The 139,952-nt window shown below is 39.4% G+C and overlaps 7 protein-coding genes across 12 annotated transcripts in view; 4 read left to right on the forward strand and 3 right to left on the reverse strand.

The window, feature by feature from the left end:
• Positions 1–231: 231 nt before the first annotated feature.
• On the forward strand, positions 232–9,724 carry LOC120805519 (eukaryotic translation initiation factor 4 gamma 2-like). 4 transcript variants are annotated; one of them, XM_040155858.1, is made up of 21 exons: positions 232–427; positions 1,993–2,099; positions 2,296–2,352; positions 3,669–3,794; positions 3,995–4,097; positions 4,190–4,321; positions 4,440–4,506; positions 4,602–4,753; positions 4,948–5,058; positions 5,145–5,327; positions 5,495–5,636; positions 5,758–5,921; positions 6,017–6,124; positions 6,331–6,441; positions 6,534–6,638; positions 6,726–6,941; positions 7,044–7,302; positions 7,503–7,707; positions 7,859–8,067; positions 8,235–8,356; positions 8,906–9,724. In XM_040155858.1, the coding sequence occupies exons 8-21, from the start codon at positions 4,670–4,672 to the stop codon at positions 8,969–8,971; spliced, it is 2,085 nt and encodes a 694-aa protein (XP_040011792.1). In that variant the 5' UTR covers positions 232–427; positions 1,993–2,099; positions 2,296–2,352; positions 3,669–3,794; positions 3,995–4,097; positions 4,190–4,321; positions 4,440–4,506; positions 4,602–4,669; the 3' UTR covers positions 8,972–9,724. The 4 variants fall into 4 exon arrangements, with proteins under 4 accessions (XP_040011792.1, XP_040011876.1, XP_040011960.1 ...); XM_040156026.1 differs by lacking the exon at positions 232–427 and adding an exon at positions 700–843; XM_040156113.1 differs by lacking the exon at positions 232–427 and adding an exon at positions 1,024–1,134.
• A 1,480-nt stretch (positions 9,725–11,204) lies between these two features.
• On the reverse strand, positions 11,205–20,664 carry ctr9 (CTR9 homolog, Paf1/RNA polymerase II complex component). Its single transcript, XM_040155729.1, has 23 exons — positions 20,503–20,664; positions 18,790–18,888; positions 18,404–18,643; positions 18,182–18,299; positions 18,011–18,100; positions 16,635–16,891; positions 16,427–16,534; positions 16,102–16,338; positions 15,744–15,962; positions 15,365–15,548; positions 15,184–15,272; positions 14,899–15,084; positions 14,261–14,348; positions 14,022–14,170; positions 13,816–13,932; positions 13,581–13,726; positions 13,394–13,465; positions 13,000–13,135; positions 12,711–12,866; positions 12,434–12,585; positions 12,243–12,342; positions 12,031–12,143; positions 11,205–11,930 (listed from the first exon to the last, which is right to left on the reverse strand). The coding sequence occupies exons 1-23, from the start codon at positions 20,545–20,547 to the stop codon at positions 11,534–11,536; spliced, it is 3,498 nt and encodes a 1,165-aa protein (XP_040011663.1). The 5' UTR covers positions 20,548–20,664; the 3' UTR covers positions 11,205–11,533.
• Positions 20,665–22,900: 2,236 nt separating this feature from the next.
• mrvi1 (murine retrovirus integration site 1 homolog) lies at positions 22,901–57,592 on the forward strand. The gene is made up of 33 exons (XM_040127211.1): positions 22,901–22,919; positions 23,050–23,169; positions 23,274–23,454; positions 24,712–24,870; positions 25,745–25,838; positions 25,924–25,983; positions 26,265–26,320; positions 27,027–27,120; positions 27,209–27,324; positions 27,387–27,524; positions 27,796–28,519; positions 29,394–29,550; positions 32,479–32,507; positions 39,946–40,164; positions 42,709–42,815; positions 42,916–42,977; positions 44,071–44,244; positions 44,510–44,587; positions 44,719–44,768; positions 45,057–45,113; positions 46,383–46,835; positions 46,967–47,045; positions 48,020–48,140; positions 48,287–48,317; positions 49,510–49,650; positions 49,867–49,998; positions 51,926–52,079; positions 52,421–52,470; positions 53,405–53,557; positions 54,544–54,605; positions 55,270–55,392; positions 55,604–55,732; positions 56,636–57,592. Exons 1-33 carry the CDS (start codon positions 22,901–22,903, stop codon positions 56,796–56,798), a joined length of 4,485 nt encoding a protein of 1,494 aa, XP_039983145.1. The 3' UTR covers positions 56,799–57,592.
• A 1,710-nt stretch (positions 57,593–59,302) lies between these two features.
• lyve1a (lymphatic vessel endothelial hyaluronic receptor 1a) lies at positions 59,303–62,646 on the forward strand. 2 transcript variants are annotated; one of them, XM_040138404.1, is made up of 7 exons: positions 59,303–59,477; positions 59,644–59,827; positions 59,924–60,063; positions 60,774–60,959; positions 61,157–61,229; positions 61,496–61,656; positions 62,545–62,646. In XM_040138404.1, the coding sequence occupies exons 1-6, from the start codon at positions 59,390–59,392 to the stop codon at positions 61,638–61,640; spliced, it is 816 nt and encodes a 271-aa protein (XP_039994338.1). In that variant the 5' UTR covers positions 59,303–59,389; the 3' UTR covers positions 61,641–61,656; positions 62,545–62,646. The 2 variants fall into 2 exon arrangements, with proteins under 2 accessions (XP_039994338.1, XP_039994329.1); XM_040138395.1 differs by lacking the exon at positions 62,545–62,646 and having other exon boundaries at positions 59,304–59,477; positions 61,496–62,512.
• ampd3a (adenosine monophosphate deaminase 3a) lies at positions 62,484–71,231 on the reverse strand. Its single transcript, XM_040127221.1, is given in 15 exon segments — positions 62,484–62,708; positions 62,814–62,924; positions 63,060–63,233; positions 64,811–64,931; positions 65,133–65,296; positions 66,081–66,207; positions 66,324–66,487; positions 66,570–66,701; positions 66,847–67,041; positions 67,275–67,404; positions 67,493–67,712; positions 67,794–67,959; positions 68,184–68,364; positions 68,533–68,755; positions 71,151–71,231. Coding segments are annotated over 14 exon segments (2,331 nt in total). The 5' UTR covers positions 68,754–68,755; positions 71,151–71,231.
• A 6,577-nt stretch (positions 71,232–77,808) lies between these two features.
• Positions 77,809–80,309, reverse strand: adma (adrenomedullin a). The gene is made up of 4 exons (XM_040142450.1): positions 80,201–80,309; positions 79,480–79,582; positions 79,239–79,364; positions 77,809–79,054 (listed from the first exon to the last, which is right to left on the reverse strand). Exons 2-4 carry the CDS (start codon positions 79,572–79,574, stop codon positions 78,751–78,753), a joined length of 525 nt encoding a protein of 174 aa, XP_039998384.1. The 5' UTR covers positions 79,575–79,582; positions 80,201–80,309; the 3' UTR covers positions 77,809–78,750.
• Positions 80,310–84,790: 4,481 nt separating this feature from the next.
• Positions 84,791–139,952, forward strand: part of sbf2 (SET binding factor 2) — a 95,936-nt gene continuing 40,774 nt past the window's right edge. For both annotated transcript variants that reach the window (XM_040123954.1, XM_040123963.1), the window contains exons 1-17: positions 84,791–84,929; positions 97,583–97,668; positions 116,531–116,668; positions 120,954–121,088; positions 121,610–121,720; positions 123,057–123,162; positions 128,300–128,432; positions 129,273–129,381; positions 129,698–129,811; positions 130,299–130,376; positions 130,675–130,788; positions 131,651–131,779; positions 132,094–132,192; positions 132,355–132,559; positions 132,808–132,917; positions 133,757–133,906; positions 139,791–139,859. In XM_040123954.1, coding sequence (XP_039979888.1) covers positions 84,875–84,929; positions 97,583–97,668; positions 116,531–116,668; positions 120,954–121,088; positions 121,610–121,720; positions 123,057–123,162; positions 128,300–128,432; positions 129,273–129,381; positions 129,698–129,811; positions 130,299–130,376; positions 130,675–130,788; positions 131,651–131,779; positions 132,094–132,192; positions 132,355–132,559; positions 132,808–132,917; positions 133,757–133,906; positions 139,791–139,859 — 1,941 coding nt within the window. In that variant the 5' untranslated portion in view covers positions 84,791–84,874. The remainder of the gene's footprint in view (positions 84,930–97,582; positions 97,669–116,530; positions 116,669–120,953; positions 121,089–121,609; positions 121,721–123,056; positions 123,163–128,299; positions 128,433–129,272; positions 129,382–129,697; positions 129,812–130,298; positions 130,377–130,674; positions 130,789–131,650; positions 131,780–132,093; positions 132,193–132,354; positions 132,560–132,807; positions 132,918–133,756; positions 133,907–139,790; positions 139,860–139,952) is intronic.

The following is a 139,952-nucleotide window of genomic DNA, read 5'->3' on the forward strand; positions in this document are numbered from 1 at the left end:
TAAGTTGGTATCAATAAACTGGCAAAACTGTTGCCGATTTCGTTTCTTGAGCAGCTAAAGTTAGACGTGAGCTGTTAAAAACTCTCTATAACCCCGCCGTCTTGTAAGGTGATCAGTGATCAGTAACCCCGGCCTGGATTGCGAAATGTCCAGTGGTTTTCTGTTCGTGACGTCGGCAGGGTGGGATGACGATGTAGGACACAGCCGCCATACAAAGCGCGGCTTCAAATGACGTAGATGAACAGTCAGCATTCTTTCTCTACCGGGGCCGGTAGCTGCCACATCTTAGCCTCCGTGGTTCTGCTGTTTTACAAAAAAAAAACCTCACGGGTTTTAACACGATTTTCTGAGCTCTCTTTTCTGTCTCTATTTTTTTTTTCTCTTGGTCTACCAAGGCAACAATTACGCTGACGTTCCGTTTGTAAAGGTAAGGCATCTCGGTATTTTTCCGTGCCTAGCTAACGTTAGCTAACCGACCGTTCCCGTAGGAAGTTCGTTTTAGGTTGATTGTCACATACCAATTAGTAAAATACTAATCTGGATTTTCAAATTTAGCGTTAGCTGACCTCGTTGACATAGAAAAGTTGTGCAATAATGATTTGATGTTCAGGAAAACCCTGCCTGGTTTCTGAGAGTTGTTTACAGCCTGATAGCCGCTTACCGGCGGCCTACAGAACAAAACCCCTCCAGATGTCGCTGTGTGGACTTCCGGTGTCTGAACAAAGACCTCGTAAAATCAGCTGATTTTCTTTTAGGTGCACATCAAAGTCCTTTTTACATCTGAATTCACACCGATTTCTGTGGATTATAGGAAAAACGAATACGTTGATGATCCAAACAGAGGTTATAAACAGCTTCTTTTTTTTTTGCTTTTTTTTTTGTAAATCTCAACATTATCGTTAGAGGGGATATGAGTAGGAAACATGTAATTTTGAGTAAATTGAGAAGTGTTTGTTAAATTCTATGTATTTAATTCGAAATGACCAAACATGGATCGAGTTATAATTTCCCTGACGTTGAATCTGGATAAATCCAACGAGGCGCACATGTAATCCATGTCCTGTGTCAAAATGTGCTTCCCCTTCGGATTGTGTTTCCTGTACCCAGCGCTGCCCTCCATGATCGGGGCTAGGTGTAAGTAGCATACTCTACGCTTGGGTAACTCGGGGCAGCGTTAGGTTATGGTTAGGAGGAATTGCTGGGGTTGAGAGTTGGGTTAACGTAACGAGAAGCACAGAGCGGTGGGGAAGCAGACGTCGACACATTAGCCTAGTTTGCTAAGCTAACCCTTTTTTTTTTTTTCACGTTCACTTGTACGGACACGTGTTTGCACTGATGTGCTCAATAATTGATTTAAAATCAGCTGAACAGTCAAAAAATTAAACCCACTATTTCATTTTTTAGTTATTATCGCTTGATAACTCTCAAATCAGGGTATCTGCCGGCCTTCAAGTCTTTAAAAGGCCTTGATTTTCAGTTTCCTCGAAGAGGCCTTTTAAGGATATGAAAAGGTCTTAAATTTCATTAAAAAAGTTCTTAAATATTTTTTTCTAGCCTGCCATAGAAAACAAGATTACTTATAACTTGTGTCTCGATGTGATTTTTAGCAAAAACTGGGTGGAAAATCTTGAATACTTTACCAGGCCTATGATGTTATGTAAAAATAAGGTGGACCTTAAATAAGGTTAAATAGGTTGTTTTCAGTAGTCAATCCCTCCGTCCATTTTCTGTTGCTTATCCAGGTCCAAGTTGTGTTTAATGATTAATGCTTTTATTATGCATTATTGGAATGTCAATAAATTAATGTACTTTATAACTAATTGTAGGCCTTATCGTGCCCATGGGTTTGATTCATATCTTTCATACTGTGGTCGGTATGACCATGAAACAGATATTTAATAGCATCTTAAAGTCTCATGTTTAATTTGGTAAACCTTTCAGAAGCACTGACAAATGTTCAATTTGTTACTGTATATCTGTCTCTTCTTCCAGGTCGCTCTTTCCTGCCCCACTCCTAGACCTTTATTCTTTTCAGATATTCTTTGTTAAGCCGCCAAAGTGGAGAGTGTCGTTGCACCAGGGGGTCCTTCTCGTTTCAGGTATAAAACATAATCCGACTTGGCATATTTTTACTGACAATACCCTCAGACAGCTCGCATAAAAACTTAGGCTCACATTTTCTTATGCTAAGTTAAAATGGTTTTCCTTTTTTTTTTTTTTTTTTTTTGCTTTTCTTTTTTTTCCTTTTTTTTTTTTTTTTTTTTTTTTTTTTTTTTTTTTTTTTTGGTATCACAGTGTAGGGGGAGGAGGTGGGGGTGCACCTCAGCACTGTCCCAAGACTGTCGGCAACAGGTGATTTTCCAAATTTTCTTTTCACGTGGAACACTTAGTCACTAATCTTTGTTACATGTTAAATCCATAGGGCCTTTCCACTGGCCTTAAATTGCATTCCCACATATGTATTATTATTTTATGTCAGCACATCCGGGGAAAATGCATGTCTCTAATATGACTTCTTTACCCTCTGAATATACTGGTGGATGGCTCTACACCCTGATAGTTTCCTGTTTTGAGGAAAAAGCTTCTCGCTTGAAAAATTAACATTCTACAGCTTTTACTTTGAAACTGCATGACTTTGACAGTGGTTCGGGATGATTCAGTGTAGAGCTGAAATGATTAGTCAATGAATCAATTTGTTGATCAAAAGAAAAATAATCAACTATTTTTTATAATTGGTTCATCGTTTGGGTCGCTTTTTTGTTTGTTTGTTTTTTTTTTTTTTAAGCAAAAATAGTGAAAAATGCAACAGTCTCAGGTTCCAGCTTCTCAAATGGCAGATCTGCTTCTTCCGTGTCACTTGTTACGCTAAATTGAATGTCTGTTTTGGACTTTTGGTCATACAAAACCAGACATTTGAAGATGTCACCTTGGGCAAGGCAAAGTTGTGATTGACATTTGTTAACTTTTTTTTGTCATTTCTGAAATCGAATAATCTATTAATCTAATAAATGTATTTTTTTTTTGATTTAATCAAATACTCAAAAAATATTCTGCGTCTAAATTGATAATGACAATAATCATTTGTTGTAGCTTTCCCTTTTTTGGTGTTGCTATGTTCAGTATTTTGATACAAGAACTGGTGGCACGTAAGCTACTGTTGGGTATGAGCAACCTTTTTGCAATTCCTGGCTGAATTGAATAGACACCCCACTGTCAGTTTGTATCACCTTACCGGTCCAAAAATGTGCAAATTAACATGAGAATGAATGCATTAAGCATTTAAGCTGCTAATAATCAATTGTAACTGAAGAATTGTTATTACAACGGATTGTAAAATAGATCTTGTCATTTAAAACTAAACTTATTCGTGACAATTATATACATTTTAAAGGATTGTGAAACAGTAGAGCACCCGATGGTGTAAGATGCTGGAAATGTGACATACGCTCTCTGAAAGACTTACATTTTCTCCCATGGTCACTTCTGTGTATTACCTAAAATTTGTTTGGTAATCAAATCAGATTTTAGCGACATTCCTTTAAAGTGTAACAGGGCCTCTGTAGCTCAGCCACAATCGATCAGGACTAGATATTTGAGCTATACGGTCATGTTTTCTTGATTAGATATTTCCGTATTGTAACATTGGCTATGTTTTGTGTTCATTACAGCGAGTTCCTGGGGAAAACCCCAGGTTCTAGCGTTCAGAGATGGGTACCTTCTCGAAGCACTAGACGAGATGCCAACTCCTCCATTGACAAAGGGCAAAATGATGCAATCTTCAGGAAAGTGAGAGGGTAAGTTTCCTTTTAAATCCATATTTACTTCAATTACACAGATTTTGCAAAGTATCACTTAAATGGTGAGGTGGGACCTTAATATACTTTTGGAGATTAGCTGTTGGTAAATTCATGGTAGTGTTAATGTATTGTCTTTTTAAAGTGTGAAGTTTTGTTTTTTTTTTTTTTAACCTTTTGTCCTTCCTCCCCTTTGTTAGCATACTTAATAAGCTGACTCCTGAGAAGTTTGACAAACTATGCCTGGAGCTCCTCAATGTGGGTGTAGATTCAAAACTTGTCTTAAAAGGAATCATCTTGTTGGTGAGTATTCTCTTTAACCGTGCTCATCAATTATTCCTATAACCTATTGTAATGGAAACTTAATCTTTTTGTACGTATTGCTTTGTCTTTAGATTGTTGACAAAGCCCTTGAAGAGCCCAAGTACAGCCAGTTATATGCTCAACTCTGTCTACGCTTGGCTGAGGATGCACCAAACTTTGAAGAACCAACAACAGAAAATCCAACAACACAAAAGCAGAATACTGTATGTTTTTTTTTGTTTGTTTTTTTTTCTCCCTCTAACAATAGGATTTACACTTAATTTATTTCTGGTATGTTTTGTTTGTCTTATGTCTGGATTTTGAACAACTTCTGTTTTGCAGACCTTCAGAAGGCTTCTGATTTCCAAGCTGCAAGATGAGTTTGAGAACCGCACCAGAAATGTTGAAAGTAAGTGAATCATATTTGATGCATGTGGTTAATTTATAAAATAGGAATTAGATTATGTTTTCCATGAATTGCTTATTTTCTTTTTTTCCCTGTAGTCTTTGATAAACATGACGGCCCTCTCACTTCTGAGGAGGAGGAGCAACGTGCTATTGCAAAGATCAAGATGCTGGGCAATATCAAATTCATCGGTGAACTTGGGAAACTCAACCTTATCCACGAATCTATCCTTCATAAGTGCATCAAAACAGTAAGTTCTAGTAAATAAAATTTACATAGTAAGGTGTAATTGTAAACGTTATTTGTATTAACTTGTGTGATTCCCAAACTCAGACTGAGCTGCCATTGTGAGAGCATCCTGACAGTCAAATGTACAAAGTCACCTCAACAGTTGTGGGAGACATTAAAGTAGATTGTTTTAAATATTTCTTATTTCTTTCGAAGCTTTTGGAGAAAAAGAAGAGAGTCCAACTTAAGGATATGGGTGAAGATTTGGAATGCCTCTGTCAGATAATGAAAACAGTGGGGCCTAAACTTGATCATGACAAGGCTAAGGTGAGTATATGGAAAACAGACGAATAATAGTGTTGTCTTTAAAATTCCTTTTGTTCCATTTAATAACAAATCAATTCCCTTTCCAGTCTTTAATTGATCAGTACTTTGGCCGCATGCGATCCTTAACAAACAACAAGGAATTGCCAGCGAGGATTCGTTTCCTGCTGCAGAACATGGTGGAGCTACGAGACAACAACTGGGTGCCTCGCAAGGCTTACGTTGACAACGGACCAAAGACGATCAACCAAGTTCGTCAGGATGCAGTAAAGGTTAGTCTCCCACGTCCACTTTAAGATGAACTGCCTGTCCATTTATCATGGACTGTGTAAGAATGGCTTATGATAACAAATTCGTATTGATCTGCTCAGTAATATCCTTGTACTGATCTAATAATCCTTTGAGTGCCTTTAGCCTTAGATTCTGATTTGTCTTGAAGGATTTGGGCGTTTTTATTCCACCTCCAACTGATGGAATGAGGAATGACTTCTTCATAGACAGCTCCTCCTTCCTGCCAACAAGAATCAAGTTTGACAGGGAAACACTTGGTGGGCTGGCTGATATGTTTGGACAAATGCCTGGTATGTCACAGGTCTTTCCCCCTCGAGTGATGAAACGAGTTACACTTATTTCATGACACATTAATTAGGGCTGGTACTTCCTTTTAAATGTTTTTAATGTTTGTTGTCTTGCTTTGGGTAGGAGGTGGTATTGGTACAGGTCCAGGAGTCATTCAGGACCACTATTCCCCCACCATGGGACGTCACCGTACAAACCCACTCTTCAATGGTCATATTGGAAATGGCAATGGTTCACATCAGCCTCAGTTTGAAGGAGGAAGCAAACCCTTCATAAAACCAAACCAGGTACATACCATATTGTAATTGTTCAGTTTTTTTGGGCATGCTGAATCAATGCAGTCATCATTACTAATGCGCATGCTGTGAAAACTCTTTGACAGGGGCAGAATTCACCGGTTTTCAGCCATAAACAGAATCACTCAGGGCAGATGCAGTCTAAGGATATGGCTTCACGATTCAGCAAGAAAGGGAAACTCAATGCTGATGAGGTACAACCCCTTTCATTGATAAGCAAAGATCATTTTTGAATCTTTTTGTTTTTTATGTCAAGAGTAGTCCAGTGTCCATTCAAATGTATCCTATTGTTTCGGCAGGATTATGTTCTATTAAATACCTTTTTTTTATGGACAAGAAATGTGGATTGATATTCCAACAGAGTGGCATTGTTATAAACCTGCTGTCCTATCCATTCTAGATCAGTCTGAGGCCAGCACAGTCCTTCATTTTGAATAAAAAACAAGCGCCAAAGCTGCAGCCACAGATGACTATGATTCCTCCAAGTGCCCATGGTTCCCCATTAGGACAGGTAACATTTTTACATGTAAAACAAATATATTGAACTGATAAGGTACACAGGGGTTCCAGGAAACAAGCACTCATTTGGCTTTCTTTGTGTAGTCTCCACAACTTGGCCTGAAGACCAATCCTCCTCCGATTCAGGAAAAACCCGCAAAGTCCAATAAAAAAGCTCCTCCTACAAAGGAAGAGTTGCACAAAATGACAGTAAGTTCCTCGCAGTTCTCTCTTTACTTCCTTCATGCACAATATACTGTCGATCACAGTAAATTTGACGGGTCCCTTTCATTTCAGGAGGCAGTGGTGACAGACTACCTGAACAACAAGAACATTGATGAGGCAGTGAATGCTGTGAGGGAGATGAAGGCTCCCAAGTACTTTTTGTCTGAGATGCTGAACAAGATCGTGGTTCATTCCCTCGATCGTTCAGATGAGGATAAGGAACATGCAAGCACCCTGATCCAGGCACTCTGCACCGAGGGCCTTGTCACTGGTGAAAACCTAATGCAGGTCCGTGTTGTAACCCTCAACTTTTTTAAAACTGATCATAATAATGCAATACTCGGGTAACGGTCTGGATATCATTCAGTACTATACTTTGTTTTTTAATAGGCCTTTCTGAGTGTTCTGGACCAGTGTCCTAAGATTGAGGAAGAAGTCCCACTGGTGAAGTCTTACCTGGCACAGTTTGCAGCACATGCGATCATTGCAGACCTCGTCAGCCTTGCAGATTTGGCCCATCAGCTGGAGAATGGTGCACATTTCCCACTTTTCCTACTCTGCCTGCAGCAGATGGTCAAAGTGAAGGACCGGGACTGGCTGACTGACTTGTTCCAGCAAAGCAAAGTCAACATGCAGAAGATGCTGCCTGGTATGTCCAAACCCACTGTGTTAATACCTAATGTCATTAATTAGGCTCTCATTTCATTTTTCACTAATGCAGTTTAAAGAAAATGAATGTGATTCTCAGTTAGTCTTTTGCTACTAACGATGAGGATTGTTGTTTGTTTGTTTGTTTGTTTGTTTATTTATTTATTTATTTATTTATTTATTTATTTATAACTCCTATAGAAATTGACCAGAACAAGGACAGAATGCTGGAGATTCTGGAGGGCAAAGGTCTCAGCTTTCTGTTCCCACTGATGAAACTGGAGAAGGAGCTGCTTAAGCAGATCAAAGTGGATCCCTCTCCACAGTCCATCTACAAGTGGATCAAGGACAACATCTCCCCTAAACTCCACACTGACAAAGGCTTTGTCAACATCCTCATGACCAGGTACAGCAGTGGACAGTGATTCTAATGGTGAAATCAGTCTGTGCTGATCAAATATATATGCTTTATGAGCCAATGTGTCTTTGGTTGGTCTAACACCAAATGATATATTAAGTTTTTTTTACAGTATATTGCTTGTCGTCTTGTCTGCCAGTTTCTTGCAGTACATTGCTTATGAGATCAACCCTGACGATGATGAGGAGCAGCTTGCAGCACCCAGTAAGGAACAGCTGGATGAAGAGAAGCAGCTGCTACTGTCTTTCAAGCCAGTGATGCAAAAGTTCCTACACGATCACATCGACCTACAAGTCGGTGCGCTGTATGCCCTGCAGGTCCACTGTAACGCCAAGGGTTTCCCCAAAGGTACGTAGTTCAACAGAGCTGAAGGACTGAGTTTTTTTTTTTTTTTTGTTTTAAGTTATTTCGTGTGTGTGTGTGTGTGTGTGTGTGTCTTTTGTGTGTATGCAGAGAAGTTGGCTAACTTTGGTTTAGAAGCTTTTACAAGTTTAATGGTTGCTCTCCTTTTTTAGGCATGTTACTGCGCTACTTTGTAAACTTTTATGACATGGAAATAATTGAAGAAGAAGCCTTCCTTTCATGGAAAGAAGATGTCACCCAAGAGTATCCAGGGAAAGGCAAAGCATTATTTCAGGTACATTACTAATGAATCTTTCTCTCTTTTTGTAGAGTTTTCAAATTGCTCCCCAAAAATAAACACCAGGTCTACGCCTTCCCCTTGATCACTAGTATTCTGGTTATGATAAGATTTTTTGTGTGTGTGTCACATACAACATATCCTAGTTTCAAGAACCTGGATTAGCCTTTATCCCTGTTTTTGAGAAACTGGACATACTACCTGGAGTACTAATGAATAAAAACTGACACTGTGGTATGTAAGCGCCGTATCCTGGTTACTGATTGCTCTCTGCTAGTATAGAAATTAATGGCTGAGATGTTTAGAAATCAAGATGCACGTGCACACAGATGATCGGAAACCTCGATACTGTTATCATGTCTTCTCGCAGTTTTAAACATCATATCCCAAATAAAATGAAAACATGGATACTAATGTGCCTGCAAATGTACTCATTGTGTACACGTGCTCCAAAATTAAAGCCCATTTGTGTGTTGTACTACCATATAGGGAGTGGTACATTATAAATAACTTGGGCTAATGGAGATACTGTGTTTTACATTGCAGGTGAACCAGTGGCTGACCTGGCTGGAGACCGCAGAAGAGGAGGAGTCAGAGGATGAAGATTACTGAGGAACAGGCCAAAGCCATGTGTTATCAGGATGAAATGAATGGTTGTTGTTTTTTTTTTTTTTTTTGGTTTTTTTTTTTTAAAACACTTTTGTAATATTTTTGTCTCCATCTACCCTTCCCTGTCTCAACCTAACTCCTTCCATCTCTTCTTGTTTATAGATATTTTCCAACCACTTAAAATTAATTTCACTATGAAAGGCTTTGCCAGATCAAGCCAGCATCACCACCATCTTATTGTATTTATGCTTGTCTTTCTAATTTTCTATCTTATTGGATGTCCTACAGCAGATGTTTTATACATTTCAATCACCTTGGGTTATGTTTTCTCTAATGGTATGCGGTATTTTACAGGAAAATGTACCAGCACCAAAACCTGACCCATTTTATCACCTTACATCTGCTAGGAGTCACCACGTGCTGTTGAAAGCATTTACTTAAACTGTTTACAAAAGAGAAGAGCCTCTAACTGCAGAGACTTTGCTCAGTTTTACCTGCATTTGTTAATCAGATTTTAAATGCACTTTGCTCAACACCTTGAGTTGTTGCAATAGTAAAATACACTTTCCTTGATTTGTTATATCAATCCTGAGTTGTTGGCTCCCACGAATATAATGGTTTTCCTGTGCTTGAAAGCAGACCGTTTTGTCTCAACAATCACAATCTTAATCTGGATTTGATGATTCTGTAACAATAATGGCCTGTTTAATTTGCACAATGTGATTTCAGTTACCCACATTTACTTAAATAAATCAAGCTTTTATGTATGAAACCCTTGGTGCTGTTAGGATTGAATCTGTGTGGCCTTGGCTTTTTTTTTTTTTTAAAACACTTTTGTAATATTTTTGTCTCCATCTACCCTTCCCTGTCTCAACCTAACTCCTTCCATCTCTTCTTGTTTATAGATATTTTCCAACCACTTAAAATTAATTTCACTATGAAAGGCTTTGCCAGATCAAGCCAGCATCACCACCATCTTATTGTATTTATGCTTGTCTTTCTAATTTTCTATCTTATTGGATGTCCTACAGCAGATGTTTTATACATTTCAATCACCTTGGGTTATGTTTTCTCTAATGGTATGCGGTATTTTACAGGAAAATGTACCAGCACCAAAACCTGACCCATTTTATCACCTTACATCTGCTAGGAGTCACCACGTGCTGTTGAAAGCATTTACTTAAACTGTTTACAAAAAGAGAAGAGCCTCTAACTGCAGAGACTTTGCTCAGTTTTACCTGCATTTGTTAATCAGATTTTAAATGCACTTTGCTCAACACCTTGAGTTGTTGCAATAGTAAAATACACTTTCCTTGATTTGTTATATCAATCCTGAGTTGTTGGCTCCCACGAATATAATGGTTTTCCTGTGCTTGAAAGCAGACCGTTTTGTCTCAACAATCACAATCTTAATCTGGATTTGATGATTCTGTAACAATAATGGCCTGTTTAATTTGCACAATGTGATTTCAGTTACCCACATTTACTTAAATAAATCAAGCTTTTTATGTATGAAACCCTTGGTGCTGTTAGGATTGAATCTGTGTGGCCTTGGCTTTTTTTTTTTTTTTTTTAATTTATCAATTAATATGGATATACCTCTCATGTATCTCGGACTATACTTGAATGTCTCGGTTTCAACATTGAGACAGCCAAAGCTTAGTTTCCTGTGCTAGTTGTTCTTCACCATGTGTGGAAATTGTAAGTCGGTTTGCCATATTTGTCGAGTTTTTAAATGGTCTTTTTATCTTCATAAAATTACAAAGAATGTACTGTATGTGTACACATACACTTTCTTATGGAGTGTCACTGTAATTTTAAGTAGGACAAGTCCGGTTGTACAACTACAGATGAAGCTTGAATAAAGTTTAACAGTTCGTTTTATTGTCCTCAAGATTTTTTTTTTTTTTTAAAATCTAATTTAAAATGGCAGTCACCAAGCCTGTTGCCAGGGATGCAGACGTGTGTGTTAATTTTCCTCAGAAAAAGCCAATTGCAGACTTAATTCAATACATTACGTTAATGTTAATCAAAATGTCCTAAATTAGTGCCTTGCTATGGTTAAAGTATGTTACTAAAGTGGCTGTTTCAGTAACCATTTTTCATGTCCATTATTAGTAACATTTCACAAAAGTAATGGATGCAAAATGAGTTATGTTGCTAGCAAAAATCCCAGTAACGTATTCATCCATTGGGTCAATCTTAGAATGATACAGGAGCAGAATGTGACAATGCGCATCTTGCACAATCCTTTTTTCTTTATTGGACATTTTCTTAAATCATCTTCCCATTTTTGAGTCTGTCTTGTCTGATCATCTGAGATAAAAAATAGATGTTTACACCTTTTAGTGCACTTCAAACCACTTGATATGTCTTTAACAAAACACAGTATCTGCAAAAAGACATTTCCAGTAAGACGTGAGAAATAGACCACTGTGCCCCCCCAAAAAAAAAAAACATTTTTCTAGGCGAATTCCAAGATCTTATACAGACAGAAATCCCTGCTTAAAAAAATAAAATAAAAATGCAGAACTGGAGAGTTTTACATGGGACAAGTCTGAAGATTTAATCGCTGTCGTCATCATTGTTGGAGCCTTCAGGTTCAGAGCCGTTGTCAGAGCGGCGTGGGGAGCCCTCATTGTCTGATCCTGCTTCAGATCCCCTGTCTGATCCTCGGTCTGACGCCACGACAGGCGAACCGGGACGGGACTCGTCATCTGATCCTGACCGACTCCTCTTGCTCTCGTTATCTGACTGTTCCGAGTCGGACTGTCGCTGCACCCTCCTCTTCTTCACTGGGCGGTCGCTGCCGGAGTTGTCATCCTCAGAGCCCGCAAAGCGTCGAGGGCTGCCTGCCTCGCTGCCAGAGCGGTTCCTTCCTCCATCCGAGTCACTGTCGGATGCAATACGCTTCCTGTGACCACCCTCGTCATCAGATCCTGAATCACTGTCTCGTTGGTGTCTGTATGGGACAAAGTGCACTAATCAATTTTCTGTTGATTTACTAATGTTTCCAGCACTTGTTTGAGTGTAGAATCTGACTTTGAGGACTAGGCTTTTACCTGTCTTCAGCTATTTTCAGTCCATCCTCATCTGAAGATGATTCAGAAGAGGAGATGATTGCCTTAGACTTGATCTTTCCTTTGAGAGACGGTGGCAAACGCTCAGGCTGGGGCTAAAAATAAGAGAGATGTTAAAAGTTAAGCCGAAAAACATTTTTAAATTATTTAAAAATGGGAGACGAGCAAGACAAAAAAGAATGACTAAAAAGGACCTTTTCGATCCTCTTTCGTTCTTTGGGTTTACGCTGCTTCTTGGGCCGTGATGCTCCTTCCTCATCATCACTGTCATCATCTCCTCCTGCTTTAGCAGGTCTGCAACACAGGACAGTTTTATCTGAGTATTTACATTGTCTGCACTGCAGTCAAAATAAACCACATCTGGCCTTCACTGCAGCCGTCTCACCTCCTCCTCTTGTTCTTCTTCTTCTTCTCTCCTTCCTCGACCTCCTCCTGCTCGCTGCCGCTTCCCCCCTTTCTCCTCTTCTTCTTCCTCACTGGCAGGTCCTCATCAGAGTCATCGTTGACAAACTCATCCATGTCACCTCCTTTCTTACGCTTAGAAAGATATATATACATATAGATATATATATATATATATATAAAAAAAGTACATTTCCAATGGTGTATTCAGTTCAATTTAAGAGTCTGCTGATGAGTTTGCTATCAGTTCTAACACTTACACGTCCACCACCACCGCTGCCTCCCTTCTTCTTTTCTTTGGGCATTTCCTTTGAGCCCTCTGCAAAGGTGAGCAGGTTCTTGGTCTTCTCCACGTACAAAGCTCTCTGCTCCAGGAGCTTCTTCTGTTCTTCTGCCTCTCTGCTCCGTTTTTCCTCCTAACGAGGTTTGAGGGTGACAACCAACCAAACAATAAGAAGCACATTACCGTAAAACATGCAAAACACGAACCTAGTCACGGTGAGCTACTGCCAACAAGTTTTACATTTTTTTGATGGTAGCACCAAGTACCTGTTCTTTTAACATCTGCTGGCGCAGCAGGTCCCTCTCCTGCTCCTGTTTGGCCCGGAGCTCCTTCTCCTCCTCATCCTGCTTTCTCGCTCTTGCCACGTGGTACTGAGCTTGACTCAGCAGGTCAGAGCACTGCCTGCAATGCCACAACACACCCATACCCCCAGTGATATTACAACCCACTCTAAATGAACAAAACTCCAGCACGAGCCCCAGGTAAAACACTGTAATGAAATGTAGCAATGGGTCAAAATTCTGGCATACTATCAGTATCTGCTGATATTAGCTTTAAAAAAACAGCTACTTCTAGAGTTACTTTTATAAATCCTTATAACTGTTCTTTGAAAGCACACAAAACCTTCAGTGTGTACCATGAGGATAAATTCAAACTGACCTGGCCTCAGAAGCGGCAAGAGCAAGGTCAAACCTCATCTTGTCTCCAGCCTTGCTGAGGTAGCTGAAATACCTGTGTGACGGGGAGGATGGGGCGGGGGTGGAGGTGGGTGAGAGGGAGACGAAATTTCAGCACTGGGCAGAGGACAGCCAGGAGGAGAAGACAGGTAGGAGTCTAATGCCACTACCTGTGAGCCAGTTCGAGCTCTTTGACAGCGCTGAGCACAGCCTTCAAGTTGCTCTTCTCATCTTTCAGCACAAGAGTGGCCAGTCTCTGAAGCACCAGGGCCACATTGAACATCAGCACCGTGTCGCTGGGCGCCACGTGACGGGCCTTGTTGGAAACACATAAGAAAGAGTAAGCTGTACTCTCCTCATGTTGTAGAACAAAATAAAAACCTTTCATTCTTTTCTTCGTGTTACCTTTAGTAACATCTGCTTGCACTCTTGGAGTTTCCCACATTTGAAGAGCGCCCTCGCGAGGTACAGCAGCACCTCAGTGTTCTGATATTTGTAAAATTTCTTCAGGCAGTTCTCATACTGTGGAGCAGATCAAAATGCTTAACGGTATCCACCAAAGACAATAACTAAAACGCCTAAAAATAACTAAAAACAAACGAGGCCCATACCATCTGCACAGCGCTGATGTACTGCTTCTGTTCGACATAGATGTGCGCCAGATTTAGCCAGACATCACTGATGTCTGCTGTGGCCTCCCTCACCTGCGCAAACACATCACGAGCCTCCCTGAAGTAGCCCTTGTGGGCAAGGACGGCACCTGGACAAAACAATTTTATGTTCAACGCATCATACACATGCAGTAGAATGGACAAAACAAGTTTTAAAAACAGAATAAAGCTATACAGACCGATGCCATTGGCAGCGTAGAGGTTCTTGGCATCATTTCGCAGAACTTGTTTGTATATAGCCAGGGCTCGATCCTGGTGTCTCTTTTCCTGTAAAGGCAAAAACACTTACTCCGTTTGGGGATCTTCTGTTTCCCTTCACACGCTGTTTTATCAATGAGACGCCCTGCCTCAACTGAAGATAGAGAGTGCCTCTATCGACATCAGAAATTCATCACGTTTCAGAGAAAACAAGCAGTGGCGTTACATCACACAACAAAGGCCGTGAATTGAGGGAGGCAGCTGACAATGCGAGATATGTCAGATTGATCACATCATACGTTCACTTTGTTGTAATTATTTAGAGCAGCATGTCACAATTTCAGGAAAAATACACCTTACAAGTTTTTTAAAAATTTGGAAAAGTTGAGACAGCCCCACAAGTCACAATCGGGTGCTGATATAAAAGGGGAAAAAACTCCAGGTTAAAGTTAGACCATCACCAGCTACAGACACGTTTTACTCAACAGAGGCCACTAACCAGTTACCCTGCAGTTATTTTGAAAAAGCCTTCATCAGAGCGCTCTACTCTAATGCATTTTCAGCTGCACTGTCTGTCATGTCTCTCTTTCAGTTTTGTTTTAAAAACAGCCGTCTGCACCTTTTCCCGGTCTCTGGTGGGTTGGTGCAGAGTCTGCAGCCACACGTTGCCCAGAGCCAGCATGGAGTAGGTGTCGTTCTGTGTGGACGGCTGCTTCAGGATACGCTCAAACTTCTTTTGGCCCGGTCCCCACTCCTGTTTGGCCAAGTGGAGGTTTCCTATTAGGGACCAGGCATCCGGGTGATCCTGCACCAAACAGACCGAACAGCAAATAAAGTTGAAGAGAGTTTTGCATCAGACTTTATCTGTCGATGTTACAATACACAACATTAGATGACAAAGTACCTGATTAATCTGCAGGGCTTCTTTGAACCAGTCAGAGGCTTCATAGAAGTTTCCTTTGTCACGAGCCATCGCGCCAAGACGCAAATAACCTGTAGACATAAAAATTTAAATGATCTTTCAGAGTACAAACCTTTAGTCTTCATGGTCTCACCATTTTTATTTTATCATGTGTCATGCTTACAGTCCACATAGTTAGGATGCTCTCTGAGGATGTTTTTGTAGAGTTTCTCAGCTTCGTGGAATTCACACATGGCCTCGTACAGACGGGCCAGATTGTAGGAGGTGGTGACAGAAATGGCATTGTAGTAATGCTCGTCATGCTCCCCCTCAGCTTTGGCCCGGTCCAGAGATGCCAGAAAATATTTCTGTAGAAGAGAAGATATGACCCCAACCTTGAAATTGCACTATTGTTTATGCTAAATCTACAGTGTTTTGCATAATTTCTGATTAAAATTAAAATCTCACAGCAAAGAGAGCATTTTATTGCCATGTATCCAATAAACATCCCTACTTTCTCAGGACATCAGGCTATAGTAGCTCTGTTGTATGTTGGTGGCTACCTTGGCCTCTCCCAGGTTTCCCAGTCTGAAGTGGAGAGCCCCCAGGTTGTTGAGGATCTCAGGGGGAACGTCGGCCTGCACTTTCTCCTGCAGGATGCGGGTGGCTGTGCCGTAAGCGGACAGCGCTCCTTGGATGTCAGTCTGCTCCAGGATCTGCGCCAGCTCAATCCACGCCTCCACATCATCTGGGTACTGCTCTGTTACCTTCTTCAAGTGACCCTAGAGACCAAAAACAGTGATATATATCCAGGTTAAAAATATCCCTAAAACGACCATTCAACATATTCCTCAGGACAAGTCAGGCAGAGTTGTCTGAGCCATGTTAGAGTAGGAGGATAGCCAGTAAGAGGATACATACTTTGGCAATGTCTCTCTTTTCCTGATCGTCAGATGTTGCATAGAGAGACCCCAGGATTTTCATAGTTTCATAGTTGTTGGGGTAGGCCTTTAAAACCTTTTCAAAACACTGTGCTGCATTCTCCTTGTCTCTTCGATACACATACATCTGTCCCAACCCGAAGAAGGGCAACACAAAGGTGGACGAGGCAAACTGAGTGGCCTGGTAGTAATACTGAAACGCTTGGTCATAGTCCTCCTGAAGAAAAATAGCAGAGATATCAGAGACATAAATCGGTAGGACAGTAAACAATCGATACGCTGGCGTAGGGTTGGGTTAGTCTTACCTGCACGTGAAACGATCGAGCTAACTGGTAGCAGCTCTCAGCCTGCATGGCTTCGACTTCTGTGTTATGGAAAGCATGGAGGGCCAGATGCTGCACTTTACTGTAGTCCTGATAAGAAACAGAAACCACATAGACATGAATAATATATAAATGACACACAGGTTTAGATTTGTGCAAGGATTTCAAAGGACGACGGACTAATGATTACCTTTTTGAAGAAGAAGTGGTTGGCGAGGTGGTTGAGCACCATGGGGTTGCTGGGGTCGATGGTGTAGGCCCGAGACAGGAGCTGCACTCCGTTCTTGATGGAGTCTGCCTCCTTGTTGTTGAGCTCTAAAACCGCCAAACCGACCAGAGCTCCCACGCACTTTGAATTAAGCTCCAGGGCTCGACCGAAAGCCAAACGAGCCTTCTCCAGTTTGTTGAGCTTGACAAAACAGTGACCCATCCCCAGCCTTACCTCCGCTGGTCGGAGACACAACAACAATAAGGATACATGAGGTATTATCTGTAACACATCTCTTTGTATGAGAAACACATTATTAACTGTAGCAGTAGCTAGATCACAGATATTTGGGTATCAGCATCAATGTTGACACTGAAAAAAAAGCAATTTCAGTCCAGAAATGTTTTGTCTATAGCTGAAGCAATTAATCTATTAGCTGATCGACAGAAAATCAATCTGCATTAATTTATTATTTATGTCATTTATCAAACAAAAAGCCAAACATAGGAAACAGGGATTTGCTGCTTTCTCCATTACATTACATCATAAAATTGATATCTTTGGGTATTTGAAGAAGTAAAAGTTTGCTCTGAGAACTTCTGCCGATCATTTTGCACCTTTTTCCTGACATATTATAGATAAAACAAGTAACAAGTAAAACAAGTGTTGTTCATACGAAAAAAATAATCAGCACATCAATCAATAATAGAAATAATTGTTAACTGCGGCCGTATGTTTTACCGGTATTTATTTCATTCAATAAAGTTTCTGCGGTGCTCACCAAGTCAAAGACTTTTTAAGACCTTTTTCATACCCCATAGAATGCAATTGAATACTTTTTTCCTAGGCATAGTATTTGAAGAATGACAGAAAACAAAGAATTAGGCCTAAAATTTTTTAAGTACATGAATTTATTGATGTTTCTATCAAATTTTTGTCAGTATTTCCCAGCTATATATAACAGTAATTCCTAGTAATATCACTAATCAATTCACATGATCTGGACTTATATATGGATTACTGAACAGGCCTACGGGGCAAAGGTCAGGGGCCTGAAGGGTCAGGTGGCCCCTGGGCCAGAACCTCTGTATATGAAGTCACTGTTAATATTATTTCTTGTTTGAAAATCATAGAGCTCAGCTCAAAGTCTACAAAAAGGCGCAAAACAACCACAAATGACACTAGTTGTTGCTGCAGCTGTTTTGTGTCTCTTTCAGTCTGGGGGTCCTATATAAGAGTCTGAGGGGGCTTTTACTCGTCTATACCAGGGGGCACCTTGCTTCATAAGCTGTAGTAGCAGTAATAGTGATCAGGGACACAGGTATGTGTTGTCAAGATAATACTTGTGACTTGTTTACCTGGGCAGCCAGGATTTGTACGTAGAGCCTTTTTGTAGTATGCCAGCGCTCCTCTGTAATCCTTTTTATTGAAGGAGATGCAAGCCTTACCTGTTGAACAACAATAGTGTGATTATTTCAGTCAATAGCAGTGGGCAAGATCAACTGCAGTCTCTTTTACATTCAACTTGCCAAGCAAAGCAGGGATGTTATTGGTGGACTGATTGAGGACAAAGTGGAACTGAGCATCGGCCTGGTCCATCTTGTCTCCTTCCAGCAGGCAGAAACAGGCTCTTCCCAACAAATGGTTCTGATTGTAACAAGAGCACATTACATTTACTTAAAATGCAAAAATACTGGAGCCATGGCAGTTTTCTCTCATTATCAGCGGCTCCGACAGACGTTTTTTCTTACCTGATCATACATGATGATCTTGTCTGCCATAGTATAGAGCAGCGTGGCCTGCGTGATGAGTTCTTTCTTGGCATCTTTGTTTTTCTCTTTACGTGCTTGCTGGACATAGTAAGCCGCCAATGTGTCCAGACAGGTCATCTGGTCTTTCTCATGGTCTCTGTAGTCGAGGTTTCCATCAATGCGAGCTGCCTCTAAAAGCTTGACAAAATCCTCTGTTTTGCCCTGCTTGTAGTACTCCAGCTGAAAAGGACAAATGGGCTGAATTTAGCGTGGCTTTACCTGGATCAAGTTGGATATCTGGACTGTGTTCAGTTTCTTCATGACGCTAACATGCTACATTACGACAACAGATGTAACAACAATCTGTGGTAGCTCCACTGACTCACCGCCAAAGCAATCCATATGTGCAGCTGTGTGTGTTCCTGCTTCAGGATACTGATGACCTCGTCTCCTTCGGGCAGCTGGTCAAAGTCAAGCTCGATAACCTGCATGGTACAGTTTATTTAAGTTATTAAGCATCAACATCTGACAAAACTCGTACACTATGTATCGTTTAAGAGTGTTATGAAGGAGGGTGTAGGCGATACAACGATGCATACTGTGAGACAACATCAAATCAGACTTTTTATAATAGCATTTTAACTGTATATTAGGTATATTAGGCAACTCTGGGTAGTGTTGCAAGTCAACGTGCATTACTGTTTTGTGGCATTATTGGATTTTTAGATGACGCTTGAACCAACATGACAAAGTGCATTGATGTGTAAGGCATTTACTTCACTGGATTGGCAAAAACTGACAATGCTGTCTAGGTATTTAATCCATTAAGAGTTTTTTCATTGATTTTAATCACACTTATCTTAAACCATGCCGTCTAATACAACATTCCTGCTGCAATAAAGCCTACCTTACTGAAGGTTATAGTGTTCAGTGTTTATTGTAAGTGTTTTAGAGATTTTGGTTCAACTTTATAGTCACTGTAGTGCTAATGAATTATTTTGTGTTATACTGAGATTTTTTATAATATTTCTAATATATCCAATATTCTGTCCACACCATCTATATGAATAGGGGTACACTAAATATTATAAACATCTCTCTGTGTAAAGCAACACAACTCAACCACAAACTACAGATATAAAATTATACAGTACTGCACAAAGGTTTCAGGCACTTTAGATGTTTAGATTTTTATCCATCACACAATACCATCAGTGAAGCATCTGATCCCAAATTCATTCTGCAGCCTGACAACGAGTCGCGAACATACAGCCAGAGTCATAAAGTACTATCTTCTGTGACAAGAGGAACAACTAGTCCTACAACAGATGGCCTGGCCCCCACGAAGCCCTGATCTCAACATCATGGAGTAAATCAGGGATTTCATGGAGAGACAGAAGACACTGAGACAGTCTAAATCCACAGAAGAACTATGGCAAGTTCTCCAATAACCTACGTGCCAAGTACGATGAAAAGCCGCGCAAAAGTGTAGCTTTAAAGGCAAAGGGTGATTACGAAAAACCCCGATTTGATTTTTTTTTTAATGTATACTGCACTTCGTAAGGGTTAATTGATAAATAAAAACTATTCATGGCATTACTTTTGAAGCGTTCTCACTTTTAGCGCCTGAACTAAAGCAGAGTAATGTATTTGTTGTGACAGAGAATTGTACCTACATCACCCACCGCTACTATGAATTAAAATGCAGATGTTTCAACAGTTTAATGTCTGCCTAAATACAAACAGATATGTAACGATTCTGCTATAACTTAAAACAGATATGACAGGTTCTTGGATTAAAACAGGATTTAATGTGTTCTGCTTCACTGAGAGCGGCAGTGACAGAAAACATCTCAGTAACTTGGACCAGAGCCTGAGCTCATATTTCTACACACAGTTATAATGTTTTCTAATGTTAGTACATCTGCACTTGCTGCTCCGAACATTATTGGTGTTTACGTTGCAGATATCTACATCCAATACGCCGCTGAGATGTACAGACCATTAGCTAATGCTAGCTAGAGTTAGCATTAACGGCTAGGAGCGTTAGCACGGCGAGGTTTACTTCAAATAATAACTAGAGTTTACATGTGTTTTACCTCATCTGTGTCCCGTAAAGGGATCTCAATGGAGCCCCGAGACATCTTCGCCGAGGAAAAATCCACTTGAAGTTAGATTTATTGGAAAAAAATAACAAAATATCCAGCTCGTTGTCTACTTCATGCTTCCGATATGAAACAAACATACGGACGGTGCAACAGAAATTGTGTCCGGACAGATTAATAGACATCCTCAAAAGTTAGGTTCCTCAGGGAGTTGAACACCCGACGCTCTCTGATAGAAACACGGGTGTACACATGGTATTAGTTCTTTTACATAAGTATCAGTACTAATACCACACTGTAAAAATATTAAATTACAAGTAAAAGTCCTGGATTGAAGTCCTTGAAGCAAAAGTCCTGCATAACTTAAGTAAAAGTATGTAAGTATAGTCAGGCAAATGTACTCAATGTATTTGAAGTAAAACTATTCACTGCAGTATACTATTATGTATTAGCCTATATTATTAAATTATTATTACCAATGCATTAATGTACAAGCAGCACTGTTGAAGTTGGTCGAGGTAGAGATCATTTTTAACTAATGTTAATAAGGCTGCAGCTAATGAATATTTTCATTATGGATCAATCTTCTTATTGTTTTCTCAATTAATCAATTGATTGTTTGGTTTGTAAAAATTCAGAGAACAGTGAGAAATGCCATCACTCTTACCCACAGCCTGAAGTGACACCTTCACAAAGCTTGTTTTGTCCATCCAATAGTCCAAACCTCAAAACTATTAACAAAAAAATCTAAAATATGAAAATAGGGAAAGCAATGAATCCTCACATTTGAGAAACTTGAATCATGACATTTTGGGGATTTTTGCATGAAAAATAATTTAAATGATAGACAATGACAAAGTGTTTGCCAAATCATTTTCTGTCAATCAACTAATCAATGTATCTACTAATCGTTTCAGCTGTACTTGTATATACCGTTGAAGAGTTTGATTTATAACAAAGCTTCATATTTTGTAAGTTTGTCATGTGTTTTGTATGCAAAAGTGTTGATTTTGTAAGCAGTAATTGGCAGTCGTGGAGCAAAAGATACAGTATTTTCCCTCTGAGATGTGATGGAGCAGAAGTAGAAAGTGGCATAAAAATAAAATACTTCAGTAAAGTACAAGTACTTCAAATTTGTATGTAAGTACAGAACTTGAATAAATGTACTTTGTTACTTTCCACTGCTGGTACACAGTAATAATTTACAATAACAAACAGACCATTTACAGGTTAAGATCAATTTTGCATCTACAGGAATACTTTTAGTGGGTTTTCAATAAACCTAATGAGATTCAGTGTCACTTTCCTTAGAAAGTAAACTAAACATGTAAAGGAAATTTAGACGATACGGAAAGAAAAATCAGTTTATGTAGAAACAGAAGTATTTTTTTTAACAGGCTTAGAATTATTTCCCTTACCACACACTGCCTGGCAAAGGAAATGTACTCCCTGCATTTCCTGACTTCAAGGTTCAAAATGTGGAAGAAATGCTTGGCAGACTAGGCATTTGAAATGTTAAAGCAGTGAATTTAAATTGAAATCCATTAACTGCATCATTGTCACAGACCTCTGCAGGGCAGCATTTTGGCAGAAGTGGGGTGAGGTGGGGGCTTATGGGGGGAGGAGAGGTAGCTGGGGGCTGTCAGCTGGTTTTGATGTGTAGCAGAAGGAAACAAGCATAAGAGCATCTTGACGACTCCTTGTGCTAACATCACAGTGAATCAGAGGAAGACAAGAAAACTGATAATGAAATGAAGCTCCTAATTTGACATTTGACAATATTATTTTTCTTTTCAGAGGAACAGTCTGGGACTGAGAGGTAAGAACTTATTTCTATGACTTGTTTCTCTTTTGAAAAAATATTTGATGGCTAAGCAGCTTCAGGCCAAACAAAATAAAAAAAGATCTTATAATCTCATTGTACACAATAATGAATGGAACACTGTCATCACAGTATATTTAACCCTTACTCTTTGATTTTTTTTAGTAGTGGACATTTAGTTTGGCTATGTTGTGCTCTTCCTTTAAAACATTTTATACCTTTAACATAGTGTTGCCATCATTATTGTCTATGAGAGCCAGTTAACATCATATTTTTCTTCCTCAGTGTAGGCTGACAATAAGAAACTTTAGGTAATATGTAGTCCTCTGAATCGATCGGACTGTGTAGCTATAAGCATTAAAAGTAGCCATATCTGGACAGGAGTTATTAAAATCATAGATGTTTCACTTCACATCTTCAATATTCATTCATTTTAATGTGTGGGTCACTTTTTAACTGAATTTCTACTGTGGAGATTGTGGAAACAGACGTAAAGATGTATTTCTGTTTATTAAAATATCAGGTCATGTTTTAACGTGATTCTCCGGGGACTCTGGAGAAAAAAACACAATGTCGCACAGCAGCGATGGTACGTGTTGCAGTTACTTTGCTCTTTTATCAAAGCAACAAAGACACAAATACAATATATCAACTTACTTAACATGTTTTCTTCCTGTGTGTGAATGTACACTAACTTTTGTCCATCTCTACTTGTGAAGTGTGGGAGTCACATGGCTGTGGGACACGGGACGTGCTTGAGGACAAAAAAGACACAAGTGGATTGTCTGAACATGAACTCCTTGACATCATGTATAATGCAAGTAATACCTCCAACTCAGGTACACATGCTTATGCTGTGCTCAACAGAACAGTGATTTTGTGTGATTTAAAAAAATCGCATAACATGTTTAATCGTTTATTCCTGCTTTTCTCTTCTCTTCAGGAGAGGTGTTGGCCTCCACCATTGTGCAGTACCTGCAGACCATGACAGCTCAGAGTCCGGAGCAGGACAGACTGGCTGCCCTGCAACGGCTGCTCGACCCGGACTGTCAGGACCCACACGTGAGCAGAGAGACTTTCCACGCCATCATGCGAGAGTGGATCGCCCAGTGCAGCCAGGACAGGTGAGATTGGACTCCAGATCACCATTATTCCGGATGTCATGTAGTATGTAACCTGCAGTACATCAAAGGGGGAAGTAGAGCAAACAATAAAAGCAAAGAGAAAATGCAAACAAAACAAACAAATAGATCATAAAACTCAAGAGGGAGAAATATGTTAATCATTTGAAAGCTTGACAAATTGCTACACAGCAATTTAAAGTGAAAATTTTAAATAACATTTAAAAGAAAATTCATCACTCTAAGAAACGGAAGCTGATTAAATAAATGGTTTTAATGATTATTATTCACTTTGGTGTAAATCACAAGACCAATTCATGCTTAATGCTCTTCGTAAGTGGTGGAATGTAACTAAGTGCATTTACTCAAGTACAATTACTACTTGTACCTCACATCACATTTTCCATTTGATGCTACTTTATACTTCTACTCCACCACGTTTACTCAAGAAATGTAGTAACTAGCTGATTTTCAGAGAAAGATTTTCCAAGTAAAGCATATAATGATCCTAAAAAACGTGATGCATTGTTATAGATTAAATAGTATATTAATTTGTTCAAATCAGCTCCACCTTGATCATTAAATGCTGCTTACATGTAAATGCAGCATTCATGTAGGTAATATGTAGTCCTATGAATAGATACTATTTTTAGTCAAATAATATATGATATATATCACACTGAATAGTGCAATTTTTCTGGCTGAATGCAGCACTTTTACTTTTAATGGAGTAGTCTGTAATGGATAACAGGGTGTAGCTAATGGATGGACAGGTGAAGTATGTTTTTACAGGATTATTTCTATTTTTACTTAAGTAAAAGATCTCAATACTAGCAGCAAGCATGTCAATGTGGATTTTCCCTAGAAAAGAAAGAAGGGAAGATGACCTGCAAGAAACTCCCTCCTTTTATTAATGTGATATTCAATTAGCTGTGGGAACTAACTCACTGGCTCCTCCTGTGTTTCAGTGCTGATGTGGATGACAGTCATGTGTCTTGGCCAAACTCTTCTAAAGTGCCTGTAAATGGTAGGCCTTCACTGTTTGGTCTGGGCTCCTCAGAAATGTTTAAATCAGATGAAAAGCAATTCACTAAACCTAATTTCCTTTCAGGGCTGGATTTCCCATGTTATCAAAGCAAAGCAGCCTCCTCAGAAAGCCACCAATGTTCCTGGTTTGTTATTTCACTCCACAGCATGTGTTCACTTCCCTATAATCAATGTGTTGTCATACTTCACCACTAACAGTTTGTTTTGCTTCAGTGAGGGAAAAGACCTGTCTGGCGCCGTGGCTGAACTGAAGCAAGCTCACCGCAAGCTGAGTGAGCAGAACAGCAGCCTGCTGCGGACGCTGGCCCAGTGTGAAGACGTAAACCTACAGCTCACTCTGGAGATCACTGAGCTGCGAGCAAAGCTGGCCAGGTGAAGGATTAACTCCGGTCATAGTATGTGAGATTATACTGTAATTCTAAATCATCACAAAACCACATCATTATCTCCTTTAATTTCGTTATTTCCTATATCAATTCAGTGTAACAAAATAATACACATTTAATGACTGAAGAGGAGCTGGGAGAACAAAAATCAGATCCCAAATATTCGATCGGCAGATTCTGGTACAGATTCAGACCAAACATAGTGCAAAATTTCAATCCAGCTTGACTCAGATCATTTACAAGTGACACATCTCTATCATGTCACCTCACAGACATCTTTTCTTTCAGCTGCTAGTAGCCACAGTTAACAAGATCGTTGAAAAAAGTTAAAAGGCGTGTTCAAAACTAACCATGTTTCAGTCTGAGTAAGAAATAGGCAACAGTTTTGTTCCCAGAGTTCAGAGGTAAACTTATCACAAAACTTCACCAGATGAAGTTGACACATTCAGCTTCCAGCAGAGAAACAGAAAAATCAATAAAATCAGCATTTTCTACTATGAATATAACGACCAGCAAAATCACAAATGAACACTTAGGATTCAGAAAGTCTGTCTCCCTTTGGTCATCACAAATTTTGTGTCCGAATTTTGAGACTGACACAGTGAAGATGTCTGTGGATGGATTATGACAAAATGGACCCCTGGCCCCCCCACAACTCCTAAACAGCACCTCCTGACCGAAAGGGGTGGTTTGTGTCTTTTTGTGACTTTACCATTTCGTTTCCATTAGTTAATATTCAGGTTAAAACAGAACAGAATTAAATGTCTGTTCTTACAATTTTGGATAAGAGTAGAGGTGGGTCCCGCTGAATAAACAAAGACACTGTGAAGTTTTGTTTTTTTTGTGGGGGGTGTTTGCAGTGCTCAGCGGTCAGCAGTGAGAGTCAGATCTCTTACAGAAGAACTTGAGGAAACCCTGCTTACGCTGACGCTGAGAGACAGAGAAATCACAAAGGTTGGTCCATCACAGTACTGAGGAAAATGGTCAGTTCACATTTTTAATGTGTCTTTTAACTTTACTTTCAAATGGTCCTTTGTAGAAAGACATTCTTATGGATAAGATGAAGAACTCTCATGTGGAGAATCACAACATGATTGAGGTATGTGTGACAAACGAATGAACTTTAAACTTGAAGTGAGCTTTGGTAAGATGGTATCATATCTTATAATGCAATGTGAAAGCTAGATTGGCCACATTGCATTGCAATGTGACAACACTAATACCAAGTATTGTACGCAATCTCATAATTTCAGAATATGTAACAAGAAAACAGACAATTAGGAAATATGTTTTATCTTGCATGTGTTTATATTTTATGACTTGGCTTTGAATGTACATTTTGGCCATTATTCACGAATAAACTCTGTTCTGGCGTTGCAGGGTCTGCAGTCAGAGCTGATGAGGTTACAGGAACATTCATACCAAGTTCTTATGAGGTATTTTTAATAAGCAGCACTTGTGTCAGGTGGAGTTGTTGCGATTATTCTCGAAAGGCTTCTCCTTGACCTACTTTAGCTTGTATTGTACTTAATTTATGCATCACTTTAGATGAGAGTGTCTGCCAAAAGGATAAATGTCAATGAAAATGTTTAAATCTACATTTCCGAATCTAAATGTCATCTGTGTATTTTTTTTTTTAACTAACCACAAAATTAACTGTGCTTTATCCACCAGTTTTTTTTTTTCAAAATTGTGTATTAAAATGCTACATCAGCCATTTAGCATTGCACTTCCATAAAGTTGGGGGACTCACGAGAGACAGATTAAAAAAAAAAAAAAAGAATGAGCAGCAGAGGCCAAGATATGCTGACTTTTGTTTCTGGTATCGATTAAATTCCAGAAACACTGGATCCATTTCCCATAATGCAAATCAACAGCATCTTTTATATGACTCACTCTGTCTTCTCAATACCCAGATGTTTCAAACCACACACATCCAGTTTTATAATGCAGGTTTTCTGTTTAAAAATTCTCAATTTTCAGTCCCAAGTCCAAATAAAATGTACTGCTCAAGAGGAGTAAACTGAACTTGGGGCGCCCTTTTAACAGAGAGATGTGTCAGCTATCATAGTCTTGTAGGAGAGTTGAATATTATATTATTATAAGTGTTGAATCTGGATTTCCCCTGCTGGTTTCTGACAGGTATGACCGACACTGTATCAGTCCTCCGGGTCTCTACAGTCGAGATCCTCCAAACCACCGCTCCCTGCAGAGCGAGATGCAGGATATGCAGCAAGTAGGAAATGCTCGCTGTTCACAGGTTGTCCGATTATCTGTTTTTAATAATGACCATGTTATCACTCTACCTTCTTTGTCTGCGGCAGCATCACAGAGCTCTGGACGACATTAGCCGCCCGTCCCTCCACACACACAGTGATGATATTCAGACCATCATTCACAGGATCAAGAGTGCAGATATAGCTCATCTTCTGCACAACAAGTATCCCGAGAGGGTGAGCAGAGAGCAGACACTAAACAGAGGATGTTAATTATGACATGCAGTAACACGTATATGTATAATTCTCATCGCTCTTGTGTGGTCTCTCACACACAGGATTCTGTTCCTGTAGAAGCTATGGAGAGGCCTTTTCCTCACCGCCAGCAGCAACAGGCAAGCGTCAAGCAGCAGCTTGTCAATGTGTATGTGAGTTTTTTTACCTCCCTTTCTCCTGTTATGGTAACAGACTGGACTTGGTTGATGTCAGCCTCAGTTCTTAGAGGCTTCCTCCAGCTAATAAAAGGATGTGTCTGGTTTTAACTGTGTTTTTATGGGCATCTCCATTATGCAACCCACAGGAGTTATCTTGTGAAAGACTGTATCAGGCATAAGTGCAGTTTTAGGACCCCTTGGTAACTACAGACATAACAGTGTGTAAAGGACGTTTTTATAGAGCTGTGGTGGTGGTTCCAGGCTGCAGGAGCTGGAGCTGCACAAGTGTGTGTGGGAGGAGAAAGGGGAGAAGGTGGAGGAGCGGTGGAGAGCATGGGAGAAGGAACAAAAGCAAAGCCAGACTGGGAGCCAGACCCAGATCCAGGAGGGCAAGAAGGTGGCCGTCGTGAACTGGTGGAAAGCCCTCAGCGTAGAGGGGGTGAAGGCCCGGAAAGAAGAAGCCCAGTCGGTCCAGAAACTCTCTGAGACACAAGCAAAGCTACAGCGAGCAGAGCAGAAGATCACTGATATGAGGGAGCAGGTCTGCCACCTGCAAGCATCTCTAAGATCTGCACAGGAGTGTGTCACTGAGCAAAAAAACAGCAGTAGAGTTCTTCATATTGAAAAGGGGACCAACACTGAGAGAGAAGACGCAGAAAGAGCTGTGGGGAAGGTGGGAAAGGATCAGAGGGATGCAGCGGTGGCCACTGAGAATACAGGTGGAGCAGCCTCGCAGCAGGAGCAAGCCCAGCTTCAGGTTACCGCAGACGGACTTCTGGCGACCCTCAGAAGGATGGAGGCGATGGTCAACAACGCCCTGGAGACCGCCGAGCTGGTGAGAGAGAGCGAGCATAGGGTGAGCCAAGTGAGAGTGAGGATGGAGAGCATCACTCAGAGGGTGGAGGAGGCTCTGGGCCGAGCCACCGACACTGACGAGCAGCTGAATGTCCTCGACGCCAGGATCGCAGAAAAAGCTCCAGATCAGGTTTGTTGGAAATCTGTCTTTGCTTTACATTTGAGCGACAGTAAAAATGTAATTTAATTGAAAGCTTTTTAATGACTGTGATTTTGAAAGGTCACAATGGTTGAAGTAATCCCTACAGATACCTAAGCATGTTACAAAGCCAAAATGCATTTTGGATTATATCTTTATTTAACTAAAATCCAAATATAACAATGTGAGAAAATCATGCAATGATCAATATTGCGTTTATGAAACATAAAAATCCTTTAAAAACATTTGCATAAAATAATTTAACAAGCCACATGACCTGTAAACTAATAAGGCAGAGGTTTCCAAACGCATTCCCTGCCATAGTAATCATCTCATGACCTCTAAGATTTTCATGTTTTACTGATCAATGTGATTTTAAATTGAGTTGTTTTTTTTTAATTTGTTTTTTTATTGTTACTGTTTTTGTTTGGACCCCAAGAAGACTAGCGACCACTTTGTGGAAGCTAATAGGAATCCAAATAAAAATTGCGGGTGGGTCCTGTGCCCTATGTTACATTTTTTTCCCATTCACAATACTGAAGAGCGGTGCGTGTTTGTGTGTATTTTGTGCTCTAGCTCTGTAGCATAATCAGCAGTTTTGCAGAAATATTTGAACCATCAACACTTTTTTTGTTAATCAGCAAAATAATCTCACACTATTTGGCGATAGTAATTGGACTGTCTCAAGCAAAAGCAAATATATAACTCATCACTGATATTATTTGTACTAGTAGTAATAACAGTAGTTATCTCATTTTTTACATGACATAAACTGCAGCTAAAATGTTGAACGCATTAAGTTGATTTGTTGTCTCTCTTGTATCCTATGTCAGGCAGTAATAAATCTGCTTTGTCTGTTCTGAAGTCTCCAGGTCCGTGTCTGCCAGCTGATCCTGGACCAGACACCGCATGCTTTACGGTTGAGTCCAACGTGGAGCCTGAAAACAGAGACAGAACGGAGAATCCTCCTCCGTCTCATGTAATCCCAGAAGTCAGCGAGCCTCCACAGCTACCCATGAATGGTATGATGGCTGCATTACATAAATGCAGCTCTAGTGCTATCATGGTTTTGGAGTCCACTGTGAGACACGGATATATTAAAGCTACTTCCCTTTCTAATGGTAATCCCTAAGGATGTCTGAAAATAGACTGTGCAGATATTTATATTGCACACAACAGCTGGTACTGTGAGGAGGAAGAGAGAATAGGTAGTGTACGTTATCTATCAGTGGGGGGCATTGGAGAAATTAGGGGTGGTCAGAATGATTTTTTTTAAGTAAACACAGGAAGGGTCAAGTGTTTTTAGCTACATCCCATTTTTAGATGGCAACTCTTTTATAAGTTGTCTTTTTTTTTCTTTAATTTTTAAGGGTATATAACAGTTTGTGTGAGCTGTATTTCCCTGTTGTTTGATTTGTTCTAAAGGGCTTTGATCCAATGTATGTAGAGACGCTGAGAAATCCCAGATCTGTAGCTCATAAAGTACACAATGCAGGCTTTTAGATGCATTACAGTAGGCTTTTAACAAAAGCAGAACAATTGAAATGTAAATAAAAGAAAATGCTTTCTTCAAAAGAATTGGAAAAGCCTGTAGCACATTTTTTTTTATGACCGTTAGAAGATTGATACCATTCCCATGTCTATAGAGTAAATATGAAACTACAGCCCTCAGCCAATTAGCTTAGTTTAAAATAAAGACTGGAAACAGTGGGAAACATCCAGCCTGGCTCTGTACCAAAGCTCCCTAATTAAAATGTTATAATTTGTTTGTGTAATCCATTAAAAAAATCATACAAAAAACTCCAAACAAATGAGATATAACATGCCATGTGTCCTTTTGAGCTGCTGGTTGGTACCTTCAGACAGAGACAGGCTAGCTGTTTCCCCCTGTTTCCAGTCTTTATGCAAATTTAAGCTACGCTAACCACCCTGTGGCTCCAGCTACAGACATGAGAATAAATAAGCGAATAAGTGTGTTTCTTGAAATGTCAAATGCTTCCTTTAAAGCATTTCTAAGATCGTATGTGACTTTTCCTAAAAGAAACTTTTTTTTTTTTTTTTTCTACCCACAAAATGAAGAAAAATCACTTTACGCTGCTGGATGTACACTCATAATTTTGTCATTTCATCGCATATTTTGCTATCCTAATCATGCTGCAATAAGTTCTTAGCCAAAGGGAAGTTCACTTTTCTTCCAACCCTGAAAGGTCATGGCAAATATTTCCACATTCTCCTTCCCCAAGACAGAGTCCCTTAATGGCTTAGAGGGTCAAGTCTTATATTTAATTGTTTATTTGTGATGTAGAGGGGAGTTAGGAGCATGTGGAGGTTGCTGAGAACCAGAGGGTGGCCTCAGAGGGGGAAATTATATTTTAAAAGAACAGGCATTCCTTGTCTCCACCCATTGAGCTATAGATGTTGGCACAGCCTCAAGAATATGCTACTTTTTTACGTGTTTATTAGGGACAGCGTGTATTAATCATTAATCAACACAAACCTGACGTCACATGGCTAAAAAGGAAAAAAAAAAAAGGCTATTTTTCATCTGCAGTCTCTGGACATGTTAATATTAAGCATTAAAAGAATCAAAAGAGCAAAACAAGAGGCAGACAAAACAAAATCAAAGCACATGTTTTAGGATGCACCGTAAATTAAACCTAATAAACCTAATAAAAGCTGTTATGAAACGGATACATTCAGTGGCATATGATAATGAAAACTTAACAACATCAAAAAGGTCTACAAAAATGTGGCAGGCCAAGCATATGACGAGGACGCATGGCACGTAGTCTACATACACAGTCATAAACAAGACAGAGAGTCTGCAGCCGTGCTAGCAGCCGGAGCTGTACTTAGGCACAATGACAATGCTAGCATGCTGATGTTTAGCAGGGATAGGCTAATACATTCCCATCCAGAGTGAAAAGCTGCTAGCATGACTTAAAATTACAACATAAACCTCATCCATGAAGCAAATGGCATTACTAACCACAATAACAGTTGAGCTTTTAAATGTCTGTGTCTTTGTACAATGGAGTACTCTGCCTCCATTAAGGCTTTTAAAACTATTTTATATTCCTCCTTTATCTCCCTTACACTAATAAAACATTAATATGAGATATTCAATCAGCTTTAGGCACATTACTGTTACATTACAAAGGAATAAAACTTGTTTTTAGGGTTTTTTTTGTTGCCGTCAGACACAGTCAGCTTGTATGATGAATAAAGATCCACTGGAGACTGAATGTAAATATTTTAGAAAAGCAGAGGGTCTATAATGCTCTGTGTGTTTGGTGACAGTACACAGAGTGCTCTTTGATGGGCTATCTTTAAATGAAAGAAAGGTGAAAATATCAAAACCTCTGTAGTGCAGGGTTGTTTTATTTTACCTGTATCCTCTCTTATGTGAATAATACTGGTTTATTTGTAGTTCCTCCCGGTTTAGTCACCTTTAAAGTGACATATTGCTATTCAGCTGTGATGGTGCTCTACATAAACGTCTGCGAGTTGCTTTTATCAGAGCATTACAAACCTTTTCCTGAGGGCACCTAAAGCAGACGACACAATAGCCCTTACTTGGGCCAAGAGCTTTCAACCACTGGATCAAGCACCTCAAGTACTTGAGATGGTTGCCAGGTTATTGTTGCCCCTAGTTATAGAGGTGGGTGGGGTGGGACGTGGAGGGTTGGAGGGGTGCGGGGGCACTTCCTTAAACAAGAGTTACAGTAATTCTACCAATCAGGTGAATATCATGACTCACAAGGCAGAAAACTCAATTTATTTCTTCCCCATTTGTTTTCTCTTTCTCTCTCTCTCTCTCACTGTATCTCTCTCTCACTGGCTTACTCTTTTCTTTTTTTTACCCGTCTCATGACATTTGCATTGCACATGGTTCCTGTTAAATGCAAATCAACTGTTTTCACTGTCTGTCTGTGCTGTGGCTCCAACAGGTAGCACAGGACGAGGTAGCTACATTAAGGTAAGACTCTCTCCTGCTTCATTACAGTAAAATAGAATATTATTTGTGCTTGTAGAGGCTTGTGTTTGTGTGTCTTCTATGGCTTTTCAACTGATCTGTTGGAAATGTTATTCTTGTAGAGGATACTGTCCTGCCTACCACTTTCTTTCAAGCCTGAGATGTAAAAATAAAGTGCATCTGATCTTTTTAACTTAGTGCTTTGGGCTGTTGTGGAAAGTAACTGAGTACATTAACTTAAGCACTGTACTTAAGTACAATTCTGAGGTATTTTTACTTCCATTTTATGTTACTTTCTACTTTTAGTCCAATGCAGTTCAGAGGAAAACACTGTACTTTTTATTCCACTATATTTATCAGACTATAGTTACTATGGTTTAGCATATACTATCAACTATAGTTACTAGTTAACATTAACACTTTATTTTAAGTCCCCCTATTATAATGAGTTATAATACAACTCATTATAATGTAGTTGTAAGCAGCGATAAGGACATTAATATACAGTATTTATCAACAACCAAATGTTCTCCTATGAAGACATTTAAATTATTACATTTGCATTTTACTATATTGTCATTCATTATCTGTTTTAATAAATGCCTATATGTGCTCACGCTATATTACAGTGTGTTATAAACCACTAATTAAATTTTATATGTTGCTTATAAATGCTAGGGGGACTTAAAGTACAGCAATTCTGTTTTCTGTACGAAAAAAATAAATGATAAGCTTATAAAATAGAAAATGCAAAATTTAACCAGTGGTTCCCAACCTTTGTGGCTTGTCCCTTATGAAAAAGCAATGAATATTTGTCACTTTTCAGATAAGTACAATAAGAACATTTCACAGCAAAGAGAAATTCCTCCTCTGAACTTCTCAGATGGTTGAGAGTTCAAGACTCACAGAGGTAACATAATCCAACATTTCAAAATAAAGCAAAAATTTGAGAAAAGTAAAAGAAAAAATAACAATGAAAGCGGGTTTGTGTAGTTCCTCTTTAATTAATCGTCTCAGGACCCCTCGGAATGTGAATGTTGTGAATGCAGGACTTTTACTTATAACACAGTATTTTTACATTGTTTTATTTGTAGTTTTAATTAGTGAAGAGTCTGAATACTTCTTCTACCACTGGCTTACAATGTCAATGCCTAAATAAGTTAAAAGAAGAATTTCACTCGTGCTGATTAAGATCAGGAGAACATATGACTTTTTTGCACAAATTACTCTTTTGATAAGCAATTTCCTTCACACTGTAGCACTTAAGGCTATCATCTCACGTTAATTCAAACTGTGATGCTGTAATCCGCTGTGAACGTCAGCTGTATTCCTCCAAACAATGTAACTGCTGTGCTCTCTTTTTTATCCACAAAATTCATGGTGATTGCGGGCCTTAAAAGACAAATCTCTCCCCAAAGCAGCACAAATGGTGCAAGGTTTGACAGTGCAGCTCACCAAACAATAAGGATTATCAAAAGCTCAGAAGTGGATGTGTGGATTCCTCTTAGGCTGCAGAGTAAACAGAGATTGGACGGATGTAATCTATCTATCTATCAGCTCTCACAAACATGCCCTTGCATACAACAACACACAAAATAGTCTCCTACTGCTCCCACACTATGGTTACAGTAACAAAAACAAGCGCTGCAGAAAAAAATAACACACTTTTCTGACTTTCTTCAGGTTTTAGTTGAGGGATGATCAGTGGTGAACACACACATGCATAGACACACACACGGAACACACACACACACACACACACACTCCACAGCAGCCCAAAGAGGCATACAGAGCCCTTCTCCTTAAATGGTCAAAGCTCCCAGGAGTGAAAGAGAGGCTGCTGCTGAAAAAAGACAGGGAACAGAGGGGACGGGAGAAGGAAGGAGAAGCCCCGAGGATAGAGGAGTTTTTCTGAGGGAAAGGCTGAGTGTGACAGTTTGACTGTGGGAAGTCGGTCTTAGTTGGAGGGATCAGCGGGAGTGCGTGTGTTTCTCTACAGCACTACAGCGGTGGACTCAGGTAATGTGCGTGCTGTCCGTGGCTGAGGGTTTTAGGGTGGACACGTGCAGCTGCAGGAGATGCAGTTGCAGCTCTACCAGCAATTTTCTACAGCAGGGTGTGTTTTTGGACTTTTTGACAGTGTTGTCAGTCTGACTTGTAGCTGCTGCGGTGAGTTTACATAATCAAGTGTTTGTCTGGAAGTGCAACTCCGTGTCATCTTGCCTTCTCCTTGGGCCTGCATTCCTCCCTCACCTGACTGTATATCTCTCTGTCCATCCATTTCATTTTCTTTCTCACACTTCCTCTGCCATGTTTGTGGCTCTGTAGCCACCACTTCCTCTGGTGGCCCTGTACTCAGTGCTTCACACAACCAAATTTTAAACAAATCTGGCATGAGAGAGCGGGCTTATGTAACAGAGGAGGGGAGGAGGGTGCCGGTCCCCTCGTCTCTCCCTCTGTGGAAAGAGCCAGCGAGGCCTGGCTGCAATGAGGAGGTAATTCTGACTATGATGGTTCTGATGGACAAAGAAGTTTTCTTTTAGAAGTTGAGTGTACACTGTAAGAACAAGATTTCCATGTCCTCACGGCGTTTCCGAGGAAGGGGCTTTCTGTGCTAAGGCTTGTAATGTTCTGTCCTGTTCCCCCCACAGGAAATAATCAGAGTGATTCAATTACTCTGCAATATTTATCTCAGTCTCATGGTCTGCCAGGGAAACACTATGCACAGTCGAGCCGGCCACAGTGCAGGTTGGCATCTTTGTTTTTGCTGAGTTATTTTCAAGAAGTAATACTTTCCTCTGCCTCTGCCAGCAGAAGAAACATGACCTGGTTCAATACTGTATTGCTTGAAAGCAGGATTCTGTCATCAAAAGACTTTAAACTTGTTGAGCTGCATTTGCAACTTTGTTTGGCTGCTTAGTAAGAAGTGGCAATATTCTCAGATGATACAACCTCTTGAGATGATCAGTGATTTATCTAAGTATTCCTATCCTTATTTGGCATGTTTCGATCAAATAAACAACCTGTTGCAGCTGTGGAAAAGTAGGATACTGACGAATGAATAAATGAAAAACAAAATGGAATTAGGATCCATATTTTTAGTCAGTTACGAAAGATCCAGGTGGTTGTTCCTAAAACTGCACTGAACTTCAGGGGGAATTAGATAATCACGTTAGAAATATTCAGAGTGACTCGCTCTCATATTTATGCAATAGAACCTCAAAGCTGATCTCTTTTCATCCAAACTGATAAATAATAACTGAAGTAGAAGAAGAACTAGACTGAGACGAAAGTTCATACTTTCAGGTATGGGAACCAGATAAAATGAGTAGACGTCAGTGAAAGATACATGCTCTTGCTTTCTGCAACTGCAAGACTTTCCTCATCTGTTAAACTCAGGTCAAACAGCGGAGTAGAAAAACTGATTTTTAAAGTATTAAAACTTCTGTACTAAATGTTACTGAAGGCTGAGAAAGAGAAGTGAATTTACTCATGTATGACAGTGTTCCTGTAGTCAGGAAATATCCTTGCACCCTCTGGAAGACAGTTAAACAAACCCATTTCCTCCCTGGTGACTCACAGCCTTTCTGTCCCTATATGTTCCCAAGAAACTTGTCATGTTTGTGATGACACTGAACAGCATTCTGCATAGTCTGGCCCTGATTTCCCAGAGGATTTGTCCTGTGTAAAGTGTATGCCATACTTCTAAAATAACCAGTAAGTCATCACACCTTTCCCTCACCTTATTCATCAGCTGGTGAATGTGACAACAAGCAGTGGCTGTCAAAGCACAGCCACACCTGTGCTGGATCATGCATACGGAGATCTACATGTGTGTGTGTGTGTGTGTGTGTGGGGGGGGTCTACATTAACATCAAGTATAGTAACCCCACACTGACAAGGGTTCGTGCAGAGTCTGAGAGCACTTTCCTCCTTCAAGAGGTTAAATCTGCTCCATATTTACATTTGCATAAATTTATCACTAAAAAGGGAAGAGCCGTGAGTTCAAACAATGGTTCAGTTGCACACACATAATATCTAATTGAATGAGGTCATTTTTCTCTGCCATGACTCAAGTAACTGCTGCAGGACTGATGGCAAACATGAAACGTGAATGTCTTTGAGCAGAAATAAATAGTCAATTAATCAATTTCTCAAACATCTCAGCAAACATTTTGCTGACTGAATAATTCTTTAAGTAATTCTTCAAGCAAAAACAGTAAATTCACGGCTTACAGCTACTCAAATGTGAATGTTCGCTGTAATAGTGAGGTGAATATCTTTGGGTTTTTGGACTGTCGGTTTGACAGAACAAGACAGTTGGTGACGTCACTTTGAACTATGGGGAACTGAACTATTAAGGGTTTTTTATTTTTCATTTTTCTCCCATGACTAAATGATTACCCGAGAAAATATCAGCAAATTAATCAGCAATCATTAGTTAGACATCTGCTTTGTATGCAGCAAACTGTAGCTCAGGCTCTTGGTTTTGATTTGGTAAAGATTTGAACATACGGTAAGCAGACGGTCTTTGACAAATAGAATATTTTACTGACCTACATTTGCATAGATAGCACGGGTTCCCTGTTGCTGATGCTCCACAGCACAGCTTTGGTTCAACCTCTATCTCGAGCACTTCAACCTCTATCTTAAGAACAAGATACTTTTCATTCTTGTAGTTGCAGTGATTAATCAGTTATTATCTTTCTCCTGATAGCTAAACGCTGCATCATTTTGTTTGCTGTTGGCTCTCCACTGACGCTATTCATACTTTGTCGTAACTTTTGCCATTTGTCTTCATTTTATGTTCTCATGTCTGTTATTATAATAATACTGACAGTGTTTTCCACCTTTAAACTTCATAAACTAAGCTTTGATAAATTCACACTGTCTTAGGTGAAAAAACATTTCATTACTCTACATTTTAGTGTAGAGTAATGATTTCTCCTCGCGGTTATCTTCCATGCCTGTACTCATATTTGTGTTCCTTTCATAATTTATCTACAAGACCCTCTGTTTGTTTTGCTCTGTCCCTCAGGAGCTCATTGCCTCAGTCAGCCTGTGTGAGCAAGTTACACTGAATGTCGCAGAGTTTGATAACAACCCAGTGCATCCCAGTCCCTTTGATCATTTCCTGGTCAAAACAGTAACTGGCTGATGAAAATATCAGTGTGAGAATAAGAACCCATGTAACTTTAGCTTTGCAGGCTCAGTCATGAGTGGGATTTATTTGCATTTTCAATCCCTCAGTCAGTGTTGCTGTTGTTGTGTAATGCCCCACTCAACATCACTCAGATAAAAATGAGAAAAATCGCTGCTTGTTACTTCATGAGTCTAGAAGAATCTAATAAATTTTTCATTATCTTCAAAGGCCAAGATCTGAGACTTTTAATGCATCTTTTTTTCATCCATTTTCCCAGCCGAGGAAGGTTTAGTAAAAATATTCACAAACTAAAAGGTGCCCTCAAACAGACAAGAGTTATGTTCATGTAAATGTGAATCCTCGTGCTCTAACGAATGTGTTGAATGCATTTCCTTCCTCATAAAACATTTGCAAAGCAAGTTGTTGCATTGCTAAGTTCCATGGCGTGGTACTGCCACCTGTAGATCCGTGGGACAGTATTGAACCAACCAGGGCCTTTTCGAGGCTGTCCTCCCATAAAAAACGAACCCATAGGTCATTTGTGCAAGCAGCTTATTACAACCCAGAGTTAAGTTTTATTGTTAAGCAACATCTAGCAGTTGTGTGAGGACGCATTAGTCGTTTCAGCAAATGCCCCAAAACGACATGTTTATGTTCCAGTGACAAAATCCTCCAGCGGCCTTAGTAATTATGACTGGATCAAAGGAGGAAGTCAGGTGTCGTAGTGTAAAGAACGACAAAGTCCTTTTTGGGAGGAGGTCGGGGTGATGGATGGTCACCAAAGACTGGACTTTATCATGGAAGACTGCTTTGAAACCCATAGTCAGTGTTGTTTCTTGTAACCATGACCACGATCACTCTGTAATCTTAAATGCGTATTGAGTATTGTAACCATGGCAATGAAGGTCCTCTAACCTAAGGAAATGCTTATTTTCACCCAAACCTTGATACATACATGCAACTGTCACATCATAGAAGGATTAGTTATTTATTTTTCAACATTGGTTTTTCGCAGTTTATCTGTGCCCTATCTCCTGCCGCGGTAGAGGCACTAATTCAGGACATGATCCTATGAGTCAGAGCGTAGGGACAAACAACCTACGTGGTTATTTGGGTTGGAGGACTTGTTGGTGGGCGAGACATTCGGTGGCACCCATCAGAGAATGATCTTTTTATTATAATATGTTATAATAATTTGGTAATATTTTATTCAACTTCTTTAAAATCCCTGTCTGTGTCGTGTCATCTGCATGATGTAGTCTGTCAGTTACAGCAGTTTTACATGCAGTCTATTGTAACTTATCTTGGTTTTGATAATATTCAGGATACAACATGAAACATGGCGAACCTTGTTATACCTTGTAAGATTCTAACATTATCAAGTTTCTTGCCATCTGTGACGTCTTTGCTGCTTCTACTTCCAAGATAGTCTCTGTCCATTCTGTACTGAGGTGAAGGTATTATTTAGTAACAGATTTTATCATTTATGAATGTCCACATATGACCCAGTATTCATTTTAGTTCTACACTAAAGGGGTTACAGTGCACATTTTAGATATGCATTAATTTAGTAAAGCAATTTAAATGTATGTTTTACAGCTAAATACATCTGCATCAAGACAACATAATGTGCTTGTTTCCTATGATATTTTGTTGAGTCCCCGATACTACTTTCTATAACATCCCTAGAGAGAGGATGTCAGTGTGAATCTGCTGTTGCAAGGTTTCATGACATTTATCCACTATAGTATTGAATTTCTACCTTGTGTTTTTACTTGAAATGAAGTAAGAATATAAGGTAGACAATTAGTGTATGCTCAGTGCAAATGATTGCACTTTCCTGTCCTTGAAGATTTCCTGGCTGTGTTGCTTGCCTTGTGAAGCGCACTCTCTTTTTGAACTTGTGAGAGCTAAAAAGCCACACACTTGAGTCATAAGGAAATTCAATAACAATTTCAAAACAGAGGTTTTGTTTCTAATGGATTAGTTTCTTGGGAAAATTTGCTAATATTGCTGCTGCAGTGCAGTGGAGAATGAAGCTATTTTGGGACTTGTTTATACTGGGACTGTTTTGTTCTAGTATATCTTTTGTTTTTTTTAGCTGTGGTTGGCCAGAAAGGATTTTCATTGTGTATATTCTATGTGAATTAATTTTCCCGGACAAATGAGATCAGTGGTTTGTGTACCAGTTCAATAACTACCTGCAATTTTCCTAGACATTTACTCATCTAATGCACATGTCTCTACTCATGCATAACATACATGTGTTTGTGTCTTCGTGTGTTTATGATCTTGCAGCTCCAGGAGGAGGAGAAACACTTACTACAGGGACCTCCTCTTGAACAAAGTGACAATAACTCCAAGGAGTCCTCTGACGTCCCCTGTGCAACTGAGAGACCTTTTATTTTCCCCCACACCCGCTCTCGCCCCTCCCTGCCCCCTGCCATGCCCACACTGCCCGAGGAAGAAGAGGACTCCCCCGAAGAACTGGACAGTTCCTCTAGCTCTCCCAGTACAGTGAGTGCACGCACTGCCACTTTCTGAAAAGCATAAAAACTGAATTTATCAGTAGAGGCAATAGATAAATCCCTCATAAATGAGAGCCCAGTGTTTTTTCTTCAACGGCACATTTATTTTCGTTCTTTTGTTACAAATGCTCCCTTTGGCTGCGCAGAAACCAACAGAAGTTACTAATGCTACCAACTATAACTATCGTATAAGCATTTGACCTGGCTTTAGTTTTTTGGCTCTCTACTCATGTTTTATGGGTTCGGCACAAAGTGGTTCACATAATGTTTACAAATTCTTCTCAATTTCTCTGAATTCATGGATGTTTTATGAGTCTGTAGCCACTACTGAGGTTGCTTAAAAAGATGTGTGGAATTTTCAGTAGAGCTCACTGGTTCAGGATGCAGATGACTTTTGGTTTATTCTCTGTTGTCTAGCAAATACACTACCGCTACAAAATGTCAGCTTCAGGCCCTTTGAGGCAGATTTTGTAATTTTTAATTTTGAGATAAAATTGTTTTCTTTTCATATAAATAAAAGATTACTTTAAAAAAAAGGGTCAAATTTAAGGGTCAGTTTACCAAAGTATACTAAACTTTTTCTCAGTTTTTTTCCCCTTTTTAAAAAAATTAAATTCTTGCCAAGTTTATGCAAGTTTTTTTTTTTAATAAACACCTCTGCAATTCCTGCCGTCAAATCACCACAATGGAGATGAATGCAATTTTGTTTGTTCGCCTTAGAGCATTGAAAAATACTTCTACTTAGGATAATCCATAAATTTAAATATCCGTGTAGAAACTAGTTCCTGTAAAAACTGTTCACAGCAAGGCCCAGAACACTTCACGACATTGTTTCTACAAAGACATATTTCTCTTGATTGTGCTGTGAAGGCAGCAGACATTTCAGAGATGGATATCTCAAAACCGCAGCGGACAAGAGAGTCCTCGGAGAACATTGTCTTCCGCTGCAGTTGCTCATATACACACATGCTCGATAAGACATCTCTGCAGAATGTAATAAAGCTGTATAATCTAATCTTCAGGGCATATGCCACCACTATAAAAGTGTCCACCGTTAGCACAGCCATGGCCTTTCTGCAGCCTGTCTTCACTGTTACCATCAGAGGGATTCCTTTTATTAGAATTCTAGTGCAAAGATCAGCTCTCAGAGTAGCTCTTAAGGAATTAGTGCTTGATCTCAGTCTGTGTTTACTTGCATACTTACCTTTAGTAGTTGGACAGGAATTTTATGTCTCTCAAACTTAAAATTGAATGACCTTTCATTCCAGAAGCTGTGGACTTTTTTAGATACAAAACTGGGATTCATGTTTGAAACGGTGAAGCTGTTCAACAGATGTATGTTGACGTTCATTTTCAACATAATTCAGCTGATTTGTTCTATCTTGGGGTAATTCATACTCATTCTTTAAGTTCTATAGTTCTTTTTTTCTGTGAGTATTTTGGGGTATTTAGTGCTTTTATTTGAGACCTGACAGTAGAGAGATGGCAGGAAATGAGGAGAGACGGAGATTGGGAACAAAAAAGTTCCCTAGATGGAGTCAAACAAGGGAAATTGCGGTTTGTGACCAGCGCCTGAAATTATTTGGCCACTGGAATACCCCAGGTCATAGATCTAACAAATGTCTGACCCTCAGAACCAACCCTCTGTAAGTGCCTGCCTTAACAAACCACAAGCCTATTTTTTTCTTCAGAAAGTATTTTGAGGAGACTTTCCTTTAAATGAGCATTTCTTCCCCCCTTTACCAAATTTATATTATAATCAAACCCTTTAACACTAACCCCCAGTATTGGGGGTAAGTTGTCTATTGAACCAATCATTATTTAAGGTATTAAGAGGGCAGCTGTCTCTAACTCACTGAAAAAAGCCATCACACTGGTGGATGCAGACCTTTCATATTTGTAAAACTGTGTGCATAGCGCCCACAGTCAAGGCTGGATTACCAGCTAGGCAAAGCAGCAATTTCCCCAGTAGCCCAGACTCTGAAGGCCCCTAGGTTCACTCTTTGTGGTAAATTGATTAACTGCAAATTTCCTTGGCAAAATGCACAATTGCAGTACAATGAACAGTAAATTGTATTTTTACCTAATCTTGTGCCACTGCCGTGTTGAGGGGACTTTGTGTCAAAATCCAGTTTTAATACCTTTATTATCCCTGTTGATGCTGTGTTTATGATGCATATACCTAAAGTTGTGTTTTATTAAATTACCACAAACACAGAAAAGATATATTGATCCTACGGTGTGTAGTGTATTGTAGTGTTCTGTAATGGGTAAATAAATGCAGCACGATACATAGAGTACACCATGCACAGAGATCGAGAGGAACCAGGGTGTCAAAAGGGGCTCCACAGCTCAATTTGCCCCGGGGCCCTTTATTGGGATAATGTGAAATTTTCTCCAGCTTCCTTCCTACACGGTATCCACATCTGTTATGAAAGCCGAATGAATGAAGGTTGACTGTAATCTTGTTTTAATCCTTACAATTGTGTTTTGTTGTGTTTTTTTGTTTGTTTTTTTGTATTGTTTTGCACAGTCTGCACCAGGTGATAGCCAAGCTATCGTCATGAATACACCCACCATTGTCTACCCACAGCAGGCCACCATTGTCCAACAAGATGGACGTCCTCTGGAACAGGCCAGGTAATCATCCCTCCACCATCTCAAACACTGAAATAGTTTTCTTGTGCTTTAGCTGTAAACAGGGACAATGTGACTGAATCATTACGGTTTCCTCTCTCAGGCCACATAGTCCCAGAGCTCGCCTGGCCAGAAACTCCTCTGGAGGACCCATCACCACAGTCGGTGGGTAAACCCTGTACACAGACACATACACACACACACATACCCACACACACACACACACACACACACACACAAACACACACACACACACAGATACACACTGTAGATGTAATTACCTAAAGATAAACACAACACCATGAGAACTATTTTGATGTTATCATTAGCAACATTTGCTTCAGTCCAGTCACTGACTGTTTTTTCCAGAAGTGACCTGTTTTTCTGTTTTTAAGTGGACATTTGTAACACTGTTACCACAATCAAAAATGCTTCTCCGTTGAACTGCAATTTCAAAACGGCTTTGATTTAATTCTTTTTAAGCCATCTATCTTTCCAAGGATGAATAAAAAGACAATAATCTCTTGTGCTGTGTACAGTAGTTACACAAGAAGCTCCACAACATTTAGACTAAGTTTGGTCATCGGTTTCCTGAGATGAATCTGTCGGTGTGTCCTCCCACATGCCTGAAATGCTTTTGCTGTTTTGATTACTTTTGATGTGTAGCTTGATGCCCTTTACTGAGGAGAGGAGGAGATAAAAACATCCCTAACTTGGCCAGCCCTCATCACCTAATTTATTGGCTTACATCCATCTGTGAATTATTCCTTGCCATGAGACTTCAACCTGAGGAATCCCCCTTAAATATCCTTGAGAAACAACTCCTCTCCAAATTGCTCCAATCCAGCAGCGCTCATACACTTCTTAAATGTAAAGATTTCATCAAATGTCATCAAATTTATGCAAATTAAAGCTTTATCGCCAGATGTTTTGTTAATAATAAGCAAACTGATTAACAGTGCTGTTTGTCAATAACTGTATTTTGTTTGCTTGTATCTTGACATGTTATAATTACCAGTTATTTGTAGAAAAGTTAAAAAAAAAAAAAATGGAATCAAAAGCGTCCTTGTACATGTTTGTGTGTGTGTGTGTGTGTGTGTGTGTGTGTGTGTGTGTGTGTGTGTGTGTGTGTGTGTGTGTGTGTGTGTGTGTGTGTGTGTGTGTGTGTGTGTGTGTGGTTGTGTGTGTGTGTGTGTGTGGGTGGGTGTCACGTGGGTTGGTGGGGCATGTGTGTACATGTGTGTGTTGTCTTTCTCAGACAGCACAGGTAACGTGATCGACCTAGTGAAAGATCAGCTGCCAGAGCTGCAGCTCTCAGAGGAGGATCGACAGAAGAACCTGGAGCTGCTCGAACAGGCCAAGAAGGTCAGCGACCGCTTCCTGACGCGCCGCGGCCGCCGCTCCACCAGCAGCCTCACTGACTCACCCACAGGTAGTACAAAGCACAATCACACATACATGCACACACAGACAACCCTGAACATAGCATATGATCTCTTAAGCATGGGTTGATTGAGGAGAAGTCAAATAATGTCTTAATTTTTTTTAATACTTTTGAGGGTTTCTGAGCATGGTCTGGAGAACTCTACATACACAGTACCTAAATACCTTTTTTTATTTAGTTTGTTACTGTAAAATGTTTTCACTGAACTAAATGAAGAATGTGTTTAATTCACAAACTTATTTTTTTCAAATAGGTCTTTCTCCAACTCCAACTCCGTCGTCCTCACCATGTTCATCTAGGAGCAGCTCATTGACTGTGGCCCCGCAAACTGGTATTCTTAGTATGAAGTTCTTCTTTATTTACTTTTATATATAACTTTTGTACCCTCTTTTCCTATTATTTAATTATTTTTCCACTGGACTTTTTGAGAATCATTTTGTTGGTTGACTTCTGCTCTTTCAGCTGCAGGAACCTCAGAGTCAACCCATGTCAGCTCACTGTCTGTTGGTCAGGTAAAGAAATTAATGTTAATATAAAACAATATGGTGATGTGAAGTGTAATGCAGATGCTCACTTTCCCCCATTTAAGACTGTCGGTGTTAATTTTAATTTCCTTTTTGGTTGTATTTTTAAATGTTGCTCTAATTTGTTGCCTTGGAGTTGCCTCTGTGTTTGAAAGGTTCCATTAACAATCAAAATCAGTCCTGCCTAATTTATAATCTAATTTATCACTCAGTACTTATTGGTCCAAGTAATATTTATTAACACAAGAAAACTTGCTATGTATCAATCTCTTGTAGCATCTGGAGGTTCCTTCAGTGCGAGAACAGCCTGACGTAGCGACCCAGGATCAGGAGGTCAGATTAACATATTCACTTGCTGCAGTTTCTCTTACTGACACAAATGTGTTACTGTCTAATGCACACCCAATAGAAAGGTCTGTAGAAGAGTGAAGTTTCATACAAAACAAAAAAGTCAACTCCTGCTCACTTTGAATGCCTTGTTTACTGAGGAAGGACCATTTCACTCATAGACCTTTGCCAAGCATTAGACTCACAGGATCTGTCCTCCTGTAAAAAAACGAGTACATAGGTCGTCTATGCTAGCAGCTTTTTGCCATCCAGAGTTACATTTTATTGTTAGGCGACCTCTAGCGGCTATGGTAGTTATGACAGGAGCAAAGGAGGAAGTCCGGTGATGTATATAGAGCTATAAAGCCTGCATTAGGTGGAGGTCAGGGTGGAGGGATGGGTTGACAAAGCACAGTACTTTGACACAAGAGACCGCTGTTCGTTTCCTGCGTGAAACCGATTGTTAGTGTTGTTTCTTTTAACTATGACCGTTCCATAACCTTAACTGCTTGTTTATTATTGTAACCATGACATATAAGGTCTTCTAAACTTAACAAAGTACTCATTTTAACCCAAAATAATAATAACAATAAATAATCTAACAACTATTGGTAAAGACATTCATGCTCCCAAGTGGATGAATCCCAGTGGCTTTAACACCTGAATTTACCTCTAACACCACCAGCATGTCAAACTTTTCACTCGTCCCAAGAAATATCTTAACATATATAAGATGAAGTTGCACAAACTTTGGTGCAGACATTCATGGTTCCCAGAGGATGAATCCTTCTGGCTTAGCTGATCTCCTGAATTGGTTTTCAGTGAAATGTCTTGAAAGTTATTAAATGGATTTGATTTACACATTCACATTCCCCTCAAGATAAGTTGTAATCACTTTGGTGATCCTTTGACTTTTCAGCTAGTGCCATCATGTTGTCAAAATTTTGATTTATTCAAGTACTTTGGTTTGTGATCTAATACCTGGAAAAACTCATGACATTCCCATCAACCTCAGCTGTACTTTATGTTTAGTGTCGGTGCTGAAAATTACCTGTTAAACATGTTTGCATTGTCATTGTGAGCCTTGCTAGTGTTATCATTTGGCCCAAAGCATTGCTGTGCCCAGGCAGGTCCATGAAGGTCCTGACCGTATGTGGGAGTTTACTACATTCTTTGTCAATACAAATATGGAATTGGAATTGTGATACTACCAGTTTATTTGCACATCAGGAATACTAAATGTATTAATATTAGTCTTTATCTTGCTGACCTCAGGGCAGGCTGTTGGTGGATTGGAAGCCCACTGAGAAAAGGAAAGTGTCCTCTGGAACTCTAACACCCCGTTTTGGTGTTCAGAAGGAGAACTGTGATCCTGCTGTACCTAAGAGTCCTCCAGCGGTCAATAAAGCGGATGAGGGAGCTGGTTTGGGCCAAAACCCCAACCAGGCCCCGGCAACAGGAGTGGCCAAACCCGTCCCCCGACCCCCAACTCAACAGGCCCCCTGTACAGCAGAGATCAAGACAATTGGGGCCTTCCCACCACTAATGAGAGCTGTTTCCTGGGATGCTGTAGGCAGCCTTAATTCCAGAAATGGAGCCCCAAGTTTCCCTCCTGCAGCAGAGGACACCCTCTCAGACAAGCCCAGAGATGCGGTCTTCAAGTCCTCAGGGTACAAAGACGTCTCCGTGCAGCCGGGGACCGTACAGAAACTGACTAAACTCAGAGAGGTAAAGCATTGGTTTAACAGATTACATTTTATTGTCATGATTTGCTCTTTTTATAGTCAAATGTCACTGTTTTAAAATGTTGTAAGAAGAAAGTATAATTGCTTTGTTCATGTGTGTGTTTGTGTATAAAGGAGCACAAGCTTATGCGTAACCAAAGCCTGGTGGGATCCAAGTTACCAGACTTGAGTGAAGCTGCTGAACAGGAAAAAGGTAACTGTCCTTCTTTGCCCTCTTGTCCATGTAAGACAGAAAGTATTTTCAACAGTACATTCAGCAATGTCGCCAAGGGTGGGCGCTTCCTGAATCTCAGGGAAACCATCTGTTCCAGTCAGAAAATGATGACGATCTGTTCTTGTGTTTTTTTTTCCTCTGTGCCACCCTTTCACTGGCCTCGTAAAAGAGAAAGAAATGGTGTTTTCCTTTTCCATCAGCAGATGGCATGGTTGTTAAAGCATGTGAGCCAAAGACCTGACAGCCAAAAGATGCAAAAAGATGCAAAATGAATAAATGTATTTCATGTGTAAAAAGTGACAGTTAAAATAAACAGTGTTTATATATTCTCAGACAATATATGTGTATATATATACACATACATGTCACACACACCCACACCCACACAAACACACACCCACACACACACACACACACACACACACACACACACACACACGTAATATGGTCTGTAAGTTGGTCTGGACGATGTTCCTATGACCGAAATGTTCACTTTTTTTCACATTTTTTCACTGTGTCACTTCTTACCCATTAAATAAATGTGCTCCTTTGTATCTTTAGAGACTCTTTCACTTTTTTTGTCAGTGAACGTCAACACACTCACGGGTTTTGATGCCTCAGTTGAACTTGGTCTTGTATGTCCAGTAGCTTATGATGGGTAATGTTAGCAAACTAAATACATTTTACTGAATGACTCTTCTTTATTCGTGCTACTATCACCCTGCGTTTTAATATTTCTCATTAGCCTTTAACTACCACTTGTGGTCACAGTGGCTGCTGTGGCTGCTGCTGGAAAAGTTATATAGTCTCACTTTTACTTGGACTTGCACAAAAGATCTTGAGACTTGACTTTAAACCTGCTTCAAATTACTTGAGACGTAACGCAAAAACCTTTCTGGACAAAGACCCGGTAATTCTCTTGAGGTCCGATTTATGCAGCGATGTGTCTGCAGGTCCTCAGCCCTCTCCAAACTTGGCCAGTAGTGTGGAGACGAAGGAGAAGTCTGACGCAATGCCGAACATTTCAGATGTGATGCTGAGAAAACTGAAACTTCATCGGGGTCTGCCAGGCTGGTGTGTAACAAACCAGCTGCTGCTTCAGCTACCTTTTACCTTTTGCCCAATAGATAAAAAATACCCTGCCTTGCATCTCAGATACACTGTGCATAAATATGTACATTAGTTACCTTACTAACAGTTAATTTCTAATTTCATTCCAGTGCACCCCCACTGACTGAGAAAGAGGTTGAGGTTGGTATCTGATCTGTACAGGTTGTTTGCGTGATTTACACACATTTCATTGGCTAAAAATGAAGATACGCAGTCACAAAAAAATAAAAATGATTCCCCTTCATGATGAAGCATTGAAAGTTCCTTACTTTATCCAAACATGCTGCCTCCAACGATTTTCTGTTGTTAATGATTTTTGGTTTTCCTGTGGTGCTTTGCTTTCGCTTGTCTGCAATTTAAACCTCCATTTTATATGATAAGTAGGAAGAGACTCAACTTATTTGCAAGAACATTTATTTACGACTTTAACTGTAAGATAGCACAAACAAATTTGGTTTATGCCATGTTCTGCTCCCCAAATAAAATATATCTAATTTAATGTTCTCATTTCCACTTTTCTCAGTAATTAACTATGTACAAGTCCCAATACAACGTTTCATAAAACTGACTGCCAGCAGTAGGCTTATCTGTTTACTTGCTGTTCAAACAGTGGAGGCAGATGTATTGTTCCACTTACTGCTGAACACTCGCCACATGAAGCCCGATGTTTATAATAACCTGTTTTGTTACCAAAGTAGTTAATTACACAGACGTAAAAATTTGCTGCCTGGATTTGGCAGTCTTCAACAGGGAAGTGTCTTTCTGTTCATGATCAGACCAAAGAGACTCAAGAGTGATTTCCTGTGGAGAAAATGCAAACATTAGTGACGCTGTCAGGCTCAGGCTGTTGCCCCTCTCGCTGCTCCCTCGGGGATCTGTCTCGATCAGGACAGTCAGAGTTCATATATTTCCTTTCACCCGCAGCCCATGTATGTTGGAAAACGGTGCAGACTGGCTTTGATCAGCACAGCAAAACATTAGGAGGTCAAATGTCAGAATCACAGCTTGCTCCCCAGGCTCGTCTCTGAGCTGCTCGATTCTCCCTCGCACGTCAACCAATAAAAATGCATATTAGTATTACACAAACAACAGCACTGACTCTCATTTAGAATGTGTATGTGTGTGTGTGTGTGTGTGTGTGTGTGTGTGTGTGTGTGTGTGTGTGTGTGTGTGTGTGTGTGTGTGTGTGTGTGTGTGTGTGTGCTGTACTGTGGGAGAGTTTTATATGGATTGCTCTGATTCCGCTGTGTTGGTGTGTTGCCACCACCGGCTGCTTGTCTGTGTTTAATGTGTTGTTTATGTGCCATTCTGAGCAGTAACATCCTCCCCACAGAATGCATTTGTCCAGCTGTCACTGGCATTTCGTAATGACAACTACACTCTGGAGACGCGACTCAAACAGGCAGAGAGGGAGAGGAATCTGACTGAGGAAGACACAGAGAAAGAACTAGAAGAATTCAAAGGAGCGCTGAAGGTTGGTCCTTGAAAACAGCAGCTTATATTAGATCAACTCACTAGAAAAGAAGATTTCCCTCTGGCTCTTTAGTGTTCCTTCATCTGCCTGATGTTTCCTGGAAGTGTCCCACAGTAAATATTCATCTTGTCCAATCCTAGAACAAAAGAGACAGTTATGTACACTTTGTTTTCCTGAGAGAGCTGGAACACAATGTTGTTCGTGTGTTTCTTGCAGATGACTGCGCCACAGTGGCAAAACCTGGAGCAGCGCGAAGCCTACCAGCGCCTCGTAGAGACGATAGCGGTGCTGCACCGCCTGGCCACGCGGCTCTCCAGCCGAGCAGAGATAGTTGGAGCAGTTCGACAGGTGCGGTTAAACAAACACATGCAGGTGACAGTGCAAACCGAGACAACGCACAACATTTTACTGACAGATACTTCATTGTGTTCATATATGGTACAGATTATTGTTTGAATGATAATGTCTTTTTCAGGATGTCTTGGGGCCGCTGGAGTGCCTTTTTGGCTGCACTTTGACAATTTTTAGATTTTTAGAGAGGATTTTTATCGTATGTCATGGCTGACCTTGTGCCGGCCGAAGCAAACATCAATAATCATAGCTATTTATAAACCCAAACCACTGTCATTTCTTTGTACAGCTGCCCAGCTATTAATGACAACTTAATTATAATTGCAAAGAAATGATAGGCACCCATAACATGGCATTTATTGATGCAGCAATAATAGTCTTTTGAGTGAGTTTCTGGTTTTCTCCATAGCCATGTTTATTCACATTTATATAACGTTTTAGTTTCTTGGTATCCACTGCTTCACACAGTTTGTGTAAGGGCAGGTGTGTGTGGATCCAAGTGCAAGAGAGAGAGAGTCAGGCAGAAGTGCAATGTCCAAAATCCAAATCTTTAATCCGAGAGACGTAGCAGAGGTCAAAATACCAGGAGTCAGTTAAACCAGGCAACAAGGCAGATCAGGAACAGGCAGAATCGAGGGTCACAAAAATACCGGAAAAACAGATCATACACAGGGAATCAAAATCGGGACTAAATGCGAGAGAGCTTGAACACAAGGGTAACAAAGACAATCTGGCAAGGCATGAGAAATGAGGGCGGGGTTTAAATACACAGAAAACAATACACAGGTGAAAGACATTAAGGTGGAAACAGTAATCAACACAGGCGGGAAAAACCAGGAAGTAAAACAAACAGTAACACAACAGAACCAACTTCAAAATAAAACAGGAAATGAATACAGATCCTGACAGTTTGTGATTTTCTACTGGGCATTACTGTCCATGAGTTCTGTGACTATTTTTTTTTCTTTTTCTATTATTTTACCTTTTTAACATCTCACCACAAAGATGTGATGTGTTTACTTTAAAGCATGTTTTGTATATATTTAACATTTATCTACAATTAAATCATAAAAAAGAAATTTTGCAATTAATGCATAAACATTCATAACATAGCAAATTGTTCCTTCCCTTTGTGTATGGCTTTTTTGGAAAAAATGCTGTATATTCTCAGTTTCTTCTTCGTGGACTAACCGAAATAAATGTCATATTTGTTGGCAACAAAATTTCATAACTTGAAATTTTTACGGATAAATAACTTGGAACAGTGATTGGGTAAAGACCGGAGAGCCAGAAAATAAACATGATAAAACGCAATCAATTTTATTATCAAAGGCTATGTTAATCAATATTTTGAATCAAATAACTGCTTACGATGTGAAATGACTTGTATGGACGAATCACAAAGAATTATCACCAAACAGTACAGCTCTATGGCACTTCTTAGCTTTCTTTTAGCTCATTGTTTTGATTTTACTGCGCATTTTACTGCATGGTTCAGTCTCATTGACTCTCATCAAGCCTGTTTCCATATGTTTTCTGCAAACAAGCTCTGATGTATGCTACCTGCCCAGAACCAAACAACAGACAAACTTAGCAACTAGCTGGTGGAGGCAGTTGAACATCTAATAAGCTGATGAGCTCGACATTTTTCTCAGAAGTTGGAGGAGACCAAGCCATAAAAAGATTTAAAATACAAATGAAAATTTGACTTCCATTCATCAGGCTGCAAAAAGGTCAGGGTTGTGTGTATGAGTGTGTCAACTTGTTTAGGATCAACTAAACAAGTTGACTCTGCAAGAGAGCCAAGTGTTCAAACACTCTCTACTTTTAAGATGAACACATTGTTTTCGGCATATGTTCCCGTTTCTGTGCTCCTAGATTGTAATGCAGGTTTGTACTGACTGACTTCCTCATTGTGCAACAGGAGAAACGTATGAACAAGGCCACTGAGGTCATGATGCAATATGTGGAAAATCTGAAGAGGACGTATGAGAAGGACCATGCTGAGCTGATGGAGTTTAAGAAGCTGGCCAACCAGAACTCAAATCGCTGTTATGGAGGGTCCGTAGACACTGGAGGTAAGACTACGCTTAAGAAAACATTCAGATGAAGCGCAAGAAAACACAGGGCATGAAACTCACCCAACCTGACGTTGCATTCTTCCTCTACAAAGGGTTTCATGCTTGGAAATGGAAAGTATTTTTAAACTTTATTTATCCAGGCAAGGGTTTGATGGAGCATGCACCTTTTTTTAGCACCACTGATGCAATGCTCTTTACACATATTTTCACTGGGGAACTTTCCACTGTAACTGGACTGTCACTGAGCAGCTTCACTGCAGCTCTGCAGCATGAAAATAATGGTCTATTTGCGCTTACGTAATGATGTATTCTGTGTTTCTTTTTCTGTCTTTATGAAGATGATGGAGTTCCACGGCCATCAAGATCAATGTCCCTCACCCTTGGAAAGGTAAGCCCTGACAATTTTCTCAGTGATGTTTTTTTGTGCTGAACTAATAAGTCATTCTGCTGATTGATTGATCAAGAGAAAAGTAATCAACAACAATTTTCATAACTGCCTATTTGTTTAAGTCATTCACTATATCGAGCAAAATGCCAAAAATTATCTGGGTTCAGCTTCTCAAATATGAGGATTTGCTGCTTTTCTCTGTTTCATATGGTTTTAAATTGAATATCTTATTTTGGACTTAGTTAGACAAAAACAGGAAGACACATCCATGGCCATTTTTCACTAAAATCTGCCATTTTAAATGAGTAAAAACAAAAAAATACATCAATTAATAATAAAATAATGAACCATGCCAGCAGCTCTGTGAGGATGGTCTTAGGCACAGTGGTGGTAAAAAAGCTTTGCTAAGTGCTAATTAGCACTAAACACAAAGTAGACCTTAAGCTGATGGGAATGTAATTTGGCTTAAAATGTTGACTTGATGGTGGGGCAAGATGAAAAGGTTATGTGATCACCAAAGTTATTACAATTAATTCTGAGGGGAACATGAATGTGTGCACCAAATTTCATGGCGCTCTATCCAGTAGTTGTCAAGACAATTTGCTCAAAATTGCAAATATGACCCGCACGTTGGAACAAGAAGGAAAAGTCAGAGGATCACCTCTGGGGAACGCGAATGTCTGTACAAAATTTCATGACTTCTACCCATCTAACCATCCGTCTAGTTGTTGCTGAGATACTTCAGTCTGAACCAAAGTTTTATGTTCTTTTGTATTTCTTGTTTAGTTCATGAAATTCTCTCTTCTTTCAGTGACATCATCATGCCTTTCTAGTTTTAAATGTCCAAAAATTTAACACCCCAATATTCCCATTTTCTATTCTTACCTCCAACACTGTTGCTTGTCCTGTCTTTTTTTCACCCGGCCGCCTGTAGGCTCTGCCCAGACGCAGAGTGAGTGTAGCAGTGGTGCCTAAGTTTAACCTCCTGAACATCCCAGGTCAGACTCCAGCCACAGCCGGCCCGGGCCCCAACCCGGCCTCAGGCCCCAGCGCGGGACCTACCACTGGTACTACTCTTCCTGTCCTGGTAGGTCTTCCTGTCCTTACGGGAAATTATGGGAAATGACATATCAAGCATTTAATGAAATTACACTCACTCAGCATGACTGCAGAGTTAAAGTTATGTAGAACAGGTTCATCTTCACTTGTAATCTAGTTCTTTTTTTAGGGTATAATCATTTATTGTTTTTCAAATATCACCTCATTTTCAAAATGGATAGTGTTTTGAAATGTAAACCTTCTGTCTCGTATTGTTGTAGTTTTCCAGCTGTAAAGAATAAATTCTGCCCACAGGCGTATATCTATATTAACTGTAAGTGGTGGCAAGTAACCAAGTACATTTACTCAAGTACTGCACTTGTACTTCAGTATTTCTAAATTATGCTACTCCACTATATTTCAGAGATTACTGCACTTTTTACTCCGCTGCAATTATCTAACAGCTAAAGTTACCAGTTACTTTACAGTTTAAAACTTGATGCTCAAAAATCACAAAATAAGCCTGTAAAATGCAACGCCTTTTTAGAAATTAAATCCGCGTTTCCCAACTCTTTTGCCGTGTGATCTCGTTTATAACAGCAGAATTTGGTTGGGACTCCTTGTCATGTTTCAGATGTCTCTAAGTTGTTAGTAGTTCTGCCAAAGAGACGTTATTCCTCTAAACTTGTCAGATTTACAGTTTGAGACTCAGACAAAAAATGCAAAAATTAGAGAATAGTACAAAAAAAAAAAATTTGACTACAAATGTGTTTGCCAGAACTTTGATTTTTCTTCTTTCCCACCACATTGTGACATTTTGGAGGGGCCCGGCCCCTAGGTTGGGGTAGGTTACTTAGGTAGTAGGATACTGAAGATAGTAGGATTTTAAATACAGTACTTGAACTTGTAATGAAGTATTTTTACATTGTGGTATTGGTTCTCTTACTTAGGTGAAGGATGAATACTTCTGTCCTGCCGTTTAATTGTGTATTATTGTTAGAAAACAATAATGTTCTTCAACTCTCTCCTCTTTAGTGTGAAGCCAATGATGTGAAAGGCAACGCTTCCACAGAGGCGGCGCAACCAGCAGCAGAATGGTATGATTTGTGTTCTGGTGGTGTTTTGCTTACACACGCACACACAGACACATATACACACTGTACGTATAGTATGTTCACATACCATTGCTTGATTCCCAAGGTCACTCCATAGTCCCTGAAACAATGGGCCAAGAAAAACCCAGAACTTCTAATCATTCTTATCAAAAGCATTTTTTGCTGCAGTGGGACCTTTGGCTTGTTTGTGTGACCTCCAGGGTGTGTTTTACAGAGCAGAGAAAGACCCAGTGAGGTGGAAATAACCCTGTAAGCATAAAAAATAATCAAACCCTGGTGGAGTTGATGGATATGCTATCCTAGGTCATAATCTAAACATTTGTGCTTGAGCTTGACAAAGTCCAGACACCAGGCTAAAGTCATATCCTGGTTATGAAGTGAGGCTGAGTAAAAATTCTCAAGTGTCTGAGCTCGATGTTCTGTGAGGAGACGCGTATAGCAATAACAAATGTGTAAAGTGCCAGTTCCTATTTTTCTGTTTGTACTCGCCGTGCCTGTGGCGGTGTCTGTGTACACACTACCACTCGGCTGGCGCTGCAGGCCGCGGTGTTGTGATGGAACCTAAATTTACAATCCTCTCGGCTTTATAATGCCTGCTGTGATGGTGTCCAAGGCTGATTGTTCTTTCCTATCTCAAACAATGCAGTGGAAAGAGTGTGTCGGAGCAGGAAAGTGAGCTAGCCAAGCCTTCAGTCAACTTAGAGGAGATCAGAGCCGAGATCAGAGCCGAGCTCAAGACAAAGATCGAGGAGGAGGCGTACAATAAAGGGTGAGGCCTTCTCTCCTGCCCATTAAATCTGCCCAAACACACACTGTATGATGACACTGTTATGGCTTATCACCACATAACGGTACAGGTGAATCTTATATGGTACTATGTATAGACTTTGAAACACTTAAAGTAAACACAGAACACAAAAGCAGTGAAAGATTATAGGACGTCCATCCTTATACAGTAAATGTGAACATTTCAAATGCAGCTACCAAGAGGGACTGAAGCAAAGCAAAGCACTGGAGGAAGAGAAGCATGAAGAGGAAACCGCTGCAGAAAAATTGCTGGAATCAAAAAATAAGGATGAGGAGAGTGGAAGGAAGATTAAGAAGAGCAGGTAAACTGAATCTGTCTTGAAGTGAAATAGCATGACGCTTATTCCTTTTCTTGTCAAGAGCTAGGAGGGATTCGTCTTGTCTGGCTCTGTCCAAAGGTAATAAAATCTGCCTATCTGTGCCTCTAAACCTCACTAATGAACATCTTATATTTCATTCGTTTAAACCGTACAACAACAAAAAAACGAAGTGTGAATGACACACTGTGGTCTTACGGGTTTATAGGCAACTATTTCTCGACCTCAAAGTGACAAGACTTCAGGAAGTTACTGCGCCAAGGCCAAAAGATAGACTGGCGCGTAACCTCCCCGCAAAAATGCACCAATCAGTGTGCTCAGCTAAGCTAACTGGCAGCTGGCCGTAGCTTCATATTTACTGTGCGGGCATGAGAGTGGTATCAGTCTGCTCGACTAGCTCTCGTCAACAAAGGAAATGAGTGTCAGAATTCTCTGTTCTTCCTGTAACAAAAGCAAATCAACTGACCAGTATTCAGATTACATGCTAGTGTTGTTGAAATGGTTCAAACATCCACTGAAAACCAGCTATGTCTTTCATAGAAATGACACCTCGAAAGCCTCCACATGGCAAACATTAAAATAATTATAACAATTAAAGTAGTGTAAGCAGAGCCTCTTTTTGAAGGAGGGAAGATCTGTTTGAAACACTATGCTAGCTTCATGAAAGTAAATACTGGTTTTTAATGACTGTTTTTCATGTTTTCAGAGTGGTGTTCAATGTGGTTTCAGTATAATTATTGCTGTAATTTTATATTTTATATGAACAGAAATGGAACATGAACAACATATACCAAACAATCAATAGAATCAAACATATGATAAAAATGTAGACAGCAATTAAAATATGTGATATATACTGTATACTGTATGGGGTCCTTGTCTTCACAGGAGGATAGAGGAGGTCCTGGCTCTTCTTGGTCGGTTTTGTCCAAAGATTTCCTTGAGTAGGCGACTTCTCTGGATTGCCCTGACAATGTTTGTGGTGATGTGTCTGGTTATCAGTATTTTTACATTCTTCAGTGACTACTACAAAAGGCGTGAGGACACGTAAGGAGAGAAAGACTTTGTGCCAGACAAGATGAAGAACTTTGGACTGAGCGGCACAACCAAAGAACCCCACTACAGAAAAACCGAGGCTGCAGTCATTCGCTTTGTCTCTGTCGATTTACCATATCATCAGACTTAGACTCACTTCCATGATCATGACCCTGACGCTGGAGGGTCAGAGATGTTCTCAGAGGCGTTATGGATAACGTCGCCTTTGCCATGGTTAACAGCATTAAGTTATGATATTGTTTGGATTGAAAAGTCAACACATTGTTTGCTGCAGTGAGAAAAAAGATCATTTTTGTTTAGGGACCAATTATATAGTGTGATGAAATATATATGTATTTAAATTAGATGCATACATAATGATACATTTTGGTTCTGGTACTTTGGATAATGAATATGGCTCTTTCAATTAAATGCCACAGTAGAAAAAGTGTATATTTATCTACACTCTAATGTTAAAGTATAACCTCTCAGGTCCAATAGATAATAAAAACCCTGAGAAATTCTGAATTCCTATTTAAAGATATAGAAATTAAAGTTTTTATTTGTTGTTTAAGTTCTATAATGTGTATTTAAAAACTTTAAGATATAAGCACATTCCAAAGTAGTTCCTTAAGTGCAATATTTTGCAGTTGATGGTTCTTGTTTGTGCCATATTGGATTGTGTCTTCAGAGCACTGAGAGATTTTCTTCTTGTATGAGAGCACTGTTTAGATGGCATGAGACTTATTTTTATCTTATTTGCACATGTGTGCCTGCCTGTGTTGTTTGTTCTTTGTGGATTTTATGCTCTGCCACTTCACCTTTAAATAAAGGTGCCTGAAAGTATGTGGTGGTGATTTCCATAATGACAAATATAAGGTGCTACCAAAGCAGATTATTGCTGTAATCCCTCTTCTAACACGCAATACAGATATTTTTAGCTTTCTTGATCAGCGTTAGAGAACAACGATACCACTCAACAAGTACGGTAAATGTGCAACTGGAGCCAGAAGCCAGAAGCCAGTTAGGTTAGCTTAGCATAAAGACTGGAAACAGGGAAACAACTAGCCTGGATCTTGCAAAAGTCAGTCAAATCTGCCTAGCAGCACCTCTGAGGCTCACTAATGTACGTGTTCCCAGCGGAAACTCCCAGTGTTTTTGGTCTTTACGCTAATGTTAAGCCATAAGCTAACAGTGTGGTATCAGTGTTCTCATATAGCTTTCAAAAAGAAACAAATTAGCAAAATTCCCAAAATGTCGAAATATTCTTATGAATTATGTAATCAGTCTGCCTTTTTCATTGATGATATTTTGACATGTCGTAATTTGGGAAAGCACAGGTGTAAATAATAAAAAATTATGATGGCTGAATTCCATTTAGCAGCTTCAGTTTCAGGGTCCGGTGTTGTTCATGCTGGCTCACTGTCACACTGTCATGGCCACCTGGGACACTAGAACAAAGCAGAGCCAACGTTAATGTTATTAGTGGCACCGGCTTTTTTCCAAAGCGTCAAAATGTTGGCTGATTTTCTTGTTCACTAAATTGCTGACACTCACTTTCTAACACGTCAAAATTCCATCATATTCTTAATGGAGTAGCTTAATTAACTAAGAAAGCCATTTAGTGTAATATAATTTCAACTATACGTGTAAGGTTGTTGATATGACTTCACAGACAAAAAAACCCCACTCTAAAGAGAAGATAAATATCTGTCCTTTCCCATAACTCCAGATCATCATTTATTATGCCCACACAACTCATTGACACCTCGCATCTGACAAAAACACAGCTGCGTGTTCTTCAGCACGCTTTGCGTCATTTCCTGCCAGCAAGGTTTGTGGGCAGATGTTTTTGTGGAAGTGGGATGTTGCAGTGTGCCAAAAGCTCATTAGAGGATACCAGAGATCATAAGTGTGTTCATGACTGAGTAATGCCCCAAGGGAGGAAATCATTTGGACAGGGTCCCCACAGTCAGATGTCAGTAACAGTGCAAATCACTGATCATTATCCTCATAAGCCTTGTATTAGATTTTTATGTGCTCTGTTCTGAGTATTAAAAGCTGTATTTTCACTTACATCCAAAGAATGTATTGCCTTAGTACTTAACTGATAGCACGTGATTTTTTTTAAATTAATGTTTCTGTTTAAATCATCATTTAACTATTCCTGAAATATGAATGAACTCTACACTGTAAGATCCCTTCTCAGGCGCAGTTCATATTACAAACATTTAAATTAATTATCCTTTTTATTTTTGTAAACTTTGCAACAAGTTGAGTTTACAAAACTTCATGAAAGCACTTAAATCAAAAGTTCCTCTGACAACCTGTCTCCCACAGAATTTTCTGTAGCTTCGTCTCCTGTTCACATATTAGTTTTTTCTATATTTCTCCTGGGCCCTGCTCTTAGGACATATGATATCTCTTAATCTGACCTGTGCGCAGTACTTCCCTCTTCCTTTTCCTTTACGTTCTGGCAATGACAGAGTCCACAGACCCCAGTGAACAGAGTCACCTCTATTTAACCCTGCCATTTGGCTCACAGACACATAAACCGAGCAACACTTGTCTTTCCCCGGCATTCATCCATCTCTACTCTGACCAGTCATGAATATGAACTGGCTTTGCATCACATCAGTGCTGTCAGTTACTTTAGTCATCTTTGGTCAAGATATTGACACAAGCCACATCACAGGTAAGTAATTCCAGATGATTTAACATTTGTCAATGTGTATATTTCTACCATGTATCTAAAGGTGTATATGTACCTCCTGTGGTCAACAGCTAAATTTATTGTTTCATTATATTACTATTTCTGCAGTAAAATATAAATCTGAAAATGCTGTACATGCTGTTTCCAGTTTTCCCAGAAGGGAACCAGAGTATTGCTGGAGTATTCCAGGTTAGCTTTTTAAATCACCTCAACCAGCCTCGGTATGCCTTCAATGCCTCTGAAGCTCGGAGGATCTGCTTGTCCCTCGGAGTGAACATTGCTTCAAAAGCACAAGTGCAGGAAGCACTCTCTAGAGGTTTGGAAACATGCAGGTAAGACCAGAAAAGAAATGCACAAGATCAGCTCAGTCGTCTCAGTGGAGTTCAATGAAAAGTGCCTGATGGCCTGTTTTGTTTTGTTTTGTTTAGGTTTGGATGGATCGATGAACATTTTGCAGTCATTCCCCGCATCAAGGGACTTTCTAATTGTGGCAAAAGCCAGACAGGCTTGGTGACATGGCGAGCCTCTGTAACACAAAAGTTTGATGTGTTTTGCTTCAATGAATCAGGTAGGAAATTTTCGATATGTGTTTTTTTTTCTAGTGCTTCTCACTAAGTGGCAACAGTTAATTGATTATATTGTGCATGCTATTCTTAACACAGTCCTGGCTTTTTGTATATATATATATATATATATATATATATATATATATATATATATATATATATATATATATATATATCAGAGGATGTTCATTCAGATTAATGTGAATGAATACTCCTGACATAGCCCAGGCTGTACTAACAATTTATTGCATTTACATTTGGGCTGAATTTGGATTCAGCTGCATTTTTAGCATATTCTACATACTTTTTATGGAAGATTACTTTGCTCCAAAATTTATGAGAAAATGTTTAAATTAACGTAAGACTGAACTCCTGGAGAACATAAATGGTTTGCTTAAACCTCCAAAATTGTGTTACGTTCATTTAGCAGGATTTAAAAAATAAATACATAAAATAGATATGTACCATTACAGCAAGGAAACCGTGCAGAAATGCATTTTTAATATTTTCCCAGACTATGTCAGTACAACTGCACAAGGACATCAGCTTCAGTACATAGTTGCAAATTGGAGGCAGAGAGACTTTTTCCCTCAATAACAAAGTTAAAACAAATAAAAAAAACAATGATTTGTACAAACATACATTTATTCAAAAGACAGGCACTTCATAGAAGACTAATCTACTCTGTCATGGCCTTCATGTACGCACACAGATGCAGCAGCACAATTGAAGGATACAACAACTGACAGCTCTTTGAGCAGCAGGGATCACTCCACCCAGACAACACACTCTACGTCTTCCTCCTCCCTTCTTCCTTCTTCCTCCTCAGCTGCTAAAACCATAGACACTGAGGCAGAACCTGCCCACTACATCGGCAGTGCACAAGGCTCTGCTGGAGGTATGAGAATGTTGTTCACAACACAATTAATGCTGTGGAGGAACTTTTCATATTCTTTTCATACTGTACAGAAAATACAGAACAACAAGTCAAAAGATAGTAATAACAACTGTAAAACACAAGTAAATACCTTTTATCACAAGTGTTTGGATGTTTTTTTGTATGACTAATTTTTTTCTATGACTTTATTGTTCCAGGAAAGGCTATACTCATCACCTCAACCTGTACCCTTCTCCTTACTGCAATAATCATCTTTGTATATCTAAAATTGTGAGTGGTTTTCCATATGAAAATACTATTCATAATACTGAGGTCTAAAAACATTTTTTTTGTTGGTTGTATTAGGCTTTATAGAACCAATATCTGAAAAAGTATACACAGAAAATATCACATCTCAAAGAGGCTATGCAGTATATCAGCACTGAAAGCTGAATGATAGTGAGCTGTGGGAAAACTGCTAAGACAAAGCAAAAATCTTATTATTTTATCTATTAATACAAATTATGATTCTTTTTTTCCAATTTCTCTATGAAAAGGAGAAGGAGTTGCTCTCAGAGCTCCGACATGAAGCAGCAGCAGGAGTACGTCGAGAAAGAAGACTGGTCGTGTATGAAGAATATAAAGGAAACAAAGGATGCTCAGGAAGATGAGAGGATAGAAGTGGATGACAGTGCAAGTTAAATATTCTTCCGCTGAGGTATACTGAAGAAACACACCATGGACAACTACTGAGTAACATTCTTTTTAAGCACAAAGATGTGTCCCTTGATTTGTGTGAAAGTAGTTTGCATTTTATACTGTATGTGTTTATTATTTTTAGTCAACTGATGTTATTCAATGGTGCAGTTTAGCCACTAGATGGCAATGTATGCAATACAATGAAGACTGAAGACTTTTTATTATTTTAACACACTGTTAGCTGCTTCGGACAGTCAACATACATGTAAAAGAAACGTTTCTACAACAATTGCAAGCAGTTTTTTAAAAAGAGTATATCATTAGAAGCTTAGATATCTTCAATACATCACTTTCTTTCCACAAAAGTCACTGAAAGCACTTTAAAACAAGGTATTTATGGGAGAGACAGAGGAAACGTCCCAGACATCATCCATCTCTGTTATCAGAGCTGTCTGAACTAACATCGTGTAAAGCTCTCAACAAGTGTTCTTATGTCCGATGTACAGTGTATACAGTACCTGAAAAACTTCAGACAGTTTCTATGACAAACCCCCATCACAAAATGGTGTGGAAGGTACAATTGTTTATACATAGTGGGTTTGTGTAACGAAACGCGTGTGAATTTACTGCACAATTCCAGCCCTCCACAGCTTTTGTCTAAACCTTTGAGAACCAAAGTGCTATCAGTCATCCATTCATCCAAGGCATGCGTCTTCACTTTACCTAACTCTGTTGTTATCAAAATGTGACCAGCTAAGCATTTCTCTTCAATTGACAGGATACTGTTTGTTTTTTTTTAATCATCACTCATTCAATGGCACTTTTCCAAATAAAGGTAAATAGTGATTACTGAGAGCTCAGCATGCTTGGATTCTGTCTAATTTGAGGTCCATTTTTTTCATACTAGGAATTCATGGAGTCAGACTTCACTGCGTCGACTATGAAGCTAAGTTCATTGCACAGTGTCTCGTGTCTGTAGGCCATACGGATCTGGGCAACATTGGTCCGACGGATATCATTCCCTTCAGGTCCATCTTTAAGATAGTTCACTCCTAAAAAATGCTTCTTTTCCTGTGAATAAACAATAAATTAAATTTTTGGGAGACAAATGGGATCAATGTTGAGTAAATGTAATGGAGATGTGGCCCTGCCTGTGGATTGAAAGTGTCCCTGTACCTGGTGAGACAGTCCACTTTGCAGCACACTGTTCCTGGCTATTTCACACACATCACAGGTGCTGAGTTTCCACAACTGAGCTGCTATGGCATACTCCTCCATCAGTGGTTCCTAGAATCAGGGCACACAAACAATGGATAATAATTAATTACACTGCAGAACATTTGCATGATATTACACAATGATTCTGACATACTGAACGGCCTAGAAACAATATATATTTCTTGTATATTTGTTTCTTGTTACCTTGGTGTAATGGAACTGCATGGGATCATCTGTGGATAGGGACACACACAGGCCTTTGTGGAGGAACTCTCTGAGAGGATTTTTTGAGTATTCCAGGAACAGACTGTTGTTACTGAGTGGAGACATTGCAATTGGCACCTGGGCCAGGTAGTACAGGTACTGCAGCACAGGGCTCTGATGGAACAGGGAGTTTAAAAAATAAATAAATACTGGCAGTCAAACAAACTCATATTGTGTATACACACTCACACTCACACATATACACACACACACACACACACACACACACACACACACACACACACACACACACACACACACACACACACACACACACACACACACACAGAGTAGAAGAAGTCGTTCTGCTGTATGATGTACATGTTACAAACCTACTTACACAAAGCATTTTTCGGCTGTTTGCATCCTTCTGTATATACTTTATATATACTGTATATATACGGTATATGTACTGTATATATGCTAGGTTTATCTTTCAGCATTGTAGAGGTGAGCTGGTCTATTCTGCAGCTCCAACTGGCTGCAAAAAGGACTAACCACTACTGTATTATTATTACATTTAAAGCATTAGATGTTGTTTCAGGGCCCCCATAATGAATACAACCTGAGGTAAAATTAGAATTTGTATTCCTTTATCCACATTTTCCAGACTTAGATACAATGAGATACCGTTGGAGATATATATATCAGTGAGTCAATGTCAGCAATTTTTCTTTCTTCAGGACTCATTTTCTGGCCTGTTATTGTTACACATCCATCCATCAAAAAAATCGAACCTTCACATTTCCTCTCTGTCACCTGCAGTTCTCAAATTTTCAGCCGTTTTATGATGAACCACAGCGATACTGGTGAGAAATCTGCAGGACATTTAAGATACACAAGCTAAAAAACATGGTCTCAAACCAACAAACACTTCAAAACAGTCCGAAGGAACAGAAGTTCATTTTAGCGTTGATTATGTTGCCTTTTGGTTTAAAGTAAGAGACCTCAAAACAAATAATCTTCAGTGTTCTTACATGATGTTAGCTATTTTGGATTAGTGTGGATTTTGAACAGGGACAAGGGGGCTGTTAACAACCTAGTCATATTATTGATATTGTAAAAGAAAAAATAAATGAATTAAAAGAAAAATAGTCAAGATAATAAAAAACAAGAATAAAATCATGAATAAAATATGAATAAAATAGAATAAGGGAGTTAAATATTAATTGCATAAGAAATTAGTTTTATGTTGTTTGCTTGCCAGTCAGTACTCCACCCAACATAATTGTCGGCAATAAAATCAGGCTAGTTCATTTATCGATTCTTAAATTGAGTTATGAGCTGTAAGTGACTCCACAAAAGCAATTACAGATTACAGAATATCATCTCTTATAGAAGCTATCATTAGAATTTCTCAATAATTACATTTTTATCCAAATGCAGAGAGGACATGAAGTCCTCCAACTAAGCAGAGGCTGAGGGTGGATGTGGACTCATATAAGAGTACACCTTGCAGCGAAAAGTGATGCAAAAGCAACACTATCTCATTTTATCTGCTTTGGTAAGACCACCTCCAGGCATCTGGGAGCTCCCAGGCCTGTGTCCAGGGGGGGATGCTGTTTTTTATCCCTGCTCTGGGAAGGAATAATCTTTGATCCTTATAAATTCTGCAGACAGTATCTGAATTTCAAACTTTTATTACTGTAATAGTAGGTTAAAAACTAACCCTGTCAACAAATCTAAAGTACCTTCTTCAAGTTGAGTCCATGTGAGATGTTGTCAGAGGTGAGAAAGGCAGAGACCAAATGAGTGATTGATCCAGCTTCTCCACAATGGGGACGGAACTGGAAGGTGCTCAGTCCATGCTCTCTATAGAGGACACACAAGCACATAATAAACACATCAATCAATATACAAGCAAATCTTAGAGGAGAGCGTAATTCTGTTCATCCTTGTATCAGCTATACCGCATATTGAGATGTTTAACCAGGTCAGGTCCTAGATTGTAAAGTCAAAGCACTGTCCTTTAATGAGCTGTGTGTTTTGAAGAAGGAGAAAATTAGCTCTTACTTTCTGAGGTTGTTGAGGACCATGATGTTTGCGTACATGTGGAAGATGTAGTAGCTATAGGGAGGGTTGTCATCTGTAGTCCACTGCTCTGGCTTTGGGCTCCTGAAGGAGAACATGTGATCACTGTGTTTGGACTCATCGTCTACGCTGTCAAAGCCTGACACCTGCACACACACAAAAAGAAAAGCAGTCGTGTACTACTGGGATGGTTTTATGAAGTCTCGCAAGTATCAATGCTAAATTGTTTTTATAATGATATCACAAATGTGAGTAATTTGTTCCCTCTAACTAATCATTCTTAATTTCTTAACCCAAATGAATAATTATTACCTTTGAATTATTTAATTTTACCCTCATATTACTAAATAAATTCCCAAAGGTAACACCTTTATCATTTGTAAGCAAAATATAAACATTTAATAAATGATTTATAACAAACTATAATGAAGTAGCGAACAGATATAAGGATGCAGTTAAATGTTTATAAAAGTACAGTATTTGTCAACAATTGTAACTTGCCCTACGAAGACACCTATTTTTTATTATTACAACTATGTTATACTACATTCTCATTCATTATCTGTTTATACACCAGCCTACACTTATAGTTGTCAGTTATAGTTGTTGACAAACATTATACAACACCAAACATTTATATCTGCTTACAACTACATTATAGAGTATTATCAAAACATTTATTTACTGCATATGAATGCTAACTAAGATAATGTAAAGTGTTACTCTCCACAAATTAATAGCAGTGAATAGGTAATATTTGGTATAAATTAGAAACTTGAGGAAATTAATCACTATTTTTGTGAACACAAGTTAATAATTTACAGGCATGAGTCACAGGTTTATGCCAACAACTTATTAAAAACTTTACTCCTAATACCCGATGGGCTCTGTAGGTTTTGATATGATGAACCCTAAAAAAGTAATTCTTACATATTTGAGGAAAACATGAAGTTCTTCGTGGCTCTGTGGGTTAACAGTGGCCTCAAATAGAGGAAGGAATATGTTCTCCAGCATCTTGGCAAAATTAGGTACCAGCTTCTTCGCCTTGAAAATGTCACTGAAAAACATAAAAACATTGTCTTATATATGTATTAAGGGAATTTCAAGATTTCATTTTTTAAGAAATTCTATGATATTAAAAGTTTGAATTTTACTTAAGGCTTTGGCACTCACTATATTCTGGGCACTTGAATGATCCACCTCATGTTTGGAGAGTGTACTTTGTGATGAATGAACCACTTAGACAGACTGTCCCACTCCTCTGGAGAGCGTCCGTAGATGGACAGGCGTGGCTCTGCATGCTGATACTTACTCTCCTCCAGGTCATGGGCCACTTCCTATTAAAGGTGAGACAGAGAGTGTGCTAAACTGTCTCTGCATCATTCCTGACTTAATAGGTAGGATTACATGATATGATACCTTTATGATGTGAGCAAAATACTCTCCATTAATGAGGTTGTCTGCTTTTAGGAAGATTTCTCGAAGTTCACTGGCTCCCACTGGATTATACTTCGAATTGAACTTATCAAACCGGTGGAAGGTTTGTCTCCCCTGTGAATAAAATTTATAAATAATAAAGCATAATTGTGAACCAAGAATGGTCAGTCATGAAAAAGTGCTGGTACTGGTATTCACCTACACTGGCAGTCAACATTTTAAGAAAACATAAAGCTAACACCTAGTGGCATTTTCTTACAGCATGTACATCCAGAGAGTCCACAGTCAGGTCATATGGGTCCTTATTGAGGCTGTGGAAAACCTGGTGGAGAGTCATCTTTTGTCCAGCTTTTTCCAACACCACACGGTCAGCATCAGTCTTATATGTTTTCTGGATGAAGGTCAGCAGGTGTTTCTGAGACATGCAGGCAGCTGCATGAATGTGCGTGTCCACCTGACAACCAATATGTCCAGGCAATATGTTTAGTCTACTGGACAAATTGAGTGTTTTAAAATGCACACATGGCTTTTCTTTTCTTTCTTTCTTTTTTTTTTTTTTTTACAAATAGTTAAATAAGAAGTGACAGCATGTACTGATGTCATATGTTTAAGTGTTTTCACAGAGGCAATCTTTGGCATACTGTATTGGATTATGCTCTTTATTACACCTGTAGACAGACTACTAACCTTCCTAACATTGTAGAAATCTCTGTGAGGCACACTTTTCAGTTCCTTTAGTTCAGCCATCTCATTGAGCATCTCATGTAGGTAGAACTTCGAACTCAGGAAATTTAGTCGTCTGTGACAATAAGTCTTCCTGAAAATTAGAGTGGACCTCAGTTTATACACTATGTAACTCTGACAAGTGTAATTAAGCGCTACATAGGTAGAAAAAACCAACTTACGTGGGTCCATCTGCAATCATTGCCAGCACATGACTGAGGTCTATGGCGAAGGTCTCTAAATCTGGGTAAGGAAGGTCATGGGGCTGGTTTTCTCTCAGAGCCTCTACATTGTCATACACATTCACTATTCCATCCTTCATCTTCAGTTCATAGTTCAGGTTCTCAGGGATGTTCTCCATGCTGTAGGGATCATCCCCATCTGATGGACATGGGTACGAGTCTGGAGGCCACAACATTGTTCTGTCACTCACATATAAACCCTAATAAAACATCAGTGAGCATAGCTTCAAACGCTTCAAACCTGGTAGAACCTCATCTTCCTCACTCCATCTCATGTTCTCAGCAGTGCGGAGGAACTGGGCTGTGGTTCTGCAGAATCTATGATAAGCTAGCCTTGAGTATTTCTCACGAATAAGTAGGGCCTTAAACAGACTTTTGGCCGCCTGTTCATAGTCCTCCACTGTGATCTGAATGGGGAACGGACACACACAAATTCATCAGTTAAGTGTTATCTTGTCTAAGCTATTTGGTAATTGTACAAATATTTTCAGCGTTTTTCAACAATAAGTGAACATGACAATAATTAGATGGGAACAGTTAGTAAACATACAGCATGTAAGGCTGCGAAAGCATTACATAATTTCTCTAACTGTGATGAACACCAGTTAATGCTCCTGTTTATAGTACTTACTCCAGCACAATAATCACCACTAATAGTGACCCTCTGGTAATCAGGGTAGTTGTCGGGCATTGATGAGCAGGTGGAGCTGGGGGACAGGAATGGCGTAGCAGCAACTGGCCGCATCCAATCTGTATTCACTGGGATCTGCAGGGACATTGACTTGGAACGAATCATCTTCAAGCTTTTCTTCCTGCAAATTTTGTAACATAATTATTATAAGTAGAAAAAAATTCCCCCAAGTCAAGATGAAATTGCTTATAAAGGTTTTCTCACTTGTCTTAGGATCATCTGTGACATTGATTTGATTGATGACAATCAGATGATTGTGATTTGATGCTACATCCATACCAGGACCTACCTCTTGGTAGTCTCCTCAGACTGCTGCTCTGCCAGCTCCTTAAGCAGTTCATGTTCCATTGCTTGCTGGAGGCCAATCGGGCAGTCCTCAGGCACGGTGAACATTGATAAGGCATCCTTGTTGTCCTCTTCCTTTAATGCAGTTGCATATACTTTCTCTGCTAGCAGCTGAGTCTTCTCCTCTGCCTCACTCAGAGTTACCTTCGGGAATTGGCGGGGCATGTCTGCAAGAAGGTAGACGCTGCAGTAAAATGACTGGTGACAGCAACGTGTAATCATAGGACACAAAGACAACCTGCCTCCGTCATCAGAACTTTACTTGCTTTTACCAGTTTGTGCTGTTTTGTAAACAAGCAGATCTACCTGAGTAAGGGTTTGGGTGCAGGACATTCAAGAGCTAACTGCTACACAGTATCACCACCTGAGAGCTCTGTGTGAAAAACAAGTGTTTTTTTTTCTCTCCAAAATCCAAATGAAACCTGTTAAAAAAAAACAAAAAAAGCAAAAACAACAGCAAAAAAAATAATTCTTGTGGTGCCACAAATAATCCAGCACACAAGGTTTGTCGGTTGTCAATATGGATTTTCCTGTCCTACACAAGCAGGAGATCCACACAGTCCATAGTGATAAAATGGCAACAGAATAGAATATAATAGACACTGTCCATCTCATTGATGTTCTTTCTCTGCATTAAACATGGAAAAGAAAGTAACTTATGCAGCCTGAGGAAGATCAGTGAGACCAAAAACATTGCTGTGAAAAACTTATCCTTTTATCACAGAAAATGTAAATACTCTGTAGCCCCCCGTCTCATCTGAAAGGGGATTCAGACTAGTGGATGAAGCCTATTTTAGCCAATTTACATCACATGTTGGTTACTTTAACAGCCACTATTACCATTTATTATCTTTATTACCTAGTTTTGTTGTCCACAATTTGTTTTTTCATTTTTGGCTATTGCTTCTTTTTAATAAGTGTCTCTTAGTATGTAAGGTAACAAGTCACTTCTAATCTGAAAGGTGCTATAACAATAAAATATCATTAACAGCAACTGACTGCAATGGGATACTGAAATGGAAACACTAGCTAGCCCTATGGAATATTCATGGGATTACCGTCATACTTATGTTAAAAGCATTTGGAACTGTGCACCGGTACAATGGCATTTTGAAAGTAACTTGTATCAAATAGCACCATTAAATTCTCCCTGAGCTATTTTTAACAAGTTACTTTATAGAGGCAGTCACTTTCTCCCCTTGATACAATTAATGGCAGTTGGTCTGTTTTAGCCCTTATCAACAGTATGTAATTTTGGCAACACTGCATCTGTTTACAGTCATTCACCAGGCCTATACAGCGCAGCAGCTATGTCACACAGAGAACTGTCTGTTCATGCAAGGAGATAACCTGGGTGAACTGACAGTGTCTTGTTGATATCCTTAGTGATACAGGAGGCATCGGAGTGGTGGGGGAACAGCGGGGAAAAGCCATGTTGCTTGGTGCCACGTAAGACAATTTTCCGCTCTGCCAGTGTGCCTCCGGGAAGCTTATCATTCCAGACACACAACACTATCCTGACAACAGCTGTGTGCATCAATGCTGCTGTGGAGCTTTTATGACACCACATGCACCCTGTGAAAAGGGATAGGCCCATAAAGCTGTATTGATCTGGAGAAGATGGCTTTATGAATTATTAACTCGACACTCATCATACACCCTGAAATAATGTCTATGAAACAAATACTTTCTCTTTTTCTCACTTTTTCCCTTAGTCTGATGTAAACACACACATTTATTAAAGTTTTCTCAGTTAGAGTAAGAGCCTCACCCCAAGCATGACTACTGGTTATGTCAGGTTAGGAACTTTATTGTCCACGTCTTGTAAAATTGTTTTGTTTTTTTGGCAATTTGTTTTCATTTTCGTTTGTTTGTTTTATAAATCACAAAACGACAAAAACCAATGCAGGACAATACAGTTGATTGTCAACTGTACTGTCCCTTATTGGTTTTGGTATTTGGTATTGTTTGGTATTGTCAGACTGATCAGGACAAAGGTGAGGACAAATGGTGCGAACACAAGTATCCACAAACATTCTTTTAATAATACATAAATACGGTCAAAATAAAAATATAAAAATGAAAATATAAAATAAAACGTAAGGAGGCCTTGATCAAAGTAAGCTACGCCTTCAATATTCTATTTGGGCAGGAACTAGTCAACGCAAATCACCTAAAAATTCCTGGAGAAAAACGAAAACACTTGGTTAAAATTCTGCGACCCCGGGGACCAGCTAGTCAACAAACTTGGCTGAAATCTGTCAACAAGTTGAAATACGTGATAACTTTTTAAAAACGGAAGAAAAGCTGCTTTGGCGGAGGAACAAATGAACCGGGCCATCATGACGTGACCTAACTTCTCACTCCGGTGCTAAGGTTAGATACAGACAAACAACAGTAGGTAACAGTTAACTTATTCTCAGGGTTAACCAACTGCAGCGGTTCGGTGTCAGCATAATTAGGTGTAGTTTTAAACCAACTCACCAGATGGCCAGTTAGGCAAAATATAAGCGACGTTAACATTACGCTGAAAAGATCATTTTATTGTAGGTAGCTACTCACCTCGAGTACTTTCCACCGACCACCTTTAACTTAAGCATTACTCATCCTGCCGAGGTGCATGTACCTCTGGTAAGGTTTTTTTTTTTTTTTTTTCAATACCCTTGTCAGCTCTTTTTAGTTTACTGTAAATGTTTAATAAAATCTTATTTTTTTGAACACAGACCGTATTTAGCAAAAGAACCAAACTCCTCTCCTAGCTTAAATCGGTGTAAATTTCAGTTTTCCTTGACTTTCAACAGTCCTTGGCCGTTACCGTGACAACCAGCATCGAAAATGTGTCACGAATGACTGAGCCCAGCCTTATTCTGAAAGAAAAAAAAAGTAATACATCAATAATACTACAAAAAGTTTTGTGAACCTTTTTTTTGTCAGTCTTAAAAAATGACAAGCCTTTAGGTAAGAAAAAGCCCCTCAAATGTTGCATTATTATATAGAAGTTTACATTTTATTCTGCGCTTGTATTTGTCTTTACTTTTTATTATAGAATTTTATTTTGTATATTTATTAAATCGTTTTTATCAATTCAAAATTACGTTAGGATTTATTTAGGTTTTCATGACGTAGAGCTCCAATTGGCTGATTAATCCTAGATTAATGGAAAGAAAATTATCAGCAACAATTTTGATAATAAAATGATCATTTAAATAATTTAGGGAGAAATTACCAAAACATTTGATGATTCGAGCTTCTCAGATGGTAGAATTTTATGCTCGGTCACACAAGAAGACATTTCAAGATATCAACTTGGAGTCTGGGAAATTATAACAGGCATTATTCACTATTTTCTGACATCTGTTGGACAAAACAAATGCTGTCTAATTTTCTTTTTTCTATCTAGCTCAGCCTCTGACTCCTTTCTGTCGACCATGTGCTGTGCCTTGAAGTATGGCAGTTGTGCAGTGATGCAGAGAATAGCCTATAGTATAACTTCAGTTCATAGCCATTTTGCCAATTATCTTGCATTACATTTACACAGTATGTCCCGCATGAGTTCTGCACTTACCTTCAGTGCCACTCATAGCCATATCTGAGGGTGCTGTCCTCTCAAGTCAGAATCAGTGAAACACTGTGCAGGTTCAGTTGTACCTTAATGGATTCTATCTGCATCTATCTGGGTCAGACTAAGTTAATCTATGAGTCTACAGTGGTACACAGCCACAGCTTTGTTTTCCTGACTACCCATCTCTCTCTATTTTAAGGAACCAGGCATCATGTTGACAGAGATACTAATCCTGAGAATATGTCAAAACTGGCTGTCAACAAAGAGGGGGCCTCACTCACAAGAGACAAAGTCTGCTGCTCTATTGCTCCCTCTCTATATCTCTTTTTGTCTCTGTTAGACACACACATACATAGACACAAACATACAAGCACCCTGTTGTTCACACCTGCACTTACATACTGTAAAGTGTGAACACATAGAGAGGAGGAAAGAAAAGAGACTCTGCACTACTTGTCTGGCAAAGAGGCATCACAACCAGGTAGTCCGCACAGTTGTCCTTTTCAGTCAGTAAGTACCTCCAGCCAGAATGAAAGTCTTCCCCCATTTATCACTGTTCCCTTGCTTATTAGAACTGTATATAATCTGGGCGCTGATCTTGATTTAGTCCCTGTACATCTGAAAATAAAAAATTCTACTTTAGGGTTCCAGCAAAAAGTCACTCTTTAAACAAATAATTGCCCTCAGAAGGCATTAGGCTTACCTACACTCTCTGCTTACCACTCAGATTTGTGTGATAACAAAGACAACTGACCCCATCTCACATTCGGTATCTTTATATGATGCAGAGCTGCATAACATGTTTATAATCTCTGTCAGTACCCAGCTATTTATAACCAAGTGACTAGACCAATCCTTTAGTAGTCAGAATGGTAAAATAATCTTCATACTATGTGGTTCCTGGTGCTGTTTAACCACCATACAGTATAATAAATAGTGGCCTTGCTTAGCCTGTTCCCACAATGGCCTGGACCAAGATAAGTGGCGGAAGATGGATGGTCAAAATCATAATCTGTGACAAATTTTATAGTGCATCACTTCCCCCTGTTTTCCCCAGAATGAATAAATTTGTTGACTATGAAATAATTAAAATGTATTTTTTAAATTCTCAAATCTAAAGCATTGTCGGAGTTTCAAAAATTCAGCTCAACAACCAAGTGTTTTCTCATAACTGCTTGTGATGCACACAGGTGGCCAGGTTACAGATACAGCACATGCTGCATCTCTGCATGCTTAAATTACCCATAAAGAGGTAATGGTAATGATTTCTTGTAACACACGTGGCTTTAAACACACATTGATGTTTAGTTCCTTTAGACTACTGCAGTTTCACATTTAAGGAATGAATCCTTTAATAATCGTATTGATCTGCGAAAATTTTCAATTTGATAATATTTTAGAAAACTAACAAGGTGCTTGCTGATTCCCACCCCACCACTGCAGGGTGATCAATCAATCCTTAAATTTTCACTCTATAGTGGGGACTCCCCAACCCAGCACCCAAATAACACAGGAGATAAAATATTTTATTCAGCATTATAGCAGCTTTTCTCTCATTGATCAAAGTGTCTGGTTTGGTAAGCATCAGATCTAATGACTAAGAAACAGTGTTATGGTGCAGCTCTGCAAAAATAATTACTATGAAGTAGAGTGGGGTGCATCTTCATGGTGCTCACTCTGGACTGGGCTACTGTGGATGCCCTCGTGTTTGTGAGTCTGTACTGTAAATGTGGAAAAGTGGAGTTGGCCATATATCATCTCCACAGTTACTTTGAAGAAAAAGGATCATGATTCATTATTCCCCATTCACTGCAAATCCCATGGGAGCCCTCCTGAGGCCATTACTGGACCACTCATAGCCCTATCTCAGACCCAGCTCGCTATACTCTGCTCTCTTTATCTTGTCTTTTTTGGCTTTTCTCAGACACCTCACTGCCGTTATTGGCTGGGCCCTGAAGTTGGCTCTTTGTCAAAGTCATATCTAAGAGAGAGGTCAACAACACAAGAGAAAGCCATTTACCACATTATAGAGGGAGATAGTGAGAGAATGAGAGAGGGAAAGTAGAGAAGCTCACTCTTTCCCAAGCAAGGACTTGACCGCTGCTTTAACAGAGGCGTGTCTCCTCTTCTCATATTTCTCAGTTGCCAGGGCCTGGACAAGATTAAAGAACAGAAAAGGAAGTGCACTTACCCGTGAAGACAAAGTCTTACAGCTGAAGCCTACAGCTATCCTCTATTCTCTAATACTTATCAGATATAATTCCAGTAAGTCTATATGTATAGTTTTTTTTATTGATGAGTAGGTTTGGATATGGATACATGGATATGGATACAAACCAGTTACCAGTTACAAAGTCTCACATACAGTATAAAAAAATATATGTAACTATAAATCAAGATTTTTTTCGAATGGACATTCAAAGACAGAAAAATAAGTGATGTTTACCTTACATTGTCAATAATCAGTGGACATCACTGGTCCAAGACTAAAATGTCAAATACTATAAGTCCACTCACCTTGTCAGGCTCTGCTGTCGCTGAAGTGTGTATAAACCTTGCACAAATTGGCTCAGAGAAATATCTAAGTCATGCTGTGCTTTTGTTGTGACTAGAGTATGTGATATCTCATCCTCCACCCTGCAGTGCACATCACTCCATCCTTAACTCTTTCATTGCTGCAGCTTAGTACAAGGACATCAGCTGAACAAATGCTGAAGTCAGCCAGTGGGGTGATTTAACTGTTTCACTACTTGCAATGGATATAGTGGGAATTAATGCATGTTCGAAATGGGTCAATATGTAAAAATATATTTCTCTCATCTTTCTTAGAGACTAATTACATCCTCTTGTGGATGTTTTCCTTCATTGTTATTTTTCATTTGCAGGACATTTTGCACTTTTGAACTCTAACCGTTGTGTACCACTGGTGACATCAATGTCTGGGTAGACTCTCACAGCCAGATCAAAGCACTTTCTCTGATACCTTTTCAGAGCAGAATAAGCAGTCTTACAGTACAGCATGTGTGAACTCCTAACACAGCTTTAGAAGAGGACCCAGATTTACTCCTGTGGTCACAAGCAGCAGGGGGCCCACAGTCCCTGATTTAGCCTGACAGTGTTTGAGATTATGAGGCTAATCCTCTCAAGTCAGGTTATCAGGGTACTTTTAGAGTTGGCTTTAGAGGACTGACTCTTAGCCCTGGGCCTGTATCACTTTGATTGACAGCAGTATTGTCAGACTGATTATTACTCCTTCTCTCCTCTCCTCTGTAGTGTTGTAGTGACTAAACAGTGCTTCAATGACAAATTCCACAAATAGTCTAAGTAGGTGATCTTATTAATACCTGAGTTCCTGATGGTTATTTTCCAGCGGGTCCAGACAGTCCTTTTTCACTCAGTTGCATTTTGGCAATAAAGTTAAAATGGTAAATTATCTTATCCAACATCCTGCTGTAAATAGCAGGTCCTAAAATAATACTGTGGATAGCTGTCTCAACACAGCCGTAGAAGAATTAAAAGACTTGGAGCTTAACATACAGAAGGTCATGGAAACTGGGTTTTATTTTTTACCAGTTGACCTACATTGATCCATTTCTTGATGCTGTCATCACGTCACTGGCGTCACTAGCTGATTGGCTCACTGAAGGAATGACATGTTCACATAGTTAGAGTACACTCAGTGGGCCAGATATAGATCCATTCAGTCTATTCTTAGATTACTTTTACTATGAGAAACACTATACATGTTTTTTTTTTTTATTGTTGTTGTTTTTTTTTTTTACCATATGGGTTTTGTACAGAAACTCAATTCCCATTCAGAATGTACAAATACAACTAATTTAAGCAGCCACTAGATGGCATATTTGCTTTGTTTTAGTTTCATCTACAATATGCCATTTAGTCATTCGGGAGGCAGGTATTGTCTTATTGACATGTGGTAGCTACTGTACATTCTGCTGATTAAATTTAGCCATAGGCTATTCTTCAGGAATAGATAAAAATACAAATAAAGACTGACACCCCCCCAAATAAACATCTTTTATTAAAGTGACATTGCAGGCGCTTTTTCTAAGTATTAATCCCTTGATTCAAAAGAACAGGTTCCAAGCAAACACAACAGTAAAGACAGAACATGGGCTTGCTGCTTTTATATGTCTAGTGCACATAATTTATTTTACTTTATTTAGATGAAAATAAACTTAAAATTATTAGTTATTTATGAGTCATTTTAGAAAATGTGATGTATTCCTTGAAAATGTACTAGATTTGTACAGTTCTGTATTCTTTTGCTGAGCTAATAGGCAGAACTTAAATTTGTAACCCAACAATATAATTCAAGGAATAGTCACAGTTCTCACCTATCACTGCTCCCATTCATAATACAAAAAAAAGACTTCATTTGAATTCAGCTGTCTGATCTAATTGAATAAATCATACGAAGAACTACCAAAAACCACAATTCTGGCGTTTTACCCATCTAATCTCACTAGATGGCAAGAGAGAACATACAGTTTTGAGCCTCACTTTGTTTCTGTGTAACCTGCTCACAATCATACTACAAAGTTTTGAACAACTGTATTTGGCTTTTCCGGTGAATTAAAAAAAAAAGCAGAAACTAAAGTTATACATAATTTTTATTAAGTCACATGCTAGTTTTTCATTTCCTGTATGATTTCACTAAGAATTGTTTATAGAAGCAGGGTGAATATCTAGTTTGTCCTTCCGACAAAAGCTGATAGTCATGCTAGCGTCAAAGAAGGATCCGGTTAGTTTGACTTCATACCATTCAGTGAATTCCTGATTTGATCTTTTGTAGTAAAACTGTACAAGTGATAAAGTGTTTACTGCACTGTGAATTTTTATAGTAGGTAATGAGCAAAGCTAGAGGATAAGAAGCCACCTTTTCACCCTCTGGACTATCCTCAGTGGGTCCCTCTGGCCCATCACTCTGTGTTTTGTTCACCCCACATTTTTCCCACTACGACATTTCCAAAACTGGCAAGTGCACATGTTGACAGTTGAAGCCTTTGCATTCTGGGACTGGTCTGAATAAAAAAAAGACAAAGGGAATGCATCCAAAAGATAAATATATTTACTGTATATGTCTTATGTGGTTTAGTCTGAACTCCTTAAAAATGTCAAACAAGGGGTGATAATGTGTCAAATAAAGAGGTCTACAGCCTTCCAGTGCTGTTCAGTCTTGGGGGTCTGCTTGAATGTGAAGGCCAGTGCTTTGTTGGAGCAGTTTTTGTGATGCTCTCACAGGAATGTTGGACCGGAACCCCCTGCGTCGGCCTTCTCATGTCCAAATCATCTACCATTAAACACAGATGGAACTAAAGCCTCAGCCCCCTCTGATGGCTTTAGGGCTGCTCTGTGATGTGGGGTGAGCCAACAAATATGAGCTGAACCAAGCAGGAATGCGCCTGGCACCCTGTCTGCCCTTTTTTTGAGGGGAAGGGGGGCATCATAACCAGGGGAATGTAGTGAGAGGAGGGGAGGCTCTAATGAGTCCCTGTAATCACTTAACAGAGACCAGGTGCTCTGTGTATGTGTAGCAGTGCACTTGAGACAATAGAATGTCACTTTAAGTTTACGAGAGCCAGGAGAAAAAGAGGTCTGGACAAGGTCTAGATTTTGTATGCAAAATGTTTATTGAAGGACAATGTTATTGCTTTGACAAATAAAATAAAACACATTTACAAATATATAATATACCTATGAAACAGATATCCTATTACCACAGTTTGCAAAAGAATAATGACAAATAGCTACAATGCCCATATATATTTCTTCCTGTACAAAAATAATTCTATCTGCATAAGTACTTTAATGTAACTTCTATATAATATTTAAATAAAGGATTTCACATATACATATACCTGCAATAAAAAAAAATATAGATTGCACATGTTTTGTACAAACAATAACAATTTCAAGTATATTTCAATCCATTGTGGACTGGCACATATCTCACAGAATCTAAGGCATTTTCCCTTATACAGTGTCCAAAACTTTATATAAACTGAAAGCTTCAAAGCTCTGTAGCCTATCTTCCTGTTTGGCATTGTGATGAAGATGTCTTTTCCTGATGATTCATTTGACTTTAAGTCCAAATGGAAAAGTGCAGACAAGTACTGACAGTTTGACAGTTTGGAACACGGTGGTATAATCCTTAAAGGATAGCACTTATCAAAGTCCTGGCCTTGAGGAATAAGTGTGTAAAGTCCCAGAAGCAGAAGAGAGTCCCCTCTTTAAGCCAGGGGATGTGTGCACTTTGCCAGGTATTAGCACTCTTCCTTTCCCTCTGCCGAGCAGAGAGCAGCACCTGTAGTTTTGTCCATGCTGTGCCATCCAGTGTCTGTAAGCTAGCTGCAGTTGTTTGCACGCTCTACATCGCTGAGCTGCAAGGCTCAGCCTTTAGAGAAACTCAGTGCAGCCAGTCTTGCTCTGACTTAGTCCTCATGCCTGGAAAAAATGTGCTGTGGAATACTTGGCAGGAGTCTGAGGCATTTCGAGAATTTTAGAAAAGAGCAGAGAGGACACTAACTCTCAGCTACTCCCTTGCTTTTGTTCCCAACTCCTCTTGCAACGTCCCACTCATGTCTGTCTGAGGAGAGCTTTAAGCTTGTGAACCTGTGAGTCAGTTCTGCTCCACTGGGGCCTCAGCCTGTCCTGCTCTAGCCTCAGTGTGACTATGTGTGCCGGAAGAGATCGACGCCTCCGGCCGTACCCGTTCGGGCTGATCTTGTCAACAGGGGCGCTCCCAATCTTCATCTTGTTATTGAGCTGGTGCAGGCGGTGTGCCAGGTCGTGCACTGTGCAGGTGCCGAGCGAACAACCTTGTTTTTTTGACTGGTTGGCTGAGTTTTTCGACCTCTTGGTTCGGACATTGATGTCAGTGCTGGAGGACAGAAGGAGAGACGAGGACATTAATCTATGTTGTTCATTCGTGAATCGGGTATTCTTTGCTTAAATGTAGTATTCCTTTTGTATGACAAGCAGAACACATTTAAATGAAAAAAATGACATAATAACCAATTGGAGACAATTTGTAGATTTTTAGGATTGAATGGTTAATATCATACCTTGAATGTGGCAGCAAGGTATCCCTGATATCTTCTGGTCGGACAAAGTGCTCAGACTGTGCTGTCTCCTCTACTGATACGCTGTCAAGATCCCGTCTCAATCTGCTCCCTAGCCATATGCTTAGCCTGGGAGAGGAGAAAAAAAGTCCATTAGTCTTAGGCAGATAATTCAGTAGACAGGTAACTGCTGTCACATCTTGTATCAGATGAAAACATTTTCATAATTGAATGAATGACTCACCTTTTTTTCAACTCAGGATTCACTTCAAGTTCCACACAGTGTGCTACTGTCGCCAGCAGGCAGCAATAGAGAAAGGACTGGAAGATCATTTTCATTTTGACTCCTGTGGAAAGTAGAGAAAACATTTTTTTAGTTATTTATTTATGTTATAAATTAATAATTAACTGCATGAATTTCCTACTGTCCCTCTATGCATTTAAAACTCCTTCATACAGTAGTCCATTAAGTGCCACACTGGTGCTTGCTTACACAAGAGTCCAAAAGCCAAGTTATTTACACTTATCATTCATTTATTTAAAAAGTTAAGCTAAGGTCAGATTTTGCTGGTTAAGTAAACCTACAACTATGCTTTGGGCCGCTGGCCAATAATGCGAAGGACACAGTCTACCAATGAGGGGTTCAAAATAGGCTCTGTCAACAAAAGTCAACAAAAACTAAAATGCCATTCAGCTCAGTCTCTGGATTAAATATAACAAAACAGTAAAATTAATTGCAACCAGAAAAACTATATGATATACTGTCTCTGTCAGATGCTTTACACCTTGGAGGCAAATCCTTCACAGACGGAGACATTAAGAGCTGAACTACTTATATAACCAGACAGATAACCTGTCCTTGTCTCTACACTTGTGCCCTGACCTCAAAAAAGCAAGGATAAAGCCATCATGCTGGGAGCAGAGCAAATCACAGCAAAATCTTCTTTTAAAGTAAGTGCACATACCTGTAAATCTCTGATAATTCAGTTGGGTGAGAAAGCTCTTCTTGTAGAATCAGCTGTAAAAGAGTACTCCACAGGTTTCTTGGAAGTGCCACTGGTTCTGTAAGGCAGCTGTGTCACTCTGCTAATAGCTCCTACACACCAGACTGGGAGCCTTTATACAGGAGGTGGGAGGGGCTCACTGACTGACACACAGTTTCTCATCCTTTTCCCCCACCCAATCAGCTACATTACTTCTGTACGGCTGCTCGTGTTTAAAAAAAACGATTAAAATGGTAAAGGAGGACAGTTTTAGAGCAGCCAGTGTACCCTGTGTTAAGTTTCACTGAGTCAAAACATTAACTTTTTCACAGCTCACTACAAATGATGCACCGACAAAGTGTAAAATTCTCATAAAATGTGCTTTGTTTTATTTCAGGATGTTTTTACTGGCAACAAATCAATGGTCATCAGTTTTGTAAATCAAATACGTGATTCACTCCCCCAGTAAGAGAACATTATTTTCATCTCAGCCAACTGCTTTCTATAGGGGGCATTAGAAATCTAAATAATCAGAGAAGAAAAGGTTTAAACATTCATCTTGTTATATTTGAGCTTTAAGGTCGGTAATGTATAGTTTTGTTAATGTTCCTTTAAGTACAACTGGCTAATTGTCTAAAATAAATTTTAAGGAATTTTTCCACAGTCTGCATTTCAGGGCACTCCCCGACACAGTGAACTTCCATGTCCGCTTGAAAGTACTGGATGCATGATTTGAGACTTGGAAAGATACAAGCATTAAGTAACTGATTAAACATAGTAAGTACATCTAAGTGTAAACACAACATACTCAATGTATTTGTTTGTATAGGGCAAATATTTGACTCTGGACTTAACGTACTTTATGTTGATATTTGGATAAACACCAAATGGAATTTTACAATTATCTAAAAATAAATCTAGAGTCAGAGAATGAACTTGAATAATAGTCTGACGTGAACAGTGAACAATATTGGCATAGATACTCTACTCTATTTAAATAATTCTGCTGATTTGTTGCTGTTATATATGATCAGTAATAGGACTTCACTTTTCCCCTTTAGAATTCGTACACTGGAATCTATCAGCTGATAATTGGAGAGCCATGAAATCTGTCCGTATGTCTTAGAGGACATCATCCCCTCACATTATTTGACCCAATGGGATGTCCAGTATAGCGAGTCACTCTAAACTTGCATGCATCATGTTTTACATGTCCACACTATGTCCACCTGTGTTTGTATTAAAGCCAAATAACTGAAAGGAACACAGAAAGAAAGATATTTCAAATCAGATCACTGAAAAACACTTGGGCTCTCACCAGGGCTCAAAACAACAGCCCTTCGGTGGGGTTCATGAGGCAGATGTGGATAATAAGCCCCTAGGGGCAAACATACAAAGAAAGGGCCATCAGAAATAACACATTGGGGAGTTATCAACTTGTTGTTTATCCCAGCCTTTATCCCACTGACCCACAACTAGTGTAGATGGATGTCTGTATCTAAGATGTGCATAGTTCTATGAAGACATCATCTACACCGCAGGCACGCTGACTGTGTGATTCAAAAGGACTGAACTCCTATGCCCTCATATTCACTGTATGAAATAGTGTAAATAGCATAGACCAGAAACTGAAACCATATCATTTTAAATATTCCAGTGTAGAAATTTCCAGGAAGTATGGTGTAAATTAGTCCTATATAGTAGCTATAAGTAATGCTTTCACTTTTGATTTTTGTTTCAGTGTAAACCAGCAAATGTTTTGTACGCACTTTGTAATAATTGCCTCTGGCAGACAAGTAATCCCCTTACCAGAGAGTAAAACAAGAAGTTGTGCAATCGTGACAACAAAATTCTGCTGTTGCTTTTTGGCTCCTTATATAGCAATCTTTTGCTTGTCCAACATGAAGTTACTATTGTAGCATGACTGACAGTTTTTGCACGACCTTGCACTCTTCGTATGAGCACATATGAGTGACAGGAAACCTGAGCAACTAATGTCATGTGCCAGGAAAAAGAGGGTGTGAACTTCAAAGACACAAATTTTACAGATGAGTCATTAATGTTATAATGCTTTGATGAACCTACAAATGCTTGTAACCTGGAAATGTCTGATCCTCAATGTCCCATGCCTTTCCCATCATTCTTGTATGACAATGAACACTGTATGCAGACACCCGGTCTGCATTTGTTCATGTTTTGGCTCAGGTTCAACTATTTGACTACCTCTGTCTTCATCTTCCTTTTACTAGCAAGCAAAAAAACAAAAAGTGGGATAGATTAAGAGACAAAGAAAACATAGAAATTAAACAGGAGCAAATTAGAGACATTGAAAAGGTGATGACGTGTGAGAGAAAGTACAGTGGAAAATGCTTGCTGTGTTCCTGCTTTTGTTGACAGTGAAGGTGGTTTGTGTGTTCCTCTCGCACATTAGCTTAAATACTGGTTTAGTGTGCCATTCCCTGTGACAGATTTTCTTGTTTACATAAATAGTCAGTATTTTGCACAAACCACATGAGTTTGCCCTGTCCCTCACACTGTATGTTAAATCACAAGCTTAATAGAGCAACTTTAAAATAAATGTCTGTGACAGCACCAGGAATGCTTTTCTCACGTGGCACATAGCACAAAATTGAAGTATTAAGTGAAACTGGGCTAAAAACAATGATCCATGGAATAATCCCCCATCACTTTAAATTGGACAGCTTTTTCATTTTAAGGGGAGAAAGAATCTCAGCTCTTTGGCTTTAAGTAATGTATTGTAATATAACTAGCATTCCTCTGTAGTGGTGGCAGACTTGACCAGTGGCTTCCTTCCAATTAAAGCTGTGTGTAGCCCACAGGTAACAAATATTTACCCCAATGAAATGTCCTTGGAGCAAAACTTTCTGCTAAATCTATAACACCTTTACGTCTACTTATTAATCCTGCAATTAAATTATCCAATCAGCAGATCATGTGGCAGAAGTGCAATGCATAAAATCCTGCAGATACGGGTCAGGAGCTTCAGTTAATAATGTTCACATCGACCATCAGAATGTGATCTCAGCGACTTTGAATGTGGCATGACTGTTGGTGCCAGACGGGCTGGTTTGAGTATGAGTGATCTCCTGGGATTTTCAACCACAACAGTCTACAGCTTTGACTCTGAATGGTGCCAAAAACAAAAAACATTAAGTGAGCGGCAGCTCTGCGAATGGAAACACCTCGTTGATGAGAGAGGTCAGGGGGGAATGGCTAGACTGGTTGGAGCTGACAGAAAGGCTTCAGTGGCTCAGATAACAACTCTTTACAACTTTGCTGAGCAGAAAAGCATCTCCGAATGCACAACACGTCGAACCGTGAGGCGGATGGGCTACAACAGCAGAAGATGACATCAGGTTCCACTCCTGTCATCCAAGAACAGGGATCTGAGGCTGCATTGGGCACAGTTGAAGACTGTAAAAATGTAGCCTGGTCTGATGAATCTGGATTTCTGCTGAGGAATGCAGATGGTAGGATCAGAATTTGGCATCAACAGCATGAAACCATGGACCCAACCTGCCTTGTGTCAACAGTCGAGGCTGCTGGTGGTGGTGTAATGGTGTGGGGAATGTTTTCTTGCCACACTTGTGGGCCCCTAAATACCAGCCAATCATAGTTTGAATGCCACAGCCTACATGAGTTTTGTTGCTGACCATGTGCTTCCCTTTATGGCCCTTTATTTACCCAACTTCTAGTGGCTCCTTCCAGCATCATAATGCACCATGTCACAAGCAAAAGTTGTCTCAAACTGGTTTCATAAACATGACAATGAGTTCAGTTTACTTTAGTGGCCTCCCCAGTCACCAGATCTGAATCCAATAGAACACTGTTGGGATGTGCAATTGACAAATGTGCAGAAATGACGTGATGCAATCATGTCAACATGGAGCAGAATCTTAAAGGAATGTTTCCAACATGTTGTGGAATCCACGCCATGAAAAACAGGGTGTTTTTAGAGCAAAGGGCGGCGCTGCCCAGTGTCAGTATGGGGTTCCTAACAAAGTGCCTGGTGAGCATATATTATCATATGGAAAATTGAGGCTAGTAAGTATGAAAGAGTAGGATAATATGATTTAACCTTGTGGAAATTATCTTCTAAGTACAACAGTGATGCAAACATTTTACCAACTACCATACAATATTTATTCATTAAATGTATCAACCACTTCAGTGGTTGTTCTTCAGTGTTTTGCAGGGATTTTTTTCAAATCGGGGTCTGTGGACCCACAGAGACCCTCGGAAAGCTCCGGGTGTCCACCAAATCCAGAAATGTTATAACTTCCCCTCTATTGCAATAACCTGGTAGTAAGCACTGTTGTGATTAGAGGTTTCCCACCGTGGTTATCAATATATTTACCATAGTCACAGTAAAATACAGTGTTATTCTGGTGTGGGGGCCGTCTGTTTGGCTGTCCTTTTTTTTTTATAAAAAAGGTGGGGACCCCGTGCTTTGGGGCCAAAGAGAGGCTCTGTTGGGACACAGTGCTGTATTTGTAAACTGGAGTGCCCACGCCCATGGATGTCTCCCGCTCATGCACGCAAGCGCAGTGTCACTCCTTCTGTCAAACATGGCTGTGCTTTGGAAGAAGGAAAAATGCTGAATTGTGTTGGTATATCTCGGGAAAAGCAACAGACATGGCTAGATTGGCTGACTATTTTGTTGTCGTGGGATACGATCAGGAAAAAGCCGGTAAGTTTGGCGGCGAGGCGGCTCGCAGAGTGAACTGCGAAGCTGAGGTTTGAGTCTAGGCCGTCAGTCAGTGAGTGGTGATGTTGATGCTAGATAGCTTTGCGGTTAGCTTAACGTTAGCCACACAGCTACCAGGCGAGAATTGAAACCCTCTTTTTTTCCCCCCTCATTATCCGGCCAGATGCTGGATATGATCTGGCGGGCGTGTATTTACAGAGAAAGCACACGTCTGACGGCAGGTCACCTTTGGATGTTTATACACGACGCGCTGCGATATTTGACTTGGATCAGTCGAAACTTTTCATGGATTCAAAATCTGTCACATCCTGTCCCTGTTGATCGTGCTCCTGTCAGTTCCCGGGGCTGCTTTCACTGCCAGCTAACGGAACACACTTGCTGAGCAATACTCACAAACGATCACGCAAGAGCGAACCTGGCTGCTCCTTTGATCATATTTGTTTTGCTGACACGATCGAGGTCGGTATTGGTAGCCGATAGTCGCATCCATGTTTTGATTTTTGTTGCGTAATGGTGGTAGCGTTGGTCGTGCACGTTGCCTGCGCTGCACGCTCTGTTTTGGGTCTATTTTTACCCGCCGCAGCCGGACTTGTCATTTATTTGTTGTGTTATATTTGTTTTTGCCGGAAGACTGCTCACCGTATAGCTGCGAGGAGAGGCAGTCCTTATGTTCAGCCAGATCATCTGCACTCTCCCCCCTCTCTCTCTCTCTCCCCCCTGTCCTGTAGTGGGACAGGAAGCTCCCCATCCTTCCACTTACATGTTGTGCCTCAGCTGCAGCCTCACATTCTATTCATCCAAAACAGGGGACTGCTTTGCACTCATTTCCAAACATTAATACATAGATAGATGAAAAGCTTTTGGCATTGCACAGTCATTGAAGCCACATTTCTAATTTTCCCGCGTGATAAATTATACTTCTTAAATAGATCAGACCTCTACAATTTATTGCCACTCATCTCCTTGTGAGGATCCAATAAGAGCTGTTGCTCAGTGAGCAGCCTGTGGAAACAATATGAACAATATTCAACTAATCTGTCATAAACGAACAAATTGAAGTTCCTAGCCTCTCTCAGTGGCATCCAACCAGCACCATGTATGTCAAAGAGGGGCTAGTGCAGCTGAATCCTCTTAGTCGCCATAGCTTGCTATGCACAATAGGTAGACAGTGTCTTTCATCGGCTCTGTGCATCCCAGCACCAACTGACAAATGATAATTTTGTGCTCCAGGGACAAAATGTTCCTGGAGTTACAGAAGAGTCCTAATGGATTCACATTCAGACCCTCTCAGCACAAGAAGACAGTGGGACCATGAGTTTATTTTTTTTTCTCCACTGGCCACTGATAATGATGAAATTGACTGTTGGGAGAGCAAGCAATAAAAGTCTGCCTAATCAGATTGTGGTCAGTTACCAAGCTGTGCCAGTCTTATGTCTCATCCACATGTAAGTCTCTCTGGAGGACAGAAATTATCCCACTCTCCTTATTGAATTGTATTTGTCTGGTTTTATTCTGTTTAAGGTAATTAAGCCTATTATATGTGGGTTTGGGCTAGCGTCCTGCAAAGTTGCCCTTTTTATAAGTGTGGGAGAATTTCCGAGAAGTGGAAAAATAAAAATGACTTTTACATTTGAAATACAGAGGATAATAAAATGATGACTGTTTTATTCTGTAACTATTCAGAGGAATGCCTTTGCCCAGTGGAGCTGACTTATAGAAACCAGTCTGGTCACAGTAATGTGCAGTACATCGTGTAGTTGTACTGCACGGTAATTCAAACCAGAGATCCCTACATGGGTCATCATAAAGCCTCCTGCACCGGACTGGCTTTTGCTCCACTGGCCTGACCCAATTCTCATGTTAGATTACTATGGATGGATCAGTTTGAAACAACGCTAAGCATGCAATCTGTTGAGGAATAGGCTCAGTTTTAATTTGTAGTGTGTGGAATTACACTGTAAAAACTAAATCAGTCTCTGTGAATTGACTTAATCAATACTTTTTTAAAAAAACTCCAGTTTTAATTGTTGACACAGTATTGTTAATGTAACATGATAACCTTTGCAATAAACAGAAAGCTTTGCTTTTAAAGTAGGACAAACCTGGTGTGTGGCTAAAATTGGAAGAAACAGTATTAGGGGTGATGAAGCTTCTCTCTAGGTGACACAGTGTGGAGGTAAGAATACAGGCAGAGACAGTACTGTGAGCTTGAAGTTGCAATGCTGAATTGTAAAGATAGTCACTAAAAAGTATAAAGTATAGCAAAGAAAAAGCATAAAGTGCTGTGTAGTAAAGATCCTTACTAAATTCTGTTCAGATTATTACCCTGCAATTGCACAACCCAGTTTTACTGACTTGGCTTTATTGCTATTTTCCTTCTTTCTTTGCCCCTAGGGAATGAATATAAATCCGGGATATATGTCTCCAGCTAGAACACTTGTGTTATTTTCATTGTGAGACAGGTGACCTTTTTGGAAAAATTTATTGAAAGTCACATATATAATGTTCAAATCATTGTGCTTGGTGCAGCAGACTGCAGTGACTACAAAAAAAAAAAAGGAAGTGGGGGAACTTCTAATGCTGTAGTTTATTGTTGGCCTTAAAAACTATCGCAGGTACACTGTTTGTCATTTTAGTGCTTCAGATATGTGAAAAAATAATATGCAATTGTGAGTATGATAAAAAGGACCATGACCTTAGAGGCAGAATCCTTCATCAGAAATATGACCAGTGTCTGCTTCCCTGAGCCAATGTCGTGAGCCACAAACCCTAGAAATATTTTAATGAATAATGTTGGAATGTGAAAACACTAGTTTAGATGGATGCAGTATGTATTGAACCTGCTCTGTTTCTGTAGTTTACTTTTGCAGTAGGACACTTTTTCTCTTTATAGGCAAGGGGACATGTGCGGTTTGGCACGCTGTTCACCATAAATTCTAATTTAGCAAGTGAAAAACAGGAATTTGCCCAGCTGCTTTTCTCAAACAGTTTATTGGATGGATACCATCACTCTTATTTGAATCAAACTGCCTTTGGAATGTGTTTCACAGACACTGTGCCCAGTCTCTACTCTGTGTGACTTTATGGTCTGGATTTTCTGTTCTGGATTTGGGGAATGGCTTGTGTAACGTAGCACAATCCTGTAAAAAAACAAAAAAAAAAACAATTTCCAAATGACCAAGAATAAAATGCTAACATCTGCTGATATCTTCTGACTGTGATATTGCTGTGTGTCATAAGATGTGTATCTGTAGAGATGCAAGCTCTAGATGTGGAGTAGTTTCTTTATCAGCCTGCACTGTAATGTTGCATGACTCCAATTCATAAATACCTTTTAAGCATTATTTTAATAGCTGTACCAAGAATGAGTTCATGCTAGGTTTTATCCTCCAAAACTTTCATGAATTTACTGTCTGTTTCAACTTCTCAAAGAGTGTTTGTTTTTTTGTCCTGGCTCTTGGCACAGCCACAAGGCTTTGGCAAAAAAAAAAAAAAGTTTTTTTTTTTTTTCCACTATTTTTGCTAACTTATTTCCTCCTTGTGGAAATCCTATGGAAAGAGCATATGTTGGTGTGTCTGTGGATTGTCTTGATGGTTTTCACTATAAACTTGTATGCTTAACTCTGTTATTAGAACATTTCTTGCCTTTCATTCTAGGCTCTGAAACAGTTTTCAATTTTGTGTTGTCTGCATCAGTTGGGTTCGTAGATTCAGATCTTTTGATGAGCTTGAAGTACTGTTTGACTCATGCTCAAGCATCTGTTGGCTTTAGGCTGGCTTCATAGCGATGGTCTCCTCATTTCAGGGAATGCCTGCACACTTTAGCTGCATGTTACTGACTGAATGAAAAATTGTGCTTTTTCTTGCAGCATTTTCTGATTGCAACATGAAATGAAAATTTGGGTTTCTGAACTTTCTTACCAGACATTTCCGGATATGACAAGTGTATGTTTTTTAATTGGTTCAGTTTGAATAAAATGACAGATTTCTCATAAATAACATTTGATTTATAGGTTAGAAAAATGTTTCACAAGACCAGAATTGTATAAAGAGGCTTCAATTTTTATATTTATAAACTCTTTGAGCCTTTGACCAAAAATATGTTGCATAAACAAAGCTAGACAAAGCATTATATCCTAATAATCAGTCCAAGATTATATTTGACAGGTGTTTATTTATGCTAAGGTGATGGCTAAAAGCCATATGGTAACTTAGTAAATACTATTTGGCTAAATATGCTGTAAATTAAAAAAATGTTTGGAAACACTCACTTTAGAGACCGTCTCTTCCAACAGCTGGTGATGTTGATTCCATGTTGTAGAGGCCAGATCTTGAAGTGCTGCCATGTGTTTTGGTTGGTTTTCTAAATCATTAATCATTCAAATGAAAATGAGCAGTTTGCAATGGGTTTCTCCATATTTCTTGTAGTTAGGTGATATTACTCCTTATATATCAGAATATTTTTTTGCATAGGTACATAATGAAACTGCTGTTTCAAGGAACCTGTGACATATGAAATGGCCATATACTACTGTCGATTACAAGATTGGTTGTTGGATATTATGGAGAGTAGGATATTAATAACTGTACTATCAATCCACAATCCTCAAAACAATGTATATGTCTGTATGGTCTATTCTAAACATGATCTTGAATTAATTGCATACACATAGTGATAATTATATTAATCTTTAGATTTCAGTGCAAAGATTCTGGCAATTGATAATTTATGAGATCTTAAAATACAGAAATTACCTGTGTCTTATGTACTTAAGTAGTGTATAATTGTTTTACTTGGTGTTACTTGGGTGATACAAATGCTGCATTAACTTTGCTATGTTTTCAAATGCATAATAAATAGCTGTTCCCAACACTGTAATAGGCTGATTATCCCACAATAACAGCTGTAATAACAACCTTCCTGTGACCATTAAGTTATTTAAATTATCAGGAGGTTTTCCTTCGAAAAACATTCACTTTCACTTTGACTTTTACTTTTCACATCTGTCCTATGACCCAGAAATAGCTCTAGGGATTTAACAGAAAAATGAGGATCTCATACAGCCTTCAGACAGCTGTGGATGGCAAATGTCAGTCCTTGTATTATTTCAGCACCAACAAGCTGCTTGTGGTTAAAAAAGGTGTCACATTAATGTTGTTAACTCAGAGTAAGATGGAAAATGTGGAATTGTTTTGCTTCTATTTTACATCTTGGATTTGCTGCCTCCATTGATTGTTTTCTTTTTAACTCCACTTTTGGCAACCTTTCGTTTGGATTCAGTACTTTGTGGTGAGAGGCATCCTGACCATAATGGAGGAGTTCCTTCCTCTCTGTTGTAGAGTTTAGAACTGATATGTGGGGAAACTCCACTGGCTACTACTACACTACTCTCAGTCTGCTGATAAGGTTTTATACAATCAGAGCTTTGTAATTTCTGTGGTCATGCAAATTATGCTAAAGTTCGTGTCAGGAAACATTTTGGTCATGACATTTTAAGAGTAAATACAATATGACATAAGAAATAGGAAAAACCAGAATGCTATAAAACATTGGGTCATCCCTGTCTCTGAACCAGGCTAACCATTTCCTCAATCTGATGTTGACTGCAATATATCTACATCTTTAAAACTGATAATGCACTCAGTCTGGATGTGTTTAACATATAGACATTGTTCTGAACTCAGACTAGTCTGAATAGGATTAATATATTAACAGATATAACCAGGGCCTGTAAAATGAATTGCATCTAATTTTCAAATTGTTTGCTGAAAGCTAGAAAAGGGAGAGTCCTTTTTTGGATGAGCATATGCACAGTTGCAACTGGGGTTCACAAGAAGAAGGCAGAAGCTGTCGAACCCCCGTACTTGACTGACAGTGATGACTATGGCATTGATAAAAGTGGGCAACACAGCTTTTATTTTTCTTAGGGAGTAACAGATAATTGATTCGCTTATTTTAAGACATTAAAATTGATCATGACGGCTTCAAATTTGGCTCTTGATGGAAACCAAGTTGAGAACCACAGGTCTGTGAAGTGTCAAAATTAGTCTAATTTATTGCTCTCTTTGGAAAACAATGCTGCATATTTGTGCCCATCAGCAAAGGGGAGGCTGAAGAAACAGCATGCCGTGTATGTGGTGTTTTGATTTTTGAAGCTCCTGTCCTGGCTGATATGTTTTTTTGGGGGTTGCCCCCCCCCAACATTTTGACCTGGGCATGACCTTAAAGACTCGCTATCTTTTTTACATCTTTTTCCTGCTCTGCAGTTTTGGAGGCTTGAAAGCTTCCTGAATTAGATATTTATGATGACATCAGTTTGCTAATCTCTCATACCCTTTTGCCACGCAACAGCCTATTCCTTTGCATATCATCTACACAGAACATTCAGAACAGTTTAGTTTCCTGATGATGGTCACCGTTGAGACCAAACTGTGTCTTCCTGTGCTTCAATAATGATGTTAAAGGAAAATCTGCTCTGATATAGATTTTACATGTGTAAATTCAGTAATACTATACAGCTCACTTTTAACTATTTTTTTTAACTCACGCTAAACAGCAGAGGGAAGGAGTGAAGTGATGATAAGAACATTCAGGTGAATGGCGCTGCTCTATACACACTGACTGCTGGAAAGAAGAATAAGGCAATATGACAGCGTCTATGGGGAATTTACCGGGATGTAGCCACAATTTCCAATGCACAGCTGGAAGCTCTAAATTCAATCCAAACTCATTTGGATATAAAGTGATATGTCCAACAAAACTTAGATGATCCCACAGAGCCAGTCAGCAATTCAGTGAAGTGGATACGCACACATCCTCAGGCTCTTTATCGCTGAAATGTCTAAATGTAAATTAGTTTTTGGATGGATTTTCCCTTTAAAGTTGGGTCTTGATATTAGTGTGGAGGAAAGTGAATACGCAATACCTGGGAGCTGGTTCCAGATCATCCCACCTGTGTGCATGACTGGGCCAAAATCAGGTTACAAGCTGACGTGAATGTTACGTAAACTGGCAGGGTCCACTGGTGGCCTGTCCATACATGGTAAAATAAGCATTTGGCCGATACTATCAACAGTAACAGCAGTGAGATAAATCAGGAAGATGAATGGAACTTTTTTTTTCCCAAGAGGAGAAACATCTGCTCTAATCAAGAAAGACTAACAACTTAAAATTACACAGCTCAGTAATAAATTATTAGGGTTATTCAATCTTTGTAAGTTGCTGAAGTAAGATATTAGTGCGTGTGTGTTTGTGTGTCTGTGTGTGTTTGTGTGTGTGTACTTAAAGGGAACATAAAATTTAGAATGTCACTGAAAAATTTTTCTAAAGCTTTTCAATATTATGAAATATCAAAACTTTGATTGTGTCATTAACTTACGATAGGGGGAGGGGCACCACTCAGCTGTCACTCTGTCAGACAGACTCCATGCACTTATGTACTTTTTGTAAGTGCATGCAAGACTGGACACTTACCACAATGCAGCCTGCAGATGATGGCACAGTCTCAGCTGGACTCAACTAATATGGACTCCTATTTAAAATATCAAACCAACTTATCAAAACATGCGAAACAGGTATAACTACTGTACATGACAGCTCTAAACAGGCCTCGTTTGATGCTTATTTTATATTATATTTTTGTTCCAGATGTATAAATATATACATCTAGTACTTGCTAAATATATATAAAAAATATATAGCAAGTACCACAGCAGGCTGATTAGAATAATAATGTTTAAGACATTGTCTTGTGTTATGCCATACACCGTCATCTCATAGCAAGCAAATCACTGGGCTGCTAGGAAACCTGAGAAAAAGTGTTAAAAACTACTAATCCAGTTGGAATTTTTTACATCCGATTTGATATTTCCGAACGGTTGTGTTTTATGAGCTGTTTCATGGCCTGGAACTTGCCACAAACCTCAATAAGAATTTGTGGGTATCATGGTATCAGTTTACTAGACTCGTAAATTTTGTTTTCTTATTTTGGTATTAAGAAAACATTGATGAATCCCACAGCAGTTTACAATAGGGTTTGCGTACGCACAAATGAAGATCAAATCTGTGCATACAGAAGAGGCCCAATGTTTGTAATGGACTGTGCACATCTCTAACGTCACTTATTAAAGGCTGGTTAGTTTATAGTTATTGTCCCTAATAAATATGCCCCTAAAGCCATTTCAGAAAAAAACTTCAATATTTAGATATATTTCGTACTTCATCAGAAGCATGAAAAACATCACAATGTTGTTTTTTTTTTTTTGTCATAGATGTATCACACATAGACTGTGCTGTATTGAGCTGGAGATGAGCCATACTCTTAAACATGCAGTGTGCCATGAACTTGGGCAGGTTTTGTGCTTGTTGTTTCATCAGCTTCTGCCAAAAATAAGTAAATAAACTTGATTTTGGACTTCATCCCCATTGCCTCTTGTGAGTGGATCTTCAAATTAGCATGTTCCTTTTCAGGCCTGGGTTCTATTATCCTCGCTGATGGGGTTCTTTATAGTTATCAGGGGGGTAGTATTTGGAAGCACGGCTTGTTTTAATACAAGAGTGCAGCCTCGTGGAATGTGAGGAATTCTGTCATTTATTTTCATCCGTGGTTGAAAATTAGAACTTTGAGCACTCGGAGCATGTGATTTCAATTAGAGGAGCTGTAAAGACCCGAAGACACGTAACGGTCAGACAGACTGGTGTTCTACTAGCACCAGTCTCCACGCAGTGTCTGGACACCCTTCGCAGGTGAACATTGGCAAAAGCGTAACCAGCATCCAGCTCTTTTCTGTTTAAACTAACATACATCCACTCAAGTGCCTCATCATGATCAATTAGTCAATGTCTTTGACAGAGGTCTAGTTGCTGACAGCAGGTTTGAGGCACGCAGACTTTGCAGGAGGGCTGCAGCCTGTCGCTGTGGACCTCATGTCTTTATGATGATGTGTAGCAGTTCATTCTTCTGTTTATTGAAGCAATTTGCCTCCCTTGTGCATGGTATCTGACCTCTGGCCAAACTGTGATAAGCAATCCTCTAAGTAGTTTGCTGAGTCATGGCATTTGCCAGTGTTGAGATAGGACTGCTGAAATGCAGTGAATGGCAAAATGGATGTAACACCACCACTTTTTTTCCCCACTGAGAATATAATGACATTGTCAGGGTAGCTGATACCAAAATATTTTGGGAAGTGATTTGATTTGATTTGAATTGTAAATGCACATATATGAACCTTTGAATGGTAATGTAACAGCTGGTAACGTTAGCAAGCCCTCACAAGCGCCGGTGAGAAATGATGTCGGACATAAATGAGAGGTTTACTGCTTTACTGTGGAAGTAAAATAACACGTGGGCCAATAACTGTGCTGTACTGAGAACTTAAAATATCGTTAACTTACCCACGATACACGGCTGGGCTACGACCACGTTCTTCCCAAAGACATACTCAGACATACTTAGCTGGATAGCCTCTCGTAGTGTAGGAGAGCGGCTAGCCCTGCTACAACACAGATACCCGCACATAAACTCTCTCAAAGGACCACTGGGCTGCCTGTTTTTCCAGTAGAAACACGGAGAGCATGAAAATAGTTGCTTATGGTTTGTTAGCTCTGAGTACCAGCATTGTGGGAATGCACATTGCTATTAATGTTACACTGTGTAGTACCCTGTGTCCTCACCCCCCCCGATAAGGAATGTTATTAAAAGTCCAGTGGTGTCCCTGTATGCCTTTTTTAGTTGAAGACGTTTTTGTAGTTTTTAGCCAAAGTTGTATGTTACAAATTATGTTTAAAAGGCACGTGCAGCATACCAGTATGTTGGTTTTGATTTCTCTCCCCAATGTAGCAATTTGACATGGTTTTAGTGCTAGCCGGTGCTTATGTCAAAGTCTGTCATTATAGGTTTTTACTTTTTGAATGAGAGTAAATCACAAGTGCTGTTCGGCCCTGCATTAACCGGTTGGCTCTTTTTGCAGATGCCAAAATCCATGTAATTTCCAAATATTTTAAAATGTGTTGTTTGATATAAACAGATGATTGAGAGTCTAAATAGCTGACACTATTTGCACCATATGTGACTATTCAACTCACGTAGTATTTAGCCAGCATGCTTTCAATTGGGAATTTGTGCTTTTATTGATTGCATAAAAATATTCCCACGTATCTCTATTTATCCATATAAATTCAATGATTTTCCAGAAATGGGCCACATGTATTCAATTTCTGTCTCTTACACTCTTGATAGGAGACCATTTTCCGTTGGCTGATAAATAGAAAGTGTGTCCTAACTGTCAAAGAGTGACTAAGAGTTTAAAATAACCTTGAGATGAAGTCATGGGGTCAGACAAAACAGTGTGACAAAGTGGATATTGTGAAACAGACCTTAAATGCTGTTTTTGGCAAGTTAAATGAGGGAAAATTTTTCTTTAATTAGATAAAATTTCCATTTATTAGCTTTCCAGATTGCTACATAACAAACTTGCAGTCATATATCAAACCCCTAAATACATATTGTTTCGTGTTTGCACTCCTGTCGACATGAATTATTACATCCAATTTAGGTTTTAGAGTTTTGCAAGACCCAGCCATATGGGGTCCTGTTGGGAAATCAATGAGGGACTTATTTCACTGGTAAAGCTTTCGATGGACAACCTCGAAAATTTGTGTAGTTGAATGTGAAGATCACTACACCTGCTATCGATCAGTATCCAGCTGTCTCTCTCAGTACTAACTACATACTGTACGCCTTTGTGAGGTGTATTACACTACATACTGTACATACTGTATTGCATTGTATTGTTCAGGTCGCAGCTGGGTTTTGTGATTGAGCAGTGAAACGTGAAGATTTTGCCCCTTGTGCCTCTTGGTTTGACTATGTCTCCTCCCCAATATTTGCTTTGCAGAGTTTTATCACTAAAAAAAATGAAAGGTCTTCTCGCTCCTGTGATCTGCTTTGTGTTAGTGTTATAAGTTCCATATCTCACACTTTGGACCACATTCCTTCTGCAACATCTTGACTTAATCAGTCCCATCAAGAACCTACTGGGAGAATTTTTTGCAGTGGCTTTTTTAAAAGGCAATGCAATCCAATTTTTTGGTTATTTTTTGTTAAATTTTTAAAAATTGCAACATTGCACAAGAAAATGTTTTTAGGGCAGCTGGTGTTCAATAACCATAATTTGCCACAAAGGTGAAGACAAACATAAATAATATTGTTTAATGTAATTTAACTAAATGTGTACACTAATGAAAGAACATACATATACTCCTTTTTTATTGTGTGACTTGTTAACTTGTTTTAACTAAACTCCTTTTAAGTTTACCTGCCATTAAAGTGCGTAAAGTAATGCAGTCTGAGAGTAAGTGTCTGAGAAGACGACTTTTGGGGTAAAAAGTCCCTAAGAAAAATGCACAGTGATTCTTTTAATCTCTTTGACTGTTTATTTCTGTTGTCACTGTCACATTTGATTTTTTTTAATTTTTGCTCTCTCCAAAAATTTAGGTCTTTTTTTTCAGTTTATGCTTTTTCACAATTTCTCTTTACACCCACTGTAATTTTCTTTAGTACTTTCTCACTTGCAAGGAGCTTTTTTTGGAAGAAGACCAAGTGAAACAGCTTCACTTGCAATTCACTTTACCATTATTTTAGAACTGTATGGGTGACTTTTTCAAAGTAAGGTGCAATTAGGAAAATTAGGAAGGGTCAAGCCCTACACTGTTTCTGCCTCTTCCCTGCTTACTTGTATGTTTAAAGAAAACCCCAAAAAACAAAGGGAATGGAAATACAGTTATACTGTTGCTATGGACCTGCAATTGACTTGCATAGAGTTAGGTCTGACATTTTTCATGTATTCTGTTTACATTTTATTATTCTGTATTTGGTCTGTTTATTCCTCTCTCTTTCTTGTTTTGTGATGTAGCCATGTTGAGTCAAATCTAATAAATACAGTTGACTTACAGTAACCTTAAGTGAAATTTTCCAGTAGGAAAATCTGGAAATCTATTGAGACCATAGTGTGCTTTGTAGTTCCTCACTTCCTTGTCCATTAATGTTCTGTGTCAGGGTTTATCTGAAAGAAAAACTAAATACAAGTCAGGAACCTCAACTCTGAGATGAAAGGCTTTGAGAAAACAATGTAAGTTGAGCAGTGCAATCATTTCGATGCAGTTTTCTGCATCTTTTTCTTGTTTTTTTAGGCACCTAATTTGTTGGTTGCAGATAAAATGAGCTCTCAATATTGAGTCATTGGTGTATTAGCCAAAATGTACTTATCAGATTACATATTGTTTACTTAGTTTAATGTGATGTTAGAGCTGAGTGTTTATTCAAAAATGGTAATTTATTGACTTTCAGTATAACCAAATAGTGATGATATAATCAAAAATGTATGGTGTCCAAATTAATTATTCTGCTCATGCTGCATAGTTTTTGCACACATTTACCATACTATGGCATATATTGATTATAAAGGTTTAATGTTAAAATTGTCACTATGATTTCAACCATGTTGCCCAGCCCTATATGATGTACGTTAATTTGGATAACTTAGGACCCCATCAAAAAAACATTCAGAACACGACATTCCATGATGCAGTCCTCTGCATCCACTGCACTGACAGATCTTCATCTTTCTATCTGCAGGTTCAGGAGAGGGATGTGGGAAGATCATTCAGCGATTCCCCAAGAAGGACTGGGAGGGAACAGCGTTTCCTCAGGGGGTGGAGATGGTGAGTGATAACAGCCTCCTATAAACTCAACAAAACCCAAACTGAACAGAGCTATATTACCTGAGTATCTCAAATACACTATCCAAGATTAAAAAAAAAAAAAAAGATGGATGCCGAGATGTTTTTCTCTTCAACATGTACCATTACACTGCTGTTTAATCAAAATATGGTTGGAATTTGTTGGAAATGATTTGATAGTTTAGGATTCAGACTGACTCAGAACACCAAACTTTGTCTTTACCTGACAGCACTGCAGCTTTTTATCAATAGGGAAATACAAATATTGTTACTTCCAGTCATCAGTGGTTGGTCAATCACTGGGAGGAAGTTAATCAGTCAAGAATATCTAACAGTTTAAAAAGTTGATGTGACAGTATTTGGACAGATTTTGGAGGTATAAAAAGTTTGATGAGTGTTTTTACTTCTCTGTACTCATATACTACATTGCAGACATTTTACTAAGAAAACTAAAAAAATTCACCTCACTTCTCCTGTGATTTTGCATGAGCTGATGACTTGTAGGAATCAGTTATGAAACTCCAAGTATAATTAACAGACTGGTGTCTGAATGGTTGCATCATAATTGTGACTGAGACCTTTGCAGACCAATATCAAAATTTCATATTTCATAACAGGAGAGCAGACACCATTTCTGGAACAATTGGAAGTTAATGTGTGATGTGCACAGGTTGTACTGTGTTTTTCTAGTTACTGAGTGTGCCTGTTCTTATGCCCCTTACCCGCTGACTGATATGACACTAAGAATGTTTTCTTCTGCGTAAAATACTGTAATACAAATAATATTTGTCTTCAGCATTTTCTGTGTCACAAACTGACAGATTACATTGATAATGATGATCATAATGATTGTTGACACAAAAGTTTGTTTTTAACCCTCTCCATATTCACTAATTGGGAAACCTCTTTCCTCCTAATCCTTCCTTTTTTTTCTCTCAGTTTGTTCCCTCCCTCTCTGCAGGGCAACTCTAAGGGGTCTGTGACAGGGGGTCTGTTATCCTTATATGGACAATGCAATGGATGGACAAATATTTGCTTATCAGAACTGGGAAAAACTGTCGATCTCTAGGGCAACATTAGCAGTTAACAGTATCATACTGCACAGGACATTACGCCTGTGTTGTATCTGTTTCTCTTCATTTATATTGGCTTCTGCCGATAAAGTTTTAATGACTAAGCAGAATGGTTTTGGCAGTCGACATGGAGAGAAAACAGCAAAATGACTACACAGTACTTGATCCTTTTGAAAGTTCTATCTAGTACATATTTTTTTTATATTAATTTTTTTCTGATCACTTCAGTGCAACGCCATACAGTTACAAACACAGATTTTTGGATTATGTTTCTTTTCAATTGAAAACTCAACTGCAATTTAGGCATCACCAACAGGCCTTACTGGGTCTGTTTGTAACAGTGCAGCTGCATCTGTGGGTTCAGTCGAAGCCACAGATGCAATTTCATCGAACTTTTTAATTAGCAACCAATTAACTGTGCCACCATATATATATGGGTGAAAAATGATGATTGAAGGGAACAGATGTGCCCCTCTTTTTCAAATATTTTTATGCATCTGCACTGGCGACAGCCGTCGCTGAAGGCATTATGTGTTCCGGTTGTCCGTCCGCCTATCAAACATCCACTTGGACTTAAGGATGAACTGATTAGAATTTGGTGGTCAAAGGTCAAGGTCGCTGTGACCTCACAAAACACATTTTTGGCCATAAATCAAGAATTCATATGCTAATTATAACTGAATTTCATACAAATGTCTAATTGGATAAAATGATGATATGACATTTTATATCTGCAAGGTCAAAGGTCAACTTCACTGTGGCATCAATGTTTTGCAAAAACACTTAATACTTTTCATTAAATTCCTTCAAAGTCTTCACTACATATATTATAGGCCTCTAAACAGACATGGATGCAAACTGCAACTTGACTGGATGGCAGAGGCATCCAACCGCGTTTTGGTAATTCTAGTTACAGTGAAGCTTTAAAGGATCCATTGCTGCAGATGATCGGAAGTGCTGTGCCTAAGTAAAAGCTGCATGTTGTCTGCTTCACAGGTGAAGCTTTGTTATGTGTTTTGTGGAGGTAATAGAGGTCAGAGATCACAACAAGAAGTATCATTTAAGAGCAAAGTGATACAGAGCAGAGCTACAGGTGTAGAGGCCAACAAGTTGCATAATATGGGTCAGATATCTCAGCCAAGACAAATGGAGAGAGCTAATCTAAACATCGGACATTCCTCAACATCGTATGTTTAGATGAGGTAATTTTTTCACTAGGACAGAATCCTTTGTAGAAGGACAAATATAAGTCTACATTTTTGTACAGAATTTGCAGATTTAGAAGTTTAACATTAAACTTGGGTTGGAAATAATTATTTTTAGATGAGTAGTGAATTAAGGTTTGTTTGTCTTTTAATGATTGATAAATGATGGCCAAGAGTTGTTATAGCTGCAGCTGAAGTCGTCGGTTCTGTGTTGACACGGTCAAAGGGATACTGTTATACCATGAATCTTGTTTATGGAGTGGTATTTATAAGGCAGTTGAGGACAAGTGAGCACAGATAGACATATTGTAAGTGGGTGGTTTGAATAGCATGCAAGCGTCTTCCTGTGTAACTCACTGAGTCTGTTGGTGGCCGCCAAGAGTGTCTTATTGTGAATTAATGCTTACAAACAAGCAGTGGCATGTCATACGACAAAGCATAGTTCTCATCAAAACCAACGAATGGTAAAAGAAAAATATAAAAATTTAAAGGACGAAAGTATCCAGACAGCGTCTAGTCAAATTTTGCAAGTTGAAGTTGCTTTGTTGATGTGAGGCCGAACCCTAACACTTGTATTTAACCTTTCAATGACTCTGCATGATGAGCCAGGATGGCTGTGTTCTCTTAGCATCATCACTCAAGTATCCTTTCATTGTTTCATAGTGTTTAAATATAGAAACACTGCCACAAGTTTAGCTAAATCTATTGGGTTAGTGTTTCCAGATGTCATTTAGAACCTGCGAACCATTTTTTTTTTTTTTTTGTGGATGTGTGTGAATTTTTTGTACTCCATCTTGCTGGAGTGATCGCTCCAAAGCTTTTTCATTATGTGTCAGCGTAGACTGAAATAGAGACATACTGCAATCCCCAGTGTGTAAAGAAAGTGTAAGGCATGATGTTTCTCATTGAAGACAGTAAACCCAAGATGAAACAAGAGGATGCATTCAATACTAGGGCTTTTTTTTTGACTGCTTCTTGGCAAATAACCCACATATTTGCTGAAATTTAGACAGATTATGTTCTTTTGAGATACAACCATATGTACAAGTATAGTACGGAAGATTGGATAACATACTGAATATGTTTGATATGTTGACATCTTCAGTTCTATATGAAAAAACACAAAGAAGAGTAAGCAAGAAGAGGAAAGAATAGGTTGTTCCAGATATTTGCTTTCCTACTATGTGGTGTGTGACAAACTTTGGTCAGGAGCCAAATTACTGAAATTCCAACTTTGAAGCTTTAATGATGATACACCATAGTGTTTAACAGACCCACCAAGCAATTTGCATTTTGGCTCTGTTTTGGTCTGGTATGTAAACCATTAGTGTTTGCAGATTTTCTCCACTCCATGAAAAAGAAAATGAGTAATTTACAAACACTAAAGAACACATCTGTAGAAAACAGTGGATGAAGCTGAGCACGAAAAGCATTTTGCGGTCACAACAGGCCCCCAGCAAACTAAATAACCACAGATGAGGAATGCACCAAGCAAAAGCATTTACAACTTGTGCTAGGAAAAATGTGTTTTTCATCTTTTCAGGCAAGTGATGATGATAGGAACCAGCTCAAATCCTCATCTGTTATAGATGAGCCAGGTCTATAGATGGAGGTCAGTAAGTTGCGCTCCTAGTACATTTCCACCACTTCGCCCTCCAGTATCAAGACACAGTCCTCATGGTATACTGTAAACGGACAGACGTAGTAATAGGGTCATGTAGGAGGCTTTCCATGTATAGGTATATTTCAGGAAGAATGATGGCAACCTCAAATTGTATTAGTTATTACCACCTAAAGGAGAGTAGCGTTTTCTTCTATCAGGCTGAACACTTTTTGGAATGAGCACATTTTTGTCAGAACAGTTGTTGGAGAAAAGTATTTACTCCGCACTCACTAGCGAGATTTCCCTGATTCTGACTCATTTTGTTCTCCTTCCCTTTTTCGTCTGATGGACCACTAGCAGGACGTGGATCACGTGACAGCAAAAGTAGCTGGGCTGTGGTTTTGTTAAAATGAATCACGCAATGACAATAAGGACAAAATAAGGACAAAAGTTCACGAAAGTAAGCCCTGAAAGGCAAATTGGAGCTGTCTGTATTTTAGTATTAATTTTAGCTTATTACGCTCAAAAGGAATATTGTGATCTCACTTGCTTTGCCTTACGGTACAAGTTTTGCTGTTTGAGGAGCTAGCATAGGAGCCAAACCTAGTCATGCTCTGTTTAATCAAGAGAATTTTTTTGAATGATTTTTATTGTAAAGTTGGACAGTGTCCAACTGTTTTTGTAGACCATATTTTGTTATTTAGATTTACCACCAGAGAGTTTAGAGCAAAGACTTGATGCGTGCCATACAAATCTGTGATGTTCACCATATGATTGATGAGTTTGCTTGTTTAATTACAAGCACTATTTGTTTAATGCTTGGAGTATGTGAATGTTCATAACATTCTCTGCTTGTAGACAACATATCGGTGTCAAATGTAGATTTGTGAGTTTCCAGACTCTTCCTAGGTTATTCCTTTGTCCCTCATGCACTTGTTTCCTTCAGACGTCTCTGTTTTCTTTCATGTTAAATGGTCTGTATTAATTGTGGGTTTCAAGTCAGAATTGTAAAACAATGAGATGGGCATTACACTTTTTTAAATCTATCTAATCCAAGTATTGATGAGTGTGTGGAGTAACATGCACCAGATCTTGTCCAGTACTGCAACACTGTAACAGTGTTTGCCAGAGTTGTAAATTTTTACTGCTAAACTCACCTAAATCAAACCTTCACGCTTTTCACTTTCACACAGTGGAAGCAATATGCTTCCAGTTTATGATAGGAAGGTTTTTGTTTAATGCTGTTTGTTGTATGTAATAAAAGAGGTATTTAAAACAAATTGAGTTATAAATTTAAAAAATATAGTCCTGAACCAGTTCAAGCTGGCTTTATGCCTTCAGAAACTAGGCAAAACACACATCAAGTGAGCAGCCGTTGCTCCCTGCAGATTATCATAATTTTTATATTAATAACTTCAAAAATTTCACCCCAGAAACACAATATTAATGTATAAATACAGTATATAACGTAGTCGTGGATACAATGTCAACATTTCAATTCTGCGTGTAATGTTTGTCAGACTTTTACTTTACACATAAATTGAGCACACAATAATAGTTTGGTTGTGAAAAATATTCAAAAGGCTGTGAAATTTCTCAAACAGCATGTAATCCTTAAACTGAAATGAAAAGCACCATACACTGAAAATGACAAGATGCAGCCAAATGGAAATGGATAGCTCGTTATGTTTTTGCCTTCAGTTGGTATGCACGTGTGTGTGTGTGTGTGTGTGTGTGTGTGTGTGTGTGTGTGTGTGTGTGTGTGTGTGTGTGTGTGTGTGTGTGTGTGTGTGTGTGTTTGTGTGCGCGTGTGCGTGCGTGCATGTGTGTTGGGTGAAGAGAGATGTCTTGACAACGATGCCCGAGAGGTCAAACACATTCCAAAGCACCATAAAGTTCAGTGTTGAACATGAGGGTCAGTCCATTACATGTAGCCTGCAGACAACGTTCTATCAGCAGACTCATTCCTGCTGTCTCCTCTATGGTATTGTTTCCTAGGAGGAAAACTAAACGTCTTTTCTGATTATGTAGCCTGAAAATCAGTCAAAAAAAGGAGAATCTGATTTGAGGTGCTGCAGCACAATCAGCTTTGGTCAGCTCTACGTATTAAAAACTAAGGCACAGCGGACAGAAAGAGGACCTATTACAGCAAGTTAAAGATGGGAAACTCAAAAACATCTAAAGTCTAAAGACATTTATAGATAGCAGTTTTGACAATTGATTAATCTTATACATTATTTATTAATCAATGAGCAAGCATTTTCTAGTTCCAGCTCAATGTGAAAGTATGCTTATTTTTTTTGCATTTTTATAATAATATGTATTTGACACACAAAAGCAAATCAAAATAATACTTTACAACTGCTCTGAGTTGTAGAGGAGTTTAATTGTGATGGCCTAAACATTTCTAACAGCTATTATTAGTTTTAATTGGTGCCCACAATTAACAGCATATTTATCAGTTTGTTTAAATTTCCATTTGACTACCAAATACTTCATATATAAATTAATGTGGTTATGTGGGTCAGACATTTTTGAAAATAACCTTGGTCAGCAATTTGAGATTGACCTCTCTCAACACAGCAGTTTAAACATCGTCAAAGCATTTGTTGATTCAAAAACGCTGACCTTCCATTTGTCGCATGTTGTCCCCCCTTGACGTGCTTCTTAGTTTGTTTTCAAAGTTTGTAGGTGACCTGTCCTCACCTCACCTTTAAAGGCTTGTAGCATTTAGCCTTAGGTGTGTGACAGTAAAAACAGTGGGAGTCTCAACCTAATATTCCGACTGCTCCAACTCTACGTAGTCCCACATATTGTGGCTGTGGGCAAGATGCTGCAGCGCTCAACAATAGTAATCTTGTACTGGTCCAGTCCAACACACAGTATGCTGTGTGGGTTTTCTGTTCCACTCAGTCAGCTAAGCAAGCAGAGTTGTTTCGCTGACCGCATACCATGCCGGTCATTTGCTTTTCTGTCCCACTCCTTACTCAGATATACAGTATACTGTATGTAGCCATAATTGTTACTGAGAGAAAGATATTTATACCAGCAGCCACCGCAGTGGCCATAAACTACAGCCAAAACAGAAGTGCCTTAAGATGCACCTCCACTAATGGCAACTTGATTTTTCAATCTTCGCTAATCGCTACGTTTTCCACAAGACATTATGGTCTCAGTGGCTGATTTCATTTGCACTGTGTGTCTTAGTGGTCTTTAAAAGTAGAGGTAGATGTTTTTGAGTTTTTGTTTGCTTGATTGACAAGGGAGTCAGTCTATCACACTAAGATGTATTGGTTGCTGCTTTCTCGTCCTTCCTCAGCTCCACCAAGACATCTCTGCTCTTTGCCCAAATTTGAATTGTCTGACCCAACAATCCTTCAAAATGAGGGTGACAACAAAGGCTCTACGGTTTTGGTCTTTTACAATCTATAATTTAGAGTAGGGAGGAGTACATTCTTTTAATCATGATGTAAATATCTTCTTCAGGGGGCTCCAAAATTTGTGATATGATAAATAGGTTTTGGAGTCGTTGCAACAAGTACATTTTTAACCCTTTTAACCCTGACTGTTTTTGCTTGGTTATCACTCTCTAAGGCATCATTGTCACTACACATCTTAGCTAGTTCCAGGCTAAGTTAAGCTACTTGGAAATTTCATCATTTCATATCTTAGTTGCATTGTATATGTGCAGGGGAAGTTTTTGTGCCCTGACATTTGATATGGTATGGGTTTTTTGAATGTATATCCACAGGCATTTCGCATATATATGATTTGATACATAATGTGTTGATCAGGTTCAAAAGTTTAAGCAAGGTATAAAGGTGTTATAGCTGTCATAAGGCGCATAGGGAGGAGCACCATTAAATGACTCAGGCTTTGTGTTACTTCCTTATTTTTTTCCCTCTATAGTTTGTTCACTTATATGTCTTCCAGTTCCCACTGCTTAGCAGAATTACAGTATGCATATTGCACTCTTAGGCTGAACAGCTGAGTCCTTCAACCATCCATCGAAACAAAAAAGCAGTCAGTTAGAATTCACATGTGCTTTTACAGTAGACTCATCTAAGGCTATCTGACAACAGGGAGAAGCTCGGATTATTTAGAATAAGATCATTGTACAATGTGTTGTGTTATTGTAGAGATTGCTCAGTTTGTAGATGGTATTGTTTAGCTAGAGGACACAAAGTACATAGAATTGAATATACCATAATTGCAAAAGCTTACTGAATCACAGACACAGATACTGTATATGTAATGCCAGCTTTCATCCCTACCCATTCTTTTCCAGCAGAAATGAGTAGACATGAAATTAAAAAAATTTTCTTGGGGCCCAACCCAACTCCCTCCAATGAAGGAATTTGACCTGACTTGACCAGACTGTAAACACTGGTGTCATTTCTCTTGTCTAGAACTTGGACTTCTTGAACTCCTTCCCTTTCCCCCAAATCCCTGCTGTAATGACGAACCTGGCTTGCACTTCCGGGAAGGATGCTCAAGTTATTCAGAAAATTTGTAAACTGCTGGTGTCATGTGGATAGTTGATATGGCTGCTGGAGTGGAAAAAGTTTAAAAGAAATTTTAATAGGGACTTTTTTATACTTAAGGACCTGACTCCAGTATGACCTCAGCCTCTGGGGTTTGGTCAGGTTCAGTTCACTTGAGAAAAGAATCACCCCTATTGCTGCAAGGACTCATTCATCTGACCCTGTTCTCTGAGCAGGTTGAAAAAGCAAATCATGACAAAGCTTAACAGCATTGTTCATAATCAACAGCTTTGGTTAGTCAGTTTTAGGCTCTGGGCCAAACCACAGTGATGGATTGACTCAAGTGACCATAACTTGACATGTCGCGCTGCACGTCGTTCTTATGATGTTTGTAAAACTATGGGAGAAAAACTAAACAGTGCATTCCAGATAGCAGGATGCCGTTCCAGCCAGGGGGAGAATGGGATCATGTGTTTGTCAGGAAGATCCACATATGAGTAATCAATGCTCTGTGTTCCAGTGAAGCTAAACACATCAGGAAACAAAGCTGGGGCTGTCAAGCCAGCAGGACTTTCCATGCTGAAAAGCACTGTGAGATCACCAGGAAATGGGAATACACAGGATGAAATTAAACCAGAGTATGCTGGGGAGCACATATACTCAGAGTTTTAGATAAAATACAGTCGAAGCGTTTAGGCTTGATGGTTTATTGTTTATATATGTAGTATGTTGGTTATGAAGTGTTTCTTCCCTTCTTGTTCTCTCACATACACCGCCAGAAATTTTGTTTTTTCCTGATAGACACATGTTTGAGTGTTGAAAATCAAAAGCTGACCTCCAAACAAATAAAACACAAAAGGGACAATGACAAGTGACCAACTCTGTGGTCACTTGCGATAGCTCAGCCACCCTGCACATTTCCTCCCTCCAATCTAAAGAGCTGGCTGGCTCCCGACACCCCTCTAACTGGCTACTGGTGAATGCCACTGTTGCTAGTAAAAATCTGCTGACTGCTGCTTATACCAAAGCCAGCGGCTTGTAACATATCTTGGATTCTTACACCTACATTCTTATAGTTGCAGGAATCCACGTACTTGTTGCGTTCATATATGTAGTCCCTTTGTCACTGCCAGAGATGATTTTTATGAGAATTTTTGAGACCCGGTAATTTGCCTTAAATTTTAAAAATTCCAAGTACAATCTGATGTATGCACACGTGCATGCCCAGTTTTAGGCATTGTCCTCAGTGATGAGCTACTTAAACAAGACTTGCATGTAGGAGTCTTGTTTTAATGGTCCCTTTTTGTGCAGGCTTAGCAGGCATGTGGCCCAAACTGCTGTATGTTGAGCCTACCGAGTTTCCCTTAAGAAGACGTACTGGCGTTGACTTGGGCTGTATGTTTGAAATTCTGAGTGAAAAATTGTCAGATTCTTTGGAACAGTCTTAGCGACTGACTGCATAATAACATGGGGTGGTAATATATTACTTTGCTGTTATTCATTGACATTTTTAGCTCTACTAGTAAAAGTTTGGGGCTCTAAGGATGGTAATGCTTGGTCGGTTGTCAAACCCTGTTGGTCTCTCTGGGTTGCAGGAACAGCATGGCCTCTTGACAATGCTGATGATGCGTTGCTTTTTAAGATAAAAACATTGTTAATCAACCAGCTAGCTACAGAGGCAATGCATCTTTGTTTAATGATTTTAAGTATTTAAAGTGTTTTAAGTGTAGCAGTATTCATCTATACAATGGATGATGTGATGACTTGCATCTGTGTTCATTTTGGTAGATAAAAGTTGAGTAGGTACCATTTACAATATATGTAACTACTTCTTGTTTTTTAATTACTGGGTCTCGTTCCCGGCTCTTTTACATATTTGACACATAAAAGAGCTTCAGTGCTGGCAAAAGCCACCTGAAACTAAGAAAAAAAATTGTGCCACAGTGCAACAAAGTGGTAGAGCGTTTGTGTATTGGTGGAAAGGTTTCACTTAATTGCAAGTCTAATGCCTTAACTGCTCAGCTGTCAGACTACAACTACTCAATACAGCAATGTACTGTAAGCAAAAGAACCTCTACTTTTCACAGAGCTCGTACAACACATCCTTCATTTCTAAGTGCTGCTAGCAACCATCCATAAAAAATGCTTGGAGTGCATTCACGTGTGTTATGATGACTTTGGAGAGGGGATAGTAGGTTGGACTTCACGTTTAAGGTGTCACAGACAACATCCCTTGTTGCTGTTATAAAACAACACTGTATATGGAGTTCCTGTGGCCAGGTGCCAGGTTTTTTCCTGCTAGTAATAGTATTTGTGTGAACACTATTCTTCTTTTCTACTTCGAAGGCTAGCTCCTGTTGTGTCCAATCCAATTCAGCTGTGAGACACTCTGGGAAAAACAATGACTCATTTTCATTATTTGCAAATGTCATGGGTAAAGCTGCAAAGAAATACCTGCCATGATAAATTCGCAGATTTAGACACCATCCGTTAGTTTTATCGCATGTTTCCTTGAGGAGGAAATCTAACATTAACATAATAATTACTAAAGGATCAAGGGCCCTTTTCATATGTTGACTTCACACGAAAAAATGTTTGAGATTTGTGAGTGAAACTGAGAGCTTCTGTTGGTAAACACACTCTTGTGTGATACACAGGGAAATTCATTAGATCCTTCTGTGTTCATACACACTCAACACACTGGCACATACTGCACAGATTCACACTTACTCTGCACACCACATTAGTCTACAGTCAGGAGAGGAACAAAACTTGTTGTGGTTTTAACTGAGCTGATTAAGGGCAGAAGTGAGACTGAGACCTACAGTGAATAACTTAGCCAGAGCCCCCACAAGGCAGTGGAGGAAGCACCTGTTCCACAGCCAGGTCGTTATCAGCCATGATCTTACAGTGCTCTAAAGACCGGTGCTCAGCAGTCTGACGCAGGACAGCCATTGTACTCATCTACAACCTCAGGACAAAGCTGTTTACTCTGCTCTTTCATTCATCACTCCATGAGCTCAGAGGTGTGTTTTGAAGTTTCATGTTTATTTTTTACAGATAAAATAAAAAACCAACCGTGTTTACCTATCCTCAGCTGATACAGGTTTAAAAAAAAAAAAAAAAAAAAAAAAAAAAAAAACACTATAGAAATCTGGTGTTGATCGAACCTGATAAATGAAATCTAACAGTGGAATAATAACCAAAATACGCCCCCCCCCTCAGGTAAAAAAGACACTGTGGCAGACACGAATGCACGACGCTAACCACTCGCAGATCTGTCCCGAGGACAATGCATTCAGTCTGAACATACTTAATGTGCCCCCTACTGTGCTCTATAGTACATAAATAGTTCAGATCCACTGCATGGTCACAGTCATGCAGATGCAGGTGAGGTGCTCAGAGGTCAAATGCACAGCTGCAGGCAGTCCAGATGTGACCCTGTAGCAGGTCCTGGTCCTGAGACATCATGGTTCTTGGTAGAGCAAAAGGGCAGACTTAAATCAGCAAGAGCTCATGTCCTTGTCAAAAAGTTAGCTACTATGACATGCACAAGCACAGTCAAAGATAAGCTACTGTAGCACTGAAGAAGAGGACAAAAATAGTCAGTATACCAATTGATTCAATACCACTTCAATTGCATGCTGTATTTTGACCAAAGATGACTGAAGACTAGTCTGTATACTAGTGAGAGTCACTTGTATAATAGTTTAAGTCTGTTATTTAGTAGTAACGTGTGTCTCAGTAGTCCCTCTTGATATCACCACTTAGAATTCTGATGAAGCGTAATCCTTTGTTTCACAATATTTATGTAAAGCATGCGGTTGTAAATATTCAGTAGAACCACCAGTTCTACTAAAAGTGTTCATCCTTCACTTCCTCATTCTTTAAATGTTTGAGGTTAAGGCCAGGTGGATAGTTATGTTTGTGTTTTTTAGTGTGGCTGTCACAAACGCCTGAATCAGAAAAGTTTGTTTTGGTCTGTTGGTCTGTTGTCCGTCATGTGGAACTTTCTTTCACAGCTCGCTGGCTACTGGGTTAGGTTTTTTTATTTTACATGAACCTAGTGTTGAAACTTACAAGGTCTGCTTATCCATGTGCAGCATAATATGTGCTGTACTCAGCAGTCCTTGTCACTTATCTACCGATGCTCTAGCTAAATTCTTAATTTCCTCTGCCAAGGAAGTTATGTTTTGACCCATGGTTGTTTGTTTGTTCATTTGTCAGCAGGATTATGTAAAAAGTACTGAACTGATTTCCGAACTTCGTGGAGGGATGGGGCATGGGCCGGGGAAGAGCCCATTGAATTTTGGGGCAGATCCAGGTCATTTAACATGAATTTGATTTCTTTTTTCCTCTGAAGTCAGGTGTTGTTGACATTGGCCTTGGCGGAGACCTGCGATCTCTGACTGCCATTCTAATTGTTTACTGTGCAAAGCCAACTGCACTGTCTAGCTTTGTTGACTTTGACTTAAATTTAATTTTGTCTAGAAGTAAAGTGTGCTGACAAACTGTCAGACTATGATTTACTGAGTAGAAAAAGCAGTCATGCCCATGCACAATAGACCAGCTCCTTCTTTAGCGTTCGTCATCAATTGTTTTTGCTAAAATGCCATAAGCCTTACACAGTTGATCTTACCTCTGCACTTGCTTCAGTTTTGACAGATTTAATCACAGCAACTGGAGTATTTATTGGATTATGCTTGTTTTTATACTATTCAGGTGGTTTTATAACAGTTTTACCACCAGAATCCGCTATTAAACAGTGCCGGGAAAATCCATGGACTTTCCTTGGATTCTGAAAGGGAATTTTTGTACTCTTGAAAATAATTTTTCCCTGAACTGTGATTCAACTTGTTTATGCTCGGAAGAGATGGTGTTTTTTAACCTACTTTTGATAAAACTGACGCATAATAAAATCTGTTTAATGTTAAGGACCTCCATGCCCACTCTGAACATCTCAAGGGTGCTTCAGGCTTAGCCTCAGGAGTAAGGTTGTGAGCGCACAATGAACTGATCTGACAGCAGATTGATTTACGCATAGGAATGTCTAATTCTCTAAACTGTATTTTTTTATTCGCCTCTTTATGCATTTCTGTTTTCAAGATGCATGTGGTGAACTGGTCGTATGTTTTTAGTTTATGCTGTGTTTTGAAATAAACCCAAGTATTTTCCCTGAAGTGAACAAATCTACCCAAGGGATGTTGGCGAAATGGGGGCTCAGCACAGTTGTCCTAATGAGTTTGTTGGTGGATTATGCGTGGCAAAAAAAAAAATACGCCCTACATTTGCACTAAAAATACATGTTGTAGTAGGCTCTTTTTCCAGTGTTAGATTTCCTACACATATGGCTTCTATGAAGCTTGAAATTTTGTATGCAGCACTGTTTGTAATATTTGCTAGATGACTCTTCCTGTCCAGCCTGACTAGACATTTTTTTTTGATTTACTGCGGTACAACATGGCCGTCTAAAAATATCTCTGTCTAAAATGAACCATATGCGCCTGGTATTGCATAACAGATCAGAAAAGGAAAACCAGGAGTGTTGGTGACAGAGATGGGGGGGCTCAGTTGAGGAATGGAAGTGGAGTGCAGATGCGACTTCAGCAGAGTGCCCAGCAATGGAGCTATACGTTTTGGTGCAGAAAATTAACTCACTGTAACCACTACACAGCATTTGGATAACAGTGCTATTATCGTCATTTTGTTGCCAGTTTTGTTTCTTGTACTCATCACCCTGACCTTGAGGGAAAGAGGACTGGGGGGGGGGGTGAGCAATGTTTTTGTACCAAATTGCTCTGCTGGAGCAGCCGTCTCTGGTTGTTTTGTCCACTGCTCATCCTGCAGACCTTATAAAGTAGAAGTGCTGGGCAGGCAGCACGCCATTGACCTTCTCACCCCCAGCCAGTCTCTTTCTGGCCCCTGACACCTCGCACTTCACTTTCCGTCATTGTGTTGTCTTCCTGGCATGTGTCTCTTCTACACACATGGGCAAAGAATAAGGTGGAAGGAAGAGGATGATGAAAGTACACGGTGTAGCGCACATCTGCACAAGTTTTCCTGACCACATTGTATCGGCAGTCACTTTACATTCAGGCACCATCTACAGTTCGCTAGTATTGTCTGAAACTATGGATGATTATAGCTGTCTCTTGATTTTTTTTTTTTTTTTTCCCCACATCTTTTCCTTTCAGTAACATCTGCTCTAAGATTTTAGATCGTCTGGCAGCACGTTTACAAATTTTATAATATATTTTTAGGTGTACGATTGTTTGTATGTTTATGTTGTAGTTAGTTTATTTTATTAGTGTTATTTTTCTTTTTTTCCGTCATTCAGTTTAAGTCATTGTTGCTGATGCCTAGATCAGAGGAGACAGCTTAGTCTACACACATTTTATTGCTGTGGATAGAAAACATGAAGAACTTTGGTGCCTGATTTCATTTGGGTTAGTAATTCAACCAAATTATGAAATAAGTCCCTCTCTGAAAGGATTTGAGGGATTGAGCTCATTTGTGGTAATGGGAACTCTTTTAAGGTTTTATGACCCTTCAAAGTCTATTTGTATTTCACCTAGTACAGGACTCTCAAATGTTGGGGTCATAGTAGAAACACAGTAAACCTGTTTCCTGTCACGTTATCATACCAGAGAAAAACAAAGCTGACTCTAAAGGGAGGTACTGTTCTCTATGCCTCTTTATCCTGAGTCATCTTTAGCAAAGGCGGCCTCCCCAGTTATATCTGCTCTGCATCTGCGTGACCAGGCATTAGTATCTCGTCACAGTATAAGAATGCAGCCCTGTCCTGATCAGGCAAAGCCTCTGCGTGTTCTTTTTTTTTGTTTTTTTTTTTTGTTCTTTTCTTTTTACTGGTGCTGCTCCTCGAGCACTCGGCTGTTACGATGCTTAGCAGGTCAGACTGCAGATCCAGTGTCACTGCATGAGTAGATGAATAGTGCAGTTGGTGGGAGTCAGTCATGCCAGACTGCAGCACATGATGTGATGCAGAGGGTTTAGCTGGAGGACAGCAGTTTACTCTTTGACATCAATACAGCAAGTGTGTCCTAGAGTTCCTTTGTCACTTGACTCAGGTCTAATTTGGGAATAGGAGATGTCCTTTATCTCTGCTGTGTGTGTGTGTGTGTGTTTACCTATGCTGTATAAAGGCTATGTTTATGCAATGACCCTTGCACCTGTTGCACTGCAGGGGATTTCTGTGTCATGTTATAGCTGAATGTACAGTACAGCTTGGGTCTGATGCTGTCAGTCAGTGCTTTCAATTGTGCCCTCATTTCTGTTGCTACCTGATAAACTGTCCAGGGTCGTTCACTGTTTTTAGTTGCAGATTGTAGCACACCAGAACACGAGCCCTTAAAAAAAGAAAAAAAAAGTCCAAAAGACTTGATTTTTCCTGTAGTTATTACTGTTTCTTAGATGACCTTTAGATAGATATTTTTGATATAATCGCTTTTGTTTCCCCTCTCTATTATTCATCCTTCATTCTGATACTTCTACTTTTATACTTGATCTTAAACGTCACATCTTTATCCATTTTGCCTGCTAGGACTGGCCTCAGAAATGTGGTTGCATTTGTTTACATCCACACTGTATTTTGTGATGGACTGGATAGCAAATGACATAATTCTTCAAGTTGGATGTTTAAAAGAATCGCATAAGCATATTATTTCTGTTTACACACACTTGTGCATAGTTAAACTTAAACTTGATAAACAACATTTGCAAAAAGCATGCAGCCCTTCAGAGGTTTCCCTGCCTTTGCAAAAGTTGCAGAAAAATAGGACACATTGTGAACTCATCAAGCCACCCAGCCTGTTTCAGATTGTTTATTCATAAGCAAACAAAAAACACTATATGTGAACACCTCTGTGTAGGATCCATGCTAAGTTGTTGTAGACACTAAATGTCATAATGAGTGTAATAAGCAGATAAAGTTGCATGAAAATATGTTTAAAGCTTGAGTAATATACCACATGTTTTAATGAAAATGCAGGGAAGGATACAGGGGATACATGGAAATAGTTTACCTGACTTTGACTGTCTTATTAATTTCCTTGAACTGCCCCCATCCATATTAGATCCAGCTACAACATTTAAGATAGACAATCATCCATTTTTTGGTTAGACGTCCATAAGTTGTGTGTAAAGTGATGTCATTAGTCTGTGTGGATGCAATGGTCCCAGAATAAAGTGAAGTTTTCTAAACACTGAACTCCCTAAAGTGTCTTTGAACCTGCGCCAGCCCTGGAGTGTCTCTCTGCAGACCTACAGGCGAGATAACAGCTTAAAGGAAACGCTGATTTAATATCAAGGAAGTCAATTAATCTTTTCACCATGACGCCTTCACGTGCTCTCTCTCTGCCTGTCACTCTCCCTTATACTTAGTTGCTCTCTCACACATGTATACAATCTAATGGACATACTTGCAGAGAAATACAAAACACACACACACAGGATGTTATATCTCGTGTGATCTTCTGAGCTATGCAGGCCCAAAGGTGTTTATCTCTTTTTTGACAACAATGAATGGCATAGTTGGAATAGTTTAGGGCAGGATCATAGTTATCACAGTTATCTCCACTTGTCCTTGGGACCTTGGGTCCGTGTGTGTCTGTATGTGTGTGTGTGTGTGTGTGTGTGTGTGTGTGTGTGTGTGCACGCACGCACTCTCTCACTCACCACAAAGCAGGTTTAGCAGATTTCCTGCGAGCTATTGTATCTGCTGGAAGACGGTGGCATCCTGGTCCAGTCCTCCAGGTCAGACATGCCAAATCCTTCCTCCCCCCTTTCCTCTCCTCCTCTCTTAATCTCCATTCCTCTCTCTCTACACTTTTCTTCTTCAACTCTCTCCCTACTCCGCTTACCTTAGCGTTACCTTGCCAGTATATTTTTCTTTGGCTGTACACAGATCCATCTATCCATCAATCCATCTGTTTTTGCCCTCATCCACCCCTCCCGCCCCTCCTCTCTTCCTCCATGTGTCCGGTGATCCCTTGTATAACCCCAGAGGAGCAGTCTAAACACCCTTTTCAGAGCCAGGCCAGTGGGGCCTCCAGCAAAAACAGAGAGACCAGACACAAACACTCGTCTCTGTCCAAATGCCCGCCTGCATGCCATATTTTGGCTCCCTGCTCTCCTATGTGCCAGTCTTATTTTAGTATAATAATTGGTCCATTTTTCTATACCTATCATTAACCCCTTATTTTTCTTGATTTAACATGGTAGTTTTTCACGATTTGAAAGCAAAATTTTTGTCAATTGTGTTGGTGGATGAGGACAAAATATGTGGGGAAAAAAAGCCTACATCTATAAAATTCGATAAATTTAATATGTCGAACAGAACACTGTACGAGAATAAGCTTGTGTTTTTTTTTTTTCAAAACTCACAGATGTTTTGTGTCAGGACTGGTTATGACTCACACTGCTGCTTTGAGACCTAAAACCTGTTTAGGATGCTTGCGATTATGGTAACAGTCTTTCTGAGTTTCTGTGTCCACAATTTGCTAAAAGGGCTCGGTTTTGTTGTGCATTGAAAATTTCGGGTTTGTGATTCTTAAATCCTCAATAAGCAGTGTTTGGAAATATAAATCTTAAGTAATTCCAGGAGGAATTTTAAAGAACTTGACTTACTCATGGAGAATCATACACAATGATACAAGTCTGTTACTCACTTGTATCCAAAGCTCAGCCAGTAGGTCTGAGACTGAATCTCTAATGCATATAGTTGAAATTTAAACAAAGGTCTGTTTACAGGGATCATTTTTTTCATCTTTTTCTAACATATACGGCTTTCTTAATTGGTGATTAATAAAATTCAATTGACAGCAAAATATGTAAAGATTTGTTATTAGTGTCAGCTTTAACCTTACTTTCATCTAATGTGCTCAAGTTCAGTCAGCTGGTATGCTGCTTAATTCCTGGGTTTGTGGGTATTTTGCCATTTTCCATCTTACGTATGATGCTTCCTTTTACAATCAGAGATTTACTGAGCACGTTGCTCTGACACCTTTTGCTGATGACTTCATCAGCAAAGGAAGGTGAATACTGAACCTGCCACTTCCCGAGCTGAGGAGTGGATGTAATTGCTGTACTGAAACAGGACATCCTGCCTAGGCTCTCTATGGGGGCATTGGGGCTAACTGCAAATGTGACTAGCTACGGTAATATGCTGATGCCCTGTTCATGCAAGCGTATAACAGGTTACCGGCAAAGAGTCTCAGAGGACGACATAACTACTGAATTTCAAGTCTTCAACAAACACACAGAGAATTTTGCCTCTGAAATGACCAGAGGTTAAATGTCTAAAGGCATATGTCCCCTCTATAACAGACGATGCTGTTTTTGTTGCTGCTTAAGGCACTATGATAGTAACATAGTAACATAGTAACACTATGTATAAAATGTTGTATGAATTATCCTCTATGCTATTCTCATGTAATGGTATTTTATTGATTATCTTTTCAGTTCTGCCAGCCTGGAGGTTGGAGGCTATCCAGGGATAGGAAAGCACCCACGTTCTTCACCGTTGTGCTGACAGATATCGATTCAGACCGACACTTCTGTTCCTGCCTCACTTTTTACGAGGCTGAGGTCAACCTGCAGGTAAGACTGCAGCACGCACGCACCCACGCACGCACACACACACACAGAACACACACACACACACACACACACACACACACACACACACACTCAAGGATGGGTACAGGCTATGACTGAGCTGTCCTTTAACAACTTTGTGTGAGTGCCGTTTTCATTCACGCATTGATTCATTAGTTTATTCTCTCTATTAGCTTGACTTTTTTTCAGGGTCACACGTAGCTGTGGCCTCGCCCAGAATCCACTGGGGTGTTAGTCCTCCATCAGAGGGACTTTAATAACTAAGGAGAATGTAGAGTCTCCATTCCCCCTACTGTACATCTGTTTTAGGACTGCTGGAGTAAACAGGAGTACCAAATGAAAACGAGAGCATATCAATAACGTGAATCATACACAGAAATTTCAAAGCCCATGTAACTGTGAGGCAGGACTGCTAACCACCACACTAGCCTCAGTAATCCTGATGTAGTGAGTTTTGTAAGCACAAATATATCACTTTGTCACTCCAGTAGACAGCTGTGCATCACATCACTGTAAGTCTCTCGTTCATCACAGTGCTGATTCTGAGTTTATGATGAGCATTCATCCTCATGTGTCTCTTTCATGAATGTTAGAGGCCATTAGGGAAATATCAGTTGGCCAATACGATGGTTCTCATTTTCTGATTTCCATTTCAGGCTTATTGTTTAGTTTTTTTTTTACAGTCTTTGGCACTTTTTGAACTTTTAGGAATGTCTGCCGTGTGCGTGATGTCTTCCAGAGTTTGAGGCATTAGTAGAAAACAAAAGCCTTCTTGGATCCAGCCAAATAAATTGTGAGCTGCCTGAGGGATGCTGTTATAAAAGAGAGGATGGACCTGTGCTCCCCCCAGGGTGTTTCAATTGATTTACTCATGCATACAAGATTTTGTTTGATTACAAATTAGTGGTCATGGCACAAATGTTCAAGACCCCCATAAATTATTGATTACAACAGATTTGTATGGGCGGGATCATTTTCGTACTTATGAATGATTTCGTTAATGTCTCACCCTGCCAAAAGCCCACAGAATACCAAGCTAATTGTTTCATTGTGTTTGACTTTGTTAGAGGCCTTAAATGACTCTTGTCGCTCTGCCCACTGTGACTTAACATCCTTTCACATGTTCAAGGCAGTCTCCAGTCACATTTCAGTAACATGAGCGGAACTTTTTCAAGTTTAATTCGGGAAAATAAGCTTTCATACACTGTAAGAGTCACTTTGGTGGAATGTTCAGAATCGGAAGTGTAGTAGAGCATCCTTTTCTCATTACTTTACCATTTGTGCTTGTTGTGTGAATCAGGCCATGATTGGGGCACATTGGTTCAAAAGCATCAGAGGACAGATATAGGGCAAAATGCCACATCAAAGGGAGAAATTAACCAAAAATAGCCCCGTTGTTGACTGTTATGGGGTTTCTTTGAAAGATCCTAATAACAGATTTTAATTGTCATTGCTTGTCACTGTATGGTGACATTCCTCAGCTGTATAAAATATATTGGAGACCACAGACCAATGGGTCATCTTTGTTCAGTATCAAAACTTTAATCCTCCTCGGTCTGTTTTCTGTCCTCACATACTTGCTCTGTGGGGGAAATAGGAGTTGTCATTAACAACAGATTTAGACTTGATTAAGGGGCCTAATGTTTTTGTAATTGTGTATTTGTTTACTGTTATCTGGGGACTGGCAAGGCTGCTAGTGACAACCAGAAACATTGTTGTTGTTTTTTTTCTTTTTCACACACACTGCACATTTAATGTTTATATTAAGTCTGCAGGACAGAATAAACTGTAAAGACACTGCTTTTACAACGGACGTTTAGTGTAGTTGTTTAGTCAAAAATTGTGCCAGATATTTTCCAGGCTTAATAGAAAGGGACTTCCACATAGAACTCTAAATATACTTTGATTTATTTACAAACTGTTTATTTCACCTCACTCACAGTCAACAAATCATGTCTGCACAGATCTCAGTGTCAGAATTTAAACCTGGCTCTCAAAAATCAGTTTCTCACTTCACTGTCTTACTGCCTTCATTTTTAACAGACGTTTATGTTATCAAACAGGTTTTAGAGGTTATACTGATTAGAAGAAGAGGGCCATTAATTATACTTTCAGTCAGAAGCAAGAAGTTTTGCAAAATAAAGTCAGTACAACCTGTTTCAAAGTTTCCTTTGCAGCCATTTATGTTAGTAACACACCGATAGGCCAATTGACTACACTGTCCTGTGAGTTTCCCATTTTTCTTTCTTTCTTTCTCAGATCCTCTTATTAATTTTACACCAGCGTCGTGGACAATAAACAGTGACGTATCCAAAATGTCAGATCAAACTGGTGTCTGATTTGACAGAGAAGGCATATAAACAATAACAAGAACACAAACCAACCCTCACCTCTATTGAGAGCTTCCCATTTTTGAAACGAAAGTATTTTGTGGTTTATAAAATAAGAAGTTGCAGCAGAATTCTGAGCTTCTCGATACTGTAGCTCTCAGTAGGGTTATGCTCTTACTTTTTGGCACTTTAAGTGATAGTTGTGTCTAAAACAGCTTACGGCAATTGAAATGTTGAAATGTTAAAAGGAACTTGAACAAGACGGATGGACGCTTTGCATCTATTAAAGATTGTATTGGGAAGATTGAACCTATAAACCTTTGAATTTGATAGACTCTCCAACCACAACACCGCCGTACCCTTTTTTTTCAGCCTCGCGTTAATTAGATGAGGCTATAATTAGCCTCGTCCAGACATCATCTTCCTGCAAAATAAACGCACATTCCTGGATTCAGTGTGTGGCACTGAAGATCTTCTTGAAACGTGAGGGTGTTAACAGTCTTTACTCTCTAACCCGTCATCCTTATCTGCTCAGTCGGATTCCAGGGAGAGTCCAGACAGGCGGCAGAGGAATGTATTTTGTCTAATAATTGAACCAAATCCTAAGAATAATGTTGAAATGTGACCCCCATCTGAATGGGATATTTTGATCCCATATTCCTTGGTCCCGAGATACTAAAGCACTTATGGCATGTTTTTACTGCCTGGAGAAATATACAAGATTGTGATAAGGGCTTTTGCCAGGAATGAGGACTGAGAGGCGGGTGTTGCAGTGTTCTGATAGCGCTCAGGGATTCACAATAGAGACAATTAGAACCAGATTGAGACTGTTGCTTGTAAGAGCTTGTTGTAATTTTGGGTAGAGATAAATAAAATGTTTGACCATGCCAAAAATGACTTTATAGTGTACATTTGATCCAATTTACAATAAACTGTGTACTCATACTGCCTACTTCTCTTCTGTCACTATCTGTCTGAATGCCATTCTCTTTGACAGGACAGTTGTTATGCTCTTTCCAGTTCATTCTTGGTTTCGTGCAATGTTATTGCCTATAGTTACAATTGATTAGATTACTAATACATGAAATAAATTGGAAGCTTATTCAGGGTAGAAGTGGTTTAGGATATCTAGTGATCTGCAATAAAGAATATTGTTTCAGTGCTAACTGTAAAGTATTTATATTGCTAAACATAATAAACACTAAACATTGTGCAGCTGTTAACATCCTTGGTATTGTCACTAATGCCTCTGATGTTTTACATTTGCTGTCTTAGTATGTGACTCTGAGAGGAAATCACTATTAATCTCATTAACTAATTTTGGCTCTTCTCTATGCAAATGCACTCATGTGATCTTTGTCTTTTTTTATTCGAGATCTTTTATTAACCTCATCATAATTTTATTAAATCTGTTGTTCATCCAATGGCTCCAGTAGGATGAGCAACTGTGCTAAATGGGGACAGATTGAGAAAGGGGATAATTAATAGTATGAACTTTAATAAATGTGTGTCTCCTCTCTGGAGACAAAGGAGGACTTTTGAGATTTTTGGGGGCTGAATCTATGACTGTGTCTGATGCAAGAGTTTAAAGTGGCTATTTTTATTTTTTAGGAGTGAAAGCGAAAATAAAAAATTGCAATGTTAGAAGTTGAATGTCCATCTAAATTTCAACATACGTTACCACTGAACCCTCTTTATGTTGGGGTAAATCAGTTATTCTACCCTGGAGAATGTGCCGATAACACATGTGATGTACAGTATAATACATGCCAGACACGTACTGGACAATCTGATGAGTTTGAAGCACATGATGTATTCACAAGCTAAACCAGGAGCTCAGCGATGCTGGCATCCTCTAGAGAACAGTCCAGGGTCTGCAGTCCAAGACACTGTGTTGAACTCCTCAACTGAAATAGTTTCTTTTTTTGATGTTTCAGGGATCAAAGAGTATTGAGGCTGATGAAGATGAGGATGAAGAGGCAGAGGAGGATGGCCTGATCCAGCCAGCTCAAGTGTTTGCACCAAAAAGTCTCATTCTTGTGTCCAGGCTGGATTACCCTGAAATATTCCGGGTAATAAGACAAGATATGATTAAATCTTGATTAAAAAATATTTTTCTGTCTTTTTCAGAAAGACTGGTCAGTATTTTTTTTTTTTTTTCAGATCAGTGCTTTCATCTTGAACTTCTGTGATGTTGCTAATCTGCTTTGTTCTGTCTGCAGAATAGGCCTGAGCTCGCTTAAGCGTAAGCACGCACTTCAGTGAAGTGAACGAGATATTTAAGCATAACCACCTCTAGCCCTTTTCATTACAGACTAAGTTGATCACAGTTCCTGCAGACTCACAGTCAGTCATAGTTCGCATGGTAATGAGAGCTCTGCTGTTACTAGGAGCTATTAGAATAAACTGTGCTGCGAAACCTTACCGAAATGTCAGACTAATCAAAGCATCATTCTTGTCTTATGGCCCAGAAAGCGTAAATGCAAATGATGATTAACAACGAGCTGCAGTATTAATGTCTGTATAGAGTTGTTATCATCTTTCTGTTTCCATGTATAATGTCTTAGTTGTATTTTGCTTGTTGTTCTTCCAGGGGTGCTTGGGTCTGATCTACACAGTGTACATCGATAGCCTGAGTTTCCCTTTAGAGGGACTGGTGGCCAACCTCTTTACATTCCAGGTTCCTGTTGCTGGTGGATCCCAGGTAAGTCTTAAGTGAGGCACAGCCAAATTACCACAGTCTGCAAGACTTGTTACTCTTCTGCCACTGGCCTTTTCCTCACAAGGGGCCAGAGTTCCAGACCAGGAGGCTCAACGGTACGGCTACTAAAATGACTTATGTTTGCTGTGCAGCCAATCAGGAATGTCGTGTTCAGATGATGCAAGAGATTGTTGTCCAGCCACAAGCCGTAATTTTCTAATACATATTTTTCATTTTTTTTACTCTGAGCAAAATACCTCAGCTTAGAGTAGGGCAAAAGACAGCAGAGCTCTTAAACTGTGTTTATAGTGGTTTAGAGGAATATAATAAAATGTCAGTGCAATCAGATCTCTCATTACTTAAAAAAAAAAATGTTTGCTGCAGTTTGGTGACCAAGTGTCAAAGGGTGAATCTATTAATGCAGTGAAACATGCAATAGTTTACTTAGTTACACCTTTGGAAAAAAACAAACAAACCTTGGGGCCAAAATGTGTCTCAGAAATGAATTGGAAACTTACTGTGAGTTTACTGCTGCCACTGGGGATAAATCCTCATCACAGAGGTAAAAATCAGATTTTGTTTTTAACGATTGCTAATGTGGTGTCAGGGGGAAGAATTTGGCCTGACCCCTGTTCCCTTGCAAGACGCCACTTAAAATCCCAAGCCCGTGAATCTGCCTTTAGGGAGTACCTCAGTAGTGGAACAGACTCATTTGTCAAAACAAAACCAAGTTAAACATACAGGCACTGTATGTCAAGAATTGTATGAATGGAAACCTTGCGACATTTTTGATATTTCGCTCGACCGAAGAACTTATCTTATGTTTTCTACATCTGAAAGGCCTCTACCAGTGACCTTTTACTTCCCGTTACCCTATAATCTGAATCACAAACCATTCAAAAGACAGACATTCAAGACACAATTGTTGTATCACCAATTTGACTTGACTAATCAGTAAATGCACATTTCAGCAGCAGACACACACTATGGGAATGTGTTTTCATATTTTTAATGCAGGGGTGTTTTTAAAGGTAATGTCTCTGTGATGTTGCTGCAGCTGTGTGCTGTAGCAGTTGTAGTGTGGTGGACATGCAATTGAGGTTTTCTTCACTCAGTGAGAAGCAAACTCATTCAAATGGCTTAATCAGTCCTGCAGCTGCAGTGTCTGTAGCACTGAATAGTATATCTTCTTAATTTGATATAGCCCCTGTACACTGGGCTATAAATCTAAATGAATGACTTTGAGTTGCAGTAGCTGCTTGACCCTGTAAGACACGGTGGCCATAGAATTTTTCCAGGACTGTTTTCTGACCTTTACTGTTTTTGTTTTTCTCTACAGAAGCTATTTAGCCTCGGAGCAGGAGACCGGCAGCTCATCCAGACGCCTCTGAACGACACGTTGCCTGTCACATGCAAGAGTGTTGCTCTGCTCTTCCAGCAGCTGGGTGGGTCCAGGCCCTTTGATAAGTATTGACTAATAATCATGAAACAGGAAGGAACTTGAGTCAGGACATAACTTTATAGTGACTTGATTACGCTCTCTCTAACATGGAATGATGAGCTGTCACTTATTTGTTATTAATTTTGCTACATAATTTATTGAATGAAGAATAGTTTCCTGTTGCAGGTTGTCACCAGTACATAATACTCCTTTTTTGGTTTTAAAACATTTTATACAGTGTTTGTGTTGGAGGTTGTTATAATCTGACAGCAAACACTCAAAGAACATTTGTCTTAATCATATCACTGGCATCATTGTCTTAGTTAATTTAATAAAGCAGCTTAATGTGCGTGACATATTTTACATTCATTCAGTCTTGATCCTTATCAGATTTTTGAAGGCTCCACATCACATGGCGATAAACTACAGTACTGTGGGCCTTTTACAGTCAGGATTCTTTTGCAGTGAACCGTTAAGAACTTGGATTACTTCTATACTAAATGTGTCCGAGGCAAGATTATGTGGATTTCACTGTGTCCCATCAGTGTTTCTGTAATTTTGTCTGGGCCAGAATGTGCACATGATGAAGATTTGGTGCAGTTTGCTGGTTTCATGTTGCCGTGTTTGCACAATATGTTCAAACAACGGTTCAGAGCTTAAGCCAGTTCTACTGTCACTACATGCTTTGTTAAAGATACAACATACCTGACTCACCGTGACTTATAGTGTACATAGGGTAGTTCAGCCGTGTTTGGAGAGTGTACCTATTACTTTCCTCAGCCTTAGAAAATGACGGTTTGGCATAGATCATGAACTGAGCCACTGTTCATTTCATTTTCATTTCGTTCATTTCTAGACTTTTCAGGTCATTCTAGAAGAATCAGGCTTAGTTCACTTTTTGCAATTCTAGGCATACATCTGTGTGCTGAGAGTGAATTTTAATATAATTCACCTGAAATTTGATTTGTAATGGAAAGTTGGCTCTAATTTAGCCTCATTTGATTAGAGGAATGTGCTTCCAAATAGAGTGGATTTTATTTCCTGAGTGTATTAACACCATCATCTTTTTGTTTGGACTGAGTGGAGAACATGCACACAGGGGGTACTTACATGATACACATGTGATCAGGGTCATGTGGAAGTCAAGCATTTGTAGCCAATCTGGATACACTAAACAAAAAAATCTTGACATAATACCCAACGATGCACTGTCAGTCTTTATAAGCCAGTTTCCATTAATCAGTACAGCACAATATGGGAAGAACATTGCATAATAATTAGGGATGGGCATCGAGAAACGGTTCCAGTAGAGAAGCTTTTCCAAATTGTCCGAACCATCGGAATCGTATGCCTCCAAGCGTACCAGTTCCAACACGTTAGTCTGGCAGTTGCACGTTGCAAAACAGTGGCATCAAACTCGCTGCTCGAAACTTGTAACGGTCCAAAGCGTGACTTTAATTCATGAAGAAAGATGACAACATTGCTAGTTTTATTGCAGCATTTCCCATATATAGGCTCGACTTGGTCAGCCCGCCCAGGTAGATAAAATCACTCTGTTTCAACTCAGGCAAATCTTACATTACAATGTCTTATTTCACTCTTTTCAAACAAACTCATTTTTGATCAAACACCTGTCTTGCGTTGCATGCGCTGCAGTAACTTAGTTGGAGCTAAAGGGCTTCTCTGTGCGCAACCGCCAAGCTAGAATGTCAGGCATTTAGGGAACTTCAGTAAATTGTACCATCTACTAATAGTCTGCATTTGAGGTGATTAGGGGACATCTGTACATTATAGCTACAGAAAATAACCTGGGTTACAGTCCCCTCCTCTAAACTGCATGAGTCTCTGGATGCACATTGTCACACGCCGCACCACCCGCCACCACAAGTACATTCTCAACCTGTGGGAAGCACTGCAGTGCTGGTGGTAATATCTGTAAAAGGGCCATTTCAAGGAGGCGTGGGAACACCAGCAATATGTTGAAACATTTTTCTACACAACATGGGTTTAAACTCCAGGAATTCCGCGTATGTTTCACTCTATATGCAAGTGCTACTGTTTCCCAACCGAGCAGCATGTCTGGTACGAAGGGTAAATATCGTATGTTATAATATCATTAGTGCCATGCATGCAGGCTTAGCAGGTTTTTTCTTTGGCCGAGAAAACCTAAATGAAAACAAATGCCATACAAATATTCTCTCATTTCATCCATTTTTGATGATGACAGCCAGACTGTTGCTACAGCTAGCTATCAGGCTGCAGCCTGTGCTCAGACTCCGCTAATAAATCAGTTGCACTGACGCTAAAAACCTCTGTGGGCCTACTTTTTTCCACACAGGAAATTGATCATGAATTGTTAAGGGAATCGATAAAGAATCGGACCAATAAGCAGACACAATAAAGGGATTGGTATCAATAAAATCTTATCAATTACCGTCCTTTATAATAAGTGTAAAGTGTTGTTATGCTCAAGTCTGACTTGCTTTAAATATAGTAAAGTCATCTGAGGTCAGAATAACATGACTTTTATAATAATACTTTGGTTAAACCTTTAGACTATTGCAGGGTGTCGCAGACAGGTGACACGATACTGTGTTTTTTGTTTTGTTTTGTTTTTGTCTTTTAACCAGTTTCAAATATACTGATGAGAGGAATAGTTTGACATTTTACGGAAGATAATTATTCGCTTTTTTGTATGCTCGATATACAAGACTATAGCCAGGAGATGGTTAGCTTAGAATAAAAACTGCAAGCAGGGGAGAATAGCTAACCCTAAAACCGGAATTTGTCATTTTTACACTTGCACCAAACAAGACATAACATTTAAATCAATGAGCTTAAGAGATGCTATAGGCAGATTTTTTAAATTATTATTATTTTTTATTCATCTATTTATGACTTTTTTTTATACGGGTATGACAGTGGAGTCATTCTTCTCATCCAACTCTAGGCAAGAAAGCAAATAATCATATTCTGCAAAATATTCCACTGTTCCTTAAACAGTGGTTATATTCTTCCATCCACTGATGCTCACTACTGTGTATACTGCAGAGGGTTAATGTAGGATCATAGACATTTAATGCCTCAGGCTGTCTTCTGATCATACAATTGTGAAGGCATGGGTCTGTTGTCAGACCTCCTGTTGCTGTACCAATACATAACAGATTGTTGTAAAATAACAATATTACAATTATAATAGAATCGTTTTTTATTGTGTAGCAGGACATATGTCAGGAGTATCTGGCTGAGAGTCAAGCCCTGATGGCATGCAGCGTGAAAATGACTCAGACACTGTGAGTTGTCTGAGTTGATCATTCTTCTGCCCTTAATACTGACTTCTCTGCATGCTGACAGTCAGGTAGATAAAAAAGTCAGTTGATCAGCTACACTCACAGAGAACAAGTGCATCATTTCAACTTATTAGGTCATCATTCTGTCCCTATAAGGACAGGGGACGGGCTGGTAGATGTGCACACGGGCAAGTCAGCACATCACTCTGTGTGCTCAGGTCACCCGAGTCACCAGAGAGGAATGTGTGTTAAACATGTCACACTAGACAGGAAGTACATTCCCCGGTGTGAGATAAAACCAGCCTTCAACAGCCCTGCTGTTTGTTGTTTGTTGCCTTTGTCTCTTCTTTTGTCCGGGGCTGTTATTTTTTATTTAGGGCTCGGAAATGTGTCGTCGTTTCCACAAGATAAGTAAACACCTAAACCCGAGGTGTGATTATTAAAACTGAGTCTCAGTATTGTGGTCACATGACCAAGGCACACTCCTCTGCATCTCTCTTAATAGAAAAAAGGTGCCATCAAAAATACATACTTTGGACCCACTATGTCCAAATAAGATGAACCATGAATTCAACATATGGTTTGACAAGCCCATTTACATTCAAAACCTTCAGATTTTGTTGAGATTCGTGTTTCCTGTTTATCAATGAACCCACCACTCAGGCAGGCAAACATCCAGAACAAGCGCCCCCAGTGGCGCGGATATGTCTGCCAGTGTTCCTCTCTCCTTATCACTCCAACGTGTGATGCATTGGTCTGTCAGTTGCTTGACAGGAAACAATAACAGGAACTGTAAACTTAGAATTCTTCCTGATTGTCACATTGGTATTTGAAATATTATTTATACTGGAGGAGAGTGTGTGATTTCCTTTGTTTTTCAGAGATGAGTTTTCCCATAGGTTTATATTCAGTGTTTAACATAAACTGTCCCAGCTGGTTGTGTAAAATTTATTATTTTTTTTGTCTTTATGAGCCAGGAGGTACCCTGGCTTAAAATAGTAGTGGACAGCTTGAAGGTTACGTGCAGTTGTTGAGATCGGCTTCGCTCTTTATTTTAGGTTAAACGTTTGGCAAGTACAATTGTGACACACCAAAGTAATTTAGTACTTTACAGCTTAATGCAAATGAATAAATCTGAACAATGTTGCAGGGGCAACAGCAATTTTTAAGGAATTTACTTAAATGCATAAAGTGAACTCATAAACTCTTAATTTCTTAATTTCTTTCATAGTGCTCTACACCAGCTTTAGCCCAGTTTTCCTGCCTACGTCTATTTGCCCCGAGCCGTGTAAAACAGAAAGGCAATGCAGGGCTCATTTACCAAAGATAAAGACATACTGTAGTGTCATAATTTATTCAGTTAACCGGTGAGGCCGCAGTAACCTTGCAGGCTAAGGGATGCTCTCTTATGAAATGAAGTCAGAGTTGCCATCGCGCTTCAATTTGACAATTAAAATCAGATTTGAATCAACTCCATGCAGCACTTTCTCCAGCACTGGCAGACCAAAATTAAAAACGGAAACTAATACACCATCGCCATCCAATCCATAAATAGCACTACAAACTTCCATATTAAAATTGGTATGGTTGATCTGCACAGCACTGCCTAAATTACAGGAAAAACTCTACAGAATACTATATGTTGTAAATTGCAGTAATCGGTCTTGAAGCTGTTATGGGTATGCAAAGAACCCCCAAAATAGATATTGTTTGTTCCAATCTGTGTTCGAGGTTTGAAGTCCTTCACAAATAGCCATGAATGTTCAATGAATGATCTGGAACAATGTGGCAGCCACATCCCACCTCATTAACTACTCATTAATTTCGTTTTCTGTTGTTTTCTCGTTCCAGGAATCCAAAATGTTCTAAGCCTGTTTTGTGCGGTTCTGACAGAACACAAGGTTTTGTTCCACTCCTCCAGTTACCAGAGGCTCGGAGAGGCTTGCCGCGCCCTGGAAGCCCTCATGTTTCCTCTTAAATACAGGTGAGTATGTGTTTGACCCCAGTGGTGGGACAGACTCTCACTTGAATTTCCAATAACACCTTGGTTGATGTTGTGACTTCCATGGCTTGTGATCGGACTGATAATTAACTTGGTTCATCACTGCATTCGCTTCTGTAAACAGCTATATCCACTGGATGAGTCGAGCCCTTTAAGATCACACTTTGTTTTATCTTGTATATGTAGTAACTTTAAATTTTTCCACTTACTTTCTTTTAAGAATTAACTTCTCAAAATGCCTTTCACTTGTACAGTGGCTGAAATAAAATCAGTATTGTGACGTGACACCTGATATCATCTGCTATTCTATCGTCATATGGTGACATAGGTTAAATTTGTTTTTTCTTGTTCTAAAAGGCTGCTTTACATAAGTAAAACAAATGTATGAGATTATCTGACTCAGTCATTCCCTCATCACTGATTATGTTTCTTAACATTCTGTTATGCATATATAGCAATATATACACGTTTTTATCACTGTTAAAGTAATTTAGTCCATGTCGCACTGACCTAGCTTTGTTATTTAGTGACGAGGTAAAATTTCCAAAACTTGGAAATGAAAACATTGCAAAACATATGAATGTCATTTTTAGAGACACACACAGTTTATGTCTTCATTGCAGTCTTATCACTTAATGTGAGGTTATTCGTTTGAGTTTCAATTTCATAATAGCCTAAACTCTAAACACATCCACTTCCCAGCAGGGGAGTACATTTTAGGCTCTCGGTTGCACAGTCATCCCGTAATTCTTCCTTATCTGTCTCCTTAGTCTTATTGAATTATTCTGTGTATTTATTGTCAATGTCCTTTCATGTGTTCAGTTACCCATACATCCCTATTCTACCTTCACGGCTGCTGGAGGTCCTGAGCTCACCCACTCCCTTCATCATTGGAGTGCACGCCATGTTTCAGAGTGAAATCCAGGATCTGGTTAGTGTGGATGTGTCACATGCATCCATCAATCTCCATTACTTGCATGCAGAACTTGAAGATGATAAATTGTGCCTCCAAACACCTGTGAATCATTAACAGATATTGCAATCTTTTAGGGTTTATTTTGATAACCTAAAAGTGATGATGCATCATGAAATTTTAGGATTTGTTCTTTCTACTGATTAGGGGAGTTTTCATTTGGCAAGCCCTTTGGTTTCAGGAAGTTTTTACACGTGAAGAATAAGTAATCTGCCCTTCAACAAGATGTTTATATAACCACCTGACCTTTCAGTGTTTTATGTGTGTTCACCAGTTGGATGTTATTATTGCTGACCTGGATGGGGGAACAATAAAGATTCCTGAGTGTATCCACTTGTCCCTGCTCCCCGAACCTCTGTTACACCAAACGCAGACTTCCCTGTCCCTGGTAAGCACAAACAAACACTCACTCACACAGGCACACATACATGTGCAACCACATTATTTAAATAATGGCAATATGATGACATCTGATGTGAGAAAGCAAAAATTAATTAATTTAAGAAATCATACAACTTTGAACACCAAATAGACAAATCACAGTATGTCCTGGATTGGCATCTGAATACATTATCTATGGGTCCATATTTCACACAGACAAACACATTAATAAACACGTAAGGTACCTACTACAGTAATTCTTGGATTCATATACTCAAACTTGCTCAGTGACTGCAGGTAAAATTGATGTTCTTGCTTTACCTTCTTAATTAAATCATGCGACACCTTCTTCTAATGTGCTGAATAATCTTTTTACTCATCATGCGCAAGGACCATTCACTTATGTTGCTGTTTTAGTTATTGCAAGTTGTAGTTATTGCTCTACATGAAAGCATGTGCTAAATGGAAACAAAAAAATAATCTCATTTTCTTAGGTTTTGCACCCTGATCTGGAGATAGCAGACAATGCATTCCCTCCGCCTCGCACTGCACCCTCCAACCTCAAGTTGTTGGTAAGTCAGCCTCGCTATCACATGCCCTCCCATCATTCATGATCCTCAGGGTGTTTCATTGTAACGACTGATGTCCTCCTCCCACATGAGCATGACATGTTTGCCTTCATCCAAAAAAAGGAACTTATCGCAAAAAAGTTAGGTTAGCATTAGAGTTAGGGCGCCAACTTCCCTACTCTCAAGACAAATAACATGTCTGTTGCATAATTAAGTTATTAGACTGGAATTGTGGCATAGCTGTTTGATGAGTCATGTATGCGTGCGTGCGTTCGTGCATGCATGCGTGTGTGTGTTCCAGGATAAGGAGGTGAGGGCCGTCTTTCTCAGACTGTTTGCACAACTCTTCCAGGGCTACAGGTCTTGCCTGCAGCTCATCCGCATCCATTCTGAACCTGTTATTCATTTTCACAAGGTAAGATAACAACATAATGGAATTCCCACTGTTGAAATTCAGATTTTGAAAAAAACCCTATTTTCCAATATGTGACCTTCGATTAAACTCTTAAGCAATTGCTCTTCAGCAAACACATTGTTCTTTAAATCTGCCAAGAATGTTTTAGCCAGAGTCCAGCAGTGAGTGTGGAATTACATGTAAAGACCTGACAGATAAACCTGTCAGGGGTGTATAGAGTATGTGTTTGTGTGTGTTTGTGAGAGTATGCATGTTGTTTTTAAATGTGATGTAGAGGCTACAGGACTCTTCCACGATGCTATCCTTTTGTTTATGCAAGCTTCGGACACAGTCCTGTAACCTTGGGCAAAGCCCGGCAATGAGCCATATGAAACGTATTAAGTTTACATTTTTGTTTTGTGCCGGGGTTTTGTTTGTTCATGTCTGTGGTGTCTCCCTGGTAACTACTCAGCACATCATCCTCAAAGTACCCCACATGGATCACATTATAAACAAACGCTCTGCTTAGTCGCCTGGTATCGCTGAGTGGAGGAGGCTTGAGTGAACTGTGTTTTATCTCTTCTCCCCACAAGCACAAATAATTATGCGTAAAGTAAATAAAATTCAGTTGCATGTAGTCATTTATAACTAGATTTATTTCCCGTTTTGTGCAGGGTGTAAAACTTATCCATGATTTCAACAATGAAAGATGCTGGCCTGAGGCCCCCTCGCAGAGATTTTTTTTGAGGATTTTGTAATCTTATTCTAAAAAAGGCTCTGATCTCTTTGCTTATTTTTGACTCTACACTATATCCATATGACCAACATAACATTGCTGCCATCTGTGTGGGATTGTAACTGCTCTAATTCTGACGTTATCCAGACTGCCTTCCTTGGCCAGCGAGGCCTCATTGAGAATGATTTCCTGACCAAGGTTTTGGATGGCATGGCCTTTGCTGGCTTTGTCTCAGAGAGAGGTCCGCCTTACAGAGCCTGTGATCTCTTTGATGAGGTACTGTACCATGATGCTCCACTTAAAGCTGAACTTTGTTACTCTTGGGGAAGTTTGTATACAAACTTTTTTTTACACTTAAATCACTAAGAAACATTTTTTTATTGCGGACTGTTGACATATGGTCAATCTGTCTGTGATTATCTGGTTATCTGTTTAATAAGGTCAGTACAAGTTATTACTGACTGTCCCGCAGGAAAACTGTTCATCAGTAAAACATTTTAATGTATTCTACAGGATGATGCACCCTTTTAATACCGTATATTACTGTTTTGTTGTTTTCTCACTTTCTTTGTTGGTTGTGTGTTTTGAAGCTGGTGGCCTTAGACATTGACAACTGTAAGGAAGAAGAGGTCAGCCCTGCCAAGCATCAGAAGCACATCAGGGAACTCTCTGAGCAGCTTTACAGAAATGTAAGTCTTCATGAAAATAACTACAACTACATCTCTTCGTTGTACCGTATAGGGCATATGCCCTCACTTTAGCATGCTCTACATGTATTTTACTTTATATCCTCTGTATATACACCTGTGTATCCTACTAATTCAATTTGTTCCCTGGTCGATGTACCCTAGGAGAACCCGAACCCCCACATGGCATTCCAGAAAGTGCCTCGACCATCAGAGGGATCCCACCTGCGTGTGCACCAGGTACCCTTCCCCCTGCTGGCTGATGAAAAGGTGGAGAAGATACTGCAGGAGGCTGTGGCAAAATACAGCAGCAGTCCCCCGTCTGTACGACCTGAGAGGAAGTGTGTTGTACCTGCCGGACCATCCGTCGGTATGGCCAACTTTAAACCGCTGTCATTTACAATACGTACTGTGCTGCTGCGAACATATGAACATTCACTACAAGTCTTTACATACCTGCAGTGTTTTGTTTAGGCCAATCGTTCCCACAGTGAGAGATTTAACATAACTAGTATCTGCAAAATGCGTCTTTGACTTGTGAAAATGCCCTGATCTTTGCAGCCTCTGTAGATTTAACCTGCAGTGATTCCTTTCCTGTCATGTCTTTCTATATTCCAGTGTCTATCATGGGTAAGAGTGGCTCTGTGTTTAACAGCGCTCGCAGGCTGGAGGTGGTGCGGTGCTGCATTTCCTTCATCTTTGACAACAAGACCCTGGAGACTGAAAAGGTGATGCACAGTGTCTTTCATCAGAGGAGCTAATCAACCTCTAAATAAACTCAGGCATCTGAGGCATCTGTCTTTTGTGTTGCACCGCTCCAGCAGGCCATCATGGATGTAGATCTCTGTACATCGCTCCTCACCTTAATCATCCTAATATCTCCCAGCTGACACACAGACACTCAGACACAGAAATGGTTAGAGCCTGTACCAGAATAGTCTCTGAATCCGTTTTGTTGTCTTGCTAACTTTGCTAAGCAGTAACTATTGTTTTAATACAAAGGTAAATCTCTTCCTGCCACTTGGGGTTGCCTCTACAAGCATCGATACTACACAAAGATGTCTTCTCAAGTTTTCCTTCATAGTTGCCCCATGTATGTGAGGTCATAGGTGAACATCCAGTGTGTTTAAAATGGCATGGCTGCCAGTTACTTACCCGACTTCCAGGCCTGCATCCCTGTGCAAATTTAAGAATGCATAGCGTGCATCCTCTGTACACCCCATGAGCCCGTAAATCCTTCACTGCCAAATTTTCAGTGTGAACACCATTAACCATTCAGCAGGACGAAATAGCTGGAAAGACTATGTTGGTACATACTGTTGCTGTAAGCAGAGAATAGGTTGCAAAATGAAATTAGTACCGTTTGTCAGTAGTTCATTAAATAAGGGTCTGCTTTCTCAAAAAGCCTGAAAATATCGAGAAGCAAAAGTGTCTCCTATTATTTGAACAGTCCCAAAGTGTTGATTGTCTTCTCTCTGTCTCTAATCAGCCTCTCCTGTCAGGTCAGTCACTGCATTTAGAAGTATTTTTTTTCTAAAACCCTGTCGGTTTACCTTTTTCTTAACAGACGCTGCCGGCTGCACTGCGTGCACTGAAAGGCAAGGCGGCTCGCCATTGTTTGACTGAGGAACTGAGTCTTCATGTTCAGCAAAACCGCGCCATACTGGACCACCAACAGTTTGACTACATCATTCGTATGATGAACTGTGCCCTCCAGGTAAGGAACAGATAGTCATGCCAACACAAGTCACGGACACCTGTTTCTGCTGCATCCGTACTATAAACTGATTGAAAACATGTACGATAATAGTCCATGCAGCCAGAGACGTAAATTGCATTTTAAAAAGTTTGGGGAAGAAAAATCTTTTTTTTTTTTTCTTGTTATGTTAAGATGTTGATACAAAATCAGTCAACTAATCTTTTAGTTAATCAAAAATTAACAATAGCTTTGAAAATCAATTGATTGTTTAAGTTTTTTCTGTTTTATGTCATTGTGAATTTAATAGCTTTGGGTTTTGGACGGTTGATCAGACAGAACAATCAATTTGAAGATGTCACCTTGGACTCTAGAAAATTGTGAGTCATTTCGGACATTTGGTAGACTGAATAATCTATTGATAATTGAAAATTGAAAAATAAAATAAAAAACTAATAAACAATAAAAGAATTACACAAAACTGAATGGTTTTCAGATACCTCATCAAGAATTACTGTGAAAGAGAAATTTAGGGAGAAAACCACCTCTACACTGCAGTCTGTTTCTAACCCCAGACATAATGCAACACGCAGTGAAATTGCATCATACATTAGACACCAAAATGTATGGTTGGTAGTTGTCAAAATTATATCTGATGCCAAAGTCCACTGTACAGTAGTGTGTGTCTAGTTCAACATGTAAATATTTTTAGCCCTGTACCCCAGATTTTCAGCAGATGCCATTTTTATGAACTGTAACTGGTTCTGATTTAGCAAAAGCAATGTTTAAGTGGGGCAGTAGTACACATAATCTGTGTAGCATGAACTGACCCCTCATCGTCGAATTTTTTTCCCGTTATTATAAAGTTTGTCTGGCAGTGTGTAGTAAGACTGTTTATCCTTGATTGTTTATCAGATAGCATGTTTGTCTCTTCCTGGTGCCCTCATGCCTCGGCTACTTGTCAGAGTAAGTAAGCAATTAGATTTTTCGTGCAGCTCATAAAGAGTCAGTGAGGCTTCACTCAACCAGAGCAGCCGGGTCTTTATTGGTAGTTCCTCATGTTTTACTGCCTTGAATAGGCCGTTTTCAGGGATTTTAATCATTTTAAGCAGCCCTCACAGAGTGCAGCTTTTATGGAGTGACTTCACAAGAAAAATGATAGAAAGCCAGTCTTCAAAAGCTGGACATAAAATGAACTTTAGCATGAAATGATGAACAATGCAGCAAACTTCCCCGCAGGATGCCTGGACGAGATAAATCTGAAATCCATGATTCTAGTATGACTTTTACAGTCCTTATTTTGTCAAGGATGTCATGCACATCTGGAAAAATGCAAATGTAATCTGTACTTTATCTGCTGTTTGCAACACAAGCTGGTAAACCCACACTGGGGGGTAATGCTGACATTGCTATTTTGATTTGATCTGTTCATAATAACATAACTTTTAGAGAGGCCTGTCTCACCTAACTCTTAATATAGACTAAAATCTAGGTTATTACCATATAATTATATTTTAAAACAAATGTTTCTAAGTGAGTTTTAAAGACTAATTTGACTCCCTTGATTTCCTCGGGCATGCTGCTGAAAAACCAATGATCCACAGCCACACATGGGGAAAAAAGTAATCATTTCACACAAGAGACCTGATGTGGAGTTTACTTTTCTTAACTGTAGCATGGGAGAAGATATACTCAGCCTTTCTCTCATGGCTTCTTGTTTGTTATTTTAGATTTTATTGTGTATTGTTTGTCATTTCTTCTCTTACTTAGAGATGGAAGCCAAGCATTTGTTCCTGGCTTTCCTTTCTTGGTCTCAGTTGAGTTGTGAGGGATTTGTCTCAGTCGAGCTGTGAAAGGAATATAAATAGTAAATTGCTGGGCCAGTAATTACTTTCATATTCTGCCCTCTGCCCTTACTTTCAACGCTTAGCCACATAAGAAACCCAAAATGATATTACAGAGAGTGCACCACGGCCAGAAGTCTTGTCCGGGTGTGTGTGCGTGTGTATAAGAGATTCTTCAGTGCCTAACAAAGCCAAAGTGACCTTTTCTGTAAAAAATGTTGCTTGCTCTTTGTATAATGACAGAATGATGCCTCATTAGGATCTCTGGCGTGCTTGTTGGCATGACACATTGATCTGCAATAACATAATTATTATGAGGTTAATTACAACGTTTATCGTTTAACTGTCAGCTTCAGGCTAGGTGACAGGTCTATCGCCTGGTTCCAATCAGTGCTTTCCTTAGAAACGATTCGCAGAGGAGCCTAGCTGCAGGAAGTGGTACAAATATGTACAATAGGTCAAAGGTTAGGACATTAGCATCGGGTGGTACTGTACCTTGTCAGTACTTGTTAATTTGATTTTATTTCTTTATGTTTTTTTTTCATAATTCACATAACATTGCTAATACAATGTCTAGAATGAGTTGATATGGTGGTCTGAGAGTTTACAGTGACACAGTTTTCCTGTTTAAACATCTGTTGTAATCCTCATCTTTGCTGTTTTTCTATGCCACGAATTACGCACAGTAACAACCCTCATTAAGGCATTCGAACATAATGCACATTTATTTTCTGTGTGTGTGTGTGTGTCTGTGTGTGTCTGTGTGTGTGTCTGTGTCTGTCTGTTTGTGTCTGTGTGTGTCTGTGTGTGTGCGCGCACGCACACGACAGTGCTCCAGCTTTTAGAAGTAAATGTTGCGCAAGCCATGTGGGGGACTGAGCCCTGCTGTGGATGTATCCTGGCATCCCAACCATTTCCTGTCAGATAGGATTATGAGCCCTCTGTGCTCTGCTCTCTCATGGCCGAGGGCCTCATGATGGTGCTCAAAAACACGCTCAGAATGGCAGTTTACTGTGAGAGTGGAATAGGGCGGGAGGTCCATGGGAGGTGGCCGCAACGGCATGGAGCCCATGAGTTCCCCAGGATTCTGAGCTTGACTGTCCAATATGGAACAGTGTGCAGGAACGCACGTTACACACAGATGTTGTTGGAAAAGTATTAAGCACTTAATCTGACTGCCCTGTCTCAACTGCAGACTGCTTAAGTGTAAGCTGATGAACTGGAGCCCCTACCAACTGAGTCTATACCAGTTCATTTGGTATACACATGGGGGGGGGGGGTCATTTGAACATCGCCTTTAATAGCGGACAGATGACTTCATTACATTTTTACATTATTTAGATCATAAATTAGTCTTTTGCTGTGAGAACATGGCCCCTGTCTGCCTTCGTGGCCTTGATGGACTGCCTGACGTAACATGGTCACTGGGAATCTGCACTGGGTATCATTCCCATGTTCAGATAACTATTTTTCTAGGATGTTCACCAGTATGTCCAGGTAAACATTTGCGTCAGTCAGATTTCAAGTATTCACTATGGAATCTCTGTTTGTTGCTCATCGTGACAGCACAGAGGTCAACTATGTAGCTTGTTCTTCTTCCTATTAGCAGTGCAAGCCTGAATTTATAGTAGTAGTCTCTCACGTGAGAATTTTTTCTACGTCTGTAACCGCTGAAGTCTCATAAAAGCATGCCAATAGTGTCAGTTCTTCTCACAGCTTTCTTGGAAAGTGCGAATGTCTCTGAAACACAAAGGAAGCTGCTGTTGTTCACATCCTCTGGTGTAGTGTCAACATGCTCAAGTTTCTTGTTTTTGCTCGCTGTATACGTGTCTGAGACAGAAAGGCTGTGTTAGTCATAGCCATCATTAGCTCTTGCAGCTTCAAGAATGAGGGGAAAAAACGGTGAGACATACAGTATATAATAGGAGGAAAGGATGACAGCAGGGTGTCCTCGCAAACAAATGTGGGGATACACAGTGCCTTCCTATCCCTCCATTTTTGAAATCCCAAATTAGCTAACATATTTTCCCTACCCTGCACCATGTGTATCTGTTCAGCTCTATGACAATGATCAAGTCCTAAATAAAATACTTTTACCTTTGTCAAGTTCCTCATGTGATGCTGATAGACTACCAACAGCTCTTTTCTGCTTCTTTGTCTTTTCATTCAGTCTAAACTCAGGCCTGTTGTAGATTTCATTTCTTATCTGTTCGCTTTTTCACTTAGCCTCTCCATCTTCTTACAAGGTGGATTAAGGTGGAGGTTTTTAGGCTTAAACCTTAACCTGAAAATGTCACCTTATATGAAATATGATGTGTTGAGGCAGCCTTTGGACAACGTTTGTTGCGTTCTCTTCATCTGGAACATGACTGCAGCCTTTTTACTGCTGAAAATGTCTGTCGTCATAAGTTTTTGTTCCAAAGAAACTGGGGACATACATTACTGAACTTCAGTCTTTACAGTGGAATAAAACTGGTTTGCTTATTCACACTTTTCTGCCTGTGCATTTCCACTTGTTGTTCTATTTTGACTGGGGTCCATGAACTCCTGTGACCTGCAGCATTGTTAAGGATGCTGGTAAACAATGCTTTGGTGCCGCTCCAAGCTGGAACATTTTACCACAGCCCAAGTAACTGCAAAGAAAAACACTAGCGACAAGAAAAATAAAACAGAAACTATGTTGCTTTGTCAACAGGGGGCCAGGCTTTCATGTGTGGCTGTGGACCTTGTGTTTTACATTTTCCATCTCTACATTCTTGTGTTTCTTTTTTTTTTTTGAGGAATAGCGGTAATAGAGGCCCCCATTGCAGACTACTATCAGAAAGTGCAGCAAACAGCATACTTTTAAGAAAAACTCCATTATGAGCTTAAGATTTGTGTATATATGTGTTTTAAACATTTTAAAAAAAAAAAAGGAAGAACAAGAAGAAGAGGAAAGAAAATGTTGGTGACATACACATTTTCTGGGTATGAGGTCCCACTGAGGGGGTTATGAGGTGCGGCACCATGTCAGAATCAGTGCTGTTGTTTGTACATGGTCTTAAATCAAGTTTCCTCTTTCCATTCTCATTCCCAACAAAGCTTACTAGAGAAAAGTACCAATTTCCTGTGAATTAAGTTCTTTTAAGTCCAACTCGGGTCCCTTTCTTTTACTCTCCTCCTCACATCCTTCTCGGTGATCTCTGTAGGAAAAGTTTGGTTAGGGCCCCTAAGACCCCTGCTCTAAGCCTCTTAATGTACTATTCATTTTAATACCATTCCCTTGAAAGCACCATTAAGTGCCGCCTCTTTGACCTGAAACAATCCCAAATACAAAGACAGTTTGGCATGTGTGTAAATGTCAGAGAGGGAATATTCCCTGATTAAAAAAAACAAAATAAAAAAGAGAATTAAATTTGCTCTCTGGCTAGTTATGGCTGTTTGATAAATGGACACAGCATTTATTGGCCAAAACGAGTGGATTTTATGCACAGTGTTAAGATTTTCTTGAATGAGACTTGTATGGCAATCAAGTTCAGGAATGCAAAACATAAAATAAAATTACCAATAAACTGAACACTGGAACACTCTGACAATTGTGTCAGGGCAGGGATTATATAAGACTATTGGAAGCATATGGCCTAATAGTTGAGCAGAGCAGAGTGAGTGGTTTTTTTAAAACCTTTTTCTGAGCATCACCCTGACATTTAACAAGACAGTGTCTTTATGTAACAGGAAGTTACATTTGCCTAAGATTCTTTGCCCCCCACTGTTCTCCCCGGATCATACCTATGCATTGCTAATTTACAGCACTTATTAGTCATGTGCAGAAAGAAATACAGTTTCTTCTTTATAACTTGTCATTTGCAGTAGAAAAAATTTGTTCTCCTTTAAGTTTCAAAAGTTGATAGAAACGTCTTCAGCGGAATTTCCCCTCTGGTTCCAGTGTGTATGACCTCTCTGTTGGAAACCAGTGCTGCTTGTTTTCAGGATCCAGTGAAAAGGTGTTCACAGAGCTGTGTAACATGTCTCCTGCTGTGTCCTCTCCTGCTCTCACTTCTCAACTCTTGTTCGACCCACAGGACTGCTCCAGCTCAGAGGAATACACGATGGCTGCTGCACTGCTGCCCCTGTCAACAGCCTTTTACAGGGTAAGGACATACACTGAGAAGAAGAATGTATTTGATATGTGTGATTTGCAACTTAATGCTGTGTGTGTGTGTGTGTGTGTGTGTGTGTGTGTG

The sequence above is a fragment of the Xiphias gladius genome, chromosome 1, assembly GCF_016859285.1.
Source record: "Xiphias gladius isolate SHS-SW01 ecotype Sanya breed wild chromosome 1, ASM1685928v1, whole genome shotgun sequence".
In the NCBI taxonomy this organism is placed as follows: domain Eukaryota; kingdom Metazoa; phylum Chordata; class Actinopteri; order Istiophoriformes; family Xiphiidae; genus Xiphias; species Xiphias gladius.

Excerpts from the sequence above, each read along its gene's own strand:
- adma (XM_040142450.1), bottom strand. The coding sequence starts at position 79,574 with ATGAAAATGATCTTCCAGTCCTTTCTCTATTGCTGCCTGCTGGCGACA. Across the intron at positions 79,365-79,479 it reads AATCCTGAGTTGAAAAAAAG|GCTAAGCATATGGCTAGGGA; the intron begins GTGAGTCATTCA and ends CTCCTCTCCCAG. Across the intron at positions 79,055-79,238 it reads ACCTTGCTGCCACATTCAAG|CACTGACATCAATGTCCGAA; the intron begins GTATGATATTAA and ends TCTGTCCTCCAG.
- mrvi1 (XM_040127211.1), top strand. Across the intron at positions 49,999-51,925 it reads TAGTTGGAGCAGTTCGACAG|GAGAAACGTATGAACAAGGC; the intron begins GTGCGGTTAAAC and ends ATTGTGCAACAG. Across the intron at positions 55,393-55,603 it reads GAGGAGGCGTACAATAAAGG|CTACCAAGAGGGACTGAAGC; the intron begins GTGAGGCCTTCT and ends TTTCAAATGCAG.
- LOC120805519 (XM_040155858.1), top strand. The coding sequence starts at position 4,670 with ATGCTGGGCAATATCAAATTCATCGGTGAACTTGGGAAACTCAACCTT. Across the intron at positions 5,328-5,494 it reads TTCGTCAGGATGCAGTAAAG|GATTTGGGCGTTTTTATTCC; the intron begins GTTAGTCTCCCA and ends TTTGTCTTGAAG. Across the intron at positions 5,922-6,016 it reads CCTTCATAAAACCAAACCAG|GGGCAGAATTCACCGGTTTT; the intron begins GTACATACCATA and ends ACTCTTTGACAG.
- lyve1a (XM_040138404.1), top strand. The coding sequence starts at position 59,390 with ATGAATATGAACTGGCTTTGCATCACATCAGTGCTGTCAGTTACTTTA. Across the intron at positions 59,478-59,643 it reads TGACACAAGCCACATCACAG|TTTTCCCAGAAGGGAACCAG; the intron begins GTAAGTAATTCC and ends TGCTGTTTCCAG. Across the intron at positions 61,230-61,495 it reads ATCTTTGTATATCTAAAATT|GAGAAGGAGTTGCTCTCAGA; the intron begins GTGAGTGGTTTT and ends CTCTATGAAAAG.
- ctr9 (XM_040155729.1), bottom strand. The coding sequence starts at position 20,547 with ATGTCTCGGGGCTCCATTGAGATCCCTTTACGGGACACAGATGAG. Across the intron at positions 15,549-15,743 it reads GAAACCTGGGAGAGGCCAAG|AAATATTTTCTGGCATCTCT; the intron begins GTAGCCACCAAC and ends TCTCTTCTACAG. Across the intron at positions 12,586-12,710 it reads GCAGCGGTGGTGGTGGACGT|CGTAAGAAAGGAGGTGACAT; the intron begins GTAAGTGTTAGA and ends TATCTTTCTAAG.